The sequence below is a fragment of the Uranotaenia lowii genome, chromosome 3 (assembly GCF_029784155.1).
Source record: "Uranotaenia lowii strain MFRU-FL chromosome 3, ASM2978415v1, whole genome shotgun sequence".
In the NCBI taxonomy this organism is placed as follows: Eukaryota; Metazoa; Arthropoda; class Insecta; order Diptera; family Culicidae; genus Uranotaenia; species Uranotaenia lowii.
In genome coordinates this window covers 268,097,079-268,218,974 of record NC_073693.1, presented here as the reverse complement: position 1 = coordinate 268,218,974, position 121,896 = coordinate 268,097,079, and the positions used below count along the sequence as shown (strand labels likewise).

General features: G+C 38.6%; 5 protein-coding genes across 8 annotated transcripts; 3 read left to right on the top strand and 2 right to left on the bottom strand.

Annotated features, from left to right (window-relative positions):
• Window positions 1–8,000: 8,000 nt before the first annotated feature.
• Window positions 8,001–41,454, bottom strand: LOC129758219 (ATP-binding cassette sub-family C member 4-like). Of its 3 annotated transcripts, none has more exons than XM_055755680.1 (8): window positions 41,209–41,454; window positions 32,259–32,556; window positions 14,085–14,252; window positions 11,973–14,021; window positions 11,711–11,911; window positions 9,895–10,235; window positions 8,892–9,831; window positions 8,001–8,832 (listed from the first exon to the last, which is right to left on the bottom strand). In XM_055755680.1, the coding sequence occupies exons 2-8, from the start codon at window positions 32,441–32,443 to the stop codon at window positions 8,565–8,567; spliced, it is 4,152 nt and encodes a 1,383-aa protein (XP_055611655.1). In that variant the 5' UTR covers window positions 32,444–32,556; window positions 41,209–41,454; the 3' UTR covers window positions 8,001–8,564. The 3 variants fall into 3 exon arrangements, with proteins under 3 accessions (XP_055611655.1, XP_055611657.1, XP_055611656.1); XM_055755682.1 differs by having other exon boundaries at window positions 41,277–41,454; XM_055755681.1 differs by lacking the exon at window positions 41,209–41,454 and adding an exon at window positions 38,211–38,287.
• On the top strand, window positions 31,860–62,292 carry LOC129758220 (ATP-binding cassette sub-family C member 4-like). Of its 2 annotated transcripts, XM_055755684.1 has the most exons (11): window positions 31,860–31,875; window positions 31,963–32,068; window positions 58,000–58,185; window positions 58,252–58,634; window positions 58,698–59,161; window positions 59,219–59,682; window positions 59,734–59,938; window positions 59,998–60,488; window positions 60,556–60,896; window positions 60,957–61,905; window positions 61,973–62,292. In XM_055755684.1, exons 4-11 carry the CDS (start codon window positions 58,301–58,303, stop codon window positions 62,211–62,213), a joined length of 3,489 nt encoding a protein of 1,162 aa, XP_055611659.1. In that variant the 5' UTR covers window positions 31,860–31,875; window positions 31,963–32,068; window positions 58,000–58,185; window positions 58,252–58,300; the 3' UTR covers window positions 62,214–62,292. The 2 variants fall into 2 exon arrangements, with proteins under 2 accessions (XP_055611659.1, XP_055611658.1); XM_055755683.1 differs by lacking the exons at window positions 31,860–31,875; window positions 31,963–32,068 and adding an exon at window positions 50,705–51,219.
• LOC129758222 (uncharacterized) lies at window positions 43,129–44,267 on the top strand. The gene has a single exon (XM_055755686.1). The coding sequence runs from the start codon at window positions 43,266–43,268 to the stop codon at window positions 44,133–44,135; it is 870 nt and encodes a 289-aa protein (XP_055611661.1). The 5' UTR covers window positions 43,129–43,265; the 3' UTR covers window positions 44,136–44,267.
• A 10,793-nt stretch (window positions 62,293–73,085) lies between the features above and the next one.
• LOC129756084 (ATP-binding cassette sub-family C member 4-like) lies at window positions 73,086–83,346 on the top strand. The gene is made up of 11 exons (XM_055752836.1): window positions 73,086–73,233; window positions 73,808–74,095; window positions 74,659–74,841; window positions 74,900–75,282; window positions 75,342–75,817; window positions 75,881–76,356; window positions 76,416–76,620; window positions 80,959–81,473; window positions 81,528–81,868; window positions 81,926–82,874; window positions 82,934–83,346. Exons 2-11 carry the CDS (start codon window positions 73,911–73,913, stop codon window positions 83,190–83,192), a joined length of 3,972 nt encoding a protein of 1,323 aa, XP_055608811.1. The 5' UTR covers window positions 73,086–73,233; window positions 73,808–73,910; the 3' UTR covers window positions 83,193–83,346.
• Window positions 83,347–95,789: 12,443 nt separating this feature from the next.
• On the bottom strand, window positions 95,790–97,254 carry LOC129757983 (putative cyclin-dependent serine/threonine-protein kinase DDB_G0272797/DDB_G0274007). Its single transcript, XM_055755402.1, has 2 exons — window positions 97,203–97,254; window positions 95,790–97,132 (listed from the first exon to the last, which is right to left on the bottom strand). Exons 1-2 carry the CDS (start codon window positions 97,206–97,208, stop codon window positions 95,975–95,977), a joined length of 1,164 nt encoding a protein of 387 aa, XP_055611377.1. The 5' UTR covers window positions 97,209–97,254; the 3' UTR covers window positions 95,790–95,974.
• Between the last annotated feature and the right edge of the window lie 24,642 nt (window positions 97,255–121,896).

Here is a 121,896-nt window from a genome sequence, read left to right as displayed (position 1 = left end):
CAAGATGACAGCCTTCCATCATTACTAAACATTTTTATAAGGGACCCATTCTTCGACGAATACTATGACCCTCGTAGTACGATCCTGCCAGTAATTTCTTCGTGTGATCAGTCGGACATCGTCCTGTAGATAGGCAACATCGAGCCCGAAACCGGTCGAAAAAAAAGGTAATTTTGAATCTTTTTTTCCGTTTGAAAGAACGTTAAGTGCTGTGTCCTGTAATACGTCGTGTGTAAATTGTGTATCAAATTGATAGCTGACAAAACCTTTGATTATTCAAAGAATTACTGTGTGTGAGTGGTGGAAAAGTATGAAAACACTGTCAAAAATGTTCACAAAGTTCAAACCAAGCGTTGGAATGAAGCACATGATTGACAACTACAGTTGTCAAGGAAGTTAAGTCTCAAACCAGCATTTTTTAATTTGAAAACTTTGGTTTTTGTTATTTTAAAAGCCTGAATAGAGAAATCTTGTATGTACCCTCCACAACCTACGATCTACACTAACCGATTATACTTTAAGTTCAATCTCATGATGGTTTTTCTTCGTTTTTGTCAGATTTTGGCAGCAAAAATTCCACTAAAAACGCTTTAAAGTTACTCAAAAATAATCAAGTTTTATCAATTTTGAAACAGCTGTATCCACTAAATTGCCCTCAGTTTCTTTCGAAAGAAAAGTATTTAACCGAAAAGTAGCAGAAATTATAGGAGAAGAAGAAAGTATTTAGATCAAACGAATGGTTTTTGAAATACACGAATTCGTAACTGTCCCATTTCTAAAAGAACTAAGCTTCAGGTAAGAAAAAAACAATAATTTAGCTGATAATACCTAGAATTGGGTAGGAAATAGTGCAACACTACCAGACAACACCCAAAATAGAGTAGGTAGACAGACAAAAAAAGGTTTAGGTTTAAAAGGGCTACCTTATTTTATTTACATAGTATTCCGTCTCACGACATAACTTGACGAACATAATTCCTAAAATTCACTCGGTTCATAGCAACCGTTCTCCAATTTCTTGGGCACCCCACGTTCGCCAGATCACGCTCCACTTGGTCTAACCACCTCGCTCGTCTTGTTCCTACCGGATTCGTAGCGAACACCTGTTTTGCAGGACAGTCGTCCGGCATTCTCGCAACATGTCCCGCCCAGCGTATCCGGCCAGCCTTAACCACCTTCTGGATACTGGGTTCGCCGTAGAGTCGCGCGAGCTCGTGGTTCATCCTTCGCCTCCACACTCCGTTCTCCTGTACGCCGCCAAAGATGGTTCTTAACACTCGTCGCTCGAATACTCCGAGTGTACGCAGGTCCTCCTCGAGCAATATCCATGTCTCGTGCCCGTAGAGAACAACCGGTCTAATGAGCGTCATATACAGGTTACACTTCGTGCGAGGGCTAAGTCTTCTCGACCGCAGTTGCTTGTGGAGTCCATAGTAGGCACGACTTCCGCTGATAATTCGCCTCCGGATCTCACGGCTGGTGTCATTGTCTGCGGTCACCAGTGAGCCGAGATAGACAAAGTCTTCGACTATCTCCAGCTCGTCGCCATCGATCGTGACCTTGTTATTACTGGACAAGCGGGTTCGGTCGGCCTCGGATCCGCACGCCAGCATGTACTTCGTCTTGGACGTATTAATCATCAACCCAATCCTTCCTGCTTCGCGTTTCAGTTTGCGGTAGATCTCCTCCACCGCCGCAGATGATCTGCCGACTATATCAATGTCATCGGCAAAGCAGATAAGTTGACTGGATCTGTTGAAAATCGTGCCCCGCATTTCGCCCACCGCTCGTCGAATAACACCTTCTAGCGCCACGTTGAACATCATGCAGGATAGACCATCACCTTGTCGAAGCCCCCTGCGCGATTCGAATGAACTCGACAATTCACCCGAGATCCGCACACAGCACTGCGTTCCATCCATCGTCGCCTTGATCAGTCTGATCAGCTTCCCGGAAAAGCCGTTCTCGTCCATGATTTTCCATAGCTCGTTACGGTCGATCGTGTCGTATGCGGCTTCGAAGTCGATGAATAGATGGTGCGTAGGGACTTGGTGTTCCCGGCATTTTTGGAGGATTTGCCGTAATGTGAATATCTGGTCCGTCGTTGACCGTCCCTCCATGAAGCCGGCCTGATGACTTCCCACGAATCTGTTTGCTTGTGGCGTTAGGCGGCGGAGTAGGATTCGGGACAACACTTTGTAGGCGGCATTGAGGACAGTGATCGCTCGGTAGTTCTCACAGTCCAGTTTGTCGCCCTTCTTGTAGATGGGGCATATTAGGTTTTTGCTACCTGTTAATAGCTTTCCTAACTCGGATAATTTAAAGGAGAGAACGCTCACTGAAGAAGATAGTAAATTGTAATCGAAATACCGGTATCAAAACTTTTCTTATACCGTGGTTGAACTAAAGGAAATCTTTCGATTGCTTTGATTCATCGGATTCAGATTTTGATCAAAATCCGGAACCCGAGTCTGATTCTGAAACGAAACCTGATCCTGACCCAGAACTGAAACTCGATCCTGACTCTGATCCGGCCCTAATGCTGATCCGAAAACTGATCTTGATCGTTATCGCGATCTTGATCTGGAACCTTCTCTCTCAGTTTGGAATCTGATCTGGATCCTGGTCTGAATCCTAGATCCTTGTTTCTGTTTCAAATTCTGTTCCTGGATGCTATCCTGGATTCTTATCCTGAATCCTGACACTCATTCTTATTGCAATTCAATGATACCTCAATCTGTTTTCAATCTTAACCCTGATCTGGCAGCTAATTCTCACCTTGGATCTCGATCCTGGATATCCTAATTCTGATCTGGAAAGAGACCTAGATCCTGTTTTTGGATGCTTATACTGATTCAGAAACTGACGCTGATCTAGAACAGGATCGAGATTTAAGCCCTATCTTGATGGGTGGTGTACTGCCCCTACTTTCACAACAATCCCATATGCAAAATCGAGCAAGAGAGAAAATCAGCTTGTTCTATTTTGGAATATATTTTTAAATTGAAACCACAACTTTCAGCATAAAATCGTTTATTGAAATGTGTTCTAGGTTGTCATAATAAATCGTAGGACCTGAAATTTTAAAAATTGGGCAATTGGTAAGGTCTAGAGCATCATTTTTGTTTATTGTGGGACTGTTATGCGAGCATATTTGAGACCTTTTTTAAAATCAACTCGCATAACAGTCCCACACAGACTTTTCAAAACTTAAATTTGATCAATTCTAAACTTCTGAAATCAATTTAAAAAAATAGAAACAGACTTGTGAATTCCACATTGTAAATTGAATCCTGTCATGATTTTTAGTTGTTTCTGATAGTTTTTCTCATAGGAAGCCTCCTTCCTTCATTTTAGCCTGCCTTCAAAAACTAGTGTGCATAGTTCGACATCAAGTGAGTTGAACATTTTATAAATGACTTAAAAACGATAAATCAAAGATTATATCATCGAAAGAAACATAGTAAGGTAACTACATCCGTGGTATTTCACATATGGGACTGTTTTGCGGGTATTTTCCGTAGAGGACAGTCACGAGTTGTTTTTTTTTTCGAAATTTGTAGAACAAAATCTCTTTTTTTATTGTGTTATATTGAAGTTCAATGTTCAAAATGACGGACTGTCAGGTTAGATGAAAAATGACGAAAATTCATATGGGACTGTTATTCGAGTATGGGCAGTGTATGACATTAAAAAAATTTGATATTTGCTCCAGCCTTATTCGAAATATTGAGAAAGAGATGGGATTTTTTTTATTTACGACACTTTCATTTGTTCATTTATTTAACATGTAGTTTAAGGTAATTCAATTCCTTTTTTTGTTACTACACTTCGTGCTTCAAAGTTATAAAAAAGATCATACTTAAACTAATTTTTCTCTTCGTGTTTGTTTTATTATTTTACTTACTGGTCCCCCCCGTTGAAAAAGCTATGACACTCTCTTCGAAAGACGTTAAGATTATTGCAGTTTTTTAAACTGTTCGGAAGACTATTCCAAACAGATATGCCCCTGACAAGTAATGTTCTACTGTAGCTTTCAGTGTGATGACGAGGTATTTTAAAATGAAGAATGCGTGTGCTTCTCAAGCGAATAAATTTTTCATGTAAGTAGGGTGGACTTTCTGCGGTTATGACTTTATAGATGAAGATAACAGTTCTTAGTTTATAGAAATTATCAAAAGGCGTACTCAAAATATGCGTTTGATGGTGACTAACTCCATGGTAACGAGATAGGTTAAAGGTAAATCGGATGCAGCAATGTAATGCAATTTTAAGTCGGTTCATTAGCATTAAAGGAGCACCAACTAACAATTCTGCCCCAAAAACGAAGTGTGGAAGTATAAGAGATTTAACCAACTTCATTTTGGTACTAACCGGTAAGAAATATGATGTCAGTCTTAGCATGCGTAGCGTTTTATAAATTTTTGAGCATTGGGCATTAACAAATGCAGTCCATTGCAAATTATTTTGAATTACAACTCCTAAATTAGTAGCTTTCTCTACGTACCCGATAGTGTCGTTACCTATTTTAAGCGGTGGTAAATTTGAAGTGTTATAGAATGAGGGGAAAAACATAGCTTTGGTTTTGTCACTATTGATAGGTAATTGGTTCCTTTGGGACCATCTATAAACATTTTCTAAGTCCGAGTTCATGGCATCAAGCAGAAGTCCGGGCTGATAACTCGGATTCGAAAGATAAATTTGAACATCATCAGCGAACAAATGAATGTTGCTTCTCCTGCAAGACATAGGCAAATCGTTGATGAACATGGAAAATAGAATCGGTCCTAAAATTGATCTTTGTGGAACTCCCGAAATCACCGGAGCGGCGCTTGATCGCGAACCGTTACAAATAACAAACTGACTTCGATTTCCTAAATATGAATCTAACAACGATACGGCACTTCGCGAAAACATGAATTGGTGTGAAAGCTTATTTAGAAGTTTAACGTGTGAAACTCTATCGAATGCTTTAGAGAAGTCTATCATCAACAAGATCGATAGTTGTTTCTTATCAACTGCACTATGGATATCATCAATCACTTTAGCAACAGCGGTTGTTGTATTATGCTTTGTTCTAAAACCTGATTGATATTTACTGAGAAGGTTAAAAGTATTAAGAAAAGTTTGGATTTGTAATTTTAGTATACGCTCGAACACCTTTGAAAGAACACTTAGAATGCTTATTGGACGTAGATTTGAAATATCTTTGCTATTAGATTTTTTCTTCAAAGGCAATATTTTAGAAACCTTCCATGCTCTAGGAAACTTACTGGTCCTTATGATGGTGTTGAAAAGCTTACACAGGGGATACCTTAGAGATGGTAGAAGAATTTTAATGAATTTAAGCGGAATTTCATCTGGACCTGTAGCATTAGATTTAATCGAGTTTGCAGCTAATATTACGTCGTTAGTGTCAATTGTAGTAAAACGGAAACCATTTACATTCAATGGTAAAATCGGTAAAAAAGAATCCTCAGCGATAAAATTTGAAGCGAAGTATTGATTAATCTGGTCACTAGAATTACTAAAGATTTCATCACGATTGGGGCTAGGGTTCTGTATTAGCTTCAATCTTTTCCATAGTTGTTTTGGGTTTGATGTTTGTAGTCGATTTGAAACCGAATCTATCTTGGCACGCTTGATTTTATTTGTCACTAAATTTCGTAATCTCTTGTAATGCTCAAAATCGTCTTGCAATTTAGATCTAACCCAGCATCGATAAGCAACATCCCGGTTGCTCATAGCGTTTCGAATGTCCTGATTGAACCAAGGATTTTTCTTAGGGGAACTTCTCTTAAGCGGGACGAATTTCTCAAAAAGATCTAATATGAACCTGTTCATTATTTCGAGCAGGATATCGGGGTCATCAATCCGATCACAGAAAGACCAGTCATAAGAATCGAAGGTAGAAGGTAGGAGGCTTGCTGGGATTATGGAATTTAAGTTTTTTTTAAAGAGTATTTTTTCTTCAAAGCTATAGCATGGTTTTTTTGCTGCATTTGACACATGTCTAAAATAATTGATATCTGTAACATGTAGATATTACTCATGGTGGATTAGAATTGGATTTTTTTTATTTAATCTGACTTTTTAAATTCAATTGGGATGTGTTCTATAAAATTGGGATGTGTTCTATAAATTGTTTTTTAGGGAAATCTTTTAGCATCCAAAGGATCTTCCATCATGTGATACAGCTGAGTTGTTTAACTCAGTTGAATAAAGGCTGTGTTATATTCATGATTTCAAACATTCACCAAACGCAGAAAAACCAATGCGATTCAAACTAAATTCACATCGATTCGACTTCGTATCTAACGCCTGAAACGCCTCGTTTTGATTAGCAAGTTGACGATTGTTTCGGAAAATTTGGTCAAATTCCTTCGTAAGCTTACTCCTTTATAAGCATGTTTTCGCTGTTCCCACATTTTCACCAACTATTCAATTTCTTCTACCCAAAGCGCTCAAGCTTTGATCTTTCCACCTATAATACTTTCATGTTCTTTCTAAATATTCTACCTTGAATTTTCACAACTCGCCGAAATGCCAAAAATTAAAATAAGAATGTTCCCATTAACGAATTCCTTGAGCGGAAACAAGTAGTTCAGTCAGATACCTCGTGGACAGAAAAATGCGATTGTTTGCCCCTCCGTAGACAAACGTGGAAATTTGGTTGACTCTATTTCATGTTCTGTTTTTCGATCTAACTTTTTTGTTTGATAAAATTTTTAGTTCTTTATATTAATTAAAATGATTTATTTCACCAACAAATGAACCTTTACTGAATGAAAAACATTTTCGAAATACACCAATCACTTTTCAAAGACGACTAGGAGTGGGTATTTAGCACTCAATCAACCTTCTTCTTCATTTGGTTCAGAGAAATCAAAAGATCATCAAAAAGAATAATTCCCGACCGAGCAGACTCTGAAGCCTGTATCGATACCAAATATTAACTAAAACCAGCTACCAATGCCAAAATTATAGCAAAATTTAGTATCGAAATTTTTCTCGATGGTAAAATAAGTTTCCTTGAAGCATCTACATATATGTCAACTTAAGTATTCTATTTTTTGAAAAATCAGATTGATTTAATTAGGTGTTAAAAATAAAAACGAACAAAAAATTTGTTCGTTACGCATAGCGAGTGTTAATTTTTAAATCATTGCAAATCATTATTTTGAATACTGAAGTTACTTCTTTTCTTCTATTTAACTATTCCTAATAGTTAAGTTTCTGCGACTGTTACGGCCCTCTACTACCTTACTAACCTAGTGAAATGAAGAAACTCGGCACATAATATTATGGTCATCTTTTGGTCATGGGTAAAAAATAGAAATTATTTTAACGTCTACCTCATAGAATTATAATGTGAAATTTTAATTCTGGTTCTTATTCTCGGTGCTTCATATTTTTGAATAAACAACGATAGAATCAAAATCACCCTGATTTTGCTTGTTAGATATGACTGAAGAATCAAGTGTCCTGAATTCTCCCTATAGTATTTTAGTATTTTTTTTATGAATTCAAGTATTAGTTACGAATTGCAGTAATGATAATTTTGAACACCCCTAATATGCTCTTCGCGTCTCGATCCACACCTCAGACATGTCAGCATCATCATATATCATATGAATAACAAAACTAAATTAAGCTCAATTGATATGGCGGCACGCCAAACGTTCTTCCTTAATCAGTCAATTGCTTCGCGGCGGACAGCAAAATGATCATCGACTCAATATGTGCATCTTTCGCTCTCCCAGTGAGATCCAATTTGTCTACAAAGTTGATGCCACCAATATGGCTGACGCGTGATCATTTTGCGTACAATCGTTTTTTCGCATATGCCATAATATTATACTATGGAAGCTAAAGCCGGTAGCTGAGATGATTGGATAACCGCAATTTGCTGCGTCATGCTGATTTGACACAATTTCGTTTTCATGTGATTTGTTACCATTGAGGGGAATGGATTTGTTTGTAGCAAGTAATTTGGCTCGTTTTAAAACTATCAACACATTTATTCGGGAAATTACCATTCAGAGTTTAACAATATGTAACATATTTCTAGCTATAAATATGAGAAATATATAATTGATACACTTAGATTGTTCACAGATTGTTTAAGTAACTACTTCTTAAGCCTTGTCCACACTTAGTAACTTGGACATCGATTTTTGTTGTGAAACGAACTTTGTTGTCTGTTATTGTTATTGGAAACATGAGACGGTCTCAAAGTCTCCCGAATAAAATGGAAGACATTGAGACCGTCTCCAGATCAACTATCTCCTAGTGTGGACTAGCCTTTAGTTCCGAGCGTTATTATTCCTAATTCAAAGTATTGGCATTTATCCTACCAATCTAGATTCGAAACTTGTATAGTAAATAGATTTGTTCGGAATAGTATGAATCACTGGCGATTGTGCGATCTTTGTTTATAATATAAGGGCACTTTTTGATGGGTTAAAAAAAGCGAATCTCTTCGCTTCAGTGGGGAGAGAGAATCGAACATTCCCAAACCTGTATTCATAATACTTAAGTTGCAAGTATTCTCGTGTGGCTGATCATTGGCCGTGCTTTTCATCGAACTTTTGTTTGGCGATTTGGAAGAGTCTCTCCGATTCGGCCGGACCGGTGGCCAAAACCATTTCTTTGAACACCCCAACGGGCATCTCCAGTAACTCCCAGGGTGTGGCAAGTTCTACTGCTTCTCCAGCATCCATCACCAGAACCCGATCCGAGTCCATGATTGTGTTGAGACGATGGGCGATCGTCAGTACGGTGCACTCAGCAAATTTGATTCGGATGGTCTCCTGGATCAGACGGTCGGTGCTGAAATAGGAATAAGGTTCAATAATTCGATCAGTCAGAATAGATCAAAGTTTACTCACTTAGGGTCAACATTAGCCGTGGCTTCATCTAAAACGAGGATTCGGTTACTTCTCAGGATAGCACGAGCCAAGCATATAAGCTGCCTTTGGCCTACGCTGAAGTTGGAACCTCCAGCTGCAACGGCCATCTGGAGACCCAATGGTCCATTTGCAATCTCTCTAAGTTCGACCTGCTCAAGGGCATGCCACAGGTCTGAATCGGGATAGTCCTCGAAGGGATCCAAATTTCTTCGTAGAGTACCCGAAAACAGCACTGGGTCCTGAGGGATGATCGAAACTTTAGAACGAAGACTCTCCAGAGAGATTTCTCCTGTGTTGATACCATCGATTAAAATGTCTCCTTCGATTTGAGCCAACCGGAATACTGCTCCGATCATTGAGGATTTGCCTGCTCCAGTTCGACCAACGATTCCAATCTTCTCCTTTGGATGTATCTCGAAATTTAGATTTTTCAAAACTAAATTCGCCCCTTCATAGTACCGGTAGCTCATATTTTTGAACTCCAATCTACCGGCTTCGGGCCAACTCTTGTTCAAGACTCTTGGTTGTTCGGGTTGTTTCTCCGGTTTCAAGTCTCGATATTCCAGCAGACGTTCGACGGACATCATAAAGTTGGCGACTTCCGCACTCTGTCGAATACCCCATTGCATCATACCGGTCAGAGCCATTGCCTGGGTGATCGCGAGACCTACACGATCCCCTAGAATACCTGTCTCCAGGACCAAGAAACTGAACACCACTATGAACATGAACACCAAACACAGCAGATCCAAGGCAAATCCAAAGGCCGTACTGCTTGTTATAAACATGAAAAACGAGGCCGTATGAATGTCTTGATGCGAGTCAAACTCTTTGATCAATTCCTGTTGAGCTCCAAAAGCCCGAATCGTCGGAAGTCCGGCCAGTGACGCTGCCAAATGTGAGAACACCGGTGATCGAGCTAAAATGGATCATTGAGTTAATGATACAGCCGAAGAAACTTTTGATTTCATTTTGAACATACTTATTCCCTCGAGACGTTTGATATTCTTGGAAGTTTTAAGATAGACCTTCCGCAGGTAAATGAAAATCACCGCGAGGAACGCCAGTGGTACCAAAAACATCGGATTCACAACCACAGTAACCACAATTGTACCGATCATGCTGAGAATGATCTGCGAAGCATCCAGAATAGCCTTCGGCAGCAGTTCATCAACCGATCCCATATCCTTGGAGAATCGATTCAGAATACGTCCCGATGGGTTGGTGTCGTAGAACCGCATCGACGTCGATACGCAACCCTTGAACATGCTGTCGTGGAGGTTCTGAGACGCCCGGACCGATGTCTTGTAGAAGCTTATGGATCTGGAAAGAGAGTTAAAAGTTTGGGTAAGAAATAAGAGTAGAGTAGAGTAGAGTAGAGTAGAGTAGAGTAGAGTAGAGTAGAGTAGAGTAGAGTAGAGTAGAGTAGAGTAGAGTAGAGTAGAGTAGAGTAGAGTAGAGTAGAGTAGAGTAGAGTAGAGTAGAGTAGAGTAGAGTAGAGTAGAGTAGAGTAGAGTAGAGTAGAGTAGAGTAGTGTAGAGTAGAGTAGAGTAGAGTAGAGTAGAGTAGAGTAGAGTAGAGTAGAGTAGAGTAGAGTAGAGTAGAGTAGAGTAGAGTAGAGTAGAGTAGAGTAGAGTAGAGTAGAGTAGAGTAGAGTAGAGTAGAGTAGAGTAGAGTAGAGTAGAGTAGAGTAGAGTAGAGTAGAGTAGAGTAGAGTAGAGTAGAGTAGAGTAGAGTAGAGTAGAGTAGAGTAGAGTAGAGTAGAGTAGAGTAGAGTAGAGTAGAGTAGAGTAGAGTAGAGTAGAGTAGAGTAGAGTAGAGTAGAGTAGAGTAGAGTAGAGTAGAGTAGAGTAGAGTAGAGTAGAGTAGAGTAGAGTAGAGTAGAGTAGAGTAGAGTAGAGTAGAGTAGAGTAGAGTAGAGTAGAGTAGAGTAGAGTAGAGTAGAGTAGAGTAGAGTAGAGTAGAGTAGAGTAGAGTAGAGTAGAGTAGAGTAGAGTAGAGTAGAGTAGAGTAGAGTAGAGTAGAGTAGAGTAGAGTAGAGTAGAGTAGAGTAGAGTAGAGTAGAGTAGAGTAGAGTAGAGTAGAGTAGAGTAGAGTAGAGTAGAGTAGAGTAGAGTAGAGTAGAGTAGAGTAGAGTAGAGTAGAGTAGAGTAGAGTAGAGTAGAGTAGAGTAGAGTAGAGTAGAGTAGAGTAGAGTAGAGTAGAGTAGAGTAGAGTAGAGTAGAGTAGAGTAGAGTAGAGTAGAGTAGAGTAGAGTAGAGTAGAGTAGAGTAGAGTAGAGTAGAGTAGAGTAGAGTAGAGTAGAGTAGAGTAGAGTAGAGTAGAGTAGAGTAGAGTAGAGTAGAGTAGAGTAGAGTAGAGTAGAGTAGAGTAGAGTAGAGTAGAGTAGAGTAGAGTAGAGTAGAGTAGAGTAGAGTAGAGTAGAGTAGAGTAGAGTAGAGTAGAGTAGAGTAGAGTAGAGTAGAGTAGAGTAGAGTAGAGTAGAGTAGAGTAGAGTAGAGTAGAGTAGAGTAGAGTAGAGTAGAGTAGAGTAGAGTAGAGTAGAGTAGAGTAGAGTAGAGTAGATTAGAGTAGAGTAGAGTAGAGTAGAGTAGAGTAGAGTAGAGTAGAGTAGAGTAGAGTAAAGTAGAGTAGAGTAGAGTAGAGTAGATTAGAGTAGAGTAGAGTAGAGAGCCTCCGATATTCTCGAACTGGAGGTCGAAATACTCAGTATCGCCATCTCATAGAGTTTTGGTGCCCTTGCCCCTATTTCTGTAGCGTAAACGCTGAGAAACTCTTCGTGTTCCTCCAGATCATACCTGGTAATGGCAATCAGGAATATGCTGATCACCAGACCTCCATGGATGTACATGCATGTTTCCGTACTCAACAAAGATTGCCCGGCGATTTCGGACGTTAGTGGAGTATCATCAAAAGTTGAGTTACTTCTTTCGATAACATCAATGGTGTCATCGGTGTTATTGTGTCTCAGGAAGATTCGTTGCTCCTCTTGTGAAGTCCTGGAAGGAAATATGGATTAAAATGGAACAAGCTTTTCAAACAATCCTAAATAAATCTTACCAATAGGCCACCCAAAAATCTGCGCCACTTGCTGCTAGTTGAGTGCACAAAAATAACAAAAACAGTCCGAAAAGAAGAACTGGATTAGCTCCACTTCGAACATAATTAAGAAGAACAGATCCTTGAACAGTGCCTTTGGAGCTAAGCTCCGCATTCATATCCGCTTCTGGGGACTTTGATTTTTCTTTCACTTTGTGTTCGTTTTCGTCATCAAAGTCATCGAGAGATTGACTCGACGAAGCTATTGATCGAGATGATGCCTTGGAATCTCGTCGACTTCGTCGCTCCGAAACCATTATTGAACTTTCACTATCGCCAGCTTCTTCCTCCAACTTTTCTAACAGTTCGACAAAGTCGATTCCGTTCTGCGACAACTCATGTGGAGTACCCTGTAGAGTAATCTTCCCATCGTTCATAACTACAACCCAATCAGCTTCCTTCAGGAAGTGCACCTGATGAGTTACTAGAATTCTGGTTGTCTTGAGTTTACCCAATCGTCCTCTAGGCCCGATACAGATATCGAAAAGGTGCCTTCCTACGTGAGCATCTACTGCACTCAATGGATCATCCATCAAGAATATATCCGCTCTTCTATAAACCGCTCTAGCCAAACTGATGCGAGCTTTCTGACCACCAGAAAGAGCAGCTCCTCGTTCACCAATGATCGTCTTATCCGCATGCGGCAACTGTTCGAAATCTCGTTCAAGCGCACAAGCTTTCACTACTGCATCGTATCGCTCTTTCTCCATGGCTTGCCCAAACAGAATATTCTGACGAACAGTTCCAGCGAATACCCAAGGTTCTTGACTAACGTAAGCAAATTTACCCTTACTGACGATGGATCCTGATTCTAGGGGAAGTTCTTTTAGAATAGCTTGCAGAAGCGAAGATTTGCCTGCACCAACCGGCCCAATAACTCCGATTAAGATTCCTTTCCTGAACTCTATGTTTAAATTCGATAGAGTTGCTGATTTCCAAGACTCATCTGCTTCGTCCATTTTCTTGACGGTGTCTACAATCTTCGGTACTGGAGCAGAATTCTTGTCTTTTGGTTTCTCGCCCGGTGCCTCTTGTATTTTGACAGCACCCCACCGCGCAGTAACGTTCTTCATAGCAATCGCTATGTTGGTTGGAAGCTGGGTATCTGATTCGATGAGCTTTTGCTTCTCCGATACATCTCCATTGATTCCGAAATCCTTGAGGAACTTTTCCTTTGCGTCGTTAAGTTCGCCTTCCTTTTCTTCATACTCTAAGAAACGTTGCAACCGCTTCATTGCGACTAAAGCTTCAGCAATTTCAGCAATACCTCTCACAAACATGGCAGACATCGTATTGGCCAATATGCCGAAATAGGTTGATACAACAAACACTTTAGCCGCCGTTAGATCGTTTCCAAGAAGAACCATCGCCATCATTGTACAGAACAAGGCCATTCTAGTAGTGAACAGCAAAAACGTCATGTACAACCCTCGAACGTAGGCACTTTTCTTAACAATCTTTAACTCAAGCTGCCGAGCAAGTCTGATCAGTTTTGCGAAAGGCTTTTCCCAAGCGTACATCTTGATCACCTGGATTCCGGAGATGATTTCGTCCATCAGACGAATACGCTCATCTGTTCGTAAAGCTGTTTGCAACCGAAACCTGGACGTCAATTTACCGGTGTAAGACTGAATAGGTGTCACTATAAATATCACAATCATTCCAATCAATCCAGCAACGCCGATTTCAATGTACAGCAGGACTCCGACGATGATTGCTAGCAGCGGAGCAGACCACATCGAATGCAGAAAAACGGAAACGATGTCGAAACGATTCACATCGTTGGACAACAGATTCACCACTTTTCCAGGTGCTGTATCGCCCAAAGCCGTTCTCGATAGTCGCAGCGCTTTGCGATAGATCACACTACACATCGCTATCCGAACTTTCATGCCATTCTGGAAACTTCCCAGGATGTACTGATTGATGGTGATTACACTAAGTGCGTTCAATAACACCAAAGCTGCTGAGTAGTAAATGGCCTGTTCTTTCGTAACGTCCGAATCCTTTCTGTGAATGGTGAAATTTGGAATAACATTTGAACTGGAATTAGAAGTGTCTTGCAAGACCTACCGAAAGTACTGCAGCAGCATCCCGAGAAAGATTGGTTGCGCCAACCGGATGAAGATGTCGTTGATCACGGTGATAAAGCCGAGAATGGCGTACTCCCACCAGAAGGTTTTGAAGATGGCCTTGATGAGCGAGGGCCGTCCCGGGCCCGATTTCTGTTCGAACCATTTTCTGTACGGAGGAAGAAAGAGAAAAATCTGACTCAAACATGTGTCGTCTCACTTGAGAAGCATAAACTAAATGTGCATATGTATGTCTTTTGGTTCTTAAAATGCTCTGGCCATCTTCCAGCGTGTTGTGAAAATTATGTTGTAAGGTCCGTTTAAGAAGTATGATTGAGTAAACTGTTGAAGTTTTTTTTTCAGAAAATTGTGGAAATATTGAGTTAAAAAAGGGGGTCAATTAGCAAAACAGCTTGATACACTCATCCAAATCAAATATATTGTTAAGATATCGATTCCAAAGTGTAAAACATCCACGAGTCCCAATATTGACCACTTGCTTCTGCAGTTTGTTTTCACTGCACTCCCCAGGCAGCCGTGCTTTCCATATCAATTCCAATAAACGCAATGCGATTCCCGTTCACCCATCAATGAAGCAGCATACAATTATATTATCGTTTGTTGTGCGAATCGTCCCAAGCCGGCATGCTGACCTTCACTCTATATCGCCGGCATACAAACGTATCTGCTACCCAGATGATGATGATGTTGATGCCGCCCGATGTCATCAACGTATTCATACGTGAATGAAATATGCAGTCAAATGGAAGAAGATTTTCTTAATTCCCTTAATTAATGTTCCATTGGGTGGGGAAATTTCTTTGGAGAAGTTTGTTGTTTATTATCAAACTACCCTTTTTTCGAACGAACAATGTAGACAGTTGTATTAGTTTTTGAAAAATTCAATTTATTGAGATGAGCTGAGCTCCACCATGAGCTGAGTAACATCAACCAGCCAATCAACAAGTTCCCACTGATGGGGTATCATATTTCCTTCAGAGTAGATTGTGTTTTGATACAGCAAATAACACATTTTATGACTAATGTATGAAAATGAACTTTTTTCTTTCTATTGTTTTTCACTATTAATTATAATTATTGCTGCATTCTAGCACAACGCTGTGTGGTATGCATTTCTTTATCTATGAGTGCCTTAAGCCTTTGTAGGTTTTAGGAGACGAATGAAACATTGGGGTGCATGAAGTCATCTTTACAAACCATAGCTTAAGCCAGAGATATCTATATATATAAAAATGAATTTCTGTCTGTCTGTCTGTCTTTCTGTCTGTCTGTCTGTCTGTCTGTCTATCTGTTCCCTATAGACTCAGAAACTACTGAACCGATTTGCGTGAAACTTGGCAGGTGGGGGTATTGGAGGCAGGGGAAGGTTCCTATTATGGTTTGAGTCCCCTCCCTCTAACAGGAAGGGGGGGAGGGGCCTCCCAAATAATTGTCAATTTTTTGCATAACTCGAGAACCAATCAAGCAAATGGTATCAAATTTGGCATGGGGTGGTATTTGGGGACGGGGAATATTTCTATGAATATAAGGTACCCTTCCCTCCTCTCAGTGGGGTGATAGGAAGGGGGGAGGGAGGCTACCTTACAATTTTTCATATAACTCGAAAACTAATCAAGATATTGGAACCAAATTTGGCATGGATAGGTATTTTGATACGAAAAATATTTCAATGATTATTTGAGACCCCTACCTCTTTCCAGAAGAAAGGGGGAGGGGCCCTCTTTCATATTTTTATACATAACTCAAAAACTAATAAAGCAAATGGAACCAAATTTGGCATGGGAGGGTATTTGGATACGACAAATATTACTATGATAATCTGGGACCCCTCCCTCTTTCCAGTAGGGAAATATAAAGGGGGGAGGGGGCCTCTTTTATAATTTTTACATAACTCAATAACTAATTAAGCAAATGGAACGAAATTTTTCATGGGCGGGTATTTGGGAACGTGACATATTCTTATGATTATTTAAGACCCCTTCCTTTTTCCAGCGGGAGAAAGTAAAGAGGGAGGGAAGTTTCATACAGTTATTACTGCATTTCTCAAGAACTACAACAGCAAATGGAGCCAAATTTGGCATGGAACGATATTTGGGTACGAGAAATTCTTCTATGAGTATTTGGTATCCCTCACTCCTTCAAAGAGGTGAATGAAAAGGGGGAGTAGAGGTCTCCCTTACAATTTTCAGTATAACTAGAGAGTTGATCGATCAAATTGAACCATATTGGGCATGTGAGGATATTTGGATACGAGAAATGTTTCTATTTTAAATTGAGGCCCCATCGGAAAGATATAAAGGAGGAAAGGGGGCTTCTATACAATGTTTTTGCATAACTCGAGAATTAATCGAGCAAATGAAACCAAATTTGGCATCAAAAAGCATTTGAGTACGAAAAATACTTTTTCTATGTGAAACAATTCCTATCTTGCAATAGGATGATAGAATTAGGAATATAGAAGGGGAAGAGGAGGCTTACATTTAACTTTTTATTTTTACAAAATCCGAGAAATGGACAAAACTTAACATAAAATCATTTTGGTATGATTCTATGATTATATGACACACTTTCAGTGAGTAGGTACAAAGGAGGAGGGAGGTGAGCCCAATACAATTTTATTAGCATAAGTTCTCAACGAATAAGTTCTAACGAAGCCAACAAATGGACACAAATATGACATGGAAAAGTACTTGGTTACGACATATGTTTCTACGATTGTTTTAGACCCTTACGCTTTACAGTGTAGAGAGGGGAAGAAAGGAGAAGGCTCCATATACATTTCGTTGTAAAGCTTAAAAACTTATCAACCAATCAATGGAACTATATTTGATATAAGAGGATTTTCGGGAACGAAAAAAATGGGTATGATTATTAAAGATCACGACCTCCATTCAGCAGGAGGTGAAAGAAAGAACAGGGGAGGGGGCTCTCTTATCAGTTTTTAGCATAAATCTAGAACATATCAAGCAAAAACAACCATATTTTATAAGTTAGATTGTTTGCGTACGAATAATTTGGGCCCTTTCCAGCTCAGGGTGAAGTTTAAAGAAACAGATTAAAATTATCAGATCTTTAACACAAATTTATAGCTCAAGATTCAAAAAATTAGTTTCAGTCATCTTTGTACTGCAATTCAAAACTCCAGCTGCAGCTCTCATTTTATAACGGTTGCTTTAGAATTATGTTATAATTTAATTTAAAATAATGCCAACGAAACAATAAAAATTTGAATAATTTCTGAAAATACTATTTGTTTTTGAAAGGTGTAGCAAAGCACACCGGGTCAGCTAGTATATTATAAATTTTGATGCTTGGTGGATGATAGTTTGAAATTGCAGTTTACAATACAAAAAAAACTATTAAAAACTGTATCGAAAAGGCATCAGTAGACCCGGAAGAAAACCTGGTTCCAGTCAGCCCCAGTTGGATGCTAAAGTAGTCACTGATAAACGTCGAAAAAACATCAATCCACCAAATTGTCCAGATCTCCGACCGATTGAACGATACTGGGCGATTGTGAAGTAGATCTCTAGGAAGGAGGGAACAGTTTCTCAAAGCATGGAAAAAATCGAGAAAAATTGGAAGGCAGCATCCAGGAAATGCACAAAAACTTCTGTGCCGAACCTGATGGAAGGCATTTCTTAAAAAGTGCGATCATTCTTTAGAACATATTTTTTTAACTTATGTTAACCAAGGAATGGAATACATTTTTGATTGCATAATTTGAGAACGTTTCGAGCAAATGAAACCAAATTTGGTTTGGAAGGATATCTGGGTACGATAAATAGTTTTTATTAATATTTGGTACCCCTCCCTCCTTCCAGTGAGGAGATAAAAAGTGGGAAAGGGGTCCTCTACAATTTTCAGCATTATTGGAAAACCAATCAAGCATGGTTCCATTTGGCGTGGAAAGGTATTTGATAACGAGAAATGTTTCGATGATATTTTGAGAACCTTCCGATCTTCCAGTCGGACAATCATATGGGAGGAGGGTGATCCCTTACAATTTTTTACATCACTCGGTAACTTACCCAGCAAATGGAACAAAATTTAGCTTGAGAGGGTATTTGAGCACCAGGAATGCTACTGCCTCCTTCCAGTGGGGTGATAGGAAGGAGAGAGGGGGGCTTCTTTACAATTTTTCGCATAACTCGAGAACTAATCGAGCAAATGGAAACAACTCTGGCATAGGAAAGCATTTGGATACGTGAATCTTTGATCTTGATCCCCTCCTTCCAGGTAGGAGATAGGTAGGAAGAGGGGCTCCGATAAAAATTTCATAGCAAAACTCGACAACTAATAAAGCAAACGAAACCAAATTTGGCATGAGAGGGTATTCGAGCACAAGAAATGTTTATCCGTGTTGGTTTAGCAGCCCTCCCTACATTCAGTGGAACAATAAAACGTGGGAAGAGGGTTACTCATGCAGTTTTTTTTTTCGATAACTTATCGAGAAAATGGAACCAAACTTGCATGGAAATATATTTTTGTACGGGCAATATTTCTTCAATGGTTTGAGACCCCCTTCTCCTGCCATAGGGGAGATATAAAGTGAGGAGAGGGTCACAATTTTTTTGATTAACTCGAGAACATATCGAGAATGGAGCCATATACCGTCAAACGGGGCAACATGCAAAAGCAGTGTTAGATGCAACATTTGTATACCACAACACTCATTCAATTTTTATTTCAATATACTGTAATAAAGTTATCATTGAATGATAACAAATAGATGATGGCATAGTTTTTAACATCGTGAAAGAGTTTTTTAAAGTTTCTGATTCTCATAAAAAATTTAAAAAATCGAGCAATAAATGTACACATTTTTTACATTTTTCGATGTCGTAAAAAACTTTACCTAGTATGACGGATCGGCTTAATGATATCACCTACAAACTTTATATTGCTTTCATTATCCTATACCAACACTGTTGGTGTATAAATATTTTTCGGACAATCACTAAATTTTTTTAAACAAATATTTTTATAATTCAGTTAGCTGTCTGGGGCAAAATGCAACAAAATGCAAATCAGAACTAAATCTCATAAATAGTGTTTCCATAAACTGGGATGTGATTGTTTTGCATTATGCGTTTGTTTACATTTAAATTTCATCCATCCTAAGAATTATTTTCATGATTTAAACTAAAAGAATATTTTGTCGAATTTGTTACCCCTAAATGTATGCAGCAGACTAACACTGTTTTCTAAAAAAAAATTTTGACAAAAAAAATGGAAAATGTAATTTGAACAAAACCAAAAATTACTACAATTGGTGCATTATGGGTTATGACATCACAAATGTATCAAAAACTATAAATTTTCAAACGTTTTCATTCGATTTTTCATAAATTACAGAGTTTGTTGCAACTTACCCCTTTTTCTTAGTAGAGTGAAAATCGCATGTTTTTGTAAATTTAAAAATAACTGGTAAAACCAATATTTTTTCTGACTACGTCAGTTTGGTGCCTATCAACCTTAAAACTTTTGATGTACAACAGGTATAACATCTGTAAGCATTAAGATTTTAGAAGCCATTGAAGTTGAAAAGTGTTGCATGTTGCCCCAGTTGACGGTATGACTTGGGATCGTATTTGTTTACAAGAAGTGTTTTTCTGATGTAATGAGACCCCCTTCCTTCCATTAAGGATATAGGAATGGGAAAGGGAGTCACTCTAAAAATTTGAATAATAATTCGCGAGCTAATAGGTAAAATAAGTTTCCCGTGACATTATTTTGTACAAACAATGTTTCTAAGATAGTTTGAGACCCTCTCCACATTAAAAAGGGACAGAGAAGATTCCATATATATAGAAAACAGCATTTTGGCATAAGTTATGAACTTATGAAGCAAAAAAATTCAATTTGGGTTTAAAACACGGATTTAAAAAAAAATTGAATGATTTTGAAATTGAATTGGAAATTTCTGTGCAGATAAATGAAAAGTTTAAAAAGAAGGTACACCGAATTTCAATAATTTTGGGAAGGTGTAGCAAAGCACGCCGGATCAGCTAGTTATCTATAAAAATGAAATATAGAAATAAGAAATTTTTGAAAGTTATCAAGAAAATTCAGATACCTAGCCTAAAAAAATATCTTTGTAACTATTTATTGGTTTGCTCATCTTTAAGCTTTGTGTTTTTTTGCGTATTTCGTAGAAGCCCAGTATATTTATTTCTGAAAAAAAAAAACTCACAATCAAAAATTAATATTCCATTTCCCATAATCAGTAGTTAAACAATAGCCAATTTTACTTACTAGCTTTTAGCTTTTAAAATAATTTCAATTTTTCAGTCAAGACTTTTTCATCAAACAAATTCATTGGCCTCGCAAAGAAGCTTTTTTGGGTTTATCAGCATTCAAACTTTTAGTCAAAGACGCTAAAAATATAAACAAAATTCACAACATGGATTTTTTTAGTTGGAATAAGGGGTTGTTCGCATAAAATGTAGAACCAGGGCATATTTATCATCCAAAGTTAACTTTTTTGGGACTTTCAGTGCATCTTTTAAGATTTTTAAGGGAAATTTTTGTTTTCTTATACAAATTCCAATACAAAGTTCAAACTCGATGCACTGAATCAGATCTGAATGAATCGCTTCCAAAATTTAAAGCAATTTTTTTAGATGCAAAAATAAAAAAAAACAAAAGTCATGAGAGGTGTGCAAATTTTTAAATTTTAAATTTTCCACGCAAAGCTTACAGCCGCGCCATTGCCATTTTTGGAGAACGACATCAAAGAGTTGAACCACTTTTTTCTTCAAATTTGATTTCTAAGCCAACAAACTTCCGGATCACGAATTAAATTGATATTTAATTGGATCTCTAGTTTGATTTTTCTCAAAAATCTATCCATGAAACATCATTTTCTTATTTTGAAGCACTATCACCAAGGATGCCGAAATCACAGAAAAATCTGCAATTTCACAGAATTTTGAGCAAATTTTTATCACAGAATCTGTGTCACAGAACACAGAATTTTGAAATTTTCACAGATTTCACAGAATTTTGAAATTTTGAATGGATTTCCGAAATTATATTTTTTTCGGACAGCATGAAATTTAGATTTCTTACTTAGAATTAGAAAAGTATTATAAGATTGGTAATGGTAATTGATTTTGTCCGACTTAATTGTGAAAAAGATCCAATTTATGATGAATTTTCTATGAAATTCAAGGAAATAGCATCATAGAAATCCATCACAGAATTTTTGGGTAAAATCACAAAAAGTCAGAATTATTTTTCTCAAAAACACAGATTTTTTTTCGGCAACCTTGACTATCACTATGAATTTCTGTGTTATTTTTCAATTAGGAATAACTCCTTAAAAAAATTGAGTTACGGTTTCTCAAATATTCTTCTAATTATTGATCAAATCATAGAACCTTTTTTGCTGTTCAAAATTCATGAGAACCAATTGAAACTTAAAAAATAGTTCGAAACTTTTATGGTATTATTTTAAAAATATGATTCTAATTTGTGATTAATGGCATTTTGGTGAAGTATACATTCTGACAGGAAGAATTTCAAATCAAAGTAATGAAACTTATAGACGGATAGATAAGATTAGGAAGCATGAAAGGTGTTAAAATTGAGCCAAGAGCGTGATTTGAGAAAACTTTCTAGCCGCACAAGACCATTTGTCCCGCATCGCATGGTCTTGTGCGGCTAGAAAGTTTTCTCAAATCACGCTCTTTGCTCATTTTCAAAAACTTTCATGCTTCCTAATCTAATCTATCCCTCTATAATTTTGATTACTTTCATTTGAAATTCTTCCTGTTAGAATGTATACTTCACCCAAATGCCATTAATCATTAAATTAGAATCATAAACCAGCGCACAGTGGTCTGAGAGGGCTAACAGTGGAACTTTTTTAGTAGCGCCTCTGTCTTTCATCTTATCTTTTAAGTGTCTTCAGAACATTTGCTTCTTCAAACTTGTTCCATAACTTGAAAGCATCAAAAGTTAGTCGAAATCCACTAATAAAAAATTGAAAATTCTAACTTTTTTATTTTAATAGATAGACATAGATACTACATAGATACTACAAAGTTGTAGAATACGTGAAAATATGAAACTTTGTTCAATACATCAAAACTCTATCTCTTTTCAGAGCAGAAATATGAGCGCGTGGAGACAAATGGCGCGAACACCAATTTGTTGTACTTAGTTCAAGCTTCAACGTGGTTTATTAGTTTTAAAAATTCACCTACACGTTTTTGCAATAAACGCTCGTGAAGTTGAGTAGAAATAAAACTTAAAGTGGCAATAAGTTGGCTAGGAAAATGTTCAGAACATCTTATTCATGTAAATCCTCATCTAGTTATAGTTAAATTTAAAAAAAAAACTTACTTTGAAATAACTTTCGAAGTAAAACCTTTATAATTCTGCTCTGAAAAGAGATAGAGTGTATTGAACAAAGTTTCATATTTTCACGTATTCTACAACTTTGTAGTATAAAGTAAAGCTCTATCTATTAAAATAAAAAAGTAAGAATTTTCATTTTTTATTAGTGGACTTTGACAAACTTTTGATGCTTTCAAGTTATGAACATGCTTGAAGAAGCAAATGTTCTGAAGACACTTAAAAGATAAGATGAAAGACAGAGGCGCTACGAAAAAAGTTCCACTTCGTACCACTGTGCAGCGGTGATAATCTGTTAACACAAATATTTTAAAAATATGAAATATGAAATTAAATCAAAAATAAAAATTGAGAGTTAAATTAAAAAATTAAGAAAATATGAAGCGCAAAGTTTGTATTTCTCGTTTGAAATGTAAATTAGGTGTTTTGTGTTAAAATAACCATTGATATACCTAATAATAAGTAAAAAGCCTACAACCTTAATTTCAAAATTTTGATCAGTGGTGGCGAAATTTAATAATTCTCATCTCATAAAATTTCTATATTGACTCGTTTATTAATGAAAAATTAAATAAGTGATCGGCTCCAGAGCGTTGTCATGTCAATCTGTTTTGATTTAATTCCATATGTATCTAATTTTGAGATAATTTTAGGTACAATGAACCTTTAAAGGATGTGAGAAATTGTGCAGCAATCTGTTGGAAAATTTTAATACAAGAATTTACTAACTGAGTTTTTAATTTTTTTCAAATCTTAGAATAAAAACAAAAAAAATCAAAGAAAATATGAAAATAATAGGAGAGAGTGGGGTAACGAGGGCCATGGGGAAACGTGGGCCACTCAAATTATCTCAGCTGTGTGTTGAGCTAAAAATCTCAATCCAACTGTCATCATCATCGCTTTGCGTAAGCATGTTTTTCTATATATTTTGACTTATGTACGTATCTTATGCTTCTTTTATTTAAGTGACCTAGAAAAATGTACTTACATAATTTAACAAGCACCCGTAAAATTGCATCTGTGGGCGACCTAAAGTACATAACAAAAATATGCTCATATGCTTATGATCTTAGTTTTTTCATGTTCTTTCACGTGGAAAAGGAATTTTTGATGAAACAACAATATGTCACACAAACGCAACCAATTTGCAAATCATTGCTTGTGGGGAATCATGGGCCACATTTTGTGGGGTATCTTGGGCCACCCATATTTTAGTGTTTTTATACACATTCAGAACTTAAAATACGTTTTTCCTATCTGTAAAGTTTTTGTTATGCCAAATGAAGAGTTATGAAAAATGATTTGTCCATCTTTTCTTATGCGATAGAGACGAACATAAATCCTATATAAGGAATTTTGCCGAAACGATCGTGAGCCAGGTTTTAGGAACTATTCGATTATAAACAACTCTGTTTTTATTTCATCATCTGAAATTGCTTTAACACTAGAAAGACCGCACCAGTTAAAATGACTGGTTGGACGCTTTGTTTGTTGAATATCTTTTAAATACTTTGCTTTAAAAATTCGCAAAAAATACGGCTTTTCATGAATTTTGAATCTCTACAAAACTGTGTATTTTTTATTTCACTAGCTCTTTTAATAAGCGAGAAAAATATCGCCATGGACACTCGGACCGTGACCAGTCAAAATGACTGGTAAAATTCACAACCCTATAACTCAAACAAGATAATTTTTTTTTCGCTTGCTTTTGGTTTCATTTGCAATCTACATTCAAAACAATGAGCCCTAGTTGATTTATGGTGGGCAGAAGTGTGTCATTCGTTATGAAATTATTGATTTTCGATGCGAAGTTAGGAAGATTTGTAGAAAAAGTTCTCGGATTGGCCGCTGTGTGGCGCTTCAAGCACTTGACTCCCAATTTTTTTGGTCGTTTTTGTTGCTCAACTATTATCGAACTTTCTGTCAAAATTTGGCGAAATTTCATCAAGATTTGTAAAAGTTATCTTAGTTTTAATATAGTCAATTTTAGAAATCGAGTAGTTTTAGGTGATAAATATGTTTTATACTAAACTAGAATGAGTAAAATAATTATGAATTGTGTACTCATTTATTCAAATTTGAAGACATCAGCTATGAAACTGAATAATTTAAATGATATTTCAACATGGGTGCACGGAATATTGTTTATATGTTGGTTATTCCCCATGGGTGCACGGATACACCGCAGTTTCTGCTCAAGTATGTATTCCCATGCATTCTTAGATTATTAGGTTCGACAAATTTCCAATGCAAGTTCACTTACAGGTATTCCGGCACCCGTGTATATATGTACCTGGCCAGCTGGCAACTGATTGAACATTCTTATTGAACATTCTTATTATAAGAGGAAACACATCTTACCTGTCGGCAACTCATGGGGTTTGAACCCAAGTGTTTTCTTGTCGATACCGGGAATCGAACTCAGTTCGCCTGGCATACCTAACCCAGACTCGCGCTAGCCTGTCTGATAGACCACATCGGCGCTAAGATATTTCAACATGGGTGCAAAGATTGGCTGTAAATTCGCCGTTGAAAATTATATAGAAATAAATAGTTTTCAACTTGCTTCAGAACATAAAATATTTTTGAGTTAGATATGACAGGTATTTGAAATGCAATATTGATCAATCAAAAAACTTTTAAGGAAGAACCAATCAACGTGTACATTATTTTTATTTTCACTGTTTTCCGTCCGTTCCGACATAACTTGATGCATATAATTCCTAAAATTCACTCGGTCCATGGTAACCGTTTTCCAATTTCTTGGATGTTGATCAGATCTTATCAGATAAATATACGATTGCAAAAACCTGTTTTTTAATAATAAATAAATAAATTTATAATTTCAAGATATAATTTAAATATTGCTTTTCCATGAATGAAAAAACGGAACTTTAAAAGTAAAATCGTTATTTAAATCATTATGTCTCAAAATGAAAGACATGGTTCCGACTTTGGTTTAGTTAAGATTTGTAAAAATGTTTTTTTTTAATTTGCAAAAAGTCCAATATTTGATTAAAACGCAGTGAATCCGTGCACCCATAGTGAAAAACCATGTATTTAACACAATTTTTCATTTGAATCTATAAAAGTCTTTATTCTTTACCTTCAGCATGCAAAAAAAAAATATTTTGAATGAATGGCGGTGAATCCGTGCACCCATGGTGAATTGCTCTACTTATAGAAAAAGTATGCTTCAAAACCTACAATATCAGGTATAATTTATAGGCAATGTGTTGAAAAATTTCAGAGCGGTGGGTGCTAGAAAATATCTACTAAAACAAAATTGAAGTGAAACCGTGCATCCATGGTCAATACCTATAGCCATCTAACATGATTTTATAATTAAATTGATAATGTGTTTTATAGAGAATTTGTTTTCAAGTGGTGGTGCACCGGGGCACTACCGGTAGTGCACTTTTTGCTGTTTTCATGCTCGTTTTCACGAAGAGTAGCCCACTGGTAGTGCACCATAAAGTGGACGGTGGAACACTCTGAAAATATTCGGTGTTGCTTGCGCTCTCACCAATACTATCATGAATTTTGACAGCACGTGCTTCTCGATGTAAACAAATATCAGCTGGTTGGTTTATTTCTATACCGCAAAATTGCGTTCGAGCTTTTCTCTTTATTATCCCGAAGAACGGAAACTTGTTCCGGATTCAATACCAGTGCCGTTTCCAACAGAGGCGGAGAATTTCACCTGGATGGCACGTTCCAAAGCAAACAACGCTCCCAAGAAGAAATGTGCACAGAAGGCTTGCTGCAATCGGTTCCAGGCGATGCCGAAAAAGAGCAGCAAATCCGAGTGCAAAAAGGCTAACCCAAAGATTTGGTGGAATCGCCCAAACCGAAAAGTTTTCTTGTTCGGGAGGATCCTATAAGTTGGTCTCCACAGCAAGAAGCGTTCAGCTGCATCGAAGCTACTCTGCTACAAGCCAGCTTCGAGCTGTGCCTTAGGGCGACGATGCTCGGTTGCGCCAAGTCCCAGATTTCCACCCGTTACCCTTCAAAAACGGTAGTTCGAGACTACACCCGCATTGGGAGCTTGAATTTCGTTCGTTTCGGTCTGTTAGCAAAACTTTCTTCCCCGACTTCCGCGATCCGAGTTCGCCATTTTTACTTCCAAGAATTTTTTTTGAAATCTGAAAACGGAAATAGGTACTCGAACGAAGATGAGATTTGCGAGGAATAAACGTTCAAAATACCGAAACCTTAAAGCTGGGGTAACTGCAGTCTAGCAGCAGCAGCAAGAATAGACCGCCCAGAATCAACCGGTATTGCAGTTATCATCAGAGCCAGAGGCGAATCTACCAAGCAAAATAAATCTGAAATCTTCACAATTCAACATAATATATAAATTCATGCTAAAATTTTCATATTATTTAAAAGACAATGATCAACTAATAGAGAATTCGTTTTCGTGTGGTGGTGCACCGGGGCACTACCGGTAGTGCACTTTTTGCTGTTTTCATGCTCGTTTTCATGATGAGTAGTCCACTGGTAGTGCACCATAAAGTGGACGGTGGAACACTCTGAAAATATTCGGTGTTGCTTGCGCTCTCACCAATACTATCATGAATTTTAACAGCACGTGCTTCCCGATGTAAACAAATATCAGCTGGTTGGTTTATTTCTATACCGCAAAAATTGCGTTCGAGTTTTTTTTTTTTCTTTATTATCCCGAAGAACGGAAACTTGTTCCGGATTCAATACCAGTGCCGTTTCCAACAGAGGCAGAGAATTGCACCTGGATGGCACGTTCCAAAGCAAACAACGCTCCCAAGAAGAAATGTGCCCAGAAGGCTTGCTGCAATCGGTTCCAGGCGATGCCAAAAAAACAGCAAATCCGAGTGCAAAAATACCAACCAAAAGATCTGGTGGAATCGCCCAAACCGAAAAGTTTTCTTGTTCGGGAGGGTCCTATAAGTTGGTCTCCACAGCAAGAAGCGTTCAGCTGCATCGAAGCTACTCTGCTTCGAGCTGTGCCTTAGGGTGACGATGCTCGGTTGCGCCAAGTCCCGGATTCCCACCCGTTGCCCTTCAAAAACGGTAGTTCGAGACTACACCCGCATTGGGAGCTTGAATTCCGTTCGTTTCGGTCTGTTAGCAAAACTTTTTCCCCCGACTTCCGCGATCTGAGTTCGCCAATTTGACTTCCAAGAATTTTTCTTTTGTCATCTGAAAACGGAAATAGGTACTCGAGGTATTTGCGAGGAATAAACGTTCAAAATACCGGAACCTTCAAGCTGGGTTAACTGCAGTCTAGCAGCAGCAATCATAGACCGCCCAGAATCAGCCGGTATTGCAGTTATCATCAGAGCCAGAGGCGAATCTACCAAGCAAAATAAATCTGAAATCTTCACAATTCAACATAATATATAAATTCAAGCTAAAATTTTCATATTATTTAAAAGATAATGATCAACTAAAGTAAATTTCATTTCAATTTTCGAAGTTGAACGAAAACAAATACCAGCTGTAATGGATTTTTGACAGCTTGATGTTTTCTGTTTACACTGCCGATTTCACGTACACCAACAAAGGTGGGTGCAAAACTCGATTCATGCTCGTTTTCAGCCTGGATGGTGCAACACTTTCGGGTGGTGAAAACAAATACGGTATTAATTTTTTGATAATTATTTGAAATATTCATTTTACGACATACACGCATTCGTCAACTATGCGAAAATGAGGTGGTTCCGTGCACCCATGGTGAAAAAATATTTCCATTTTATAACAAAAATGATATCGAATAAATAACAAAATAAATTCAAAAGAAAAAAGTTAAAAATATTATAATATAAAATTTTTTCCCTTTACCAGTCATTTTGACTGGTCGCGGTGAAGAAGTTATGAAGCCCAGAAAAAAGTGGCCCATGATACCCCACTCTTCCCTATATTATTTTTTGTGAAATTATGATTTTCGAACAATTTTGGAAGGTTTCAGAGCAAAAAATGTTGAAAACAGACTTTTTGCCTGCTTTTTCGAGAATTGGACCACTGCAGCGGTCTAATGGTTAGTTGGAATTTGGAAAATGTGTTCAATTTAATATTCCACTCTAAGATTATTAAGAGCAAGCATCTGTCGCAATTAAATTGAAAATTGGTTTTGGTTCACTTAGGATATCCCAACCAAAATAAAAAGGAAACGAACATTATCAAATTTTTTAGAAAAGTGGGAAATGCACTCTAATTTTAAAAAAATACGTGTTTAGCTACGTGCATGATTTTCCAAAATTTTATTTTGGAAAAAAAAAAGACTCACTTCAGAAAAATTTTCAATTTTCGAAGCATTGGAACCAGGGATGGGATAATGTCATAGTCATGAGCTAAAAACTGCGACTAGTGACCCATTCTTTTCCTCACATGTCGTTAGTTTAAGATTTTTTTGAAATGAAAGCATGCTATGAATGATTATTTTGGTAAAGAAAGATTTTTCCATTCTGTCATTGATCATTGAAATCTCCAATATATCGGTCATGACATGATAGTAAAAATGGGTCATGAGAAATATCACAAATGTAATTTTTTGCATCTTTGTTTGCCGAGCTGATTTTCAAATGTTATGGCAAATTCTAACTAACAATAGTGTGTGGCCGAAAATTAATGCTCGGTTACACGAAGTTAGACGACGTCCATTCGGCCTTCGACTATATATTCGGCAGGCACAGCATCACCACCAGCCAGTCGAGTTGTACCGTGGGACAGTGAGGACAAGCAATAATTTAGGCCCAATACACATGGTCTCCAGATGCCCCATTGGGGCAGACCTGCATAAATAGTATAAAAAATGAAAATAGAGACAAGCGTTTCTAGACGCCTTTTTTAATTTCCATTTGGTTCCCAAATTTCATTCATCGCCCACTCTTCTCATACGTGAAAAATATTTACATCACGTGAATATGAATGGTATTTACATTCACATGATCGGAATATTCCTGTCATGACATGACCCATGACTGATCATATTTTCTTGGGTATAGTGATCCAAAATAAATTTCGCCGTCAACGTGAATGAACGAAAATTTTCATGCCTGATTGGAACTGCCCGTTAAATTTAATTCTATAAAATTTTATGCATCCCTTTATGTTTTTACATCAAGCCTGCTTGAATTTTTTTTCGAACTAAATTTTCTCGAAAGGAAGGGATTTTTTTATCGCTGTTTTGACAAGTAACTGAATATTTTCCAGCTGTTACGATTAATTTTTCATATTCTGATGTTTTCTGTAAAGCTTGCAAAAACTGTTAGAGATTCACAAAGCATTGAACGAGAAATATAGTATAAAAAAACTCGAAAATTATTCCAAAAACATAAGTATGTATGTATGTATGTATGTATGTATGGTTCCCCCATCGGTAGCAAGGTCCTGCCTATGGCTGTGTGGCTTGGCCTTCGAATTTCTTCTAGGGCTTCCACGGTCCGATGGTTCGTCGAAAGAAGGCATCCAACCCTCAGAAACCTACAATGGCCGGCTACCCGTGCCGCTTGCAATTATTTCTTTGGGTTATCCCCAGATGCATTCCTTCTAAAAATCAACATGTATGCTTCATATAAGGAAAATATGTAAAAAATTGCACAATGTAATAAAATATATATGATTATAATTATGGAATATATCTTTTTTTAAAAGGATACAGATCTGAAATAAAAATATAATTAGAATATCGAGATTTATTTTGTTATTGCACAAGTAATTGTTGTATTGAATTATGTTGGTGTACGAATGTTTCATTGGAAAGCACTTAAAAATCCCGTTTTGCCTTCCCTAGTACTTATTTTCATTGGTGCGTTCGCGATGTTGATATAAATTATGCATAAGAGTTTTGTAAAATCAGTAAAACGATATCATTCATATGAAACTAATTTTGAAAACATTTCAGTTCTTAGCTGTCAACCATATTTGTTATTAAATTTTATATTTTTCGATAAAGGTTATAAATTCACGAACAAGCAATATAAAATTTTGGAATTTAAATATAATATTTAAATATAATAATAAAATATAAAGTGAAAAACACAATATTTGGGTAGGTTAATGGAAAAATATAATTAAACAAAGTGAGAGATAAAAACTTCATGAAAGCAGTTAAGAAAACAATAAAATCGTGACAAGGTTTAACCAAATAAATATGCAGTGCTGGAATTGTTTTAAAATTATTTTAAATCACATTTTTAATTTTAATTTTGAATTTTAAAATGCATGTTAGGCTAATTAACCTGTAATATAAATTAATAATCAAAATATAACAGTTAAATATAATAAAAGACTTTTTCAGAATGGATCCTGATTAAAGAGTACTTAAAAACATTATCAAGGGTTATTAATTTGGAAAATATTAGTGCAAAATAGAAATTCGAAACTAAATCGAAAAATTAACTGTTTGAAGATGTATCTGAGTAAACTATTTGAAATGTTTTGATGAAAGTTCTAGCGCTCTTTAAACACTAACGATTTGGTGATTGATTAGGTTTGTAACATACTTAATCACCAAAACTTACCCAAGGTGTAGTTTTATGATTAAAACTGTGATTGCACTGGTATTTAAAACTTAAAAAAAATTGTTTAATTAATTTATGTTCCAGACATGTAAGGAAAAATTTGATTATTCGATTATTACTAGGAGTGTCTACCATCATGAAATCGTCATCGAATTAAATTTTAGTAAAAACAGCTAATCGACACTAGAAGACGAAAATGCATTCCGTTTGTGAAATTGAAAACCAGTCTCGAGTCTGCTCAACATAAAGAAGATCTGCTACTCGCCGCAACCACCAAAAAGCGCAGCTATCGCCCAACGTGGGCCCTATATAGTAGCAATAACACAAACCTGCACGAACCGCACGAACGCGGAGAACATAAACCACGCTGCAAAAGTTGCAAAGTCACAGATTACTACGATTGAAAAAAAAACTAATTCTTCAAATAACTTGTACAAACAAAATTGAGCGTAAACAAGAAGACATATAAGTGAAAATTGGAAGTTTCTCACCGGATCTGCATTTCGATCATCTCCCCAAAATGTCGAAACCGCCAGGCCAGCTATATTCCAGACGGTTAGGTGAACGTGTTTACACACGATTCGGGGACTACTCTTTCGCACCAACAATCATCACTTCACTTCTTCTAGTAAATAATTTTTTCATTTTCCTTTTAACCACGTATCTAGAACCACTTTTAACTCTATGAAACTAAGATCCTTACACTATTCTTTTTAGTTTCATCATTTTAAATCACTTCAATCTTCCCCTCACCCTATCGATGTACCCGGCCGACGAACGGGAGCTAAGCTAAATCGAACTGCACGCGACCGAAGCACAACGAAAACTGAATTATTCCAAAAACATAAGTACACACAAATTCATACCCTCACTGTGAATTTAGCATAAAAAAAACATCAACAGGTATTTGACAATATTCACTTGATATGGAAAAAACGCGTGGGTTCTTTAAATACGTTAATGTTTCGTTTATTTATGTTCTGATTTCAGGTCTGGTCTGGTCGCATCATGACGTGTTTGAAACAAGCTTCACGGTTCACGAGAATCATCGTGACTCCGAACACGTGTTCTGCTTCGGTAACTTTCATTGTAGCCGGTAAGTATTACTGGTTCTCCACAAAAGTACCTTAAAATTATTTTTTTTGCATCATTTAACCATACTATTATTTTGCTTGTGCTATGATCATATAAATGTTTAAGATTCAAGAGGTGCTCATTTAAGTAAATACTCATAACAGTTACTCTCTTATCGAGGGATGACTTGCTGCAAAGATAAAATTACTTACTTTTCTAGTCGATCCCCCAGCACATCGGACTGATCTTTTTTCAGTGGTTGAAACAGATCCTGCAGCTCCAACACTTTCGAATAGCCTTTTTTGAACAGATCTATCGTCCACCAGAACGTCAGTATCGATAGCAGATTTGCATCTTCCCGAGGATTCGGAGGTAACTTTCTTCGGATCGCTTCCATCACTACAGCATGCTGGGTTGCGGTTCTTTGTAATTTTCACCAACTGACTGATTTATTTCCGTTTAGTTTGAAAATAACGTGCGTTCACTTTATTTCACAATCATTCGCAAGATCTGTCGAAACACCAAAAACCGATATCCAGATGTTTTAGATAATTTCGGTAAATCAAGAAGGCGTTGAAACAAGCAACGTCACTATTTCACAGTTACGCTGATAAGTGAAGTGAATGGCTGACTGTCAGGCAGCGAAATAAAACCTATTAAATGTGATACTCTAACGACCGTTGTCGATAGCAGTCTGGTGGCTTCTAAGCATGAAAACCTACTGGAACTGGCTAGCCAGGAACGTCGGGAGAGCCAAAACCAACCGCGGTAAGTCCTACCTACTTGAATGATGATGATTTTACAAATCGTGTCTACTCCTGTCTTGCTCTCTATGGCGCGGGTTGCTGCGAACGGATTGCTACGTCATGATAGTAAATATATACTTTGTTACTTATTACTAGCAGCAGTCCGCGATAACGGGAATCCGGCGCTATTTTAAGCTATTGCCGAATTGACAAAACGGAGGCCTGTCGTCTTGGGGTTTTTTTTCTGCGATAATCTCGGATGTCTCAATGATTGATAAAAAGTTTTGTAATTGATTCATCGATAAAACAAACATGTTAAATAGAATTTTTAAAATGAGATAGGAACCGACCTTGTGATGACTTGCCATTAGTAAAATGTGTAAATAAGCTCCATTTACGTTCAAGCTTTTGATAAGATAGTATATAAACAATCGTCAGAGCATGTGCCTTATCTTCCCGGCCGGCTGGCAAAGTGTTCCCAGAATCGTGAACTAAAATGTTTCGTTCACGAATGTTGATTCTAAATAATAATTCTGGGCAATTGCAGGAGCGTTGACCTGCTAAAATAAAGTAGTATTATATTCAATTACAACCGATAGTGATGAATTTATAATGAAGAAACTGATTGGTTGACCAATTCTAGTATTAAATCATAGAATTTCAACAAATTGAGAACAAAATCTGAGGTTTATCAACTTTTACTTTACGCCTTTTGTTACCCTGAGCACAACTTCTCTGAAATGTTAAACTTAATTTTTGAAAAATATTTTAAGAAATCAAATAAGACACTTCAATAAACTCAAGAATTAGAATTCTGCACAATTAATCCATTTCATGTTGAATTACGGTTCAGCGAATTTATGAAATCTTTCGTTGAATGTTTTTCGCGTTTCTTAATGTGATAAAAATATCACAAAAAAAAATTAGGTTCGTTTCCATTGGTTTCCATGTTATTATGGATTTAATAACTTATCAGCCCAGTTTTACAAACATTAGCCAATTATGATGTAGAAAACAATGGTTTTCAAAAAGAAAATCGAAGATTTTTAATTTTTTTGTTTTGTTTCCATTCAATACATACACAGAATTTTTTTTTGATTATTACGTGGCACTGAAACTGCAACCTTTGAAATAAATCAATCTGTAACTAACAAAACTTGTAATTTTAAATTGTTTTCCTTAAAAGTTAACGAAGATTCATTTATTATTACAGCAAATGTCCTGTATAAAAGTTGTGCATTTAAAATTAAATGTCACGTTATTTGTTTTTCGACCTGTAAAATTACGGTAAATGTCCTGCGCCTTTTTGTTACAGGACATTTGCGTAATTTTACAGGAAATAATATTGCTGTGTATGACATCGGAAACCAAAAATTTTTTTCCTTTAAATGAATCTTTAAATTTGCCAATGTTAAGCTTATTGAAATTTCATTATTTCAACCGAGGTGGTCACGACCTTTGATCAAAAAACGGCTTCTTTTTTTTTGACCATATTGCCTTTCTGTCCAATTTCCAGACACCACAAAAATCAAAATAATTCTTTTTTCTTCACAAATAGATAGTGAACATGCAGACGATTCGAAAATGGTAGTAGTTTTGAAGATACAGCCAAAATAGTAATCCGGGTCTATATGACCCTAACCGGCTAATTGTCACGTTCACCGTGGTGCAATTGGCTAACGTGACGTTGAACTGAATCGAAGATTGCGGGTTCAAGTCCTGCCGGTGAGCCGTTGTATCTTTTTCGAAAAATCATGATATTTCCGGCTTATGTTCTTTTTTTCTTTGATACCTCATGTTTTTCTTATAATTTCCGTCACCATTGAAAATTTGGCTAATTGTCCTTTTTTAACCGTAAAGGAAAATTAAATCTGATCCGCAGCATTGAAGAGGTATGACTTTTTCCAAGTAATATTAACCCTTTTACTAAAAATTGTGTTTTTTCACAATTATTGAACACCAAGATTCTAATATTGATCAGGTTGTGTTCCAATCACAATGGGGAAAAAAGTGTACAAACCGCGAAGAAATTCAATATCTTTCGTGCTACATGACCAAAATCTATGAAAATATACTTTCCTTTTGTGAAAATTTACGGAGAATCGATTGGACATAGTTTCAAACGCCGTACAAGCTTACGAAAGGAGATATAGTGCCTTTTTAGCCCCTTATTCCCCTATATTTTGTAAACATTCCAGAAAAACACTGATTCGAACCAGAGAATTTTGAATGAAAACAGACCTATCGTGTGTAATTTTTTCTGAGGAATCGAATGAAGGCTGTTCTGGCCTCCGCACGCTTCAGAAAATGGAGTTATAGCTGTTTTTACCCTCAATTCCCCTATATTTTTCAATTATTTCAGAAAAAAGCTTATTCGAACTTGAAAATTTTGAACCAAATGGGTTGTATTTTGTGTGATTTTTTCCGAGAAATCGAATGAATGCTGTTTGAGCCCCCGCACGCTTTGGAAAATGGAGTTATGGCTGTTTTACCCTAAATTCCCCTTAATTTTTCAAATTGTTAAGAAAAAGCATGTTCGGACTGAAAATTTTGAATCTTTTGGGACATATCTTGTGTAATTTTTTCCGAGGAATCCAATAAAGGCTGTTTGAGCCACCGCACGCTTCGGAAAATGAAGTTATGGCTGTTTTTACCCTCAATTCCCCTACATTTTTCAATAATTTAAGAAAAAAGCATGTTCGGACTTTAAAATTTTGCACCAAATGGAATAAATCCTATGTGATTTTTTCCGAGGAATCCAACGAAGCCTATTTGAGCCACCGCACGGATTAGGAACAGGAGTTATGGCTGTTTTACCCTCAATTGCCCAACATTTTTGAAATACCTCAGAAAAAGCATGTTGAGACCAGATAATTTTGAACCAAAAGTAAAGTATTTTGTGGAGTTTTTTCCGAGGAATCGAATGAAGGCTGTTTGACACGCGCACGCTTCGGAAAATGAAGTTATGACTGTTTTACCTTCAATTCCCCTACATTTTCAAATTGTTAAGAAAACGCATGTTCGGACTTGAAAATTTTGAATCTTTTGGCACGTATCTTGCGTGATTTTTTCCGAGGAATCCAATGGAGCTTGTTTGAGCCCCCGCACGCTTTGGAAAATGGAGTTATGGCTGTTTTTACCCTCAATTCCCCTACAGTTTTCAATGGTTTAAGAAAAAATCATGTTCGGACTTTAAAATTTTGCACCAAATGGGTATGTAATTTTTTCCAAGGAATCCAACGAAGCCTATTTGAGCCACCGCACGGATTGGAAACAGAAGTTATGGCTGTTTTACCCTCAATTTCCCTACATTTTTCAAATTGCTCAGAAAAAGCATGTTCGGACTCGAAAATTTTGAACCAAATGGAACGTATCAGGTGTGGTTTTTTTGGGGAATGCAACGAAGCCTATTTGACACACCGCACACATCGGAAACAGGAGTTATGGCTGTTTTACCCTCAATTCCCTTTCATTTTTTCAAAAAGTTCAGAAAAACCATGATCGGACTTGAAAATTTTGAACTAAACGAGACTTATCTTATGAAATTTTTTTCGAGGAATCCAATGAAGCCTGTTTGAGCCACCGCACGCTTTAAAATAGTGAGTTATGGCTGTTTTTACCCTCGATTCTCCTACATTTTTCAATGATTTCAGAAAAATGTAGGGGAATTGAGGGTAAAAACAGCCATAACTCACTATTTCAAAGCGTGCGGTGGCTCAAACAGGCCCCATTGGATTCCTCGGAAAAAATTGCATAAGATAAGTCTCGTTTAGTTCAAAATTTTCAAGTCCGATCATGGTTTTTCTGAACTTTTTGAAAAAATGAAAGGGAATTGAGGGTAAAACAGCCATAACTCCTGTTTCCGATGTGTGCGGTGTGTCAAATAGGCTTCGTTGCATTCCCCGAAAAAAATCACACCTGATACGTTCCATTTGGTTCAAAATTTTCAAGTCCGAACATGCTTTTTCTGAGCAATTTGAAAAATGTAGGGAAATTGAGGGTAAAACAGCCATAACTTCTGTTTCCAATCCGTGCGGTGGCTCAAATAGGCTTCGTTGGATTCCTTGGAAAAAATTACATAAGATACAACCCATTTGGTTCAAAATTTTAAAGTCCGAACATGATTTTTTCTTAAACCATTGAAAACTGTAGGGGAATTGAGGGTAAAAACAGCCATAACTCCATTTTCCAAAGCATGTGGTTGCTCAAACAAGCTCCATTGGATTCCTCGGAAAAAATCACGCAAGATACGTCCCAAAAGATTCAAAATTTTCAAGTCCGAACATGCGTTTTCTTAACAATTTGAAAATGTAGGGGAATTGAAGGTAAAACAGCCATAACTTCATTTTCCGAAGCGTGCGGCGGCTCAAACAGCCTTCATTTGATTCCTCGGAAAAAACTCCACAAAATACTTTACTTTTGGTTCATAATTATCTGGTCTCAACATGCTTTTTCTGAGCTATTTAAAAAATGTTGGGCAATTGAGGGTAAAACAGCCATAGCTCCTGTTCCTAATCCGTGCGGTGGCTCAAATAGGCTTCGTTGGATTCCTCGGAAAAAATCACATAGGTTTCATTCCATTGGTTCAAATTTTTCAACTCCGAACATGCTTTTTTCTTAAATTATTGAAAAATGTAGGGGAATTGAGGGTAAAAACAGCCATAACTTCATTTTCCGAAGCGTGCGGTGGCTCAAACAGCCTTTATTGGATTCCTCGGAAAAAATTACACAAGATACGTCCCAAAAGATTCAAAATTTTCAAGTCCGAACACGCTTTTTCTTAACAATTTGAAAAATTGAGGGGAATTTAGGGTAAAACAGCCATAACTCCATTTTCCAAAGCGTGCGGGGGCTCAAACAGCGTTCATTCGATTTCTCGGAAAAAATCACACAAAATACAACCCATTTGGTTCAAAATTTTCAAGTTCGAATAAGTTTTTTTCTGAAATAACTGAAAAATAGAGGGGAATTGAGGGTAAAACAGCCATAACTCCATTTTCTGAAGCGTGCGGAGGCCAGAACAGCCTTCATTCGATTCCTCAGAAAAATTACACACGATAGGTCTGTTTTCATTCAAAATTCTCTGGTTCGAATCAGTGTTTTTCTGGAATGTTTACAAAATATAGGGGAATAAGGGGTTAAAAAGGCACTATATCTCCATTCGTAAGCTTGTGCGGTGTTTGAAACTATGTCCAATCGATTCTCCGGAAATTTTTACAAAAGAAAAGTATATTTTCATAGATTTGGGTCATGTAGTACGAAAGATATTGAATTTCTTCGCGGTTTGTACACTTTTTTCCCCATTGTGCAATGATTCAACATGTATACATTTTAAGTGATTTTATACATTTAGAGGTATTTTGTTTGATAGTATAAATTGAAAGGACAACTAGCTACAAAAAAAACAGTATTACTTACGTATCCAAGCACCCAACCTATTTATGTTCTAGATCTGGTACATCCAACTCTTTATGAAACGAGTACTATAAGGTTGAACGTTCAATAATTGAGATAAAGGATATGCTGAAAATAAATCAAATTTAATTAAAAATAAAATAAAATGAAATTGGTGCGGGACAAAGAATTCAGTATGTGGTCAAGCTACTATTTCAAATGCTCTTCGCTCTTTTCACCACCTTAGAATTTTCTTCTGATCTTCTATCCGTCTTTCATTTCAACTCTTTAACATTCACCGATAAAGCCGCAACTTAATTTCATATAAAATAAATGTTGCATTCGGTAACACTGAGGATAAATAAAATAAAGTGAATGTCTATGGAACCGTTTGTTGTTTTGGCAACACTAGGCAAAAAAAAAACAAAACAAAGTCAGTCATTGATCTGTTTATGTGAGTGAAAGACGTGTCTGAGTGAATCTCTGAATTTAGATTCAAAGAATCGTAAAATCACGACAATGGCTTGGTTAGTAAAATAAAGATAGAGAGCGCAGATTGTCAAGGCTGCTGCTACGAAAAAAATATTTCTGATTCGACCTCTGGTAGAAAGACGGATTGGCACAGGGAGCACAGATTTTACGAAAAAAAATTGTTTCTGATTCGGGGAGAAAGACGGAGAGGCTTTGGAAGCGCAGATTTTTAAGGCTGCTGCTGCTGATTGTTTGTTTTGGTTTTGCTTTCCGGTGGAACAAGACGGAAATCGCTAAAGAAGCACAGATTTCTAAGGCTGCTGCTGCTGATTGTTTGTTATGATTTGGCCTTCCGGTGGATAAGGACGGAATGGCTTTGGAAGCTCAGATTTTTAGGACTGTTGCGGCTGATTGTTTGGCTGTATATTTGTTTTGAATAGGTATTCTGGTTGGGAAGACTGTTTCTAGGAATACTATCGAATTATAAAGGTCTCGTAAACAGAGACAGAGTGACGAGAAAAGCACAGTTTGAGAAAGCTGTTGCTAAGAATGTTTTCGAATTTTTCCGACTATGGAAAACAAAATAAAAAAAGAGCCACAGAAAAAGCACAGATTGGGATGGCTTCTGCGAAGAATATTTTGGGATCGGATGAAGAATACGGAAAAAAATTAATACAATTTAAGATTTGAAAAACTTTTGCAGAGGATGAAATGTAGAATTGAGATGAGAGAAATTTGGAATATAAAATTTTGAATTCTAAAAACAAAAGTCTGTTAATCAAAGATTCTATTGAGAAAAGAGTTGATTGGGAATGTTGGGATGAGATGAAGGATATTCAGAAATTAAATGATTTTTAGGATGGAGAACAAAGGTGTGGAATATGAAATAATAATTAAGGATATTTGGTGAATAAAATTTTGTTCTAGAGAAAAAAAAACAAAAGTCGATGCGCAAAAAGTTTTGAATGAGAATAGAGGTGAGAAGGAATGTAGGGATAAGATGAAGAATATGCAGAAAATAAATCAAATTTAATTAAAATAAAATAATAGTTGTATTCGGCAACCCTGAAGATAAATAAAATAAAATAAATGTCTATGGCAACGTTTGTTATTTTGGCAACACTAGGCAAAACAAACAAAACAAAGTCAGTCATTGATCTATTCTTGTGAGTGAAAGACGTGTCTGAGTGAATCTCTGAATTGAAATTCATAAGAATCGTAAAATCACGACCGGGCGCTTTGGTGAGCTCCCGGTCGTGACTCTTTAATTTTATTATTTTCTAGGAAATATGGGTAATGAAGGCTATCACTTTTCCAGCAATCGCCAGAAAAGACAGTCACAACATTATCACTGAATTACGTTTGTCTTTTATCCAATTTTTCTCTCAGTTAAAAATGGCTGTTTTCTTCAGTCGGTCAAACAGCACGTAAATTTAAACATATTTTCTAGTTTCCCAGTAATGCTATGCGATGCTGATACACTGCATGTTATGCTGATACAATATATCTCAAAGATATTTCTCGAAATGTTATTATTTCCAAAAGTTATGTTTATCTTTCAGCAGAATATTAGTATATTCTCTTTGTTTCTGTAATGATAATACTGCACGCTGCTATAATACGTATAGTTCAGATCATAAAATGTAGGTAAACTGACATCAAAAGTTTCTTAATTAAATATTTAAATTGATTTTAAAGGAAATTGAAGGAAAATTATAATCAATCCTATTTCACTGTCGTATACATCTGTATCTGAATCGTAAATTTTAACTACTCCAAGAAACAAATAACTAAAAAGTACGGAAAGCTTAGAGTGATAACTATACATTTTGTGGTGACACTTAAAATGGGAATACTCCATAAACCATTCAGCTTCGAGTATGTTTAACATTCTCAAGTATTTCCGACTGATAGCACCAAAACAATTGGATAACAAAATCGATTCACGTTGTTATCTACACTAGAAGAGACTGATAACGTTTCAATGTTTGTTTCTGCAGGGCACGCGATCAAATGTATTGCAAATCTCAAAAGAGCAGACACACTTTTGCTACCATCAACCGTTAACTGTGGTTAACTGTTTAATTGAGTAATTCACATAGCCGCTGTTTTTGGTTGTTATTATTAAATTTATTAAAATAAAAAAAAAACACGATATTCATTGTTTTGTTTCACATATCAACGCACGTTTCAACGTTGTTCTCACTTTCCAGAAATTGCATTGAAAAATCAGATTTTTTTATTGCGTCAATTATCACTTCTTATTTTGAGCGTTTTGCTCAATTCTCGCTTATCTCTTCTTGATGATTGGCAGAATTTCAAAGGTCATTCACTCATATTATTCACCGAAAATTGTGTATGATAGACCAACAATCAATTCATCAATACCAATATTCTGGTCATGAACATTGAACTTCTCGATTTCCATTTAAATCAAGCACTGATAAAGCCATTTCTTCGAACATTTATTTTATGTTCGTTAGAATTTTTGATATTTCAACGTTTCAATTCTCTTCGATCTTTGTACCAATCATTCCAAACAATCAAATACCTTTGAATAATGAGATTGATTTAGAACGTTATGATCTTTCGTTCACAAACACCAGAGAAAATATTTACACTCGATTTGGCACATTTGTTTCCACCGAAATAATGATAGACGAAAAAAAAATCACATCCGAATGAATTGACACGAGGAACGGGAGTGCTGCCTTCGTTGGATAATATAACAAAAAAAAAACACCAAGTAAATACGACGAATCGCGTGAAAGCAAGACCCGATCCGACCCGACCCGAACGAACGATGACAGAACACTGAATGGACAAATATTTTACAAACCCTACTAGAGGTAGTTAAATCGAGAGATAGAATGAAATGAGCGAAAAAAATTGCCGAACTTGGAACTGTATGTATTTGTTTTGTTTTGATTATTTTGGCTAAAAACCGGCAGGTTAAAGCGTCGGTATAGGTGAGCGCATGACTTGATAGGGATGTCAGGGTTGTTTACAACTTTTGCAATGTTTTAAGAAAGTTCTTTTAAATTTAAACAGCAGAGAATGAACACTTGTTCAAAGTTTGCAATAGATAAGTTGGAGCTTTCTTGAAAGATGCCAAGTTGTAAACACTAGAATAATTTACCTATTTTAGACTGCTATCTCTTGAAATGAATAAGGATAAAATATAACTATTAACTATTGCGCAAGATGTGGGTTCAAGTCCTACCGGGAGACAAGGAGAATTTTTTTCACATGTTTTTCTACATTAATTTTTATCTAGTCTAGTCCCTGAAATTTCAACTTACAGTTGGATTCATTTCTTTACATAAATTATAACTTTTGACATTCATTACGAAAATCAATAAGATTTAAACCTAAAAAACTTGTTTATTCGATAAGTACTCTGGTCAGTATTTAGGACCACCTTATTTCTAAATAAGTATTTAAAAAAGTTGCTAAAATTTCTACAGCGATTGATTTGTGGAATAAAATCCCTCAATTTTTTCCGTTTTTTATTTTTCCAATCAAGTTTGGTTCACGTTATTTCATTCGTTAACCAAATTTGTTCAACTTTTCCTTAGCTTCTATTTTCACTTGTGTGTTAGACATTTCGTACTGTACTGTTACCACTTGTTTTTTTTCTTCAACTATTCTGTAAGACTAGAATTTTCAATAAGCAAAGATTTACCAACTGAAACACTCATCCTTTTCTATCGTGTGTTTCAAGTATTCAAGTTCAGGTTCAGGGTATTAGGATGTGTCATTTTTTCTATGAATTTGACATTACTTGTTTAGTTAAAAAGATAGAGTAAAATTGTCTCCTACAAAGTTGCATCCAATAACTTTTAAAGCGACGAAGACATCAAATGCATATTATGACGATTGAGAAAAAAACCAATTTTTTAGCTGGAACTTTTTTCAATTAGGTTCTACGTATGCGGTGTCTTCTAAGTAAGCACTTTTATCAAATCGAAATGTGCACCTTTTTGTCTTGGACGGCAAATGTTTATCTTGAAGCATTCGTTAGTTATAAGGCTTTCAAAAAGATTTTTCAAATTTTTCAAACTGTCATATGTATCTCAAATCGGGGCAAACAGAAATTGTTTTACAAAAACAGCGTTGTGTAGTTTGAATATAAATCTTATGTTTCTAGAATTATTATTATTTGCAAATCTGAAGAAATAACAGCAATTTTCCAAATACCACTTTTTTTAAAAAAAATAAATAAATTAGAATTTTGCAATTTTTCCGCATACTTTGTTCAATATCTCACAGATATGTGGTCACCCTAGTTGCTTACATCATCGAATCGTCAGCTGCAATCATCATCCAAGAGAAGGAGAGGATTTGACGGTCTTCGGTCATCAAAATGATTATTTGAACAATAGCCTTTGTACCACACTTTGCTTGTATAAATTTTTGGGCCTTCTGCAAGCACGTTGAGAAGAGGAGTTTTAATAAAGTTTGGACTATCGTACACGTCGCATCTTTTCACCACATCCGAAAGTTATACTGGTGACCCCGTTTCTTTGAAGTTCGCGAGCACGTTTTTAGTACGACGAAATAAAAGTAAATTCTTTTTTCGCGAATCATTCCGACGCAACGTTAATAATGTCCACCGACGAAACCAAGCAATCGCCCGGCCCGAGCTTTGGCGGGCAGAATGCTAGCTCTGTAAATGAAGAGTTCAGATTGGATGCCGTTTCATCTCCGCGCTTAAACCCTCCGAGTATGACAGATTCCAACATCGAGTCATACTTTATGTCTCTCGAGTTCTGGTTCGCGGCAACGGGTATCGGTCATGACACGAAAAAATACCATATTGTCATGGCGCAAGTTCCACCGGAAAAGTTGAATGAACTGCGTTCCATTATCGATGGCACACCTGCTACCGATAAATACCTCTACATAAAAACTAGGCTCATAGCACACTTCGCGGATAGCCAACAAAAACGTTTGCAGAAGGTATTATCCGATATGCCTCTTGGTGATATGAAACCTAGTCACTTGTTTAACGAAATGCGAAGAGTGGCGGGTGCGGCACTATGCGAAGCAATTCTCTTGGATTTGTGGGCAGCAAGACTTCCTCCATACGCTCAAGCCGCTGTTATCGCGTCACAAGGAAATGCAATTGAGAAAAATCGCATTGCGGATGCAATCGTGGAATCCATGAATCTTCGGAACATAACCTCCATCGAGATTCCGAACACAAGTTACACACCGTCAGCAACTTCCGAACCATCAGCAACTAGCATCGAGGCGTTGCAGATGGAAATTGCACAGCTTACCAGACGTTTCGATAGAGCCTTTTCTGGTAGGAATCGCTCTCGTTCCCGTGGTCGATACGAATCTTCATCGCGCGAAACACAACTCGTTGATGGTCCGTGCTGGTATCACCGAACCTTTGGACGCGACGCTCGAACCTGCCGAAAGCCTTGCAATTTCAATCACCCCACATCATCAAACACGTCTCGTCAGTGAGACAACTTGGCTGATACTGTGTCGGAGATCAGCGAACAAACCGACACATCTACAATCTTTCGGCTTCAAATTTCGGATTCCACGACGAACATGCATTTCCTTATCGATACTGGTGCCGATGTATCCGTCGTTCCGAGAGATTTCCGATCAGCTAAGTTAAAACCAACATCTGTTAAATTGTTCGCTGCCAACGGCTCACCCATCAATGTTTACGGTGAGGTGCTCCTCAAGGTCAACTTAGGACTTCGACGCGAATTTTTATGGACCTTTTTGATTGCGGAGGTAACATCAGGAATCATTGGCGCCGATTTTCTTCGTCATTATGATTTACTGATTGATTTGAGACGCAACCGACTCATCGATAACTCAACAAATCTCGAATCACCAGGATTTCTCAAAAAAACTTCAGAATTTGCACTCAAATCTTTTTGTGCTAGTTCACCTTACGCTGGATTGTTACAAGAATTCGCATCCATAACTCAACCAACACCTCCTGGAACTGTAAGAAAATCAACAACAGTACATCGAATCGAAACCACTGGTCAACCGGTGTTTGCACGTCCCAGGCGCTTACCACCCGACAAACTAGCAGCAGCCCGTGCCGAATTCGAGTCGCTAATGAGACTCGGAATCTGCCGTCCATCCAGCAGCAACTGGTCAAGCCCACTCCACATGGTCAGGAAAGCTGATGGTTCATGGCGCCCCTGCGGAGATTATCGCGCACTGAACGCCCAAACTGTTCCAGATAGATACCCGCTTCCGTATCTGCAGGATTTTACATCGAATTTACAAGGTAAAACAATTTTTTCTAAAATCGACCTTCAAAAAGCCTTCCATCAAGTGCCCATACACCCCGACGATATTTCTAAAACTGCTATAACAACTCCGTTTGGGCTATATGAATTTAGTTTTATGACTTTCGGGTTACGTAATGCAGCCCAAACCTTCCAACGTCTCATCCATGAGGTTGTTCGGGGACTAGACTTCGTCTTCCCCTACATAGACGATTTATTCGTTGCTTCATCGTCGCCTACAGAACACCAACAACACTTGCGCGAACTGTTCTCACGAATTCAGAAGCATAAACTCACCATCAACGTAGCAAAATGCGAATTTGGGCGCAGCGAAATTGTTTTTCTCGGGCACCTTGTTTCTCCCGAGGGAATTCGACCGTTACCAGAGCGTGTAGAAGCTCTTCAAAAATTCAAGTTGCCTCACACAGTCAAAGAGCTTAAAAGCTTTCTTGCGATGATTAATTTCTATCGTCGGTTTATTCCGCATGCTATTAAAGCACAAGCCCCGTTACTTTCGATGATTTCTGGCAATAAACGTAATGATAATTCGAAGCTAGAATGGGGGGATGAAAGCAGGCAAGCATTCGATCTTTGCAAACAACAACTTTCACAAGTAACGTTACTCGCTCATCCATCAAAATCTGCGGAGCTGTCTCTTTGGGTTGATGCATCTGATTTAGCTGCTGGGGCAGTTTTACATCAAATGGTTAACGGCTTCAGCCAGCCTCTGGGATTTTTCTCTAGAAAATTCGACCCAGCTCAACAGCGTTACAGCACATACGATCGAGAATTAACAGCGATTTATCTGTCAGTTCGTCATTTCAAACACATGCTGGAAGGTCGTAAATGCCATATTTATACAGACCATAAACCGATCACTTTCGCATTCCGGCAAAAACTGGACAAAGCTAATCATCGACAAGCTCGTCAACTCGATTATATTGGACAAATCACGACCGACCTTCGGCACATCGTAGGTAGAAAAAACGTAACAGCCGATCTTCTCTCTCGAATCTCCGTAGTTGACGTCTCCAGGGCTCTCAATTTTGACGATCTTGCCGAAGATCAAAACACTGACGAAGAACTACAACAACTTGCTAAAGGTAAAACTAATTCGTCGTTATCATTGAAATATTTTCCCATTTTAGGCAGTACCAAGAAGTTAATGTGTGACTGTTCAACAGGCCGGGCTAGACCATTTGTCACTAAACCATTCCGTGAACAAGTTCTGAAAGCTACCCATAATCTTTCACATCCTGGAACGCGCTCAACGGCCAAACTTGTAACCGAACGATTCGTATGGCCAGGTATACGAAAAGATAGCATTGAATTTGCAAGGAACTGCATCGAACGTCAAAAAGCTAAAGTAAACCGACACACGTTTGCACCATTAAGCCATTATCGTTTGCCTGAGTCTCGTTTTGATCACATTAACATAGATTTAGTTGGTCCGTTCCCTCTTAGTAACGGCCAAAGGTACTGCCTAACTATTATCGATAGATTTACCAGGTGGCCAGAAGCTTTCCCTTTACCTGATATGACTGCGCCGACCGTTGCTAATGCATTAATCATCGGATGGATTTCGCGATTTGGAATTCCTTCTTTCATTACTTCTGACAAAGGTCGGCAGTTCGAATCCAATTTGTTTGCAGAACTTACGAAGAACTTGGGAATTACACACCTTCGCACCACCTCTTACCATCCTCAATCCAACGGCATTATTGAGCGATGGCATCGAACGTTGAAAGCAGCAATCCTCTGCAACAATCCCGCTCGTTGGACAGAGCATCTTCCAATGATACTTCTCGGATTACGAACAACATTCAAAGAGGACATTCGCTGCTCTCCCGCAGAAATGGTGTATGGCTGTACTCTCAAAATTCCGTCGGAATTTTTCACGGAAAATACCAACAACAACATGGAAACCGACGTCGCAAGGAGTCTGCGTGAATCTATGAGTACTTTGCGCCCACATAATACAGCTTGGCATGGAACCCGAAAGGTTTTCGTCCACCAGGATTTGCTTTCTTGCAAAAATGTTTTCGTCCGAAACGATTCTATTCGCCCATCTTTATCTAGGCCATACGACGGACCATACATAGTAATCAAGCGGGAAGATAAGTTTTATACAGTTGAGATCAACGGAAAACCAGTGAAAATTTCTGTTGACCGCTTGAAACCAGCGTATCTCACGGTCGACAACAAGAATTATTCAGATTCGACAAAAATATCAACGCAGGTAACCAGGTCAGGAAGACGTGTTATTATCCCGGATCGCTACAAATGACCTCGTACCTGCGTCTTAAGGGGGGGTATATGTGGCCACCCTAGTTGCTTACATCATCGAATCGTCAGCTGCAATCATCATCCAAGAGAAGGAGAGGATTTGACGGTCTTCGGTCATCAAAATGATTATTTGAACAATAGCCTTTGTACCACACTTTGCTTGTATAAATTTTTGGGCCTTCTGCAAGCACGTTGAGAAGAGGAGTTTTAATAAAGTTTGGACTATCGTACACGTCGCATCTTTTCACCACATCCGAAAGTTATAGATACATTGAAATATTGTGGTAAAAATACCATAGGCTAATTTCTTTTAATCTCAAGAATATTTTTTGTATATACATTAGTCAAAAAAATCTACGCGTTCTCGAAATATTTGGATTTTGATCAGTGTTGTTTTAAAATCCCACTGCATTAAAGGGTTAAAACGTTGGAGGTTGAATCTTAATCGACATGTATTGGCTAAGTTATCTTTGTCTGTACATTTTTGTACAAGTTTTCTATAATTTGAATTTTCCTCGAGGACCTTATTTTTTCGCCACCAACGGTGAGTACCCTTTATTTTATTTGAAATTCTGCCTAAGATTAGACGTCGAAGAAAGTTGTCAAATAAACCAAAAAATTACTGATTTTTAGCAAACTTCGTCAAAGTTCCAATTTTTAATCTTTATTTCTTCAATCCCAGATAGACTTCCCCGTCATTTTCGCGTAGAAAAAACGGTATTAGTGCCCTGAGCTGCTGACTAAGCTGGTGATAAGTTACTTCATCCCTTTGGAAGACTTTTCCATTGTACCGAAAGCTTATCCATATTTTTCCCTTCGCTTTTTTCATTTGCTTCTCCTTTAATTTCATTAAAAACCAAAACATTTCTTTTCATCATTATTCCCATTTGAAAGTCTGAAAAAATAATTATATCTCCTCAGCGTTAGACGTTGAATTGTTATTGAGTTTTTGTTACTTATTTCCTTTTTTCCTCCGTATTTTGGAGAAACATTCCAAAAATTCAATTTTTTCCTCGAAGCCCTAATTTGTTCTCTTACAAACGATGATAAAACTGTTTTTTTTTTAGTTTGAAGTTCCGTATATGATCATTGAATTGAGCTTATGAGCAGGGTTTTAAAAATCACAGAAAAGTTCATAATTTTACAGTTGTTAATCAAATTTCGTCAAAAATAACAGTTCACATTCTTGATTCTAAATAAAAAAAATTACAGATTTCTACACATTTATAGAGGTACAGTTTTCACAACTTTTGAGTTTTTTAGTGGTAGATGCATAATAAGGAAAAAAAAGTTATCTGAATAAAAAACTCCAAATTATGTTCTGCTAATTAATAATATTGCACATGGTCTCCCCCTACGTAACACATTTGGATAAGATTTTTTATTCAAAATCCACAAAACATAACAAGCTGTTATAATCAATAAACAATTGCCTGTATTTCAATTATTTATTATGGAATTCAAGATCTTTGTTTTATACAAATGTAGCGTTTTTTTCATACTTTCTAGTAAAAATATTGATAAAATTATTCGTCATGGTTTCGAAGCGAATTCTCGAATTTATCCTGCAACACGACTCATTAGGCGTCGCACACCTTCTTGGTCCATCGTTTTAGCTATCTTATTCCACGAGGTCTTCATGTGATTGATGTCTTTGACAACCAGCGGCTTTGGGGAAGTGGTTATAGTTCAAGTCATCTACGCAAAGGTTCATGAGATCGAATCCTGGTCATGGCATACATAGTACACTTTCTGTGGTCTGGTGGTTTTAGCATTTGTAAAATGATAGCCGTCATAACTTCGACAGATGTACGCTTAAAGTTTAGGAAAGAAGATCTCTTCAAAGAAACATGAAGTTTCACTGAGATCCAATGTGTGTATGTCCGTCTTTGAAAACCTTTCCCTTTGCCTTGAGTCTCCTCTTCATGATTTCCCAGTATTTAGGGCAATAGGGCGGAACTGGGAACAGTTGGGTGAGTTAAGGTTTTTCGTAACAAACTTGATCCTTTTCTTTGCATACCATTCTTGAACGACTTCGCTGTAATGACAGCTTGGCAAATATGTATGTAAAACATTACGTGGGATCGAATAAATGACCAAATTCGTGTTTGGGGACACCCTTTTTGGTATAGTTCCGACGTCATTGTCTTATTTGTTACGATAACTTCCGGTATTTGACACAGCTGCAAATACCCTGCCAAAGCATAAATTCTCGTGCAAATTTGTCGGAAAAACAAATTTAAATTTGGCTGGAACATTCCCACAGAGCCGTTGCCAAGTAAAATTTTTGACCTGGGATTTGTCCGAAGTCAGCCTTGACATAGGTTTCATCGTCCATCAGAAGACACCCGTCAGACTTGGTCAGTACCTGGTCGTTGGTATAGCTTCCGAGCATAGATTTTGGCCACACTATTCTGTTTTATGGTCCGATTCGGCTGTTTGCTATCTCGATACGACTTGATTCCTTCCCGCAATCGAATTCTCCTCACGGTTCTTTGGCCAAATCACGTTCCGACAGATTGGAATTCCCCTTAATTGTCTTCAAAATCTTGCCACGCAGTTTCCGGTCGACAGTTCCATTACGACGATTGGCTTCTTGAGGCTTCTGAATCGTTGCCAATGTTTTATACCGTTTGATAAGGCGCCATACCATATTTGTGGGAAATTTCAACTGTTTAGCTAGCCTAGATGCAGACCACAATGGATTTTCCAAATAACTGTACACATTTTTTCCCTTCTTTCGGCTTTCATGTTGATTGTTTACAGAGTACAGTCGATTTGTGGAATGTCAAAAATTCATAAGTGAAGCTGGCAAAATTTCCGACTCGTGGGCGCCAAGAACTTCCAAATTCGACCACCAGGAGCGCCACAATATGAGCAAAAGTTTGTTCCATTTCTAAATGTAGTAAGCTTTACTCTAACTAGACGCATTACTGTGTCGTTTAAACCTTTTTGGCAGATATTTATGTGGGGTTGTGGCCTAGCTTAGCATGACAGGTAGTAATATAAATTTTCTTTTTTCCATTTCAATACGTTGTTATCGTTGCAAAATTGCCAAGGCTGGCTCTTGCAATCAATTGTAAAAATACAAATCAGCGAATTTTTCTTTTAAATATGATCACACATGAGCTTTTGATGCAGACAAATCCATAAAAAAAATAGTTTTAACTCTAAATTTGGGTGTTAAAGGTTACTATCATCTCGTGTTCTCAAAATTCACTCTGCACGTGCCTGACAGTTGGTACGGAGTTGATTAAATGAAAACAGATTAAATTTACCATCCCCGCTGCAGGTTAGAATACAGTTGATTTATGTCGGTTGTTTTTGTTTGTTACCTACTTAATTCGCTAGAATACATATGCGAATCGGTTACAGATTAGGCTCGCGCTCTGGTCAACAATTTTCTCGCCCGTCCATGTTTACGAACTCATAAAACATTCGTCGAGAGAAACTTGCGGGAAGTTGTCAGTTTATCACTGGCCGAGCTAGAGCTCGCTTCTTTAGTAAAAATATTCGCGCGACAAACTACATTACAAAGTGTTCAGCTGCTAACACCTTCGCCAACCAACAGCTGATTCGAGGAGAGTCTTTATCGGAGAGCCTCTCGACTGAGGAAGGTTGTTTGGTATTGCGCAATCAAAAACAGATAATACCCAACAAATCGTCAAGTGATTTCCGTGTGCCGGTGCATTAGTGAAGTGTGGAGAATGCAGTTTCTTATCGCCGTTCTAGGGCTAACAAGCTAATCGATTGTAAAAAAGTTGTCCCGCAAACTTTGTGTGGAAGCAGCCGCAAAAAGAACGAAGTCCCCCAACAACAATGGAAGCCCCCAAGGTTAACTTACTCGAGAACCCCCGGCAGGGTGCCAATCTGCTGTCGGCTCTCACGTTCTGGTGGTCGATTGACATGTTTCGGCTCGGCTCGAAGCGACCCCTCGGTGTTGAAGATCTGTATCGGCCGTTGGACCGGGACATGGCGAGCGAGTTAGGAGATCGATTGGAGAGGTAGTTAAAAATAATAATAAATTGGAGCAGATAGTGAAACGATTTTTCCAGGGCAAACTAAGATTTAAAAGATTGAGAGTAAAGAATTCTTTCAATTTCAACTTCAACCAAATCAAAAATCCAAAATGCACAAACTGCTTCAATAGTTGCATGAAGTTTATCAGCACATTCATAGCTGAATGAGTGACTGTTATTTAAGTACATCTTCGGTAGATAATTACTGATAAGCTAATGAAGTTCTTTCAATAGCCGATATGTAACTACTATCACATGGTAGAAGCTGTTCAGAATGGATTACAAGCATTCACAGGAACGAAATACGAAAAGTAATTGAATGTTATACCGACACCGACAAATCAGACTCCAATCCAATAATGAACTACCTTTGAGGTGGAATTATCGGTATTAGATTTGTACGGACGTAGGGTTCCGTTGTCTGTGTCCCACGAATTGGGTCCCAAACGGCTCGAATAATCCGGAGAAGCAGCAACAACTTAGGTCATCAATTTGACCAGCGATGGCGGAGCGAAACAAAGGCCGAGAACGAAACGAGATTTTCGGTGGCAAAACACGTCTGATGCTCACGAGTTAGGTTTAGAAAGTGAGCTTTATTGAAGTAAATAAATACATGTCACTTACAAGCTAAAGTTTGAATTCACTGTTCACTTTCTCGTCCAAATTTTCTCACTCTTAATTCTAGTGGTGTTAGTGTTCAGTGTTGGTAATTCATTTTCGTTTTGTGTGGTATATTGTGTGAAATAGTGTAAGGTGAAATTAATGTTTTGTGTTAAATATTTACATTTCATTTGTTCCCTTAGAACTAATACACTTGACATTCGTGTTCGATTAAATTTCTTTTCTTCATCAAAATGTATGTACTTCATTCTTGTGTCGGTGTCGAATCGCTGCATTGTGACTGCGTCGGAACATGCCGCCCCCCTTGAAATGTCCATTTCAACAGGACCTAGGATGGATGAAACGGCTCTCGATGTCGAGTTTCACGATGACTGCGAAGAATCCAACGGTATTCCGGTTCGCCATCGATTTGTTGCCGTCGTTGTCGAAACCAATCGTGTTGTCGAAAGCAGCACACATTGAACAGCAGCCGGATATGTAGATATCGACTGAAGAGCAATTATGGGAGATGGGTGGTGAGTGCAGCTCGGAGCGGAAGGCTGACGCTCGGATTCCGTGACTGTGGAGGATTCGGAGGCTTGGCAATGTGGGAGCGGGCACATTTTGCGGATCGAGCAACAGTGGATTTGGTTTCCATCACACAGCACGTCTGCCACTCCACCACACACATCATCGCCAACAATCGTCTTCAGGATTCGAGTGATGAGCCATTTCGTTGGAAGCAAGCTGTTGTCTTGAACCAGAACCATGTCACCGACGGATAGATTCGAATGTTGAGCGGGCCATTTTTGAGGACGCTGTAGAGTGGGCAGGTAATCGTACCAGCGATCCCAAAGCGCTTGGAGAACACGCTGTTGGTTTTGCCAGCGGAGCAGGTGATTGAAGGATAGTGTGATAGGGTTTGGTTCGGGAAGGGATTTTTTCGGACCACCGATGAGGAAATGGCCTGGAGTTAGGGCCTCGGGGTCTGTAGGATCATTTGAGCGGGAAGAAAGCGGCCGGGATTTTAAGCACGCTTTAATTTGTGTAACCGTAAGGGTAATTTTGTCTTGTGTCTAAAGGACAACAAGAGCCACTTGCAGATGATGTTTGACGATGTGTTTGTGGACTGTATTTCGAGTTTTGTTGGAACCATCCATCAAACAGTAACGACGAACTGTGGACAATAGATGCGAATGTCCCGCGTAAAGCATTTCTTCGTGAGCTTCGAGGTTGATGGGATCCGTTACGAAGTTCTGAATGAAGTACGGATTCTTTCGGTCGAATGGTCTCGTAACATTGATGAACAGTTTGCGGAAGAGAATTCGAAGAACACTGTACAAGTTGCCAAATGCTTCTCGGAACCGGGAATCTTGGTGGGTGCAGACTGCTAAAACATGAACAGATTTCCTCTTCTTGGTCCCTGCTTCTGGAGGCGTATGTAGCCACGTAGCGGTTGCAATAAGCTCCTGAATCTGCGAAACTCCATTGGCGACGAAAGAATTCCAATTCGTTGAATCACGCAAAATCCAGTGCAGGGCGAAGTTAGAGGACGACCACAGGTACTGATTGGCAAAACGAAAAATGGCGCAAGACTCTAGACGTGCAAGAAAAGATCGATGTTTCTCCGTTAGGGCGACTCTGGATTTAGCTGTCATCAGGTGGACCGTGACTGCATTCGTTGTAGTAATCAAACGAAGATGAATGCAGGAAATGAAAGTACGTAGCGACGAATCAGCAAACCCGTTTTTGGTCAAAATGAAAGAAGGAATCGAAGGCTGCGACAGGTGAGCGACGAGTTCGGGGTTTTTAACGATGTATTGTGCGGAACCGTCTTTGCGTGACTCGAAATAATTCCCACAAAGGCACTCCTTCACTCGAAATGCAGACTTTGACGGTCTTTTTTCACTAATACTCTGCTTGGGATCGTGAAATGTCGACAGATTGCAATGAACTCGATTTTTATCCTCTCTGGAACCACAGTCGTGAAAACCGGATACGAGCCAACCAAACACCGAATTCTGGAGCATCGGTTTTCCTTCGCCAAGCTTGGAATGGCCGCTTCGCAGGAGCTCGAAGAAAACCCGTGCACCGATCACCATGTCGATGGGACCACGCGTAGCAAACGAAGGATCGGCGAGACGAACGTTTTCCGGAATGATCCAATCGCTTACATCGGTAGTGCTAGTAGGCAGATCGCTGGTAACCTCATCCAAAACAATAAACTCCAGAGGAACTCTAAAGTTGTTGAGCCGCGAAGCAACTGTGGCAACAGTCGAAAACATCGAAACAGCAGAAATATTTCCTCCTATACCAGCAATCTCCGTGTTACCAGGAGTCTTTCGAGAATTTAGAAGACGACGAAATCTTTCGGTCATGAGGTTCGGCTGCGAAGCGCTATCAAGCAGAACCCGAGCGAGGGACGAAGTTCCGTCTGGACCGAAAACTTTGACGACAGCAGTGGCGAGAAACACTTGATTCGCAGGGGAGAGGTCGAGAATTTTGGTCCCCGAGTGCGTATGGGCGGAGAGGCTGAGAGGAGCAGGAACAAGATGCGAACGATCAACACCAGCGAAATTCGAAACGGATAACTGCTTCTCGCCAGCATTTGAGTCGGAACCTCGAGCTGTATCCAAATCCGGATTGTGCAGTAGTGAGTGATGCTTGGTTCCGCATATTCGGCAGGCTCCATACTTACAAGTAGCGAACGAATGTTTCCCAAAGAGGCAGTTAACGCACAACCCAGCTTTATCCACGATCACAGCTCGTTGAGTTACCGGCATTTGTTTGAACTGGTCGCAGAAATAGAGACGATGTCCCATCCCGCACGCCGCACAATTGTCTTTGGATTTGACGGTGGTTCCAGCATTCACGATTAGGGGAACAGGTCTGGAGTCACATACTGGTTGATCTGACTGCAATGTCTCTAGCTCCATCACGTACTCACGGATAAAAGTGATCAGCTCATCGTATTTCGGCATCCTCTTCTTATCCGCTACTCGCTGCCACTCGCGAAGCGTGTTGTGATCCAGTCGGGCTGATACCATGTAAATCAGAAGTGAACTCCAGCCTTTCGTGTTCTCGCCAAGCTTCTCCAAAATTCCCAAGTTGTTCTCGAAATCTCCAACTAAACTTGACAGTTCACGAGGACACTCTTTCCGCACCTTGTCCACCTTGAACAGTGCTTCGATGTGACTACGTACCAGGATATTCAAGTTCTGATATCGATCAGTTAGCATTTTCAGCGCCACCGAATAATTATTCCCCGTAACTGACATTTTCTCTACTAATTTCAATGCCTCTCCTCCAAGAGTCGACTTGAGGTAGTGAAATTTCTGCACATCCGATAAGTCCATATTACTATGTACTAGCGAGTCGAAAGTATCGTAGTACGAAAACCATCCTAGAATATCGCCGTTGAACTCCGGAAGTTTAATATCCGGCAATTTCAAGGCACGAAACGAATGACCCGTAGAGACTGACGATGGTGCTGGCGTTCGGGGTACCTCCAACGACGCATAAAATGCTTTGAGCGTGAAGTAATCCTCCTCAAAAGCTGCCATATCCATCGCGTAATCTGTCGCGGTATTTTCTTCCTCCTCAAGGCTCTCAAGGTTCATTGAAGCCTGGCAAAATCGCTTGTAATTGCTCTCAAGTGCGTTTTTACGAGCCAAAGCTTGTTCTTGTTGAGTCAATGGATCGAAATTGTGCATAAAGCACGTTCCATTGAATTTCGAGCATGGCGATAAATCACCAAGTTTTTCTTAAACTCCACTTCTTTCTTCATCGCTTAGCGGAAAAAATTCAAAAAAAAAACGGTCATCAATTTGACCAGCGATGGCGGAGCGAAACAAAGGCCGAGAACGAAACGAGATTTTCGGTGGCAAAACACGTCTGATGCTCACGAGTTAGGTTTAGAAAGTGAGCTTTATTGAAGTAAATAAATACATGTCACTTACAAACTAAAGTTTGAATTCACTGTTCACTTTCTCGTCCAAATTTTCTCACTCTTAATTCTAGTGGTGTTAGTGTTCAGTGTTGGTAATTCATTTTCGTTTTGTGTGGTATATTGTGTGAAATAGTGTAAGGTGAAATTAATGTTTTGTGTTAAATATTTACATTTCATTTGTTCCCTTAGAACTAATACACTTGACATTCGTGTTCGATTAAATTTCTTTTCTTCATCAAAATGTATGTACTTCATTCTTGTGTCGGTGTCGAATCGCTGCATTGTGACTGCGTCGGAACAAGATTCTATGCCGGACCGGCATTACCAAGCTTTCTAATAACTGGCATTGTCCTCCCAGACTAAACTGCATTGCATAAGCAAAAAAAATCTTCGTTTCCAACTGACGGCAAAAAACCACTAGCCAAGATGAGTTGTGCGTGTATAGGTAAACAGGCCGGCAACAGAAAACAGTTTCTAGTTTCCCATTCCCTCCCATTACCCTCCCAGTCTTATCTCTTTCCCTTCAAAGACAAAGGTGGATGAAACAAAACCCACCGGCCGAATGGCAAAAACTGAACCAAATCTATATCTAGGAGTCTCATGTCAGTTTGGTCAGCATCTTAGAGCATGCTTTTGATTTTACACATATGGAAGAGTTGTTATGTGAGTTAAGCTTAACATCAAAGATGTTATCAATCACTAGCACAACAGACCTTTTCGGTATCTACCTGAAGATGAGGTCAAATGTTGAGCCGTCTAGAGTGGACTGGATATTGATCGGGTCTACTTACTATCGGATGCTATATGATACTCCCTATTTCGGTAGAAGGGAAAAGGGCAGCCTAGTTGTAAGAAGGTGTTCGCAATATGCCAGAGGGAGGTCATTCGATTGCTCAGTAAGGGACGATGTAACGCCCGAAGAAGGTAAAGCGACATGCTTCCATAACAACTATTAGTCGGGTTTAGTCCACGACAATCGATCTTAACATAGCCCGTGCCAATTGACTCAGCTGGGTTTTGTTGGGTTAAAGTCTAGTTCAATGTAACGTCATCATTCACTAGCACAACGGGCCTCTCCAGTATTCATCAATCGATTAGGTCAGTTGTGGGCAGTCCAAGTACACCTTCAATCGGATCCACTACCGGACCTCTACACAAAACTTCATACCAGAAAACAGCCTCATCTATAAATCGTGGTTTGGGCCTTCAATCGCAAGTTCTTTGAACCGTTTCTACTTAGCCTAAGGTTAAGCTAAATAAGACATTACAACCTGATCTTTCGGTTCAAGGGCAGTCAAAATGCGACACGCTGGTACCGGCCGATTTCAGCAATAACCACATACTTTTAAACGAACGGGTTCAAACCATGTAACCCTTTATGACGACTGCTTCACTTTGAATAAATATCAAAGCTGGAGAGGTCACTGGAAGGAGTCGAGGAGCGTGTCATGTAATTGACGGTGAAATTTACTTCTGGGCGAAATTATAAACGCGGTACTCTACCCTGAATTTTACCCAGAAAAAAGATCTTTGACTATGGTTTCGCTTTAGAAACAGGAATATACCAGTGTACTACATCGTCTGCCGAAAAACGGGTCGGGAGCAACTTTCATCAACATGCTTTCGACACAGGGTGTTGTATTTTCGTTATTGTTACTGTTTCAATCACTTCCATGATATATTTGTCATATTTGACTTTAAGAAAAACCGTATTCTAAAGAAATCGGCCTAAGGAGACCAAAGCTATTGATAAAAAACTTATTTTTTATGTTCCTCCCGAAGAAAATGTCTCAAAATCCCATACAAACTTCAGGCTTGTTGAGCGACCCCTTCCCGTGATCCGATCTGGCCCAAATTTGGAACGAGATCTTGTACAAGGCCTAGGAACAATTTTAGTCTGCAGCGCATAACGTTTCCAAAATTCGGGTCATTTGGGGCACTCTACTCTACACTCGTTAGAACGTTGGTTACAACATGGGCTCAAATGTAAACGCGATACTCAAAAGTGAACTTCAAACAAGAAAACACTACCACCGAAGATACAAAGTTAATTCTGTCTCTGCCGGTATTTTTCCTGCATCTCGAAGAAATTGTTTCGCTTTTCACCAGAAAACATACCGCATTCAAAACTCAACAATATTAATCAATCAGAAAGTACATACCTTGACCATAACGCTTAAAAATGACTCTTCTTATCAACCTTCTCCTACGGTCAGGAAATGGAATCAACAAAGGAAAGGATCCGAAAGGAAAAATCCGAAAACCAAACCCTCGCTGGTAAAAGCCCTTTTTCACACATTCTGGCGAGACTGGGTGCTACTAACGATTGTCACGGTGTTCGGAGAAATTGTCTTCAGAATAGTTCAGCCTATCTTACTCGGACGAGTGCTGCTGTATTTTAGGTATGCTTCGATACAAAATAATCGACCTAGAGAACTTTTATGTTGATCAAAAAATTTACTTCTTAGACGACAGTCGGATATCACAAGGGAGCAGGCCATCTACTACGCCGTGGCCATGATCGCTGCCAAGGCCGCAAGTATCGTGATGGAGAACCAATACTCCATCCTAACCTGTTTGACAGGATTTCGCAACAAAATCGCGCTCTGCAGTTTGGTTTATCGGAAGTCCTTAAGACTATCTCACAGTGCCCTCGGAGAAACTTCTCCCGGAAAGGTGGTCAATTTGATGTCCAACGACATCGCTCGCTTCGAAATGGCTGCCTTAATGGTGTCGTACCTGTGGTCATCGCCGGTTTTGGCGATTGTGGTCCTGGTACTACTGTACTACGAAGTTGGCTGGGCTGGTCCCTTGGGAATGGTTGTGGTATTTTTGGCGACTCCCTTGCAATGTACGTAATTCAATTACTTAAGTTTGAAACAAGAATTTTGAGTGAAAATTTAAATTTGCATAGCTCTTTTAGGAAAAACTGTTTCCAAGCTACGAATGCAGACGGCCTTCAAAACAGACGAACGAGTTAGGCTGATGGATGAGATCATCTCCGGGATCAACGTGATCAAGCTGTACGCTTGGGAGAAACCGTTTGCAAAGCTGATTTCGGAAGCTCGCCGAGCAGAGTTGAGGATTGTGCTGAAAAGTGGGCTGATTTGGGGACTGTTTATGACGTTTCAACTGTTTACCAGTAGAGCAGCGCTGTGTGCCACAATGGTGGCGTTGATCTTGACCGGAGAGGAGTTGACAGCTTCTAAAGTGTTTGTGGTTTCGAGTTATTTGACCATAGTTTCCCAAACGTTTTCCTGGTTATTTGTTAGAGCAGTGGCTGAGGTATCGGAAGTCCTAGTTGGTATTCATCGGTTTCAACATTTCCTAGAACATGATGAGGTATCCGAAGCGTACAGGAATGAGACGTCGAAGATAGTAAGTCGATTATGAATAAAATATAGTGCAAGTAATGTTATTATTCTCATTTTACAGGATGATGAGCAGATTGCTAGGTCTGCTACTTCATCTGAGCTAGCTTTGGCTTTGCGAAATGTGAATGCTCGATGGAGTTCCTTGAAAAACACTGCACTTACCTCACATCCTACACTTCAAACAATTAACCTAGACGTTAAGAAAGGTAAACTCGTTGGAATAGTCGGTCCTGTAGGTGCCGGCAAGACTTCAGTCCTCCAGGCCATATTACGGGAGCTTCCGATAGAATCGGGATCTATCGAATGTGAAGGTACGATCTCGTATGTCAGCCAGGAACCCTGGCTTTTTGCGGGAACTATTCGCCACAATGTGCTTTTTGGGCTTCCCATGGACGCTAAACGATATAGAACGGTATTGAAGGTGTGCGCTCTGGATGTAGATTTAGAACAGTTTTCAAACGGAGACGAGGAATTGATCGGGGAACGAGGTATTTCTCTTTCTGGGGGTCAGAAGGCTAGGGTCTGGTAAGTTATCGACCTCTAACTTGGATTATCAGTAAAATGTTTTAATTTCAGTTTAGCAAGAGCGATTTACAAAAAGTCAGATATTTACCTACTGGATGATCCGTTGAGCGCCGTTGATGCTCATGTAGCAAGACATTTGTATGATCTGTGCATTGGTGATGACGGGTATTTAGGCAAGCTTGGGGCTACTCGGATTTTGGTGACACACCAGGTGCACTTTTTGGTTGAATCCGATTGGATCATCATCATGGACGAGGTTGGCAAAGAGGGACAAACTTTTTACACCAAATCCACAAAATCATTTTCTTTTTTCAGGGTCGAGTTGCCCACCAAGGAACTCCACATGACTTGATCCAAAAAGGTATTCTGAATCTACACGAAGTTGAACATGATCAGGAGGAAAGCTGCAGTGTTGCATCGAGCTCCTATGATACGGATTCATCCTCTAACAGTTCTAGCAAAAATAACGAGAAACTTGAGGAAGAAAATGCCAAACAACTGGACCGAGCTTTCGAGAAAACAGGAAACGACACACCTTCCAGGATTTTATTCATGAACTATTTAGCTGGAGTTGAAAGTTGGATCATTCTCGCCATATTGGCGATCCTGTTCGTATTGACGCAGGCTATCGTGTCTTTTGCCGATTACTGGGTCGGGTTTTGGTTATCACAAGAAGATCGACGTACGTTCCTGGCGAATTCAAACGCAACTATCGATGATTCCGAGAACGTTCCACTCAGTACAGACATCTGTCTGTACGTTCAATGTGCTGCGATTGCTAGTATTTTTCTCATTGCTTTAACAAGGTACGTATGAAGATCGATAAACTCTGGCTTTGAAAGGGCTCACTACTTTTAATTTGATTTTCCACAGGTCATTCAGCTTCTACAAGGCGTGCAACAAGGCTGCACAAGCGATCCACGATTGGACCTTCCGCGGATTGATTTCATCGGCAAAGTATTTCTTCGACACCAACCCTTCGGGAAGAATCTTGAACAGGTTTGCCAAAGATATGGGTTCAATGGACGAACTGCTACCTCGATCCGTACTCTACGCAATCCAGGCTAACCTCACCATTATTGGTTCCATGGTAGTGATCTTGATTGTTCAGCCTTACTTCATTGTACCGATTGTGGTTCTGTCGATAGTTCTGTTCTCCACAAGAAAAATTTACATGAGCACTTCCAAAAGTACTCGGCGCCTGGAAGGGATCAGTAAGTATTGCTTTGAGCTCTTGAAATCAATCTTTGGTTGTGGAACGGTTAATTTTACAGCCCGTTCACCAATATTCACGCACATCGCAACAACTTTAACGGGACTTCCAACAATCAGATCTTTCAAGGTCCAGAAACTTCTTATGGAGGAGTTCGATCAACATCAAAATGTCAATACCGGAGCAGGTTTTATGTTTCATTGTGGTCGAATAGCTTTCGGATTGGTTCTTGACGCCCTGTTCTTCCTACTTCTTGCTGTGGTAACTTTCACATTTCTCCTGATCGAAACCGATTCCTTAGGAGATAAGGTCGGATTGGTGATCACCCAGATCATGGGCCTTGCAGGGGTGCTACAGCTTGGCGTTCGGCAGAGTGCAGAGATGTTTAACCACCTAATCGCCGTTGAACGGCTGTTGGAGTACAAGAACTTGCCGGCTGAAGTTCAACCGGTAAAAGATTCTGAAGAATTAAAACGCAAAGAGAAGTGGCCCACGAGCGGTCAAATACAATTTTCGAGTGTGAACTTCTGTTACCATGTAAAATCACCACTTGTGCTGAGAAACCTATCATTCAAAGTTAAGCCTTCCGAAAAGGTAGGCATTGTAGGAAGAACTGGTGCTGGCAAGTCCTCGATTATTGGTGCTCTGTTTAGAACCGCAATCGTTGAAGGACGCATCGCAATCGATGGTGTTGACACTGGAACCATAACCCTTGAAACGCTTCGTTCCAATATCTCAATCATACCTCAAGATCCCGTGCTGTTCAGTGGTACTCTACGCAAAAATCTAGATCCTTTCGAGATGTACTCAGATGCAGAGCTATGGGCTGCATTGGAAATGGTGGAATTGAAAGACATCGCAAGTGGTCCTCAAGGGTTACAATGCCGTATCAACAATGGTGGATCAAATTTGAGCGTAGGTCAACGACAGCTGGTGTGTTTAGCGAGAGCCATCCTTCGGAACAACCGAATACTGGTGCTAGATGAGGCTACCGCTAATGTTGATCCTGAGTAAGAATTCTTTTAACTTGTGAATTTTTCAGGTGAATTTACCAGTTTTTTTTTTTAATATTTTCAGTACTGATAACCTGATTCAACGAACCATCCGGGAACGATTTGTCGAATGTACGGTTCTCACGATCGCTCATCGACTGAATACAATTATGGACTACGATCGTATCTTGGTCATGAGTGAGGGTCAAGCGGTGGAGTATGGAACACCGGCTGAATTGTTGCGCATACCACAGGGTGTTTTCAAGGATATTGTCCTGGCCACCGGATCGCTGGAAGCGGAAAATCTTATGAATATGGTTAAATAGATCGTTTTAAATGTCATAGGTTTAAATGTTTTATATACCTACCCGTAGAAAATATAGTAATAAGCGTGTTTAAAAATCACTTCAGAGATTAATTTACTGTTCATCTAAATGGTCGCGGTACACAGATGAAAATGAAAAATCTTATTTTGTCAATAACTCAAAAAATCGACACATATTGGCTTTGTGACATATTGAACAGGCCGGTTCAAAATTCAGCTTTTAACTATTCCCCATCGATTCCACCGTAATACAAAACCGGCTTATATCGCTTTTTAGAGTTTTTGGCAAAATAAGATTTTTCATTTTCACCTGAGGTGTGCCACTATCTAACGTAGTAACATTTTAAATAGAGTTTCCTTCAAACTTCTAAGAAATAGAAAAATTGTTTAGGTTTTCCTTTCAACTTACTACACCTAGATATTCAACTTCCGGTCGAATACCACTGATTAAGAAGTCGAGTTCACAAAAACCGTGCTGGGAAAATATAGTTTCAAAATATATATAGTCCTATTTGCCGCTAGAAGTATTCGTGTCATAATTCAGAGCTTTGCACTGACACTTTTTCATTTTGGGAACATTAACCTAAAAAACGAACGTGTTCGTCGGCCCACTGCTCGATTTTTGCACTGAAATTTTTGGAGGTTTATTGTCCTGATCTCGTCCGTCCGTACACGCCAGTGGGATGCCAGCTAATGTGCGTGAGAAATGTCAAACACAACTCTATACCCAACAGTAACAACTTAACCTCAATAAACGGGTTCGGAAAACAGTAACCTTTATTTCAAAGTGAATCGTACCGTTTTGTTAGCGCAATCTAGGTCAACTTCACCTCGCTCCGAGGAAAGCTTTACCTCGAAACAAGGTTGCGGATCTTCGATCAGAATGATTTTTTTTCCCCCATCCTAGTCACCAACGATTTTACTCCTCAACATAGAATGTCTGTTTTCTTTACAAACGACGCTTCTCAACATCGAGTATCACATACCTAGTTTGTTTTTCTATCCCTCTGATCACTAACAGTTACATATTTTCTGAGTTACTATCGGTAACCATCAAACAACCATCATTCGTTCTTGATGAAAACATTGCGCGAAGACGGCGTCGTATCATTCGACGTCTTCCCGACTCGCTGACGACCATGCTTCGCCACGAATGCTTCGTGAAGCAAAATGATGTAATTCTAGAAACGCAAGAGGTGCCCAAAACCTAAATCTAGGCCAATATTGGCTTATCTTCCTCTCAAGTTGTGTCAATTGTATGGGTCTTTGTTGTTATCCCGGGAATTGTCCTCGTAGTAACATTCTTCCTTAAGGGTCTGTGTCGACATCATCATCAACTCGCACCGAATCAACTCGCAGGCGAATGGAATCAGTTGCGAAGCAAATGATTGATGGAGTAACGAATGACTGAAAATCGGGATGGAACAAGGAACCCTTGGCAACAGAAACAGAACGAAAAATCATCGTAGGGGAAGAGGGGGCATAATGCCCACGTAAAGAAGGAAGCCTTGTTTTAGAGTACATTTGAAAAGATTAACTTTAATATTCGATTGTGTTTGGAAGTTTGGTTTATTTTTTGTCTAAATCTGATAACTGGAAGGTCAAAAAAGGCCACACATTTAATGAAGTTTGAAGAGTAGGTTGAAAATTGGATTTCAGATTCAGTAGGGGCATAATGCGCATATGTGTGTACCCAATCGCGCCGTTAAACGTTTGATAAGTGTTTATTGATTCAAGTGCCTTTGATTGCTTAACCAATTCTATCGATGCGTGCTACTTGTTCAGGTTCTGAGGTAAAGAATCTCACAAGTAGTTTAAAGCTGTCGACAACACAATGCCCTAGCTCACATTTTCACCATCTACTGGTTTTCTTCTTCGCAATCGGTCGAAGCAGCGCTGCCGGCAGAGGGCGAGCTTGACGAAGCCCCTCTCGAGGACTGTTGGGATACCATCAAGACAGCCATCAACAGTGCTGCGGAGAACGTCATCGGTTATGTGAAGCGAACTCGACGGAACGACTGGTTCGACGAGGAGTGTAGGAGGGTGATGGACGAAGAGAATGCGCGTCCGAATTTTCCAGGAGAAAAAGCGCCGCCTGGAGGAGGAGGAGCTCGAGGAGCTTGAGCAGCTGCATCGTTCCCAAGAAACACGAAAGTTCTATCAGAAACTCATCGCATCCCGCAAAGGCTCCGTGCCGCAAGCCGAAATGTGCCGGGATAAGGACGGAGGCATCCTGACGGACAATCGTGAGGTGACCAAAAGGTGGAAGCAGCACTTCGATGAACACCTGAACGGCGCACATGCAGGAGATCAAGACGGTGGGGAAGATACATCGCCGGCGCACACAGGGGTAAAACATGAAAAAGGCGATCAAAACTGTTTTCTGCCGAAACTGTTCGTTTTAGACCTATAGTGTCTTCGAGACAAATGACCAAAATTACAAGGGCTAAAAAAATAGTTTTTTGAAAAATTGATTAATCCACCTAGTAGTGAGTTAGAAAAACTAACTTTTTTAATAACCATTTTAGAGCTGTACTGTCTGAGAAAAGTTATTAGCTTGTACCAATTCTAGCAACTTTGCTAAAAAAGTCATAGCTGTAACATCAATCGTTTCAAAGTTATGACAATTTTTAGAAAAATAACACCAATTTTCAGTTTTTTCAACATAACTTTTTTGCGCGTGATTTTTTATATAACCTATGTTCTAGAGAGTTTTGAAGACAGAAAAGTTGTACACTTTTGCTGAATATATTGTATAGAAATTTTGAAGTTTAAACGAGATATCTTAAAAATACTTAACAAAAATAGTCATTTTGAACTGGTTATATCTCCTGAGTTCGGACGAGTTCGGTTACATATTTTAGAGTTTTAGAATTAGAAAAGTATCGCCTTTCAAACAATGTGCAATTCGAAGTGGCCAATTGTGACCTTCATAGTGTAAATGTCAATAGAAGTGAGCCGAAAGTGAAGTTTTTATACTAATTTGAGCATAACTATTACTATTAAGCTGCAACATGTAGGATTCATAAAAGTAGGCCTACTTGAACCACTTGGACTTGAGATGGTAGATGAGCTCAAATTACTATTTTAGCCCTTGTAATGCTGGTCATTTGTCTCGAAGACACTATAGGTCTAAAACGAACAGTTTCGGCAGAAAACAGTTTTGATCGCCTTTTTAATGTTTTACCCCTGTGTGCGGCGTAGCCAACGACGAAGAGGAGCCACTCCCAACGATGAGTGAAGTTAAGGAAGCCATTCGCCAGCTGAATAGAAACAAGTCGGCTGGGAAGAATGGCATCGCAGCTGAACTCATCAAAATGGGCCCGGACAAGTTGGCCGATTGCCTACACCGGTTGATGGTCCGGATCTGGGACATAGAACAGCTACCGGAGGAGTGGAAGGAGGGGGTAATATGCCCCATCTACAAGAAGCGCGACAAATTGGACTGTGAGAACTACCAAGCGATCACTGTCCTCAATGCCGCCTACAAAGTGTTGTCCCGAATCCTACTCCGCCGCCTAACGCCACAAGCAAACAGATTCGTGGGAAGTCATCAGGCCGGCTTCATGGAGGGACGGTCTACGACGGACCAGATATTCACATTACGGCAAATCCTCCAAAAATGCCGGGAACACCAGGTCCCTACGCACCATCTATTCATCGACTTCAAAGCCGCATACGACACGATCGACCGTAACGAGCTATGGAAAATCATGGACGAGAACGGCTTTTCCGGGAAGCTGATCAGACTGATCAAGGCGACGATGGACGAACGCAGTGCTGTGTGCGGATTTCGGGTGAATTGTCGAGTTCATTCGAATCGCGCAGGGGGCTTCGACAAGATGATGATCTATCCTGCATGATGTTCAACGTGGCGCTAGAAGGTGATATTCGACGAGCGGTGGGCGAAATGCGGGGCACGATTTTCAACAGATCCAGTTAACTTATCTGCTTTGCCGATGACATTGATATAGTCGGCAGATCATCTGCGGCGGTGGAGGAGATCTACCGCAAACTGAAACGTGAAGCAGGAAGGATTGGGTTGATGATTAATACGTCCAAGACTAAGTACATGCTGGCCTGCGGATCCGAGACCGACCGAACCCGCTTGTCCAGTAATAACAAGGTAACGATCGACGGTGACGAGCTGGAGATAGTCGAAGACTTTGTCTATCTCGGCTCACTGGTGACCGCAGACAATGACACCAGCCGTGAGATCCGGAGGCGAATTATCAGCGGAAGTCGTGCCTACTATGGACTCCACAAGCAACTGCGGTCGAGAAGACTTAGCCTTCGCACAAAGTGTAACCTGTACATGACGCTCATTAGACCGGTTGTTCTCTACGGGCACGAGACATGGATATTGCTCGAGGAGGACCTGCGTACACTCGGAGTATTCGAGCGACGAGTGTTAAGAACCATCTTTGGCGGCGTACAGGAGAACGGAGTGTGGAGGCGAAGGATGAACCACAAGCTCGCGCGACTCTACGGCGAACCCAGTATCCAGAAGGTGGTGAAAGCTGGCCGGATACGCTGGGCGGGACATGTTGCGAGAATGCCGGACGACTGTCCTGCAAAACAGGTGTTCGCTACGAATCCGGTAGGAACAAGACGAGCGGGGGCGCAACGAGCGAGGTGGTTAGACCAAGTGGAGCGTGATCTGGCGAACGTGGGGTGCCCGAGGAATTGGAGAACGGTTGCCATGGACCGAGTGAATTATAGGAATTATGTTCGTCAAGTTATTTCGTGAGACGGAATACTATGTGAATAAAAAAAATAATGGTTTCTTCTACCCACAGCTTTGACCTTTACACCTATCAATTTTCATTTCTGTCTTAATTGTTCTCTAATTAGAATTTCAATTTGCCGATATACCATAAACTTAGATAAGAATATATCCCAGCGGCGATCAAAAATAAGATAACAATTCATTACCAACGAAATTAGCGTTTTGGTCCAATTTGGTAAAATAATATTTATTTTTTGTTAATTTTTTTATTTGAAACGGCTCATATTTTAAGGCTTTAAAGAGCCAAACTCGTTATGTTCGATTACAATGCTTATATTTAGTTCACTATTTAAAGAAAAAAGAAAATAGATAAGAAAATATGAAAATAAATAGAATTATTCACAAAAACCAATGATAAAAGAATTATATTTAAAAAAAATCGGCTGAGTAAATTTATCGTACAACTTTATCTTTGGCAGAAAAAAAAAATATCATGTTCTCAGCAATAGTCTTCCGATTATCATATTTGCCTTTGCCGTTTTGTTTTTAGATATTGATTTTGAATTTAAAAGCTTGCAAGAATTATAAGGAAAAACGTTCGAAATCACTAATCAAATTCCTCAAAAAAGTGGTTTTCGCGATGCGCTTGAAAGGATTGTCTCTATCACGGACATCTCTTTTATTGAACATAGCAGGGTGCGACCAAGAAAAACATTCTCGTAACAGTTGAGCAATAACTATAAAATGAAGGTGCAGGATGGAAGAACCGAGCTTTACGGTGAATGCCAAGCCGTGTTCCAGCAAGATGACCGGCAAAAATGGTTCTAGCAAGGCGGCTGACAGGAAGCCAGTTTCTAGCCCTTCGGTTTCCAGCCGTCCGGGTTTCAGATATCCGGGTTCCAGACAGCGGATGAAAACGATGGCCTCCTTCAAGCTGTTCGAGAGGGAGCTTTTCGGGGATACTGACAACATGTATATTGAAGATGGCCCTGGTTACGACACACACATTATTGTAGGTATATTTTTTTAAACAAATTCGTAATACGTTGTAAATAAATTATAGAACTATCGTATGAAACTCGAAAAAAAACATCATTTACCTACCAAAGTGGAGGCAATATAATACAATATTTTCAACTTCTGACTAAAGCAAAGAGAACTTCACGAATTGAACATAACTTGAGTCGCAAATGGTACCTAAAATTACATTCTTTTGATGTATCAGCTACTCCATAAATGTAACGTAGTAAACAAATCAGAGTAAGAATTAATGTTCTAGACGCTATCATTCAAGATTTTCCTTAGGCTTTGTGATGCATTTATTAATTCAGAATTCAGATTAGGAATTTTTATCGAGTCGAAAATGGTTGTCGAAATTCAATCAAAAACAAACTGAGCCAAAAACTTTAAAGCAATTCAAAATTTATTATAAAGGGATGTGTTAAGTTTATATTTGTTAAAATTACTTATGCTATACAAAGCTCCAAGCCTGACTGTATTAAATATTCATCAACATTTTCTGTACAGCATTCTCTTTATCTTGAAGAAGGACTTCCATGCTGGAGCTGCCCGAATATGGGGCATTACGATGAATCATCATGAATTTTCGGAATCAGACTTCATGTTGGAACGATCACTGGGCACTTCTCTTCCCAAGTTTTGTTCCCAAATCGATTGGTTTAAAACACTCCGTTTTTTGCAAGCTGGACCACATCATTTCTTTAAAGCTATGAATGAAAAATCCACAGGAATATGAATCAATTAAAATACTCCCCTTATCATCCGAATGTTTCAAATCATGAAATCTTATACCGCTGATTCAAGTGGGAAAAATTCCCTAAAAATAAGAAATAATGAAATGAAACCTAAAGCAACAGTTTTGCTTAGAAATATAATTGATTTTTGTAGTACTTACGAGTAAAACAAATACTGCTGAGTTCCGTAACCCGTTTCAAACTTTTGAAAATGACTATAATTTGAGACGTCAATTGAGGAAAACATTGACTACTTGATGCGATATCAAATGGAAAGTTGTTATATCACACCACACGAAGTGTTCGCATTGTGTACATCGTTTTGATGTTTTATTGCAACAGAAATCCCTAATACTACATTGTTGTGACCGATTAGCACTATAGTTTTAAATTATCCCATAAACCACAGAGAACATAAACTAAACTGATACGCGAACGCGACTATTAAACTATACCATCACTTGCAAAATTCGTTAACTAACTGAATCCTTTTTGTCGTAACACGCTCATTCCCATCTCCAACATTTGAGTAACCAGTTATTTTTAATTCATCACGGAATTACTCATTTATGGAATGACAGGAGAATAACCACCTATTTTTAATATAACTTTCACTAAATCATAGATTTATATAGCGTCATTTCTATCACTGTTTCCTACACACATCATCTCCAGAAATTACATCTTTCATCGTTACATTTTTTTATGTGTAGCTTTTAATGTGGCTGGTAAACGGTGGATAATGTGCAACACGAGACCCCATAGTGGTCATATCACCTCTTATTCACAACTCCTATCTCTACCTCCCCGCGGTGCCGGCTGGGGTGCGAGTAACCTAAGCGGAGATCGGGTACCCAACCCCGGTGGATGCTTTGGTCGCATGCAGACTGAGAAGGTGGCCGCACGCGTCTGTTCCCCAGGTCAGGGGCGGCGTGCAACAACAACCGAGCGTCTGTTCTCCAGGTCAGGGGCGGCTCAAACAGCGTCTGTCTTGCAGCAAGCGGCTGAATTTATGAAATGCGGCTCCCGCCAGCTAAGTCTAAGATGGCAGCCCCATCGCGGGATAGGGACTTTAGGCTAACAACCTACTGCTCCCGATTCATAACTTGTTACGGAATCCGAAAGAAATGACCGATCTGGAACTTTGGCGACGACTTTTAGCATGAAAACACGGACACGAATTGGAACTTGGAATGTTTTAACCCTTGCCCAACAAGGCAAACTGGAACAACTTGCTAGAGAGGCTAGCCGCCTCAAGCTTGAAATTCTGGGACTGAGCGAAGTCCGTTGGCCTAATACTGGAGAACACAAGACACAATCCGGGCAAGTCCTGCTTTACTCTGGCATACGAGGAGAACATGCTACTCGGGAACGAGGAGTTGGTTTCCTGTTAAGCCCGCAGGCCTACGCGGCCCTCATTAGATGGGAACCGATAAACGAAAGAATAATCGTAGCCAGATTTAGAACACGGGTTAGAAACCTTACAATGGTCCAGTGTTATGCGCCAACTGACGTTGCCGATTTGCAGGAGAAAGAGCAATTTTACAGTCAACTGAACAGCGTGGTAGAGAGAATTCCGAAGGGTGACATTCAAATCCATTTGGGCGACTTCAACGCAAAGATTGGCTCCGACAATCAAGACCTTGAGCGCATCATGGGGCGCCATGGCCTAGGACAGATGAGCGAAAACGGAGAGCTGTTTGTAGAATTTTGTGGCAATAACAACATGGTGATCGGTGGATCGCTCTTCCCCCATCGACCAGCACATAAGGTCACTTGGGTATCCCGAGATGGCCGAACAGAAAATCAAATTGACCACATCTGCATCAGCCGAAAATGGAGAAGGAGTCTTCTTGATGTTCGCAACAAGCGAAGCGCAGACATTGCATCTGACCATCACCTCGTCCTTGGCGAGATACGACTGAGAGTTGCGCGTGTCCAACGGCGCGAGGAGAAAGTCGGGTGTCGATACGACGTCCGCCGGTTGGAGAATCCAGAGGTGAAAAGGGCATACGTTGAACAGCTAGAATCCCGGGCCTCGGAGCTGCCGACAGACGGAACAGTCGAAGAACAGTGGTGTGGAATCAAGAATGCCTTTATCACGACGAGCCATGGTACTCTCGGTAAAGTTTGTGGAAGAAGAAGTGAATGGATGTCGGATGAAACTTGGAGGATGGTCGATGATCGGAGAAAGGCGAAAGTCGGAATTGAGCAGGCATGTACCGGGTCAGCCAAAGCAGCCGCCCGCTTACGATATGCGGAGCTGGAAAAGGCAGTTAAACGAGCTTGTAGACGAGACAAGAGAGCCTGGACAAACTCCCTAGCCGAAGAGGGGGAAAGAGCCGCCGCCAATGGAGATATCCGATTACTTTATGACATTTCTCGCCGCCTCAGTGGTGCAAGGACTAATGCAAGAATGCCGCTGAAAGACCGAGCAGGTCAGTTATTGACCGATCGAACAGATCAGCTCAAACGATGGACTGAGCACTTCGAACAACTCTTCCGAGTCACGAATAGCGATGGTCAACAGAACCCGCAGCTTGAAGCGCCAACAGTAAGTCGCATAAATGGCGTCAACTCGGAAGCGCCCTCGCTGGCTGAAATAGAAGCGGCAATCAAAAACATGAAATCCAACAAAGCACCTGGGATCGATTGCATCCCTGCTGAAATGCTGAAAGCCGACCCTGCCCTTTCAGCACAAATGTTGCACCGTCTTTTCGCTGACATCTGGGATACTGCAACATTCCCGGCCGACTGGATGCAGGGTATCCTCGTTAAGGTCCCGAAGAAAGGAGACCTGACAGAGTGCGGTAACTGGCGAGGCATAACGTTGATCTGTACAACCCTCAAAGTACTCTGCAAAGTGATCCTGAACAGGATCCAGGAGAAAATCGACGCTACACTCCGACGGCAACAAGCTGGATTCCGATCCGGACGATCATGTGTGGACCACATCACAACGCTACGAATCATACTGGAACAAATCAACGAATTCCAGGACTCTCTTCTGCTGGTGTTCGTTGATTTCGAAAAAGCATTCGACCGACTTAATCATGAAAACATCTGGGCGGCTCTAAGGCGACGAGGGGTCCCAGAGAAACTAGTCCATCTCATCGAAGCACAATACGAGGCATTTTCGTGCAAGGTCTTGCACGATGGTGTCTTGTCCGAACCAATCCCGGTAACTGCTGGAGTGAGACAAGGATGTATCTTATCACCGCTACTTTTCCTCATCGTAATGGATGAGATTCTGACTGGATCGATCGACTGTGCACCGAACCGAGGATTGCCGTGGAATCCTTTAACAATGGAGCAACTGAACGACCTTGACCTGGCTGACGATATTGTTTTGCTCGCCCAAACACAACCGGACATGCAGAGCAAACTCGACAACCTCACCGAAAGCTCCAAGGCAGCAGGTCTCAAAGTCAATGTCGGAAAGACCAAGTCGATGGAGATCAACACAGGAAATCCCTCCAGTTTCATGGTAGCTGGGCAACAAGTTGAGAAAGTGGAGTGCTTCCAGTATCTTGGTAGCCAGATATCGCCTGATGGTGGTACCAGGAAAGACATCGAAACCCGGATCAGAAAGGCCCGATTTGCGTTTGCGAGTCTCCGAAACATCTGGCGGTCACGCCAGATCTCTCTACGAACGAAAATCCGAATCTTCAACTCAAACGTCAAATCCGTATTGCTGTACGGGTGCGAAACTTGGTGCACATATGCGGTGACGACGCGAAAACTGCAAGTATTTGTAAACCGCTGCCTGCGGAACATCATCCGCGCTTGGTGGCCTGGCAACTGGATCTCGAATGAGGAACTACATCGCCGGTGTCATCAAAGGGCGCTAGAAATCGAGATTCGGGAACGAAAGTGGAGATGGATTGGGCACACGCTGCGAAAAGATGAAAACGAGATTTGCAGAGAGGCGCTTGACTGGAATCCAGAAGGTCATCGAAGAAGAGGCAGGCCCAGAAACTCGTGGCGGCGAAGCCTAGCCGCTGAAATCCGAACTGTCGACGAGAATCTTGACTGGGACCAGGTGAAGACGCTGGCTCCGGATCGTCAACAGTGGAGGTCTTTTACCACGGCCCTATGCACCGGAGGATCGGCGCGGGATCATTAAGTAAGTAAGTAAGTAGCTTTTAATGTCAGATAAATCAATCAAGCCCGTAAATTTTAGTATTCAATATGAGATTCAGAAAATTATAAAATAACAGTGACTTGTAAACATGTGTGGATACCAAGCTATATAATTGAAGGGTCTTAAGAGGCCAAATTTTGGCCGCTCTCGCTCTTTCTCTTTCGAGAGAGAATTTCGGGTTTCTCTCTCTGAAATATTTGAGCAAAACACATGTTTAGAAATTTGATTCCTCAGTCAGTCACAAAACTCGCTCCCGGTTGGTGTTTCCTGATTTTGTTTCTAAGGCCGGCCGGTCGTTCGGTCAGTCAGTTGGTCGGTTTTTTGTCTTTTATTTGGGGTGTCATCCAGTCCGACAGCTGATTAGTCGTCAATTTATTTGCCGCGCTGCAGTATGGTAAAGAATCGATTGTCTAGAATATAAAAGCATCATCATCATCGAAGTCAAGTATAAAGATAAGAAAATGTTAGAGTAGGTTCAAGCTAGAGTTTTCCCCGTTTTGTTTGAGGTGAATCAACATAACACATTGCTTAGTTTGTGTTCATTTCTAACATGAATGCATTTCTGCTGAGTTTCATTTGTGTTGCATTTTCACTCTTTCATAAATTTCAAAAGTTAATCGGAATGAAGTCTCATAGTTCATAGTTCTCAACAATGATTTGTTTCTTGCGTGGATAAGCATCATTGCACATGCATCCTTTTCGGTGTGTTGTTTCTTAAGTCACTATCTGCTGATGCGTTTCTTATCTTTGCTATTAAAACAAATCACACAAGATTTTAATCCTACTGCTCGAGTAGCAGCTCAAAGGTGATCATGAAAAGCCTGTTACATGCTCTAACGGATTGACCCTATCTTGCAATTGAAAAATCTATAAAGTAATTTGTATAATTAGCCGTTAGAAAACCTTACAAAATCTTCAAATAGACTTAAAGAATTCAGATGAAAACCTTATATTTTCGCTTATTTCAGCAAATGCTTGCAACTGCATCTGGACGCGTCACGTTTGTTGATAGAGCATTTGAAGAAGTTAGTTAGCCGATTTATCTAATCAGGCCACAAACATCAACCAACGATGGAGGCTCCCAAAGTAACGCTGAGTCGGAATCCGCGCAAGACGGCGGGTTTGCTATCACATCTCACGTTTTGGTGGACCATAGATATGTTTCGGAAAGGCTCCAGTAGGACCCTGGAACTGTCGGATATCTATCAACCGCTGGATAAAGATCGATCCGAAAAATTGGGTGATGAGCTGGAGAGGTAAGTTTATTTTATACATAGTCGTACATTGACGTTTTATGCATATGAGTTTCATGTGTAAAAAATGCAACTGAGAAAAACGAATCCGAGGTTTCAACATTTTAGATTTAGATTTCAAATTAAAATTCAGATTTCATTCAGGTTTCAGATTTTTGATTCAGATTTCGGTTCGAATTGAGATTTCAGATTTAGATGTCATATTTCAGATTTAGATCTCAGGCTTAGATTCAGGTGTCAGATTTTGGATATCAAAATACAGATCCAGATTTCATATTCGGATTACAGATTCATCAAGATTCTGGTATCAGCTTCATATTTTAGATTCCAATGAAATTGTTCAGATTTCAGATTCAAATTCGTATTTCAAATTCTCATTACGATCTGGTTCCAAATTAAAACATTATAATAGAATGACCCTTTTTTAATCATTCGTTGAAAATCGGTCGGAACAATTTTTAGAAAAAAAGGTGTTCTTATGTCCTCATGTTGCCATTAATCGTTTTGCAGGTAAAAAATTAGTTTCGAGTTTATTTAGAGCTTATTTTTCTAACTCTTCTCAACAGGCACTGGAATCGTCAGCTGCGGAAAGCTAGCAAAAAGTCCAACGGTAGACCGTCTCTGATTCGCGCCGTCTCCTGGACCTTTTGGCGTGACTGGTTACTGCTGTCGGTTATCACATTTTTCAGCGAAATTGTTCTCCGGATTGCCCAACCAATTCTGCTGGGTCGGTTGTTGCTGTATTTCAGGTATGTGTAACTGAAAATTTCGAAACAAGAAAAAAATAAAGCTTGTATTTTGTCGTAGGCGACAATCAGACATTTCCTACGGGACTGCGCTGTACTACGCTCTAGGTATGGTTGTGGCAAAAGGTGCCAGTATAGTTATGGAAAATCAGTATTCTTACATCACCAGCGTTATCGGAATCCGAACCAAGATCGCCATTTGTAGTGTGGTCTACAGGAAGAGTATGCGGCTGTCTCAAACGGCGCTTGGGGATACCTCCCCTGGAAAGGTCGTCAATTTGCTTTCCAACGACGTTAATCGCTTCGAGATCGTAGCCTACCTTCTGAACTACATGTGGGTAGGACCACTTGTAACGTTGATAGTGCTGGTTCTGATTTGGGTGGAAGTTGGCTTGGCCGGCATCATAGGAATAGCTGCAATTTTTATCGTGACACCTATTCAGTGTAAGTATTACTTTGAAATATTATTGGGACAGTATCAAACACTTTTCCTCATTTTTCAGCGGTTGTGGGTAAACTAACCTCAAAGTACAGACTACGCACTGCCCTCAGAACCGACGAACGTATTCGACTAATGGATGAGGTTATATCCGGGATTCATGTGATCAAGATGTATGCCTGGGAGCGACCTTTTGCGGCATTGGTATCCTTGGCTCGAAAAGCCGAATTGAAGGTAGTCCTCAAAAGTGGTTACCTCAGAGGGTTTCACATGACATTTGAACTGTTTACCATTCGCTTTGCGCTGCTCGCAGGAATGGTTACCCTAGTGTTAAGTGGAGAAGAAATTACGGCAGCCAAAGTTTTTGTTATGAGCAGCTACCTGCAGATCGTTTCGTTTTCCATGGCCGGGATGTTCGTACGAGGAGTTGCCGAAATTGCCGAAGGTCTCGTGGCTACTCGTAGAATTCAACGGTTCCTGGAGTACGAGGAAATCGATGAGTACTACGCATTGAAACTCAACACTGGCAAAGCCAAAGAGGTACTAGATTATTTCACCGTCGGACATTTTAAACAAACTGAAGTTACTTTTACTTAATTACAGACTAAAAATTCCGAAAACAACGTGAAATTGCCGCCAAATGTGTCAATATCTCTCCAAGGTGTCTCAGCGCGGTGGAAGCTACCGGAAAACAAGGACAGCCAAGATAATAAAATCCCTTTAACCCTCAACAATCTCACTGCAGATTTTCCAAAAGGCAAGTTGATCGGCATTGTGGGTCCCATCGGTTCCGGTAAATCTTCGCTGCTACAAGCGATCCTTCGGGAGCTTCCGCTGGAAGCTGGGCGCCTTCAGTGTAGTGATTCCAATATATCGTTTGTCAATCAGGAACCGTGGCTGTTCGCCGGGTCCATAAAACAAAATATTCTATTCGGGCAACAGATGGAACGAGCACTTTATGCGAAAGTGATCAAAGCCTGTGCGATACAGGCTGATTTACTGCAATTTCCCGATCGTGATGAAACTTTGATTGGTGAACGTGGTGTTTCACTTTCCGGAGGACAAAAAGCTAGAATCTGGTAACCCCTGAAAAAATATAACTGATTTATAATTTTACTAAAATTGTGCCTTTTTTCAGTCTCGCTCGTGCAATCTACAAGCAATCGGGGGTGTACCTGTTGGATGACCCGCTTAGCGCAGTGGATGCTCATGTAGCCAGACATCTATTTGATCTGTGCATTGGACCTCGAGGTTTTCTGGGTCATCAGCATGCGACCCGAATTTTGGTAACGCATCAAGTTCACTTTCTGGTTGACGCTGACTGGGTGATTGTTATGGACGAGGTAATGGTTTGTTCTCGTAATTGCATAGTTTTTATCACGATCAATCGACCTGATGAATGAATGGTTAGTGGGTAGTTTATCCTGTTCACTTGTTCGATAACACTGCTAGCGGACTGTAATAACTAGCTTCGAACCACAAAGTTCACTACACTTAGCTCAAAGCAACTTTCCCACCATGGAGGAACAACTTTTTTTCTCCCTTCTATGGGGTTTCGGACGGGTTGTAAATTACGACGTTTTCGATTGATGGTTGGAATAGAACTGTTATGCAACATCGGATGGTGCTTTCTGTTGCACTCACGACATGGTCCTCTGCTACAACGATCGATAAAATGACCAGAACCCAAACAACTTATGCCGTTTCATCTTCACTACTCTGAAGCGCTGAGGCACTGACATCCCTCTGAATCTGCTGCACGTAGATGCTGAATGGTATGATTTACTGCAGAATACACAATTGTTTTGGAATTTCGACGTGGTGTTTTGCGTAACTTGGGTGAGTCTAGAGGAAGAGCTATGAGTCGGTTCCTCAGTTTGGAAAGAAGGCTATCTGCAATGGCAGAATTGAAGGCCTTGTAGGCGGATTTTATCCATGAGTTTGTGTCTACGGGACATATGAAAGAAGTTCCAGATGATGTGTCAGTTGATATCGTTAATTGAATGGTTACTAGCAGTTATTTCGCTTGGACCATGACGACTAGGTTGGATTGATTTATTGCATCGTGTCAATGAAATTCTCCCCGGTTGCATGCATTGCATCGTCTTGGCCGTAGTACTGGAAGCTGACCCTAATGGGATACGTTCACACATCGAACGTCTTCTGGCAAACTCTGTACAGCCTTCGATGGGCCAAATTGCATTGAAACACATCGAAAAAATCGACATGACACCAACAGCTGGAAGTGCGAAACGTTAACATCAGGGTTAACGGCAGGTTATGAATGAAATCAACTTACCTTGTGATTATCGCAGCTAATCTGAAGAATCCTTCAACCATAACCTTTCGTAGCAAAGTCGAGCAGGAGAAACTCCTCGTGAAATCAGGTCTGCCGGGTTAACTATTCCAGCCACATGATTCCAGAAACCTTTCCTTGTAATGTGCTGGATCTCGGACACTCTATTCGCTACAAACATTTGCCAGCGAGATGGATGCGAAGCTAACCAATGCTTCACGATCATTGAGTCCGTCCAGAAATACGCCTCCTTCACTTCTGGGAAAACTCTGGCAAATTTCTCGTACAGGTGTGAGAGTTGGAGAGCTGACGACAATTCTAAACGTGGGATTGAGGTTTTTCTTTTCGATTTTTTCAAATTCTCCAAAGGGGCTTGGCTGTTATTAATCTGACCGATATCTGACCATCTACAGTTAGGCAGCGCAGGTACAAACAAGCTCCATAAGCTACCTCTGACGCATCGCATATCCCATGTAACTGTTCTGACACACAATCTTTACTGAAACCAAGCCAACGTGGAACTGATAATGATTCTAAAGGCATCAAACTCTGGTTGTACTCCTTCCATAGATTTTGATACTGCTCATCCAATGGGTCATCCCAACCAACTTTGAGACGCCACAGTTGCTGGATTATCATTTTCGCTTGCACAACAACTGGGCCCACGAGCCCAAGAGGATCAAACAAACAGGCTGCATCAGAATGCACGCTTCTTTTCGTGTTTTGCGAACTGGATGACCTCCAATGGGGAATACTAAAACAAAAATTATCTGACTCTGTGTCCCACTTCAAACCAAGGGTTTTCACAGTTGATCTTGACGAATCGAACTCTAAAACTGACTTTTTCTCTTTCAAATCTTCAGGAATGCTTGCCAATATCTCCGGTGAGTTTGAGTTGAACTTCCGCAAATTGAACCCAGCTGAATTGGTGAGATCGGTAGTTTCTTCAAATAAATGCTTGCCAGAATTGCGATGGCGATCATCCAAAGAATAGCGCTTTGTTCCTCCTGTGCGCGTTCAAAATGTCGCCAACCAATTACAATTGGTGCGATCACAGCTACACAAAATGTCCGATACACAAAATCACCACTGGACTGTCCAAAATTTCAATTTTCACACTAGCCTATCCGGTTTGAAGGACCAAAAATGTTTATAAATGCACTCAGCACTTCACCCTCGAAACTGGCTTTCTCCCGTGTCAAACTTCCGGACATTAAACTCAATTTGTTCAGGAATATCCCTGATAGAATTTAATGATATCAACACAATTTCTCATGCCAATTCACAAACACTCTATCACACATTCTATCGACAACTACTGGACTGTATTTTATTCTAATCTATTACAAACTATGGCCACTCTGGCCTCTGACATGCCCATTCCGGGCTTCTTACACTGACTGGCCATCTGGCCGCTTACTTTAGTACCTTTCTCTGAGGCGGTTAATCAGGAAAAGAGGTCGAGTCCAGACCCAACGTTGGGTCGATCCCTCCAGCATTCGTTCTGGGCGCCGACATTAGCCGAAGGGTTTAGGGAGCACATAATAGCCGTTAATTTAAGAAGCATGGCGATTCTTTTACTGGGCCTTTTAATCACACAGGGTTTCCAGGAACAACCTGTTCGTTCCTAAACATCACTATCATAACTATAATTCGTGGAGGTCAGCCTTGAAACTTAAATCCCAAAACAACAACAAAAACGAGACTGAGAGTGGGAAGGAACTTCGTTAGGAAGCAAAGCAAAGTGCCTGTTGAAGACTGATCTGGAAGACTAAAATCAGAAGTTCGTGAAAAGCCGAAATTGACTAAGTATCGGAAAGTGTCGGAACTCATTATGGCAGCTGATCCGGAAAGAAAAGGTCTGCAAATTTGTCCTATAGAAAGCTTGAGAAGGAGCAACTGAAGGAGTCACAAGAAGAAACACTGATCAGCTAGAGCTGATCCTGAACATAATGCGTCTAACGAAACGACAAGTGGTCAAGTGTTTTAGAAACATTTCAGCGTGAGGTTGATTTTCTGAGATATTCCGAGAGCCTTCACTCAGCGGGATGAAGAAACCAACGACCAAGTACATGAAAAATAAACCAGTTTCTCCTTGAAGCTAGCGTTTACATTCCGAGATGTAACTATCCAGATGCTAACGAAGCTTTCCACATGAACCTGTGTGGCATTCTGAACATTGACTTAAGATTAACATGGAAGTGACTGGCGTAAGATAGCAGAGAAGTGAAAGATTATAAATGTGTTTTTTTTGGATAAGGTCGAATCTTGAGACGAGTCAGTTTAGATCGAGCAGGTTTCTGAAATAGTTCACTTGAATTAGACATTTTTACAAATGCTAGCAAAAATGCTTAGCTCAAGCTACAGATTAGTATAAATGTGCTTTCATTGCGTCGAAGACTAAGACAGCTTGTGTCGTGTATTACGGCTGTTCAATTAGATGGTAGACGAGGAACACCGTTAGAATTCTATTCCGATAACGGCTCGAACTTTCGTGAAGCTAAAAATATGCTGCAACAAGAAGTGTTTAACGTCGAAGAAAGACTGGAGATGGGCGTGGAGAACTAAACTATGAGGGTCTGCGGAGAGACTCGCAGTTGAGGTTGGAGGAATCATGAATATTAGACTTCTTACAAACCCTCTGGTGGAGGATGCGAAAAAGAAACTCATACTTCTAACCATCATCGGTTAAATCTAAACCTCCAGAGCTATTAAACAGCCGGCAATAGAGCCGTTAGATGGAAGATTGTGCTGATAATACCTGTAATCAAATACAACTTGAGGCCTCATCTGACCAAATGACTGGTCGAAATAGGACCGATTTGTGTAGGAAGCTTGGTAAACATTGTGAATTAGGCTTGAAGAAATGGGTGTAAGAACGGCGATTGTTCAAACTCTAAAGAACTTACTACTCTTTCAGACCCAGACTTATGCTTTTGTAATCGTCACTCGACTGTCTAGTTATTAATACGATCGAGTCCTTTGACTTTGATGTCCGTGCTAGTGAAATATTGTTTCAAAGTGTGTCCCATAAAAAAATGTGGAAATCTGTCATCGAGGTTCAAAAACACTTTTCTTGGTGTTAACATGATTAAAAAAACCTTTGAATTCATTCAGGTATATGGATAAACATATAAAGAAACAATCACTCAATAAAACCTCTGACATTGAAGCACATACCTCAGAGATAGAAGCCTTCAGAAAATCGGGTGAGAGGATCCACAGGCCTTCACTTTAACATACTTCCATATCAAATAGTCAAAGGGGTTCTAATCCAGACTGCTTGGTGGCCAAAGATACTCCGGTCGAAACTTCATATTCTCCTCCAACATGAAACTTGTTCAAAACCTTGTTGAAACTGTTTTTTTTTTATTTTCAAAAACAGGGCAAAATCGCTGCCCAGGGAACGCCTCACGACTTGATCGAAGGCGGCAAACTTAACATTACTGAGCCAGAGGTCGATGCAGAGGAGCAGCCTGAGGATGACCGAAAGTCCACCTCGACTCGTGGATCAGCCAGAAACTCCGTCTCATCGCTGTCATCGAAAGCCGAAGGCAATGATCACTCGAAGAACGATGCCCAGACTGACAAAAAGATGCAGCAAGCGTTCGAACAATCGTCTGCCAATACGGTTGGTGGATCGCTGTTCATGAACTATCTGTCGGGTGTCGGAAGTTGGACCGTTATAGGGTTTTTGCTACTGTTGATTATTGGTGCTCAAACGGCTGTTAGTTTCGCCGACTATTGGGTCGCCTTCTGGGTATCCCAGGAGGAACTTCGAGCTGCTGCCGTTGTTGACGAGGAGGTAAAAGTTGAAGAGGACTCTACTTTGAGCACCGATATCTGCCTAACGGTACAAACTGCAGCCGTCATCGGTATTTTTGTGATTGGAATGTTACGGTAGGTTAATACACCTCTTAACGTCTAAATTCATATGACATTATTCTTTTACAGTGGTATCGGTTTCTTCAAATCGGTTGTACGAGCATCGCAAACCATCCACGATTGGTCTTTCGGAGGGTTGATAGCGGCAACAAAGTATTTCTTCGACACGAATCCTTCCGGAAGGATTCTAAACCGGTTTGCCAAAGATATGGGTGCTATGGACGAGCTGCTGCCAAAATCGATCTTCGATGCAACTCAGCGTATACTGATGATCGTGGGAGCTATGATTGTGATATTGGTGGTGCAACCACTGTTCATCATTCCGATGTTGGTTCTGCTTGGCGTATTACTACTGACCAGACGAATCTACGTGCAGACATCGCAGAACAGTCGAAGATTGGAAAGCATAAGTAAGTATTAATAATTTACCACTTAACAGTTTTAAGGATTGATCAATCTGTTTCTAGCACGTTCACCGATATTCAGCCACATATCTACAACTTTGCATGGGCTGTCAACGATCAGGTCCTTCGCTGTTCAAGACCTGTTGATCTCGGAGTTCGATCAACACCAAAACCTGAACACGGGAGCGCTGTACATGTTTCATGACGGTCGAGTTGCGTTCGGATTTGTGTTAGATTTGATATTTTTCGTGTTTCTAACCGTTGTCACGTTTGGATTTCTTCTGATTCCATCGGAAACTCTGGGTGACAAAGTTGGGTTGGTGGTTACTCAGATTACCTCACTGGCTGGTATGTTACAGTTCGGTGTTCGACAGAGTGCGGAAGTGTTCAATCATTTGATCGCAGTCGAACGTCTGTTGGAGTATAGATATCTTCCCCCTGAGAAGCAACCTTCAGCCGATTGTGCTGCCTTAAAAAACAGAGATAAATGGCCATCGGAAGGAAGTCTTAAGTTTGAAGGAGTTAATTTCCGGTATAATGAAGGAGCCCCATTAGTACTAAGGGATCTGAATTTCACCGTCAAACCAAAGGAAAAGATCGGAATCGTGGGTCGTACTGGTGCTGGAAAGTCATCGATCATTGGAGCACTCTTCAGGACAGCGATCGTCGAAGGCAAGATCGTCATTGATGGGATCGATACAAACGAAGTGACCTTGGAAACCCTCAGGTCTGGAATATCCATTATCCCTCAGGACCCAATACTTTTCAGCGGAACGCTGCGAAAGAATCTCGATCCTTTCGAAAAGTATACAGACTCCGATTTGTGGAATGCTTTAACTTTGGTAGAGCTTAAAGACATCGCGAAGGGCTCTTTGGGTCTTCACAGCTACGTTGCCAACGGAGGTTCCAACTACAGTGTAGGCCAGAGGCAACTCATCTGTTTGGCAAGAGCTATTCTGAGGAACAATAAAATACTAGTTCTGGATGAAGCTACTGCCAATGTTGATCCAGAGTAAGTTTGAGTATTTTTTTTAATTGTGGGCATACTTTTAACCACATTTTTTCTTTCAGAACCGATCAACTAATACAGCGAACCATCAGGGACCGTTTCGCAGCTTGTACGGTCCTTACGGTAGCGCACCGTTTAAATACGATCATGGACTACGATCGGATTCTGGTGATGAGCGATGGGTCGGCGGTTGAATTTGGAACCCCGGCGGAGTTGCTGCTGATTCCGGATGGGGTGTTCAAGTCCATCGTATCGGCAACGGGAGCTACCGAAGCTGAAGCTCTTACCAAAATTGCACAGCAAAAAGCAATCAGTTCATGAGGAGGTAGATAAGCCAAAATAACTCTTCACTGTGTACTTATTCTTATGAAACAATGTGCCGTTCTTAGATGAAAACCTTTTTATTTACATATTAGTTCCTATTAGAATACATTCAAAATTCTATTTTGTAGAAAAATCCAATCTTAGAATAAAATGCCGTTTACCAAATTGAGATTTTATTTCAACTGGATGTCACACTCCATTACAAAAATGAATATATTTTGAAAACTTACTTTACTTACACTGAATGATAAGGCCACTCAAAATTTTACCGTAATCAAATTTCGTTTCAATTTAAAATTATTGATAATTTTGTTAGCTTTGTTCTTCGTGTCTAATTGACAAAATAGGTTTGTCGATTTATTCAACTCTGTCGATTGGGTGTATTTAGTTAAAAAAATTTAATTCTGTGAATTTGGTCAATAATGTTTATTTTGCTAATATTGTCAATTTAGCTAATTATATCAGTTTTATCGCTTTTGACATATTTCCTAATTTTGGTTATTTTATCCATTCTTATCTTTTATCTATTTCATCAATTTTGTCAATAATGCAATTGTTTAATTTTTATTCAAAAATTTTTTAAATTTTGTAATTTTTTAAATATTTTGGCAATTTTACCAGTTTTGAAATTCTGTCAGTTTGGTCGAATTCGTTAATTTAATCATTGTGTTAATTATATCAATTTGGTTAAATTTGGAAGTCTAGCGTTCTCTACAAAAGCCGTCCGTGATCTTGAGAACAAAACCTTCAAAAACCACTCTTTAAAGAGTTTACGAGTCATCCATGCGTTTTGGACGTTCTTATGACCCTCATTAGCGGAAGTTGTAAGGAACCATCAGCATTACCGATTACTGCATTACTGGAAGAATAATTATACTTGATCCCTGGGATACTTGATTCCTTCGCTATATCTCGAATCCGGAATGTCTTACAAATCTTTGTCTGATATCTCAACAATTAAAAAAAATATTTTTCGAGTTATTGAACTTTGTTTGAATTTAACATTAAATTAACAAAATGTTGTTCAAAGATTTTATTTTCACTTTAAAATGTTTCTCACGTAAAAAAATTATAATGAAAATATTTATTCCAAAATGTCAATTGTTAAAGTATAATTTGAACTTCATTATGCCATATTTTCAAAGCAATAGTAAACTCTCATTTTTTTTAGAAGAAGTTTTCCAGAATGTACGCTATGGGTATGATTGAGCCCTAGAGTCCAAAAAGATATATTTTTCTTCTCTTTCTGGTTTGTGATCTTTGGTTATCATTAAATTACCAATATCTGTCCAATAACAAATGTTTATCCAGCAATTATCTGTTAAAAAGGACTTAAAATGCTGTATTTATCTATACACGAGAAAATTGCGCCTTAAAGTATGCAATGACTAAGAGTAGTAGGCAAACTTTTAGAATTCTCGTTGTCTGAAACTTACAAACTGTGAAATTGGCAAAAAATAGTCATCGAACCTTTTATCTTCGGATTTTACTAGATTTTTGCCAAGGGTCAGGGATCGAGTCTCCTTTAGTAAAGGATCAAGTCTCCTGTAACTTTAAAAATATCACAATTTTTTTAGTTTCACGAAAATGCTTCTAGTTCATTTACGACTTTACGAGTTCATGTATCGATCGAACTTTTGGAGCATATAAACTTGAAATTACACGCTGTCAGAAAATGCAAAAGACGGCACGTCGCAAAAATTTACCAAAAAGATATGATGAAAATAAGAAAAGGTGATCTAGTATCCCCATTCTCCCCTATCGATTTACACATACGCAGAAATAGGCGTACACGCAAAATAATTTGAAAATTAATTCTACGGTATTTTTCACGTAAACTGAGCTTTTGATGCATCCCATCGATTCTACGTGAATCCGGAGTAACTAATTTTTTTCCTCATGAATTTCACGTAAAGTCTAAGGGACTGGCTTTTGAAATCAATTGAGGAATTTTCTCAAACGTTTGGTTGTAAACTCTTATAAGAAAAAGAGCTGGCATCAATCAGCTTGTTGAGCTTTGTTTGAGTTGTGAACATTGGGTTGGACGTTTTTCCGTAATTTATTTATCAACGGCATTGATCCTAAAATTTTCACGCCCTTGTAGATCGAAAAAAATGGTAAGTCAAAGCAATAAAAATTTGATTCCAGCTGAAAGAAAATATATTCTTCCTCAGGTCAAAAAGTGGTACGATATAAGAAGTTCCGGCACAACGAGAAGTAGGAACTTCGTGCCAGAGGGTATAGCGCACGCAACGTAAATGGTGAGTTATCGCCAAAATCGCCTCATTTAAAAATGTTTTACTTATAATTCAAATAAGTAATTTTCTTTTTCAGAATTTTGGCAGCCAGAAAGAGCTGGGTCGCAAGAGCTATAGCGGAAATCGGATATATTTTTATCACCTAATAAGTGCAGTGAAAAGAAGTTCAGTGATAGTGGTTGTGTTTTGTTTGGAAGAAGTGAAAATAAATTAAGTTGAATAAAATTGTTATTTCTTTTATTACAATCAACAGAGAGAAAAAAGCCATTTACTTAATTAACAACAATTTCATTTCCAAACTAAAATCATTTTATGTATTCTTCATCTTCACATTGTATCAAAGTCACTTGAAATTCACGTAAGTTGTAGCTGTATTTCATTAATACGAATTCTTATTGAGGTGGGTTCACCTGTTATATTTGTCGAAACTACGTGAAAATCAATTGGATAAAAATTATGTAGTTTTTCACGTAGCCACGACGTGCTGATTATTTTGGGTATACTTTCAAAATCAATTCCACTTTTGTCTGCACGGTGTCTTTTTTAGAACACTGAACCCAAATTCACTCTTAAGATACACATGATTTTTCACTTAAAAACAAGGATCCAGTGATTTTCTTCTATTCAAGAGCGACACATACATTTCACTTGGCAGCCACTTAAATTTCAAGTGAATTCATCAACATTCACTTCAGTCGTCACTTGAATTTGAAGTGAGAAAAAATATTCACTTCCCCATCACTTGAATTTCAAGTGAATGTCGGGTTGTAATTGTGTTTATTTTCAGAGTTCAAAATGGCAAATTCTAAAGAGCATCGTTTAAAGCTTATGCTGGATTTGGATTTTCCCAATTCTTTACTAGGCGATTTTGGCGGTAGTTTGTGTTAAAGTGATGTAAGAAAAAAATATTTAAAGGTGTTATCATGTTTCAGCTTGTGGGTTGAACTGGACAGATTTTCTGGTTTGCAGCAGGGAAGATTTAGAAGTCGCACTAGCCGCAGTAACCGATCTGCCTTGGGATTACGATGGAATTTTCCAATCAATAAATTTATGGCGAAAGCATAATGTAAGTATTTGAAATCGAAGTGGTGTTCTATAAATGTTCTTTTATTTAAAAACGTGAGAGATAATTGACTAGAAACTTACTTAGTAATTCTAATAAATTTCACTTGAACGTCATAGTGTAATTCACTTGACCGGTCACTTAAGTGAATTCACTTGACCCATCACTTAAAATTCAAATGAAATTACGTATGGCGAGAATTTACTACAGAGTCACTTATTTTTTAAGTGAAAATTATTTTGCGTGAATAATTTCAAGAAAAAAAGGCTTTCCTGAAAATGTGCCACATTGTAGAGGAGACGAAATATGTTATTCCGATGTTTTTCTATAAAAATGATTTACTTTCAACTAAGGGGCCGTCCATAAATGATGTCACGCGTTAGGGGAAGAGAGGGGGTTTCGATTTTTGTGACAATTTGTGACATGGGGGGGAGGGGGGCTCAGCTTGAGCGTGACATCACTTATCATTACAAAAAAAAACACAGCAAAACAATAATAAATAATTTTATTCTAAATTCAATAAAACTACACTTGCACCATTCATTTAATGAATAATAATACTCACGTAATCACTTTTGGTAAATTTTATTAGTATAAGAAAATTCACTAGAACACTTTCACTGCAACACTCAGGAAAGTCCTTCCCACTTAAATTGTGAACAGGATTGCTTGGCTATTCTAACCTGTGGAGAAGATTTGGATTGCGAATGAATTGAAAAAGAGGAACTAGATTTGGATGGTTGGATAGACTAGATTTGGTCGTTGATATGGTAAGTCATCAACATAATCCTTGGACTCATGATTGAAATGTGTTTTAAGCAATGATTGAAGGCTTGTTAAAAGTTGTTAACCTTTTTTTTCAATTCTTTGAATAAAACTGATGAATTTAAAAAAAGCAACATTTTTAATCAAATTTCCAAGAGTTGAAAATTTTACTCCAAGGGGGGGGGGGGTTTAGGAAAACGTGACGTAATACAAAAGGGGGTTACGGAATTTGTGACAATATGTGACGGAGGGGGGAGGGGGGGTCATTTTTTCCAAATTTTGCGTGACATCATTAATGGACAGCCCCTAACATCGAGTGTTTTTAGCATATTATTTTTTTTTTATCTAAATCATCGTTTGTTGTCACAACGTGTTTGATACATTTTAAAACGTTTCTCTTAATTCATATTTCAATATGATTTTCGAATTTTAAAACCACATTACCTTTGTAGAACCAAAACGTTACCAATCCAACCTCTTCTATGGGTGTAGAAATTTTTTGTTGTTTTTTTTCAAACTTTCTTCTTAATTTAACGTTTTTGATAAAAATTTTGTAAATCATTAACACATCTAAGCTCAAAAATGAATAAATTGAATTTCTTAAGAAAATTGTTAGCGAAAACATGAAAATTTTTCTCCTGTATTTCGTTTGCAAATCTTCAAGAAAAAAAGTTCTTCTAGACCTCCCGATCGATTTTTTTCCCCTGAACAGTGCGTTGAATAGAAGAGAGTCCCCTATATAATCTGCCAAATTTTCAGAAATCACGATTTTTCCTTTCATATGTCAAAAAAAAGGCGCCGTGGTTTGCATTGAAAATCTGGCTCGTGGACATTATTTTTCTTTAATTTCTTCTTTCAAAAAGTACTTCATACCCTTTTTGACATTCAAAAATAGAAAACAAAAATTTTCGTGGGTAAAATTTTTCGACTCAACTATCCGCGAATTCGACTATCCGTTAAAACATTTGTTTTAAATAAAAATTTCATTATTTTTCAACATTGTCGGTTTTTTTAATGGTTTCTGTTTTTTTCAATTTTATGAATTTTGTTAACATTATCAATTGTATCAATTTTCCCAATCTATTCAGTTTTGTTATTTTTGTAAATTTAATTGGTTTTGAATCAGTCGATTTTTGAGGTTTTATTATGTCGGAATGTTTTGTAAATTTTTGACTTTTAAAATATTTGTTATATTTGACTTATGAAATTTTGTGAATTTTGATGTTTTCGTCATTTTGTAATTGATATATGGTGTACAATTTTGGTTTTTTGGTTATGCTTAATTTTTTAACTTTTTTTTTACATTTTATAATCTCCTTATTTGAAATGGAAAATCAATAATAATAGAAACATAATAAAAGCGATTAAATGGATTACTGAAACATTCAGCAAAACTTAATAAAATTACAAAAATTACAAAAATAAAAAAAATTCAAAACTTTTCAATTTAAGCTCCAAAGTTCATAAAAATTGGAAAACTTGCATAATTAAAAAAAATTATAAAAATAGAAAATTACAAAACAAAAATTGAAAAACCAAAAAGATACAGAAATGTTAACAATATCACGGTGTCTTTTAAATAATCCATCAAAGGGTCTAGAACAATTTATACAATTAATTTTTTCAAGATTCTTTAACCATTTTAATGTTTTTTTCAATTCAAAATCATATTTATCACTGCGAAAACGCTTGTCTTACCTTGAGCGTTAATCCAACTCCATATATCAATAAATATGATCTTATAAAAATAAACGGGCAAGTCCTGCTTTACTCTAGCATACGAGGAGAACATGCTACTCGGGAACGAGGAGTTGGTTTCCTGTTATGCCCGCAGGCCTACTCGGCCCTCATTAGATGGGAACCGATAAACGAAAGAATAATCGTAGCCAGATTCAGAACACGGGTTAGAAACCTTACAATGGTCCAGTGTTATGCGCCAACTGACGTTGCTGACTTGCAGGAGAAAGAGCAGTTTTACAGTCAACTGAACAGCGTGGTAGAGAGAATTCCGAAGGGTGACATTCAAATCCATTTGGGCGACTTCAACGCAAAGATTGGCTCCGACAATCAGGACCTTGAGCGCATCATGGGGCGCCATGGCCTAGGACGGATGAGCGAAAACGGAGAGTTGTTTGTAGAATTTTGTGGCAACAACAACATGGTGATCGGAGGATCGCTCTTCCCCCATCGACCAGCACATAAGGTCACTTGGGTATCCCGAGATGGCCGAACAGAAAATCAAATTGACCACATCTGCATCAGCCGAAAATGGAGAAGGAGCCTTCTTGATGTCCGCAACAAACGAAGCGCAGACATTGCATCTGACCATCACCTCGTCCTTGGCGAGATACGACTGAGAGTTGCGCGTGTCCAACGGCGCGAGGAGAAAGTCGGGTGTCGATACGACGTCCGCCGGTTGGAGAATCCAGAGGTGAAAAGGGCATACGTTGAACAGCTAGAATCCCGAGCCTCGGAGCTGCCGACAGACGGAACAGTCGAAGAACAGTGGTGTGGAATCAAGAATGCCTTTATCACGACGAGCCATGGTACTCTCGGTAAAGTTTGTGGAAGAAGAAGTGAATGGATGTCGGATGAAACTTGGGGGATGGTCGATGATCGGAGAAAGGCGAAAGTCGGAATTGAGCAGGCATGTACCGGGTCAGCCAAAGCAGCCGCCCGCTTACGATATGCGGAGCTGGAAAAGGCAGTTAAACGAGCTTGTAGACGAGACAAGAGAGCCTGGACAAACTCCCTAGCCGAAGAGGGGGAAAGAGCCGCCGCCAATGGAGATATCCGATTACTTTATGACATTTCTCGCCGCCTCAGTGGTGCAAGGACTAATGCAAGAATGCCGCTGAAAAACCGAGCAGGTCAGTTATTGACCGATCGAACAGATCAGCTCAAACGATGGACTGAGCACTTCGAACAACTCTTCCGAGTCACGAATAGCAATGGCCAACAGAACCCGCAGCTTGAAGCGCCCACAGTAAGTCGCATAAATGGTGTCAACTCGGAAGCGCCCTCGCTGGCTGAAATAGAAGCGGCAATCAAAAACATGAAATCCAACAAAGCACCTGGGATCGATTGCATCCCTGCTGAAATGCAGAAAGCCGACCCTGCCCTGTCAGCACAAATGTTGCACCGTCTTTTTGCTGACATCTGGGATACTGCAACATTCCCGGCCGACTGGATGCAGGGTATCCTCGTTAAGGTACCGAAGAAAGGAGACCTGACAGAGTGCGGTAACTGGCGAGGCATAACGTTGATCTGTACAACCCTCAAAGTGATCTGCAAAGTTATCCTGAACAGGATCCAGGAGAAAATCGACGCTACACTCCGACGGCAACAAGCTGGATTCCGATCCGGACGATCATGTGTGGACCACATCACAACGCTACGAATCATACTGGAACAAATCAACGAATTCCAGGACTCTCTTCTGCTGGTATTCGTTGATTTCGAAAAAGCATTCGACCGACTTAACCATGAAAACATCTGGGCTGCTCTAAGGCGACGAGGGGTCCCAGAGAAACTAGTCCATCTCATCGAAGCACAATACGCGACATTTTCGTGCAAGGTCTTGCACGACGGTGTCTTGTCCGAACCAATCCCGGTAACTGCTGGAGTGAGACAAGGATGTATTTTATCACCGCTACTTTTTCTAATCGTAATGGATGAGATTCTGACTGGATCGATCGACTGTGCACCGAACCGAGGATAGCCGTGGAATCCTTCAACGATGGAGCATCTGAACGACCTTGACTTGGCTGACGATATTGTTTTGCTCGCCCAAACGCAACCGGATATGCAGAGCAAACTCGACGACCTCACCGAAAGTTCCGAGGCAGCAGGTCTCAAAGTCAATGTCGGAAAGACCAAGTCAATAGAGATCAACACAGGAAATCTCTCCAGTTTCATGGTAGCTGGGCAACAAGTTGAGACAGTGGAGTGCTTCCAGTATCTTGGTAGCCAGATAACGCTTGATGGTGGTACCAGGAAAGACATCGAAACCCGGATCAGAAAGGCCCGATTTGCGTTTGCGAGTCTCCGAAACATCTGGCGGTCACGCCAGATCTCTCTACGAACTAAAATCCGAATCTTCAACTCAAACGTCAAATCCGTATTGCTGTACGGGTGCGAAACTTGAGGCACATATGCGGTGACGACGCGAAAACTGCAAGTATTTGTTAACCGCTGCCTGCGGAATATCATCCGCGCTTGGTGGCCTGGCAACTGGATCTCGAATGAGGAACTACATCGGCGGTGTCATCAAAAGGCGCTAGAAATCGAGATTCGGGGACGTAAGTGGAGATGGATTGGGCACACGCTGCGAAAAGATGAAAACGAGATTTGCAGAGAGGCACTAGATTGGAATCCAGAAGGTCATCGAAGAAGAGGCAGGCCCAGAAACTCGTGGCGGCGAAGCCTAGCCGCTGAAATCCGAACTGTCGACGAGAATCTTGACTGGGACCGGGTGAAGACGCTGGCTCCGGATCGTCAACAGTGGAGGTCTTTTACCACGGCCCTATGCATCGGAGGATCGGCGCGGGATCATTAAGTTAAGTAGTTAATAAAAAACAACCCTAGCTACAACTTTGTAGAGCATGTAAAGAGCATAGAAAAATACTATTATGTATGCCATAAGATTCTCTTATGAAGTGGCGCCATAAGAAAAATTAATGAAATTCATAAGATTGTCTTATGACGCGAATGAAATCTGAAGATGAACGCCTACTTCAATGGGAGGTTGTTGCTTTTCATAAGAGATTCTTATGGAAACAGTAAATCACTTTCTAATAAGAAAATTCTCGATATTTCATGCTGAAAACATTCACTTTATTGTTTGCCAAATTTGTTTAAAATTAAATCCTTCATGGTCACCATCAGCAGCGCATCAACAGACGGCTCCATCAAAGTTTTTTTTTGCCGCATCTTAATCTTCGACCTTTCGTTTTTTGCCGATCAGCTTGCTGAAAAGTAAACAAATAATGTATTTTGGTTTACTAATATATTCAACGTTCACACCAAAAACATCAAATCGAACTTACCATTCCGGAGATAACAATAACATTTAACATTGAAGGAAAACTATAATAACTATGAACTGGCGATTGCTTCGTACTGTTAGATGATGAAAAAAAACTGATGCTATGAATGAATGTGTTCATCATTTTTTCACAATGCCGTTTCTTCTATTTTTCATAAGAACATCGTATGAAAATTGAAAGAATTTCATAAGTCTCTTATGAAAAATTAGTTTGGACGCAAAAAAGTGGTTCATAAGATGTATCTTATGAAATTTATAATAAGATTTCCTCTGAGTGTAGGGTTTTATTATTTCGGATCAAATGTGAAATTCTGTTTTTGTTACTCCGATTTTTTCGAAAATCTCGAAAGGAGGAATAAACAAAGTTTAAAAGAATTTAAACAAAAATTGGATAAACTATACGAAAATTTAAACAGTTGAAAGAGCGAAAGCCAAACAGTTGAAAGAGCGAAAGCCAAACAGTTGAAGATATATCAGCTGTTGTGTACGATTTTTTTTCAAATTTCTGATCCAAATCATTGCGGTTTTTCGATTTTGTGCAATAGAGATTGTATACAAGTCTGTGGCATGCAAGATTTTTTTCCATTTTTTGTATCAAGTTTTTCAATTTTTCATTTTTAATTACAAGAACAAAATGTTGAAATTTATTTTTGGGTTTAATATATGACACTTTACCATACTTGTAATTTTTACAATCAATTAACAGTGAAAGGTATGAAAACTGCCAGAGATCATCAAAAAGGTTTAAAAATTTTCAACAACGATATTTCATTTTGATATCCAGGTGGATTTTTTAAAATTTGGGCTTAAATGTAAGAATAAAGTCCAATCAGTTTCCTAGTCCCAAATACTTGTTCATGAAATCCTCACATTAACTTAGCTCATAATACAAATAACTAAATTTTCTAGGAAAGCGGGAGACCTTTGTTTTTAATAATAAAACCTCACAAATGCTCTTTACTTCAGATTGTCATGATTTAGGTAAAACATTGATTATTTTGTGTAAATAAACCATCATGCACATTTAAACACTCTAAAATCAATAATTAAGTTGGTAGAATGCTATTTCTGGTCACTGGAAACACTCACAAGTTTGTTACAAAAACTAAAGAAAAACATATTTTTATATTATATTCATTGTTGTCGCACGTGTGGTTTTTTTTTATTATAACAATTTCTGTTATTCATTTTTTTTATTTGAAAAATCATATATTTAAAAGAAAACATAATTTTACTGAAACTTCAAATACTTCTCAAAGTTTAACTAGATGTTTTACAAAACCTTCGGAAATTACAAAAATACGGTAATATGTAAATATTAAAAAAAAAAAATAATAAGATTATTGAATTTTTTTTTATTTTGTTCATTTTATCGATGTTTTTTTTAATTATTCGTTAATTTTTTAATTGATATACGTAATTATTGATTTTTCATTCTGAGTAATTTTTTTATTTCCACCTGAATTTGTTGTTTTTGTAAATCAGGTTAGCAATCAGTTACGTAGAAGTTCCCCTAGACTAGGCTTGCCAGATAGTTGTCAAAAAAGCGGGACATTTTGAGAAAAAAAACGCGGGACAGAGCCAAGAAAAAACGGGACATTCCAATTTTTTTTTGAAAAAGTCATGAAATATATGAACACATAAGGAAATATGTTTTTTTTCTTCTCTTAAAAATGCGGTGCATAATAAAGTTCTATAAATCGATAATTAAGGCAGAGTGCAGTTGATATATCATCTGCATTCTGAGTCAACGTCTATGCATTCAGATCCAGGTGTAAACATCGAACAAAGTTGAAGCTTTTCAATGCCCTTCCGTTGGTAAAAAAGTGCGAATGACATAAAAATGTTAAAACAAAATTGATTGAAACAAAAACTAAATACCTAAATGTGTCAAGATATTTTCGTGAAGCTTACCATACATGCGATTGAACGTCATGACAAAACAAATGCTTGGATAAGGCTCTTATCAATCAATCTTAGGCAATTAAACTTTCATTTTAAAAAAATAAATCAATTTTGTTTTTATACATATTTAATATGCACAATTTAAGTATTCCTTTTTTTATGGGATGTTCCGCAGCTTTAAGTTTCTGGTTTGTGAAAAGAGCTTCTTTATATTTATATGTATAGCATTTTTTAACTGTAAAAGTCGCTGCTTTTCAAGATTGAGAAAATTTCAAAATTTTAAAAATCAAATGAACCATTCTCCGGAACCCATTTAAGGGCAAAATTAGTGTATCATCATTTAGTAATCTACCATTACATTACCCAAAATTCGATCTTTTTGGTATTATTTGGTCTAAATATGAAAAACTATATGCAACAAGTTAAAAAAAGCAATTTTTTTCAGCACGAATCGTAAATTTATTCAACGAAAGTTGCCGAGTCGGATATTTACGTCGAGTGCTAAAAAAATAGAGTTTTGCAACGAGTTGTATACACAATTTTATGCAAGTTCGAAAAATTCCTTGAAAATTCATTTATTAACCAACAAGAAACGCATCTCAACAAATAACAACATGTGATTTAGTTGTTGGCATGGTCGACCACATGTTGTTATTTTTTGAGATCAGATTTATGATCAAGTAGGTCGTGGAGTGTACTTTTCAACACTGAATTCAGTGCTGAAACGTAGCACTTTTCGATACTGTTTCGAATATCCAAATGTTCACTTTTCAACACTGAATTACATAAACGTTATTTTGAATAAAGAAAACGATTTTTAACATTGATTTACATCTGATTTCTATCAGTTTAAAAAATAGAAAAAAGTATGAGTCACATGGCGTGTCATAATGTGACCATGTCACATACTCAAATGCAGCTTGACAAAGAAAAAGTTCATAACAAATAACATATTAAAATAAAACAGTTTTGCTTAAAACTTTAAATGTACTGTCTTATTTGATAGATTGTAATCTGACATTCGTAGGAGTTGCATAGAAAGATTTAAAAAATCATTCCCGAAGATATAAGAATTCAAAAAAAAGTAACCATCTTATTGGTGAGATGTGTGGTTTTGATATAGAAAAATAAATCAAACGTAGGCAAACTTGTTTTTTTTTTAATTTGAAACCTTAGTTGAAAAAAGCGGGACATTATGAGCAAAAAGCGAGACGGCGGAAAATGTCCCGCTTTTGCGGGACGTATGCCAACCCTATCCTAGACCCTATTGCTTCTCCACTGAATTAAAGAAAAGAAGTATCGTGCCCAATTCTACATACAGAATTCGGAAAACTCCACCAGCCTTGTGAAATTTACTATATAACCCTTGAGTCTGCCCTCATTCTAAAACCAAAAAAGACAATTTCGTAACATCTATAAGCTTTTTTTCCGTTTAAGTGTTTGAAGTCAAGTGAAGTTTGTAGTTCGGCTTTCAATTGAAATTGGAAAACGAAAATTTCGAAGAAACTTGAGTTGTAGTCAAACAGTAATGAAATAATAAAACAAGCTCGAGAAAATTAACAATTCATAATAAATAATTTATTTAACAAGTCGTATAACAAACAGGAACAACAATAATATTACAGGATCTATCTAGCTAACTCATACAAGCAATCGCGCAACTATTGCACACACTTTGGAGTCTCTTCTTTTTCAGACACCTCACTACTAAAAAGAGACTTTGAAGGACTTAGGGCACCGCTTAGAACCCGAGGAACGGGAACATCGGCTTCTTCTTCTCCTTCATGATGACGACCTGAACGGGGACCGGCTTCTCCACGTACACCGGATGCTGCACGTAGATCGGGTAGGGTTTCTCAACATGAACTGCAACCGGCTTGGGGATCCGGATGACGCTGACATCTTTGTGGATTGGGTTTTCAACGGGGACCTTGACTGGGTAGGGCACTGGACGATCTACGTGGTAGGGCACCTGCTTCTCGACGTAGAAGGGCACTGGCTTTTCGATTACCAGAGGTTTGTCCTGATGAGTTGGGATCACGTGGTGGTGACCTTGATGTTGAGGTTGATGAACCACCAAGTTCATGGGGATCTGGGTGTGCTTCTGGAACTCAGCCGTATAAGGCAGCTTTTGGGGTAGGCTTGAGTGCAGATTATGGTTCTCTTGCTGAGGAGCAGCATAGTGATAGCTGACTGATTCCTTCTGATGATGAACAGGCTTGGTCTTGTAGACTGGTTGATGAGGTTGCTGCTGAACCAAGGCCTGAGCTTGTGGGTAGTGATGATGGACCTGATGATGTTCTTGATGCTCGGAGAAATGGTGCTGAGGTTGAGCGTGATGATGGCTGTGTTCATGCTGAGCTTGATGGTAGCTATTCTGATGCTGAGGTTGGTAATGAACCTGATGTTCTGGAACATGACTGTAGTGCTGCACATGATGATGATGTTGATGTTGCTGCTGTTGATGATGGTGATGCTGCTGATTATGGTGATGTTGATGATGAGCAGGTTCCGAATGCTGCTTATGAGATTCCCATTCTTGGTGTTGCTGGATCAAACGCTGGTATTCCTCGGCCTTGTTTAGGGTCTCATCAGGTTGAGACCACTTTTCATCCTGCTGTTGATGATGTTGATGATCGTGCTGAAGCTGGAGTTGATGATGATCATGATGATATTGCTGATATTGCTGATCATCTCCATGCTGCTCGTGGTGCAGCTCCTGGTGCTGAACCTCGTTCTCCTGTTGATGAATCTTCTCCAAGTCTGGATGTAGCACGTGATCGTAATAGTCGACTGTTTCCCCGATGCTTCGTTTGTCGATTGGGCCAGACTCTTCGGCGGCTGGAGCACCCATTACCGAAACTATGGCCAATGCGGCAAATCCGATCGCAATGTACGCCTGTAATCCATACATTAAATAAGAAAACAATAAGATACAACAACTAAACCAAAATCACCAAAAAACCTACCTTCATGTTGACCTCTCCGAAATATGTGTGTAACTATATCGGCAAGTGATCACAATCGAATGATGCTGTCCTGTGGTCGAGGGGCCGGTTTTATACGACACCAATTTATGATTGGTTACACACCCCAAAAAAAAAGAGTATAATCTTTATCTAAAGTCATCCATAGAAAGAGATTACTCACTCACTAGCTAGCTACTCTATATTCCGTCGCCACGCTGCGCTCGCTCGTTCGCGGTAGTTACACTTTGTAAAAGGTAGTTAAGGGGTGTGTGAAGACAACAACAACAAAAACACCCGAAAACCCGCGCGCGAGATCGAGATCATTTACCCGAACTCGCGTGGCCCGTTCGTGTGGAATATTAGCTGCCCTGTGGCATCGACGTTTAGCTAGACTTTCTTCCATCATAAATTGTAACAAATTTTGGTCATGTTTGAAAAGTTTTCTCAAAGATCGGTTAAACCTTTAAAAAACCTTAAAAACCATAATTTTGATTTTTTTTTAAATCAATTGGTTGATTCTATTGATGTTAAAAAAAGCTTTTTAAACTGTCATGGATCTGAACTAAATACGTTAAATTATCGTTCAATAGTTTGGGATCACCCTACAGTCTATTGTTTTTAAAGTCTCAGAGACGTTATTTTATAACTCGAGAAAAAATACCAAAAGTTTGTTAATTTTCAATACATAATAACTCATTCGACTGATTTTCAAAGGAGAGCCTAAAGCTAAATGAAATAAATTAGCAAAAAAAAGCAGTTTAGCCTCTTTTTTTCTAGTTTGCTTAAATTTATACCAATATTGTTAAATCAAATTTCGAAAAGGACATTCTCCTTAGAAGTACATTTCAACCATATTTATAACAGTGTATACTTAAAGTGTTGCCTCAAATTAGATTTCAAATGACATAGTTGATAGAACTTAAGTCTTCTAAGCGAAAGGTTATGAGATCGAATCTCAGTCAGAACAGAGTATTCTAGCATGCGAACAAACAAACAACAAAAAGATTGCGTTCTTTTAAACTCAGTAGAGTTTACAATAATATTTTTGTTTCATCGTGTATTACATTTTTCGTTGTGTGTGTTATTAAAATGATAACTTGCAAACTTGCAAAATTTCCGTAACCTAGTCGCCATTTAATGCTAAACAACCGCCCGGTAGATTTTGACGATAAGCTCTAAATTACAGCCAAACAGAAAGATCTTGGTTCAACGAAATTCTGGTTTAAGATACAAGACACAAATATCGATTTAGCAGGATATTTTTAATATGTAGGTTGGAACAAATATCAATTTCTTCTTTTGTCACCCCCTCCTCTTTGAAATTTCCAAAAACTTCAAAAGGGGGAGTAGATAAAGTTTAAAGTATTTTAATTGAACTATTCGAAAGATTACAAGACCAAAAAACAAATATTGGAAGATGGGAGTTATTTGACATTTTACATACTTGATTTCGTTGATTTTTTCTATAAATAATTTCTCGATTTCTAGGTTTTGTGCAATGTTATACAGGGTCCGGCAATTGAAGTGTTACATTGAAATATACATATAAATTGATCAAAACAACAATAATTCATTCAATTTCTCTTGAAAACAAATTACTTTTTGAAAATTCACTGGTAAAGTTCGACTTGTTCGCCCTTAAGTTTAACCACTCGCCGCAGACGGTCGAGGAACGCATCGTATGAGGCCCGCAGGTATTCTTGTGGTATTTTATCTCAGGCTGCCACGAGATGTCGCTCCAGGACATCCACATCTTCATGTTTCTTAGAGCAGACTTCGGCCTCCAACATACTCCAAACAGCGAAGTCCATAGGGTTCAGGTCTGGCGAACTCGCCGGCCACTCGGAGCTCGAAATGAACCCTGGAAAATGTTGCGCAATCAAAAGTTGGGTTTTCTTGGCTTTGTGAGCTGGCGGCGAGTCCTGTTGGAAAACCCAATCCCTGGAACCAAAATGTCGACGTGCCCACGGTTCCACGACATTATGTAGAACTAGTTCCCGATATATATTTTTGTTGATCTTCACTCCTTCAGGGACAAAAACCAGCGGAGTCCGGCCATCACGGGTGATTCCGGCCCAAACCATCACCGAAGCTGGTTTCTGTCGTCGGGTGGCCGTTAGCATGTCAGCTTGGCTTCGTGATCTGTCTGGCAACCAAACTCGGTCGTTCTGCTTATTTACGAACTGCTGTACGGTGAAGAGTTTCTCGTCAGTAAACACGATATTCTTCAACCTTCCTTCCGTGGTCCTCTTCAGCAGCGCCTTTGCTCTTTTTACCTGTTCTTGTTTCTGCTTCACCGTAAGGTCTTGAACCTTATGGATCTTGTAGGACTTGGTCTGAAGTTTATTTTTCAGGATGCGACGGATACTACTTCGATCTGATTAGTTGAGATCCTCTGTCAATTAAGTGGCACTACGACTACGATTTCTCTTAAGGCACTTCTTGACAATCTTTGCCATGGCAGGTGTCACCACAGTAGGTCGGCGTCCCCCATCATACCGTTTTTTGGCACTTCCGGTCTCCAGGTATATTTTAACTGTACGGTATACAAAACTTCTGCACACACTTATATCGGACAGCTAACGAACTATGTCCTTCTGCCGTTTGCCAGCTAGGAACAAGGCAACCACAGCGCTACGTATCTGTTCGAGATCCATTTTTCCGGATAACACCTGACTACAAAAGTAATACCTACATCCAATGATAGCTAAAACTTAAAGTAAACAAAGCGACGAGGGGTCGTTCAATACTGTTTCGTGTGCAACGAAATAACTAGGGGAGAGTGAGGATTCTTGGTCCCTGGGGATACTTCATTCCTTAGCTATATCTCGAAACTGGATTGTCCTACAAAGATCAAATGTTCTAGAAAAATGTGCCAAATGACGCAAAACAACTATGCTAAAAACTCAAAAAATTTTAACAAAATAATTGTTTGATAGATAGATAATTTTATTTATTTAAAGAGGAGTTTAACCACGCAGGGTCATTCCCCCTCTGGATTAGGAGTAGTTACAATTCTTCAAACAATTTACATTTTCTTAGAAATTTTATCACTTTTCTTTCTTTTCCCTTGACGTTTGCCAAAATGGATGGAAGATCTCCAACGATTCCACTCTGTCGGCGTAATATTTCGTATTTACTGCAAATGGTAAATATGTGGTCGATGGTTAATTCGATATTACATGCGTCGCAGACATTGATGCAATTCCTTTCCACAAGATGTTTCTGTGTCAATCTGGTGTGACCAATCCGACATCTTGTTAGTATTACTTGTTCCTTACGATTTGGCTGGTCTACCCATGGTTCTATTATGAATTTCAGTTTGCGGAGTCCTTGAAAAGGTCTTTGTATCCAAATTTGTTGTTGATTGGACATAATTTCCTTCTTCACCCATCTCACAACGTCAGAAGCAGGAATGGGGATATTCCACACTTGTTCTTCCAGTATTCGCCATCACATCAGCTTGCTCGTTTCCTTGTATTCCTGAATGACTAGGCACCCACATAAAAGTAATTTGCTTGCCCCATGACTCTTTTTCAATTATTTGTAGGAGAGCGTGTCTGTTGTTACCTTTTTCAAGAGCTTGTAAACAGCTTGCCGAGTCTGACACAATCAGTGTTTTTCCGTGAGATCTTTCAACGGCCACGGCAAGGGCCGCTGCCTCTGCCGTGAAGATTGAGCATTGAATAGGTAATTTTCTGGCTATCAAAAAGTTTTTGCTGACAATGCCTATACCAACATCCTCACCCACTAAGGATCCATCAGTAAAAACCAAGCAGTGGTCTCGATATTTTTCGTTGATCGTTTTTATAAAATTAGCTTTAGCTGCCTCATTGCAATGACCAGCTTTGATCTGTTTTTTTATACTCCAGTCTATTGAGATCTCCGGAATGTTCCATGGCCGTTGTCCTACCCATAACATAGGCGTAATCTGTGGAAGGTCAAGACCAGTTAAATGTTCAAATTTTTGCTTGGCCATATGAAATAAATCAAAATTAGGTGTTACTGTTGTTTCAATCATAGGAGTTCTTTGTCTGAGTTGTTGGGAATGTATGTTTCGCATTTCAGGTTGACTAGCAACGCTAACAACATCATTATTCGAACCGTAAATTTTTTGTATTAAGTTACACGTTTTGCTGACAATGCAACAAATACTCGCATGTTGAAAATCCATTTTTCCATTTTCTACAGCAACAGTCATTTTTTCAGAAGTCCTGAAAGCTCCCGACGATATTCGAAGATAAGCATTGTAGCAGGGTTCCAGGGAATTGTAATTTTCCATGCTGTATAGTTCGATTCCGTAGAACAGTTTAGATAGAACTACAGCGTCACCAATCCGCAAAAGGGTGGTTCTAGAAGCAAATCGAGATATTGCTCTAAGAAGGTTTAGTCTGCTTTTCACTGCTTTCTCAGTTTCTTCAAAATGTCGTTTAAATGTACCTCGACGATCTAAGAAAACTCCCAAAATTTTTATGTTTCGGACACGTGTAACTGTTTCGTCATTCAATATTATCGGTGTTCGGTGATCACGATGATAATGACGCCTCCGTTTGCAATAGTGCATAGCTTTCGTCTTGGCGATAGATATTGTTAATCCGACTCCTTTAGCCCATTGATTGATAGTGAGTAGATCATTCTGTAACTTCTGACGTAATACATTCGTTTTAGATCCTTTGCGTGCAAGTATGAGGTCATCAGCATATCCAATCAAGAACGCCCCAGGGAGGGAGAGTGTGGATGTTTGATTCATAATGAGTACGAAAAACGTAACCGATACAACGGAGCCTTGTGGAACTCCATTCTCTAATGCTCTTACTTCAGAAAGTTGTCCACCTACTGAAACGCAGAATGTTCTTTCCGATAGAAACGAGCGAGCAAACTGAAATACACGCTGTCCAAGTTTAGCTTCACGAATAGCGTCCAAGATTTTTGATCGCCAGACCTGATCGTATGCTTTCGTGATATCCAGTGACAATATTTCACAATGTGTGTTATTTTGCTCTACCTCTCTTAGAAAGTTTCGTAAATAGAGGAAGTAAGTATTAGTTCCTCGGCCTACGCGGAATCCATGGTGCTCTTGATGTAGCGTTGAAGATGATTCTAGATACGTTACAATTCTGTGGTTGATCATACGTTCGTAGACTTTACTCAAGCAGCACAACAAAGATATGGGCCTAAATCCAGTAACACCAGTTTGATGTACATTTTGCTTGGGTATAGGAATAACAATGGCAGTTTTCCACGACCGAGGGAATATGCCTGTTTGCCATAGATGGTTGAAAGTGTCGAGCAGAATAACTTTAACTGATAGAGGTAGGTGTTTGATCATTTGGTAGCTAATTTGATCGAGGCCAACTGAATTGCCGGAGCAACGATTGATTGCCCTTTGTAGGTCACAAAATGTAAAATCTTGATCAAGGGAAGGATTTAGAATGTCTAATTCTGGAGTGTTAGGATTGTTGTAGTTGGGATCTGAAGTAGTTGACACGGTAGAATTTGCAAAATACTGGGCAAAATCTTCAGCAATTTCCAGTGGGTCCTCCTTAAACTGGCCTTCAGAATTGATACGCAGAATTTTATTCGTTTTCTTTCCTGAGATTCTATTAAAATTTTGCCACATACAAGAAACAGGTGTTTGTGGATTGAAACTCGAAACAAATTGTTCCCACGAGTCAGCCTTGGCTTGCTTGATAATTCTTCTTGTTTGATTACGAATGTTTCTGAAATGAGCCATTGCTGCCATTTTCGTTTGATCATTTCCGCTTATTTTCTTTGCTTTGCGTAGGGCTTTTCTTCGCGCACGGACTGCTTCTTCAACTTCTGAGTTCCACCAGACAACGCTCTTCGAGCCGCAGCGTAAACTGGACCGCGGGATGGTGACAATAGCAGTTTCATAGATATGGTCTGTAAGCTGCTCAATGGTTAGCGCACTTTGTGAAGATAATTTATCGTTCAACAGTTCTTCAAAACGAGACCAATCGGCATCTTTGTATCGCCAAATTTGTCGTGGGGATATCTTGGGTAATGGGGTGTCCAGAAATGTTAAAAGCGGAAGATGGTCGCTGTTGATAGGATCGGAGTCTACTTTCCACGATAATCGGCATGCCAGACTGTTGGAAGCTAGTGTTAAGTCAATGGCAGATGCAAGGCAGCTACGATCACATACGCGTGTTGGTGTCCCATCGTTCAGTAAATTTAGTTGTTCATCGATGATCCAGTTAAATACAATGCGTCCTTTTTGATTGGTCTTCATAGGATCCCAAGCTGCATGTCGAGCGTTGAAATCGCCAGCTACAATGTATGGTGACTCTAATCCTTCCAGAAGGGATGACAGTCCAGAGAAAAGTTCGTCGTGTTTGAAAGCATGCTCGACATAAACATTGACGATTGTCACTTTGATTGGTGATGTGATGCGAATTCCAATACTTTTGATATCAGAGCGAAGAGAAACTCGATTGTGTGGGATGCCTTTCAGCACACCGATTGCAACTAGGCCATTACTGCGAGCTTGTTGATTGTCCGATGAATACCAGGTGTACATGTTCCACAGCGAACCATTGAAGCGGCTGGTCATAGCTTCCTGAATGGCTATGACGATTGGTGGGTTAGAAGCCAGTTTTACCAACAGCTCAGAACGTTGTCTCCAAAAACCTCGCGTGTTCCACTGAAACAGGAGGAGGCGATAATTGCTTATAGAAGGTTGAATCGGGTTTACGTCACCTGGTGAACCCGGCGATGAACCGGGTTCAGCAGCTTTTGGAAGCGTGTTTTCGTTGCTAGGATTCTGCCGAGTTGATGAGGAAAAGTTATGGGGGAGTAGTTATGGGGCAGTCTGGAGGGTCTGACGTTACACCAGTATCGACTCTTGGCGATGACGTGTTGTAAAAACAGGAGTTCGATAACACCGGACGTCTCTGTCTGTCGGAGTAAGTCGCTGCGATCGGCCTCACATTTTGGTGATCATCTTCGTTGCAGGATTCTTCGTGGATGAAGGTGTTTGGAGTGGACTCTTGGGAAGCGTCGGTGTCAGGGAAAAAATTAAAAACTGGATGATTTGTAGGACGGAAAATGAAAGGTTGTACATCACCTGGTGAACCCGGTGAGGTGCCGGGTTCAGTGTTTGTAGAAAGTACGATGATATTAACAAAATCCATAGAGTGTCCAGAAGCGTTGCTATAGTTGTCGATGTGTGAGTTGGGTGGTGAATCACTGTTGGTCATCGTCATCAGAAAACATGTTCGCATCTACGTTCTCGTCCTGCTGCGGCTGTTGGGAGTTCTTGTTCAAATTTACTCTCTTTGAACCGTTTTTCGGGTTTGATGGTGATATGTCGTTTTGTGAGAGGTTCAGATTCCGTTTCCTGCTAACGCTTCTTGTATTGTGGTTGTGGAAGCTCCTGCACTCTACAGATGTTGTTCCAGTCGATGCACTTTGTGTAGCTTTTTTAGATTGTTGTGATGGTTGTATGGGTCCTTGTTGATCTTTCTGTCTGATTTCTTTCAGCTCCTGCCGTAATTTTGCGAGCTCATTGTGTAAAAGAGAAATAATTTTATCTTTTTCGTCGGGATCGCGTTGCGTTTGGGTTAAGCGTTGCTGAACTTGACTTGCGTATGTTGGCTTATTCCAGGTTTGATTAATTTCTGCTCGAGCTTCCTGAAAAGTGATTCTTTTGTTGACTTTCAGGCGGATCACTGCTTCTTCCTTCTGGAAGGAGGGACAGTCACGGCTTGTCGGAGAGTGACCTTCCTGGTTACAATGTTTACAGAACTTTTCGTTGCTGCAGGTTTGTCCTTCAATAGTCGGGTGATCTCTAAAGCAAACTGAACAAGTCGTGCTGTCGCATCTCTTATGCGTATGTCCATAAGAACCACAGCCTCGACAAATCATTGGAGACGGGTAATATGGATGGACTTGGACGCGTAGCAGTCCAAACCGAACGTATTCTGGTAGAACTGTAGAGCAGAAAGTCAGTACGAGAAGTGGTGTATTTTTTAAATTTTTCTTGTCATCACGTTTCTTTATTCTACGCACAGCTGTTACACCTTCCGATTTTATTTCATCCAGAATAGCTTCTTCGCTGAACTCGAGAGAGTCAATTTGGTAAACAACACCTTGCACTGAGTTTAATGTTGGATGAGGCACTACTTCAATCAAGGTTTTATCCAAGAGAGTTGTCATCGAAAGCAACTTCTCAGCTATTTCTGGCGACGATGTGCGTAAAATATATTGCGCACCTTGACCTTCTTTAATGGCTTCGACATTTTTCAAGTTAGAAGATCCGACAAGTTGCTCAACAGACTTTCCTATAAGGAAAGGATTCTGGGGTAGCGGCGGTCGTTTGTCAACACCATCAACAGTTTTCATACGCAGTTGCAAAAAACGAGTTACACCATCGTAAGTTTTGTTTCGCATGAACTGAGGGAGTCTGCTTCGATTTAGATCAGGAGGATCTTCGGTGGGACCTGGATCACCTCCCGCCATTGCGGGTTTTGTTTTGCTACGGTTTCGCTATAGCAGTCGGTGTTTTTGTAAACAGTATAAATTTAATGGAGAGAAGTGAGAAGTGACCTTCAGCGAACGCTTTGTCGATCCAAGGATGAGATGAGATAAACGTATCAATCTGTCAACCGCACGTGCTTAATAAAGCGATGATGGAAATTTCTTTTTCCAATAACTCGCAAATGCAAGTATAAAACGCGTAATTCTGAACTCGCCAGTGTGGCTTTATCGAACACTGAGCGATAACGGTAAGAATTACGAATAATATTGCTACTTTTCACGAAAAATCCAATAGAATTCTTCAATACTTTTCAAAGACCGTGATACCGAGTGAGAACTCGATAAGAACTGAATAATTGTTTGAGTAATTGAACTTTGTTTGAAAAATTCACGAAATGTGACTTGAAGATCTTTTTTCATCACTTTAAAATGTTCCTTACATGGAAAAATCATAACCAATGTATTTGATCCAGTATATCAATTGTGTGAGCGTGAAATGAACTTCATAATACCATATTTTCAAAGCAACGGGAAACTCTCAACTTTTTTCAGAAAAAGTTTTTTAAAATGTTGTTTATGGTTACAATTGATTCCTAGAGTTAAAAACGGTATATTCTTCTTCTGAATGGATCGTGATCATTGCTGATTATGAAATTACTAATATTTATCCAATAACTAATATTTATCTAACAATTGTCTGAAAAAAGGGCTAATATAATTAATATCTCATAGTTATAAAAAATAGCACCTTTAAGTATGCAATGTCTTTAGCGTTGAGATAATGTTATATAAGAATTTTCTTCCTCTAACAGTTATAAGTTGTGAAATGAGACCAAACATGACCAAAATAATCAATTGACATTCTATCTTGAGGTTCTGTTTGATTTCTTTCCAAGGATTAGGGCTTCCTGAATAAAGGATCAAGTCTCCCTTAACTTCAAAAATATCACAATTTTTTGACTCCCACGGATATGCTTCTAGTTCATCTACGGGTTCAAGTATCGATCTTATTTTTGAAGCATAGAAACTTGAAGTTACACCCTGTCAGAAAATGTAAAAGAGTGCGAGTTATTAAATTTTCCCAAAAAGATATGGTGGAAATAAGCAAAGGGGATCAAGTATCCCCACTTTCCCCTACTGTTGAAGTTATGTAGCAGTTCAATTGCCGGACCCTGTAGTATGCAATTTTTTTGAATACAAGCTTTCGTGTAATGTATTCCAATTTATTTGTTTTTCGCATTATTTTTTATTATCCTCCACTTGCGATGTTCAAACTGCGAGTGACAAACGAAGGATTTGAATTTTTTTCCAGCCTTATATCCCAGCGTATCTATCCAGCCTTCACCTTCACCTTGTCGTGATTTTACGAATCTCCATTTAGAGATTCACGCAGACACGTCTGTCGCTCACAAGAATAGATCAATGACTGGCTTTGATTTGTTTGTTTTGCCTAGTGTTGCCAAAATCACAAACATTGCCATTATTTTATTTTATTTATCTTCAGTGTTGCCGAATACAATATTTCAATAATTTTTATCAAATTTAATTTATATTCTGCATATTCTTCATCTCATCTCTACATTCCTTCCCACCTCTATTCTCAATTTTAACTTTTGCTTATTAACTTCTGTTTTATTGTTCCTTTAACAAAATTTATTTTCCAATATCTTTCTTCCTTATTTCACATTCCATTCCAAGCCAATATTGTTATTTATTTTTACATTGCCATTATTTTATTTTATTTATCTTCAGTGTTGCCGAATACAACTTTTAATTTATTTTTATTAAATTTAATTTACATTCTGCATATTCTTCATCTCATCTCTACATTCCTTCCCACCTCTATTCTCAATTTTAACTTTTGATTATCAACTTTTGTTTTATTTTTCCTAAAACAATTTTTTTTCCAATATCCTTCATCCTTATTCCATATTCCATTCAAAGCAAAAACTGTTACTTATTTTTCCAAATACAGTTAATCGTAGTTCTACAATCCATTCTTAGTAATGGCTTTTCAAATCTATTATTCTTTAATCTAATCTAATCTAATTATTATTATTTCTATTTTCTGCATATCCTTCATATTTTATCACATCTCTACATTCCTGCTCACATCTATTCTGAACAAAAAAATTATTTACCGGCATCTCTAAAAAAAACTATTTTTTTTTTAAATATCCTTCATTTTAACTTTACCTTCCCTTCTTAGCAAAGGTTTATCAAATCTCAATTTTATTATTTTTTTTTACGGCATATCATTCATCCATTCTGAAAATATTCTTAGCAACAGCCTTCCCAATTGCCGTAACCGATGGGTTCACAATCCCGATATATAAATCTTCTGGATACTGGGTGCATCGTAGAGTTACTCGAGCTCGTGGTTCATCCTTCGCCTCCACACTCGGTTCTCCTGCCCACCGCCAAAGATGGTTATAAACTAGGGTTACCATGTCCTGGAACACCAAAAAGAGTACATTGAGGTAATTTAATTAAAAAAGTTAAGAAAAACGATATACTGTAGAGCCCCGCTTAAATGAACTCAGGTTTCTGAGCTCCCGCGTTATCCTAGCAATCAGGTTGATGCAATACCCATATAATTATGAAGCTTTGCGCCCGGATGTTATGCAAAACATAAGGAAAAGGATGTGCATATTTCGTATTATCTGAGCAGGCCTCTACTACTTCGGACTGCCATTTTTTTAGGTTATGAAAAAGTTGGATTATTCGAAGAGATAGCAGTATTTAGATGTTATGCTGACAAACCACAAAAAAAATATTTTAAAACAATCCATTTCAAAGAAAGGTTTTGACGTTTACATTTCCTTCACAATCATTATTTGAGATTTGTGCGTATTTAAGCATATTAATTCGTTTAAATATTGATTACTGATTGCATACTCAAAGGCGCTGATCGCGCTCGCTTGATTACGACAAAAATGCAGCTTGTGGAGAAAGTAATTTATTGTAAGCTGTAACCCTTTCGTAGTTCTGACGTAGTTCACATAAGATGTGAAACAACTTCATAAAATGTAAAAAATTCGTTAGTTTTCTGATAAAATGTCTTACAACAAAAAAAAGAGTACATTTGGTAAAATTTCACAAAAAGAAGAGTACGCCCATTTCTTGATCGAAAAAGAGTATATGTACTCTTAAAAGAGTACGTATGGTAATCCTATTCTAAACACTAATCGCCAGAACAAACTGTTTTATAATTTTTTATTCATGTTTAAAAAAGAGCTATAAAGCCTTTTTCCAAATGTGTGGATTATCTGTTTTACGAATTATTTTTTCATAATCCATCTTATTTATTTTGGTGTCAAAATTCACGTTCTTAAATTATTAAAGCAATTAAATGGAATGAAAAATTTTGGATTGTGCGAGACCTAATGACCATGCAATTTCTCAGCGGAATCTCCAAAGATTTCAAATAAGTAGAGAAAAAACGCGCGGTACCGGTATATCAAATACGCATTGTATGCAGCTTGGCGATAAAATAAATTCACAATGATTAAATTTTCCACCGAAGTAATGTTTTTTTACAGCACAATAAGCTTTCATCATTTCAAATTCTATTCTATTCTATTTTGTTTATTTATAGGGGATTTGGGGATTTTGGTTACATGGCCATTCGTCCTCTCATTTTAAATTCGTCGTTCCACAAAATGTTACGAATTCCTCTCGAGAAATTGCTGGTAACTATTTCGTCCATATACTGGAAAATGGACAAGTATATGATGGAAACTTTGTCATAAAGCTATGATCCTTTAGTATCCGGACACTTTGTTTCGGTGATAGCTACGTTACTAGAGCTTGGATATGCAAAATTTTAGTAGCGTTATGTTGGTTTTGAAAAAGACTATCTTGCCTATTTTTTTCAGATTCTATTCTATTCATCTATTCATCGACTTCAAAGCCGCATTCGACACGATACGACTAGACCGCTGTAAAAAATGACTTTTTGCTCCCATTTGATTTTTCGATCCTTTTGGGTCACCAGCTGCCGTAATATGCCGAAGTGACGTATATGCCATTCCCAGATCTCGTCATTAAGAGTGTCTTTCTCCCTTCCCCCACTTTCCACTTTTCCACGACTAATCATGAAATGTGATACTGTATACAGATCACATTTTATGAGGGGTCCCGGAGAAGTGGAAAGTGGGGGAAGGGAGAAAGACACTCTTAATGACGAGATCTGGGAATGGCATATACGTCACTTCGGCATATTACGGCAGACCAAGCATCAGTGTAAAATTTGAGATGATTTGGTTGATTCCTGAGTTAGCGCAACGCGTTTCAATTTTGTATGGAAATTTGTATGAAAGAATAAATTTTTGCACATTAAATCATCCAGAAAACTCAATTAAACTTGAAATAAAACTGATCTTTGATTTTTAATTTTGACTATTCTTAAGCTTCATTTTTTGCTAACATGATAAGCAGCTAAACATTTCGTGAAAAAAGTTATACCCAATTCAAAATAAAAAATCAGAATCAATTGAAAAATATTTAAAAATGACAGACTTTGCTTGCTAAAGCTTTTAATAATTTTTTGAAATGTTTTTGCAAAGGTCATATAAATCAATAAGTTTTCCAACTATGCAAAGCAATTTTTCAAGAATTTTTATTCTCATCCTACGGTTTCAGAGCTAAAACGCTAAAATTAAAAAAAAAATCATTTTGAAAACAAAAATTTTATAAAAAATCGAATATCTTTTCTAGAGTACAAGTTAGATTTGTGCTTTTTTCACATGAAATGTACTGCAAGAATCGAGGAGTATTTTTCATCCAAAGTTGTATTTTTTGGAACTTTCAGAAAATCTTTGGCGATTTTTTAATGAAAAATTTTGTTTTCCCATACACATTTCCATACAAAATTAAAACTCGTTGCGCTAATTCAACACTGGATGGATCGCTTCCAAAATTTTTATTGCTATTTCTGGCAGCAAAAACAACCATAAAAAGTTATGGGAGCTGTTACACTGCCGGCCATATCTCAGGCATCTTTGGACATACTCGAATCCTTATTCCATACTTATCTGAACATATTTATTGAATTTTGTAAAAAAAATTGCAATGTTTCTTTGAGATCATCACGCCATACTCCGCCAATCGTTTGGGATCAGTCTTCTAAAATAAGCCTTTTCATTTCATGCGTATCTCTGTTAAAACCACGTATTGTTTATCTGGTACGCTGATTCGGATGTTTATGAGCTGTACTCGCATTGAGGACATTTAGTTTTTTTTTTGAAAATAGTTTTTCAATCTAGCTTTATTAAACCTTGATCATTTTATCATTTTCTAGGGATTTTCACCAAATAATCTGACCGGTGAATAAATACATGCAAATTTTTTTTTGTCTTTATTAGAGAGACTTTCAGCCTTTGGTTGGTTCGTCTCTTCACATGCAAATTTGTTTTGGCCTTAATTTTGTCATCTACACAGCAAAAATTAAAAAACTCAATAGAAACTTTTTTGTACGCAGCTTGTTTAAAAAGTGCAGGGACTCAATGTTAAGTTTCATGCATTAAACTCAACAAAAAGTTGAACGTATTTTACTGAGCGTTAAGTTTAATGCATTTTATTCACTACAAAGTTTTTTGATATTTTCTCGCCGGTGCATAGAATTGTATGAAGAATTTAAATGAAGGAAATTTTTCATTGTTTGAGGTCTGAGTTAATAAAAACAGCTGTATTTGAATTAATTTAATTTAATTACATAAAAACAGACATGTTCACTCGGTGAGCATACATCTGGTTCCTGAAAAGACCATTTATAACCGGAATAGTAAGAGACATCGTCGTCTTAAAAAATGTTGTGTTGATCGGGTTTAAGTGAAATCGAAATGCGATTCTTCTAAATGGTGTGTCGCTGCCTTGGAGCCGTCGATGGCTCGATTCGTAATAGTCATCATCGCCTAATTTGCCTCTTCTCACAGTCGCTTTCCACCAGGCAACTGGGATGTTTTGTAATAGTTCCGGAAGCTAGCATGCACCATATCCTGAATTATGATGTTCAACGTGGTTCTAAATAACGTGTTCTGCAATGAAACAATAATATTTAAAAATTAAACCAAAGCACTAGCGGATCGCTAGTGGTGGCCAGTGCCGGCGATACAACGAGTGTTCTAACCGGAGGAATCAACATCGGAATAATCGTACCAACGGAAGCAGTGGTTACATTTTTTTTTAATTCCAACTGCCTTGACCTCTTCCCCAGCATCCCATTCGGCGTGGACTATCGCATTCAACTCAACATGCTGCGTTGAGGCTACCCATTGCGATTCCTTAGTAAAGTTGCGGAAGTCCGACTTTTCCTGTAAAATGAAAGATTCATTTTTTAATACCAGTCAGGAAAGAACTGGTTCTTGCGGAAAAATATGAAAAAATACCTCAATCGGACCGGTACTCCGTCCAGGGACACTGGGACAGCAATTTTTCTGCTGGTATAATTTCGTCCGGCTTTTCCCAGGAGCTTTGCTTGGTGACACTTACAGAAGTAGGTTCGTCCGTCCGGGATTTTACGTTCCATCCATTTGCTGACCACCGACGGAACCAACATCGTGTTGTAGGCTATGGCTTCGGGACCTGGTCGATTGTCTCCTCCAATTGTTGCTACAGCCCCTGGTGGTCTGAATTCGGGTGCAGGTACGCTGAACGGAACCATCGCTGATGCACTTCGCCAACCGGTGGAACCGACATAATATCACAATATGCACTGATTCTAACTTGTATCGGATAATTATTAGTTTTAGATTTTTTAGCTTTCACGAAACGCGTCGAAATTTTCCCGTAATGTTTGTTGATCCTTCGAAAAATAAACAAAATGGCTACTATATAAAGTACTCAAGCAAAAGTTTTATTGAAAAAACATTGTAGTTGCATACAAAATAAGAAACGAAAAGTATGCAAGTGAAAGTAAATGTCAAAAAACTCTCGGTTGCGTAGAAATAACTTACTCGATAAGTTTTTGAAAGTTTTCGTGTAACAAGTTATTGTAGATCGATTTCGCTTTTTTGAAAGCTTATTAATTGATTTATTTAATTGCTTATGTATGCAATGAAATACATATATCATAGATGAGTACCACTAGAATTTAAGATAAGAACATCAATTACGAAGAAAAAAGTTTTTATTCATATACTTATCTTAAGATTTTTAGATTTAAACTTTTAATGAGTATATTATAAGGCTGCATCAAGGTAAGTTAATAGTTTTTCTAAAAACTATATCGTAAGTTTTGGTTTTAAACATGTGAGTTCCTTAGAATTTTTCAAACCATTCAATCATGGGAGTATAAAACTTACTTCAGATATCTTTGACGAAGGTCGAATCAGAGAAAGCAAAGTCATCATTCCGTGTGGAACCGTTTCTCAAAGAAGCAGATCTTTCATATAGTTCTTCATGAACACTCTGGGTCCATATGTGCACACAATTTACACTTGCCAAGTTCGGTCGATCTCCTACCAAGCCCCTCTTCTCGAACCTTTGGCTAACCGAAAAAATTTGGACCGTTTATTTGACGTCGTCTCCACCTGATGGTTAGGCATTGGTATGTAGTTGGGTCAGCTGAGCGTAACATTTGACCGTACGGCTTCAACCTAAGCGTTATGAAGGCGCGTCCATTTAAATGCAAGCTCATTTTCCACTCTAATCCGTTGGTGGTCCGCGTTAGTTTGAACTTCGTTGTACGGTTGTTGGTATTCGATTAAATAATTTCCCGAATTATCATAATCACGTCATTTCGGATGTCAATACAGTTTATTGTGTGTGTTTTTGTTTTTATCAATGCATTTTTTTTAGAATATACAACGACCTCTCAAAGCTTTCTTCTAACTAACTAAAGCTTAATTTTAGTCTTCAACAAACTTGATAATTGAATAAAACAGGTATGTAGGTACTGTAAAAATATGTTAACCGAAATAACTTCGGCACATTTGATGATTGATTGAAGCGTCATATGTTTTCCGAGTGACTAAGAGATGAAAAAAAAAAACAGCAAAACGCAGCCTAGTTTTCTTGTCGCTGCCAGTCGTCGCCAATTTGTGGCGTACCGGCACAAGTTTAGTTGTTGAGTTACTGTCGTCGACGGATTACGTGTGTCCAGTCCATAAAGCAAACGAATGGAATTGAAAAACAGTTTGATATAACAACAAACAGTCGGTATACTACCCCAAATATTTATTGGTGGCGGAACAGCGGGATGCGCGCATAATAGCCAATAAAGTGCTCCAAGAGCAACAGCTAAGGGTTTGAAATTGATGCGTTACAGCGAGCAGCTTCAGCAAAAATTCGATTCCGAGATGAGTGAAGGCAATAAGTAAGACATATCGAGATCAGTGAGGCGGTGTTGCTCCAACATGCAAATTATCATATTAGTTTTATTCAGTAACTGACATATTGCCATGAGAAGCACCTAACTTTTCTCTTTGACAGTTATCAACACATTTTTTCATATTGGAGTATTTAGACAAAATTAACAATTTTTAGGATTTTGACATATTTTTTAAAATTTTTGACAATGTTCATTCTGTAAATTTTGTTATTTTGACAATTCAGCAAAAGTTAAGAGTTACAACAATTTTGACAGTTAAAAAAAATCACAACATGACAATTTTGACAACTTTGACAATTTTGACAATTTGGACAATTTTGACAATTTTGACAATTTTGACAATTTTGACAATTTTGACAATTTTGACAATTTTGACAATTTTGACAATTTTGACAATTTTGACAATTTTGACAATTTTGACAATTTTGACAATTTTGACAATTTTGACAATTTTGACAATTTTGACAATTTTGACAATTTTGACAATTTTGACAATTTTGAAAATTTTGACAATTTTGACAATTTTGACAATTTTGACAATTTTGACAATTTTGACAATTTTGACAATTTTGACAATTTTGACAATTTTGACAATTTTGATAATTTTGACAATTTTGACAATTTTGACGATTTTGACAATTTTGACAATTTTGACAATTTTGACAATTTTAACAATTTTAACAATTTTGACAATTTTGACAATTTTGACAATTTTGACAATTTTGACAATTTTGACAATTTTGACAATTTTGACAATTTTGACAATTTTGACAATTTTGACAATTTTGACAATTTTGACAATTTTGACAATTTTGACAATTTTGACAATTTTGACAATTTTGACAATTTTGACAATTTTGACAATTTTGACAATTTTGACAATTTTGACAATTTTGACAATTTTGACAATTTTGACAATTTTGACAATTTTGACAATTTTGACAATTTTGACAATTTTGACAATTTTGACAATTTTGACAATTTTGACAATTTTGACAATTTTGACAATTTTGACAATTTTGACAATTTTGACAATTTTGACAATTTTGACAATTTTGACAATTTTGACAATTTTGACAATTTTGACAACTTTGACAATTTTGACAATTTTGTCAATTTTGACAATTTTGACAATTTTGACAATTTTGACAATTTTGACAATTTTGGCAATTTTGACAATTTTGACAATTTTGAAAATTTTTACAATTTTGACAAAATTGGTGTGGGTATGTGCGTATGGTGGGTATGTGTTTTGTTGACAATTCTTTTCATTTGCTTGAGTGTGAATCCTCAAAGAGTATAAAAAATGTGAAGGTTCTTCAGCTTTGAGTTATTTTACAATAATAGTAAGGTGAAGGTTGCCAGAATTTATTAAGCACGTTTCCGGTTCTGACGAATTCGGACAATTTTTTATTAAAACCTGGCAAAATTCGGAAATTTAATTTAAAAAATGACGACCAAAAATCCACGCAAATTCGGTCGGAACCTAAAAATTACTCAACAAAATTAAAGAAAAACATGAAAAAAATGTCATCAAAACTCATCAAAAGATTTCAAATTGGCTCCCAAATAACCTTTCATGATTATTTTTATATAACTTGCTCAACAAATTTTATTTTGGAGGCCTAAATAAAAAATATTACGACTAATTTCCGTTTTTTATTTGATATGTCCAATACAGTAAAAAAATCTGAGCCAAATCCAGGCATTTTTCATTGAAATCCTGTGAACATTTTATCAAAATTTAAATCTATATTTTTCAAAGAACGAATTCTTCAAAATTAATCTTAATTTTATTTTATATTTGTGGTTTCTTCTGGTCTGTGTTTCGTTTTCAAACTGACTCTGATTAAATATAAAATTAAAATTTCGGAATCCAAAATTAAAGTTAAGAAACTACGATCTCCTGTAATTTGAATTCTTAGAGAAATATTTACTCACAATGTTATGTTTATCTTGATGATTTATCTCAACTTCGAGGTGAACCTGAATCTGAATTTTTTATTTGAATTCCGGTTCTGAATCCTGCCTTTTGAACCTGAGTTTAAAATCTGAATTCCGAATCAGACTATCCGAATTTTTATTCTAAGCTTTCTGATAATAATTTCTTGAAATCATGAACCAAAAAGCGAAATTTGTGTCAAAATCCTCAGCCAAAAATCTCTTATTTATATTCTAACTTTTCGTCTTCAAAAATGAATTCATTCTTCAGTTATTTATTTAAATTTCAATTTGAAAATCTCAATAAAAATTGCGATTGATGAAACTCTTTCGGATTTTTTTCAATAACAAAAAAAACTGAATAAAGAATCTGAAATCTGATCATAGACTTCGAATTTTAATGCTCATAAGCAAATTTAGTGTCGTAATTTTACGAATCTCATTTCAGAGATTCACTTTGACATGTCTGTCGCTCACAAGAATAGATTAATGACTGACTTGGTTTTGTTTGTTTTGCCTAGTGTTACCAAAATTACAAAAGTAGCCATAGAAATTTATTTTATTTTATGCATCTTTAGTGATGCCGAATACAACTAAACTATTTTTTTGAAATTTCATTCATCTCCTACATATCCTTCATCTTATCTCTACATTACTTCTCACCTCTATTCTCTTTAAGCTCAGTCCACACTCGGCAACTTGAAGTGTGATTTTGGTTGTCGAGACTTGTTTATGTTTGCATCTTAGTTGCTGAAAGTCTTCCATACTTGTTGGGAGACTTGAGACGGCAATCTCATCAAATGTAAACATAAACAAGTCTTAGAAACCGAAATCGCAGTCCAAATTGCCTAGTGAGGACTATTTAGGTTTTATACTACATTCCATTGTAAGCAAAATATGTTGTTTATATCCTTTCACTTAATTTTACAATCCATTCTTATCACAGGCTTTTCAAATCTACAAGATTTTATTTATGTTCTGCATATCCTTCTCTCATCTTTTCGAAATCTGCGCTTCCTAAGCCAATCATTTATTTTCTCCGGATTGCCAAATAAAAACAGCCTGTCAGCCTTAAAAACCTGCGCTTCTAAAGCCAATTCCATCTTATTCCACCGGAAGGCCAAATCATTATAAACAATCAGCAGGAGCAGCCTTAAAAATCTGCGCTTCCATCCTATTCCATCGAAAGGCCAAATCAAAACAATCAGCAGCAGCAGCCTTAAATAATCTGCGCTTCCAAAGCCAATCCGTCTTATTCCACCGGAAGGCCAAATCAAAACAATCAGCGACAGCAGCCTTGAAACTCTCGCTTCATGAGCCAATTCCATCTTATTACACCGGAAGGCCAAATTAAAACAAACAGCAGCAGCAGCCTCAAAAATATGCGCTTCATAAGCCAATATCGTCTTGTTCCACCGGAAGGCCAAATCAAAACAATCAGCAGCAGCAGCCTTTAAAATCTGCGCTTTTAAAGCCAAAATCCATCTTATTCCACTGGAAGGCCAAATCAAAACAATCAGCAGCAGCAGCCTTGAAAATCTGCGCTTCTAAAGTCAATCCGTCTTATTCCACCGAAAGGCCAAATCAAACAATCAGCAGCAGCACCCTTAAAAAGCTGCACTTCATAAGCCAATTCCATCTTATTACTCCAGAAGGCCAAATCAAAACAATCAGCAGCAGCAGCCTTGAAAATCTGCGCTCCTAAAGCCAATTTTGTCTTATTCCACCGGAAAGTCAAATCAAAAACATTCAGCAGCAGCAGCCTTAAAAAATCGGTGCTTCTAAGCCTTAAATATCTGCGCTTCTAAAGCCAATTCCATCTTATTCAACTGGAAGGCCAAATCAAAACAAACAGCAGAAGCAGCCTTAAAATTTGCGCTTCAAGGGCCAATTTCGTCTTATTCCACCAGAAGGCCAAATCAAAACAATCAACAGCAGCAGCCTTTAAAATCTACGCTTCTAAAGCCAATCTCGTCTTATGTCACCGAAAACCAAATCAAAACAATGAGCAGCAGCAGCCCTAAAAATCTGTGCTTCTAGAGCCGATTTCATGTTAGTCCACCGGAAGGCCTAATCAAAACAATCACCAACAGCCTTAAAACTCTGCGGTTCATAAGCCAATATTCCACCTTATTACACCTGAAGGCCAAATAAAACCAATCAGCAGCCTTGAAAATCTGCGCTTCTAAAGCCAATTCCGTCTTCGTGACGTGTGGTTGTTTGTTGCTATTTTTTTTGTAAATTTTTCGTAGACATTTTATACCAAAACACATCAGCCAATTTCAGTTTCTAAAAATCGATCATGTTTATTTTGATAAAATTTGCTCAACAAATTTGGACATATACGTAGCTAAATTTTTACTGAATAAATTCGAATTTTCTTTTGATTTTTCAAGTAATGTGAACAAAATCGGGCAACGTCTGGGCAATCAGGCGATCTAAGTCTTATGTTATTCGAATTCGATATTCGGGACTCCATTTCTATCAACAAGTGGGATTTTTTTTTTGAAAACTGTAGTAAAATTGTGGACCTGGAATAAGATTTCGAGGTTTTGGCTTTTGTTCTGAGTCAGATTATTACTCTTAAATCGTTTTAGTCGTTTATCAAGATTTGAATAAGAATTTGAAATTTTGAGTTTGAAGAAGAACATTTGGAACCTCATGGCGAAACCCTTCCGTTCCTACGGCCATGGGTATAGACAAACAATTTAAAAATAAAGTTTTGAATTAATTGTCAGAATTCTGACACGGATTTTTAATTTTATTTCCTACTGCTGATTCTGATTTTGGACCTAACCCCCGTAAAATTTAACTCTGGACTTCAAATAAATATTTAATTACGTAAATCGATCTTGTGCCTTTTATAATATTCTATTCATTCTTTTTTCTATACTTATACTGAGTTTTAACCTGATCATGAGCTCAAAATCTTAGTCCTTAAGCTGCATTTCTGTGCATATAAAATTGATTTGAATAAATAAAGTCTGCTTCATTTAATATTGGAACAAATTCTTTTGCTCATTGTGGCGCTCCTAGTGGACGGATTTGGAAACTTTTTTCACCCCCGTGTCGGGAAATTCATTACCTTTCACCATGTATTTATGTCATAACAACAAACGATAGCATTTTGTAAACAACCGCCATGGAAGCCGAACGGAGAGATCAAATTGTGCACAGTTTTCTTGAAAATCTTTTGTTGTCGGCATCGAAGCTAGCTAAACAGCTTAAAATGCCCAGAAATACCGTATGGCGTGTTATCAAGCAGTACAAGGAAACATTGACGACGACTCGGAAGCCGCATTCGAAGCGTCGGAGTGGAACTGTCGACCGGAAACTGCGTGGGAAAGTCATCAAGGCCGTCAAGAGGAATCCCAATCTTTCAGACCGCGATTTGGCCAATAAGTTCCAGGCCGCTCACAGTACGGTGCGACGAATTCGTCTCCGGGAAGGAATAAGGTCATTCCGAGCCAGCAAACATCCAAATCGGACGCTGAAGCAGAACAATGTGGCCAGAATCCGTGCTCGAAAGCTGTACGACCAAGTGCTAACCAAGTTCGACGGATGTATTCTGATGGACGATGAGACCTACGTGAAGGCGGACTTTGGGCAAATCCCAGGTCAAAAATTTTATTTGGCGACGGCTCGGGGGGATGTACCTGCAAAATTTAAGTTCGTGTTTGCGGATAAATTCATCCGCAAGTACATGATTTGGCAGGGGATATGCAGTTGTGGACAGAAAACCAAAGTCTTTCTCACTGACAAGACAATGACATCAGAAGTCTACAAAAAAGAGTGCCTACAGAAACGGATTCTGCCGTTTATTCGTGCCCACGACCGTCCAGTAATGTTTTGGCCGGACCTCGCAAGCTGCCATTACAGCAAAACGGTTATGGAATGGTACGCAACGAACGGGGTCAGCGTAATACCGAAGGACCTCAACCCCCCCAAACTGCCCCCAGTTCCGGCCGATAGAGAAATACTGGGCAATCACGAAGCGGAGGCTTAAGGCAACGGGAAAACTTGTTAGGAACATGACTCAAATGAAGAACTGGTGGAATCAAATCGCCAAAACGGTGGACGAAAAGGGTGTGCGCCGCCTAATGTGCCGTATTACGGGAAAAGTACGAGAATTTCTTCGAAACAGCAATGAATAATTTTTTTAATTTTTTTTTATGAAAAAGTAAAGAAAATGCTACATTTGTATGAAAAACAAATTATGAATTCGTTAATAAATGACTGAACTACACGCAATTGTTTGTGTTCCAATAATAAATGAAGCAGACTTTAACGAACTCGAAGTCTTTTGGGAGTAACTTTTCGGCTATCAGTCAACTTAAATAGCATAGACGACTATTTATTTAAGATCTTAAATAAATAGTCGTCTTTGCTATTTAAGTTAACTGATAGCCGAAAAATTACCCCCAAACAACTTATTTAACAGTCGAAAATTGATACCGAAACTCGAAGTCGGAATTCGGAATTGTTAGTCTTATGACCATCATCATGAACATCGGAAACCCAAATCAGGTTTTGCATTACAAATCTGGTAACAAAAACAAAATTCTTGTTTTTCATTTATTTAATTCATTCGTTCCTATCCTTAATGATGTTTGAAATATCATGAAAGTTCGAGTAAAAACGGGGAATATGGCAAGTTCAGTTTTGAATTTTACTTCACTTCGAAACATTTGTCTACCTCCGAAAACAAAGTATAAAAATTATAACAATTTTAAATTATTAAAGATTAAAGATTAAAAATTTGCATTAAAATTTCATGAGGTCTTGTCCGACTGCTCAGATTTCGGTGAAAAAGGCCTGGATTTATTTACTTTTTTGCCAAATTTTACAAAACTTAAATTGTGTTTTATAAATTTTTTGTGTGTACTTTTGAGTCTAATAATTTTTAACAAGCCCTATAAAAATGAAAACGAACGGTGTTTTGGAAGCCTAAACTATAAGATTAAAAATCTGCTTATGTGCTATGATAAAAATACAATGATTCAAGTTTTTTCTTGTTTTTTTTGCCTAATTTGAATAAAGAGATTAAAATTTAGAAATTAAGCGCCAAGATTTTGTCAGATTTTTAGATGAAATATCCCGGATATTCCCGGCCTGGATACGAGCGGAAAAAATTCTGATAAACTTAGTCTAGACCTGACCATTTATTTAAAGTTTCATGAAATGTACATGTATTTGTTAAAATTTGTCATATTTTTTTTCATCTTTTGTTTGAATTATTACATTTTACAAACTTTCTATGCAACTTCAAAGCAATACAATTTGGGTTGAAAATACGATTTCAAAAGCATGTTTAGTATAAACATGAATTTGATCCATAGGCAATTTGAAATTAACTTTTCTCATTATGATTGGATAATTATTTTTAACGCAACTTTGAATCTAAATGTTGAGTCGCAAGTGTTCATTCTAGATTTTTTTGTTTTCTCCAAAAAAATCCACGCTCAGAGAAGGTGATGCATTAACAATGGCAGGGGAAAAATCTTAAAATCCATCAACTCCTGGAATAAATTTATGAAACATTTTCAAATACCTGATTGGATTAGAGCTCGTCATCAAAATAGTTCTTCAAGGTTCCGGGAAGTTGAACTTGTCCCACTTGTTCAAATTAACCATTTGAAATAAACGACTTTGTTTTGCGAATTCTATGGAAACAACAGAAACTTGTTGAGCTCAACCAGTTCCCTTGAACGGCGTAACCACGCAACGATTTTGAGTTTGGGGTTTGTTTATTGATGTTTCTTCTGAAAGATTCAGTTTAACAAAGATAGTCTTTGCGACGAGCCACTTTTCAAGAGTCACAACTGATGTAATCTACAAAATTACAACCGCCATGTAGAAAGTAAAGTGTGAACGTACCCATCAGCGAAATGTGTTCAAGTTTGCTAGTTTTAAAAAGTTTAT

What these genes read in the sequence shown, in the direction of transcription:
- LOC129758219 (XM_055755680.1), bottom strand. Translation starts at nt 32,443, where the DNA reads ATGGAAGCGATCCGAAGAAAGTTACCTCCGAATCCTCGGGAAGATGCA. An exon ending in CTGGGGGATCGACTAGAAAA is followed by an intron (nt 14,253 to 32,258) that starts GTAAGTAATTTT and finishes TCCTCCGTACAG; the next exon opens with AAAATGGTTCGAACAGAAAT. An exon ending in CAAACGTCTCGAGGGAATAA is followed by an intron (nt 9,832 to 9,894) that starts GTATGTTCAAAA and finishes GATCCATTTTAG; the next exon opens with CTCGATCACCGGTGTTCTCA.
- LOC129758222 (XM_055755686.1), top strand. Translation starts at nt 43,266, where the DNA reads ATGTCCACCGACGAAACCAAGCAATCGCCCGGCCCGAGCTTTGGCGGG.
- LOC129756084 (XM_055752836.1), top strand. Translation starts at nt 73,911, where the DNA reads ATGGAGGCTCCCAAAGTAACGCTGAGTCGGAATCCGCGCAAGACGGCG. An exon ending in TATCGTGACACCTATTCAGT is followed by an intron (nt 75,283 to 75,341) that starts GTAAGTATTACT and finishes CTCATTTTTCAG; the next exon opens with CGGTTGTGGGTAAACTAACC. An exon ending in TTTGTGATTGGAATGTTACG is followed by an intron (nt 81,474 to 81,527) that starts GTAGGTTAATAC and finishes ATTCTTTTACAG; the next exon opens with TGGTATCGGTTTCTTCAAAT.
- LOC129758220 (XM_055755683.1), top strand. Translation starts at nt 51,035, where the DNA reads ATGGAAGCCCCCAAGGTTAACTTACTCGAGAACCCCCGGCAGGGTGCC. An exon ending in TTTGGCGACTCCCTTGCAAT is followed by an intron (nt 58,635 to 58,697) that starts GTACGTAATTCA and finishes AAATTTGCATAG; the next exon opens with CTCTTTTAGGAAAAACTGTT. An exon ending in TCGGCGCCTGGAAGGGATCA is followed by an intron (nt 60,897 to 60,956) that starts GTAAGTATTGCT and finishes TTAATTTTACAG; the next exon opens with CCCGTTCACCAATATTCACG.